A 130,856-nucleotide genomic window follows, 5' to 3' on the forward strand; every position below is an offset into this window, starting at 1 on the left:
CACAAAAATTGCTTAATAATAGTTGGGGGGGGGGACTCAATCCCTTATTTAGTTTTATTTGCGTCAAGTGGCTGTTATTTCCCTCATTTTTGTTGTTGCTCCTTCCTGTGTCAGCACCACTCTTTCACAAAAAGGCCTGCCTGCTGGACAGAAACATTTAGAAAGAGATGCTTTGTGGGGGTGCTCATCTTGTCACACTTTAACAAGAGCTGCCACGGTCATTTCACAAAGCCCTCCGTAGACACGCAGCAGCATGTTTAATGCTTAGACATATTGCTGGGGAGGAATTTGCCCATGGGGACAGCACACTGCTCTAATCTCTTTGCGGTCCACAGCAGGAACTTCAGATCTATAAATTGCTTGCTAAAAGCTGCTGCAATCAGATGCACAGCAAAAGCATTCATAAACACACACACACAGAGAGAGTGAATTGCATAGAGATGCTATCAGTCTTGTGTTAGGAATTAATCTTGGAGTATACATTTATTTTAATTTATGATAAATATTTGATTGTATATTTTTCCAGTGTGTGCTCCTATTATTATTATTATTATTATTATTATTATTCAATCAAATACCTTTATTGGCATCACAGTATAAAACATTTCAAGTAACTGGAATAATTAAAAAGACAAGGGTGAAGCTATCAAGGGTTACAAGGTCATGCTATGGTCATGTGCATTTGGATGTTCTGCTACCAGTGGCGTAGCGTGGGTTGTCAGCACCCGGGGCAAGGCAAGTAATTTGCGCCCCCTAACCCGTGGATTTGCGCCCCCTAACCCGTGGATTTGCGCCCCCTAACCCTAACCCCCAAATGTTGCACCCGGTGCGGCCGGCCCCCCCGGCACCCCCCACGCTACGCCACTGTCTGCTACGCCCTGTCTATTTCCCGAAAGGATAGTTCGTTGGGAACCCTTTCGGGTAAAATTGTGGCTAAAAAGGAAGCTACTAAAGCAGTAATATCTCTGTCCCGATCTGCCAGGAGAAACCTTATCTGGCTTCTCAGAGTTATGGGCCGGAGATCCAACATGTGATGGCCTGGGATTCGGACTTGGATGCTGAACCTGAGGGATCCCAGCCTGCACAGGATTCCCCGCCTCCAGAACCAGCTGAGCCGGGGCTGGGGCATGAGCCTGAAGGGTCCTCACCTGTGCTGGATCCTCAGGTGCAGGCACCAGCTGTATCTGCTCTGGCTCCTGAGGGATGGAGGGGGTGGAGGACCCATTGCCTGCAGGTGCCCCACTCTCAGCCCCATCAGGGGAAGCTGAGGTTGCCTCTGGGTCCGGTAACCCTCCAGCCTCTCCTGAGCTGCAGAGGCTCAGGTCAGAGAGGCGGAGGGAACTAAGTTCCTGCAGGAGGAGTGCTCGCCTCCAGGCCAGGAGAGGCGAGTCACTAGAGGATCAGGGCCGCCCTATGCCTCAGGGCAGATAAAAGCCGGCCAGCCCCAGTCCCAAGTTGCGGGAGCAACATTGTTGGTTGCTAGTTCCTGCCTGAACCCTGTCCTGCTTTTCTGCCTGAGCTCCTGACCTGCCCTGGCTCCCTACTCGCAAGCCTGTTCCTGACTTCACCCAACTCCCTGCCCTGCACCCTCGCCTCTCGGCTAACTTTGACTGTGAGAATCAGCAAGGCATCCTGACTGACCTCAAATCCCAATGCTCAGCAGGCAAACATCACATCATATACGTCTTTGTGTACAACCTATCTAGCCAATGTGCTGCATCTGTAGCTGGTTGAGGTTGATGGAAGTCGAAATCCAAAAACACCTGGAAGGAACCATGTTGGTTATCCCTCCTAGCAACACCCTGCAAAATTCCTCAGATAACTCTGTTTGCTGCTGTGGTCCATACTTCCTCATTTCCCCAGCAAAGTCACCTAGAGATCTGAAACCATCGTTCTTGTTTGGTTTTCCTTCCTTACCTCTAAGATGGGTTTTTCTGAGATCCTCCAGACCATCTCCCATCCCTGACCGAGGAAGATGGAACATCTTGAAAAAATATCATGAAAAAATATTGCTTGGTAGCCCCTCTATGTGGGCACCATTGCCTCATTTGTTTTAACATGCTCATTAAAGTTGCACCCACACATTCTACTTGCATCGAGGGATTTTTCTTTGCAGTATTGATTATGACTCATTTGTGCAAAGATGACAGCTCTGAATACAGCTTTCATGTACCCATGAAAGGCTCCTCATCGGGTGTGTGGGTGAGTATTTCATGTAAAGTTGTAATTTTTTAAGTGTGTGTTTTCACAGACTTTGTTATTAAGAGATTGAGGGCTTTGTTACAGTACAGCCGCTGATGTAGGCAGAGTCGGCAGGCTGATTCCTGTAGGATGCTATCAAGACAAAGGCAGTTGAGGGTAGTACCAGGCAGGCTTGGTGGTGCAGGATCCACAGGTCTTTGCCCCTGTGTAAGCAGGGGCGTAGCTATTCAAGGCTACAAACACATTGCTCCAAAAAATGAGAAGAGTAAGATGCAGCTTAGGATCAGATTTGCTTTTTCTGGTGAATGTCTGCAAATAACAATAGTTTAAATGGAAATGCAATGCAGCCTATGAAGGGGTGGCTGAACAAAATCTGGGACATTTCTCTTTCAGAATGTTGTCTGATCAAAATCAGCTGATAAGAGGAATTTCTTAAAAGTTTGATCCTATTTAGACTCCTTTTCGAATCTCCTTTTCCAAGTTATTTTGAACATCCTTTCCAATTCATTGTATATCATTTCCCAGTAAGCTTTAACCTTACTACAAGACCACCACGTACGATAAAAAGAACCTTCTTTCTCTTTATATTTCCAATACTTGTTAGATTTATACATTTTTGCCAGTTTACTCAGTATTAGATACTAACGATATATCATTTTCATATAATTTCCTCTTACACCATAAGGTAAAGGGACCACTGACCATTAGGTCCAGTCGTGGCCAACTCTGGACCACGCTCATCTCGCTTTATTGGCCGAGGGAGCTGGTGTACAGCTTCCGGGTCATGTGGCCAGCATGACTAAGCTGCTTCTGGCAAACCAGAGCAGTGCACGGAAACACCGTTTACCTTCCCACCGGAGTGGTACCTATTTATCTACTTGCACTTTGACGTGCTTTCGAACTGCTAAGTTGGCAGAAGCAGGGACCGAGCAATGGAAGCTCACCCCTTCGCGGGGATTCGAACCGCCGACCTTCTGATCGGCAAGTCCTAAACCATAACATGCTGTAAATTTTATATCCATATCCATTTATGGATATATCCCCAGGTATGGATATGGAATATGGAGATGGACCAGTGTTCTGACTCCATACAAGACAGCTTCCTCTGTTCCTATCAGCTGCTCTTGGTTTCTAAACAACAAACCCACCCCGTGGCTTCACAGTGGGAGACAGGAGCTCAGTTTTTTAAAGCTGCAGGCTACAACCAACATCTCATGCTGGAGAGAAAGGTTTACGCTCTCACCGGAGTTATTTGATCAATGTGATAACAAAACAGGAAGTGGTTGTAAATCGACCTCCCTGTGATCCTTGGGTGAAATTTAATAAATAATAATAATTGTATAGCTTGCCCAAAGGATTGAACAGTAACTCACAAGAAGGAGAAGGAGGAGAAGAGTTTGGATTTGATATCCTGCTTTATCACTACCCTAAAGGTAAAGGTAAAGGGACCCCTGACCATTAGGTCCAGTCGTGACCGACTCTGGGGTTGCAGCACTCATCTCACTTTATTGGCTGAGGGAGTCGGTGTGCAGCTTCTGGGTCATGTGGCCAGCATGACTAAGCAGCTTCTAGCGAACCAGAGCAGCACACGGAAACACCGTTTACCTTCCCGCAGCAGTGGTACCTATTTATCTACTTGTACTTTGATGTGCTTTTGAACTGCTAGGTTGGCAGGAGCAGGGATCAAGCAACGGGAGCTCACCCCGTCACGGTGATTCGAACCACCAACCTTCTGATCGGCAAGTCCTAGGCTCTGTGGTTTAACCCACAGCGCCACCCGCATCCCTTTTTTTATCACTACCCTAAGGAGTCTCAAAGCGGCTAACATTCCCCTTTCCATTCCTCCCCCACAACAAACACTCTGTGAGGTGAGTGAGGCTGAGAGACTTCAGAGAAGTGTGACTAGCCCAAGGTCACCCAGCAGCTGCATGTGGAGGAGCGGGGAATCGAACCCGGTTCACCAGATTGCGAGACTCTTAACCACTACACTACACTGGCTCATGCCAAGACCCAACATTAAGAATGGATTTTCATGTTACGGCAACAAAGGATTTCCCCAGAGTATTGCCACAATTAATATTCACTCTTCAGTGTAATGATATAGAATAGTGAATATGCTTTGGTCCTATGACACAAATGTTGGAAAGCTTTAGGCATGTATGTGATTAGCTGATTAGCTTCGACTCCTCCAAGCCAAGTTTGCTCAGTCAGCAACTGGCACAAATGATTAGCCACCGTGTTTCCGGATATGGGTTTATTTCCCCTAAGGCAGCCCTGAATGCATTCATATGATCAAACCTTACGACTGTAACATTAAAATTTGCTTTGTTAGCCTTTTATTTAACTTTTTCAGATTATACATGGTGGAGAAGGTATTTTTACATAATAAACGTTTCTGGCAAATGGCGAGATGTGAAGCATAGCTTATTCTTTTGACTCTCTACTCGTCTGATTTGCTCCACAGAGGCTGTGACATGGATTTATTTATTTGCTTCTTACTTTCTTCCTCAGGAAGTGTCAGTCCTAGACTTAGACATTATATGGGGAACATGCCACTGCTATTTCCCTCTCACACAGGGTTGGGTGGCATCTGTAGGGGAGAATTAGTGGGACAGGGTGTATAAACCTTCTTCTCGTTGTTTGACATTTCCTTTACATTGAAATGAAAGTGAGTTATGTAAATAAGGTAAAGGTAAAGGTACCCCTGCCCGTACGGGCCAGTCTTGCCAGACTCTAGGGTTGTGCGCCCATCTCACTCAAGAGGCCAGGGGCCAGCGCTGTCCAGAGACACTTCCGGGTCACGTGGCCAGCGTGACATCGCTGCTCTGGCGAGCCAGCGCAGCACACGGAAACGCCGTTTACCTTCCCGCTGGTAAGCGGTCCCTATTTATCTACTTGCACCCGGGGGTGCTTTCGAACTGCTAGGTTGGCAGGCGCTGGGACCGAACGACGGGAGCGCACCCCGCCGCAGGGATTCGAACCACCGACTTTTCGATCGGCAAGCCCTAGGCGCTGAGGCTTTTACCCACAGTGCCACCTGCGTTATGTAAATAGTTACTTAAATTGAGTGAGTTGCAAAACCTATGTTGAATAGCAGACAGTGAAATGAATAATATAGTACTTAGGGGAAACCAAACTGCAGCATAATGGAAGCAGAGCTGGTTGTGATGAATACAGGTCAGAACAGAAATCAGTGCTGCCTTACAGCCCTAGTTGTACGCTGCTGCCTCCTTCACCTGCATTCCCTATTATCTCAGCAAATGTTGTCTTAGGGCTACATTTGTCATGTTAACATCCAAGTACAGTGGTACCTCGGGTTACAGATGCTTCAGGTTACAGATGCTTCAGGTTACAGACACTTCAGGTTACGAACTCCGCTAACCCAGAAATAGTACCTTGGGTTAAGAACTTTGCTTCAGGATGAGAACAGAAATCGTGCTCCGGCGGCACGGCAGCATCGGGAGGCCCCATTAGCTAAAGTAGTACCTCAGGTTAAGAACAGTTTCAGGTTAAGAATGGACCTCCGGAACAAATTAAGTTCTTAATCCGAGGTACCACTGTAGTGGCCTCCTTCAGTGTCAGACTACAGTGGTATCTCGAGTTACAAATACCTCGGGTTACAAACACTTCGGGTTACAGACTCCTCTAACCCTTGGGTTAAGAACTTTACCTCAGGATGAGAACAGAAATCGCACAGTGGTGGCACAGTGACAGCAGGAGGCCCCATTAGCTAAAGTAGTACCTCAGGTTAAGAAGAGTTTCAGGTTAAGAACGGACCTTCGGAACACATTAAGTTCGTAACCAGAGGTATCACTGTACTTATCTGTCTCTGTCTGTCTATCTGTCTCTATCTATCACCTATCTATCTATCTTTCACAGTTCTACAGCAATAGCAATATTGTTGTTTATGGTCAGAGGCACCAATATCCACGCAACATTGGGCAGGGGCTTGTCGTGTGCACATGATGTCACATGTGCTTTTCCTTTCAGATGTGTGACGAAATCAAAAGTGATAAAAATAGGTTTGATGTTAGATTTGTGGTCCACCAGGTATAAGAAACCTTTCGCCCTCCACATGTTGCTGAACTACAGCTCCCATCATCCCTGGCCATTGCCCCTGTTTGCTGGGGTTGATGGGAGTTGTAGTACGGCAGCCCTTGAAGGGCCTAAGGTTTCCCACACCTGCTGAATGGAAATGTGTAAGCTGGTGTAAGGCTGATAGTAGAAGGAATAGTCTTTCTTACTAGCCGTGTCCACCCAGTATAAATATATGTTTTGAAATAATAATAATAGCCTTGGCAATTTTCTGCACAATCTCCTACTAAAAATTGCATTGAACAGGAGGTGCAATCCACATCCATCCCATGACATAATGTCACCTATTGTTCCTATTTAGTGCTCTGAGTCCTTAACTCCTTAAAGTACAGCATAATTTCCTGTAATTGTTCTGGGCCAAAGTCTTGCACTTTCATCCATTATCTTAGCTCTCCCTGCTTTGCTGCCTTTTAATTTATTTCTTGTGCTGTATTGCAAAAGTGGCCCATTCACCAAGACACCCGTTAGTTTCTTCAGCTAATTTTTGTTCCTTTTTTCAAGCCAGGAGTGGGGAACTTGTGGTTGTCCAGATGCAGACTTCTGTCAGGCCCAGTGAGCATGGTCAATGGTTGGGGATGATGTCTCCATTCATACTCCAGCCATATTTGGAGGGTCACAGTCTCCATTCATGCTTTAAGCAGAAGCCAAACTAGGCTACATCACCATCCTGCGAACTATCTACTTCACAGACCCATTTCGGCCCCACCCCATTTGGGAGACACTTTTTGTTGCTGTTGTTGGCGTATTAAATTTCGTTTGTTGGGACAGATCTGTAATTGCATAATTTCCATTCTCAATAAAGGAAGCATTTTTTAATAGGAAACACAAGAAGCTTACTACTGGAACAACGAGAGACAAATGGCTGGACACAACTAGATGGGACCTGCGAGACCCATGATCAAAATTTCCAAACAGGACTGGGTGATATATCAATAAATAATCCAAAACCACTTTGAAGTCCATATCGTGATATCGGTTTCGTAATTTTGGACCTGGAAATATATTGTGAGTCATGATATGTGTGCGTGCTATGCAAAAATCACAATGTGGGGGAAACCGTGAAGCCAGGCAATACCTCTACATAGCTCCACCCTTATTTCAGACATTGTGATCTATTGGTATATCATGATGTTTAGGTGGTGATATATTGCGATGCTGAAAACCAGATCTCACCCAGCCTTAGTTACAAATAGACCTGAAGTAGGTTAGGATTTTGTTTATTGGTGGCAGGGAGACTTAACCATTTTTCAGGTTTGAATCGCTCTCCTTACCCTCAAGTTGCTCTTTCTCCCTTGGAAGGAGATATACAGGTTGGTGTCATGTATGTTCAAGTATATGCAGCATAAAAAATTGCTACACACCACCCCAAGGGGTGCAAAATTCTCAGGGTTCCAGGTGCTTACCCAGGGTTCAGTTTCCTTGGAATGAGGGACAGTGGAGACACTGATTTCTTTATGATATATGGTTTATTTACACTTTTACGGCCCGAGTTTACAATAGAGGGGCTCACAGCATTAACACCCCAAGAGGGTCTTGCTTCTCCCATAACCACAGCCTTGGATTCCAGCAGAAATCAGGCATGGCCCTGTCTCACAGGCTTCAGCCTGCAACCTTGCTTCCAACTTCTAATTTATACACACCTCAGCTTTCAACGAGGGATGCAGGTGGCGCTGTGGGTTAAACCAAAGAGCCTAGGACTTGCTGATCAGAAGGTCGGTGGTTCGAATCCCCGCGATGGGGTGAGCTCCCGTTGCTCGGTCCCTGCTCCTGCCAACCTAGCAGTTCGAAAGCACGTCAAAGAGCAAGTAGATAAATAGGTGCCACTCCGACAGGAAGGTAAACAGCATTTCTGTGAGCTGCTCTGGTTCGCCAGAAGCAGCTTAGTCATGCTGGCCACATGACCTGGAAGCTGTACGCCGGCTCCCTCGGCCAGTAAAGCGAGATGAGTGCCGCAACCCCAGAGTCGGCCACGACTGGACCTAATGGTTAGGGTCCCTTTACCTTTACAGCTTTCAACTCTGGCCTTAGTCTTCTAACTACTAACAAGTTGAAGGAGGGGAGCCTGTCCATTTGTCGTCTGTCACAGAGCCACTTCCTTTCCTACCTTAATGGCCCATACTTAGAGGGGCATTACTTCACCAGAAAGCTAGCCTGGCTATTCCAGGGACTGAATCCATGGAATTAGAACCCAGGAATTAGAAAGGGGCTCAGGCATACAGCCCACCCCACCCCCAAACTCTTAACAGTATGCTTAAGTGCTTTCTTTCATTAAAACAGGTTTGCGTGTTCTTTGGCAAACTCACCGTGCGAAATCCTTGTTGCGATTAAACTCACCCACGAAAATAGCAGGCAAACAAACTTTGTGCTGGTCCTATTATGGCAGTCGTATGCTTCTGTTGCAACGAAGAGGAAATGTGCCTCAGTTGTTGATCAGTTGCACATGATAGCCAAAAGCGGTCCATGTTTATTCCAAGTGGATGCTTAATTTCCTTTCAAAGCCCTCTCTTCCACGGTTTGGGAAGTGGGAGAGCCCCGGGGTCATTGGACAAGAAGGATGAAACAATTGACTTGTTGCCATCGCTTCGGGGAAACTTGGAGACACAAACTATTCTGGGTCATTGCATAAGCAAGCAAGACTCTCTATTGGGGTAGCTAATGTGGTGGTCAGGGCCATAGGTAGGGGGCGGGCGCAAGTGGGGTTTTTTTTGGGGGGGCACAAAATCGGTTAAAAAATATGTCCATAAATATAAATGTTGATTGTTGCCTCATAAGAAGTGGTTTTTAATAGAGGGTGAATTGAAGGGGGGGGCGTTGGAGGAGAGGCAGAAAGAATAGCTAATTTGTCCATGGCTAGGGGGCGCAATCTGGACACTTCGACCAAGAGCGCAAGATCACCTAGCTACGGCTCTGGTGGTGTTCTCCAGATTGATTTTTTTTAAAAAAATGTCATAACATTTTTATTGTAACGAGAGATTAGTTTTCATTCACATTAACAGTCTGTAGGCTTTTGAAAGTGGTAACTGGCACATATGGGACCAGTATATATAAATAAATAAATAATAAATTATTATCATTATTATTTGTATGTAGGTTCTATTTTCTTTGGTTTTTGTCTTTTATTTTGGAAGTATCCATCCAGGTTTTTTTCCCTTTAATTTTTTTTGGGGCCCCCAAGAGAGTGGGGCCCTAAGCTATAGCTTGTTCAGCTTATACGTAAGTCCAGCACTGGGTATGGGTCACTTGCATTTGCAAGTTTCAGTTTTCTGTTTGCAGCCAGAGCAAATCCCAATATTAGCAGATGGGGGAGGAAGGCAAATATCCCAGTTGTTCCAATGCCAGAGAGGTGGGCGTTGAATCTGAAATGGCACTCCCAAAGGGTGCATGAAATATGGGCCAGTTAGAGGGAGGAATTGCTAACACACCTGATATGAATTCCCCATCTGTCTATGCAGTCCAGTTCAGTTTAAGCATTCTATTGAAAGAACAATCCCTTTTTCACTCCATACTCATTACCTTTGATGTCTCCGACATTTCTGGACATCTTTTATGCTGTGTGAGCATGACTGTACCTTTAAAACAGGCACCCCTTTTGTTGTTAAAAAAGAAAACTATTTGTCAGCTGTTTCCTAGCACACCTGACTGCCAGCTGCAGGTAACCACTAGCAAGAAACAGGAAGGATGGAGCGCAGTTGCTTCTTCCTCCTTGTCAGTCTCCTTGTCAAGATAAGGGTGTCTAGGATTCTGCAATTTATTTTTTCCGTGGGCAAAGGAGGCCTGAAATGAAAGCAGGCTTTTGGAATGCACAGCCTTAAACCACCAGCAGCTTGTGGCCTTATAAAGACGGCGATCTCGCTAACACCCTCTTAGTTATTTCTCTCTCGATAGCAATATTGGCTGTAAATCAAGTCTATACCAGGATTTGCAGCTTGCTCGCTGATACAATAAAGGGAGTGCAGTAAAAACAAAAGTGAATTTTCAAAATTAAATTTGCAGCCGTGCTTACATAACCTGGAAGCTGTGGGAATTACAGCCATTTATTTCATATTCTATATGTAGCTAATTAAAAACTCTTCCACACACACCCCTTCTTTTTTATTATATGCACCCCAAACCCAGTCATGCGAAAGGCTTCAGTCCTAAACCCACTTAGGTGGACGCAAATAAGCATCAAAGTTGGTTAGAACGTGGTGTTGATAACGCCAAGGTTGCAGGTTCGATCCCTGTATAGGACAGCTGCATATTCCTGCATTGGTTGGGCTAGATGATCCTCAGTGTTCCTTCTAACTCTACAATTCTATGATTTAAAACATGGATAGGCAACCTAAGGCCTGGTGGCCAGATGCGGCCCAATCGCCTTCTCAATCTGGCCTACGGACGGTCCAGGAACCAGCGTGTTTTTCCATGAGTAGAATGTGTGCTTTTATTTAAAATGCTTCTCTGGGTTATTTGTGGGGCATAAGAATTCGTTCATCCCCCCCAAAAAAAAAATATAGTCCCGTCCACCGTCCCTCAGGCCCACCACATGGTCTGAGGGATGGTGGACCAGCTCATGGTTTAAAAAGGTTGCTGACCCCTGATTTAAAATAAAAGTGTGTCAGGCTGCAATTCTGTACACACTTATCTGGGAGTAACTGAAATCCATACAACCTTCTTCTTCGATAATAATTTTTATTAGTTGTCAGTTACAACAATCCAATAAAAGCCTCATTATAGCAATGCCAAATTCTAATACAATTAATAATACCAATCCTTGAGATGCCAAATTATTTAATTTAGGTGGCGAGCTAGAATTGATGGTTTGATGATTTACTTTATTTCTGCATTCCAAAAGCTTATAAATTTCAATTACACTCCAGTCAAAATAACAATCCCCTATATTGCAACTGCAGTTTTAATGACTTCCATTCGTATTGACACATTAAATGATTTATACATCTACGGGTAAAGTATTCAAACTATATCCTTGTTCTTCTTGTGTGCGGCAATTATTCTGTCCATAATACACCTACTTCTGATGCACCTAGGATTGCATCTCTCAGTGAGAATATAGCATCCAAATCATAGACATGCTTACTCAAAACATGGAAGCAAAGATCTTGCTTTCAACAGAACTTTGTTTTATGGGCAGAACTGCACTCATTCTCAAAGTCAACTTTGCATAGTAATGGTTGGGAAGCATTTGCATGTAGGAAGCAGTGGGCAGAAGGGGATGTTTTAACTTCCTCCCTGCATGCTATTTTCCCTTCCATCTTCCACAAACTTTCCCCTGGCTACATTTCTTTGCTTGACCAGAAAATAAATGCTTGCATTTGCTGGTTGAAAAGGAAGAGTTACAGAAGAAAAGCAACTAATGCAAAAAATTACACTCTCTCACTTCCCTCCTACAAATTCAAGGGAAGCTCTGTGGAAGAGCGTCACCCTTGCATGCAGATGTTTCAAGGTCCATTCCCCAGCATCTCAAGGTAGGCTAGGAATGCCCCCCGTCTGAAACCGGAGAGACACAGCCAGCCAGTGTGGTGTTGTTCTTGTTTAGTTGTTTAGTTGTGTCCGACTCTTCGTGACCCCATGGACCAGAGCACGCCAGGCACTCCTGTCTTCCACTGCCTCCCACAGTTTGGTCAAACTCATGCTGGTAGCTTCGAGAACACTGTCCAACCATCTCGTCCTCTGTCGTGCCCTTCTCCTTGTGCCCTCCATCTTTCCCAACATCAGGGTCTTTTCCAGGGAGTCTTCTCTTCTCATGAGGTGGCCAAAGTATTGGAGCCTCAGCTTCAGGATCTGTCCTTCCAGTGAGCACTCAGGGCTGATTTCCTTCAGAATGGATTGGTTTGATCTTCTTGCAGTCTATGGGACTCTCAAGAGTCTCCTCCAGCACCATAATTCAAAAGCATCAATTCTTCGGCGATTAGCCTTCTTTATGGTCCAGCTCTCACTTCCATACATCACTACTGGGGAAACCATAGCTTTAACTATATGGACCTTTGTCAGCCCAAGAAAGTAAAATCTCTCACTGCCTCCATTTCTTCCCCTTCTATTTGCCAGGAGGTGATGGGACCAGCGGCCATGATCTTCGTTTTTTTGATGTTGAGCTTCAAACCATATTTTGCGCTCTCCTCTTTCACCCTCATTAAAAGGTAGTGTAGATAATATCAAAACTAGGTGGACCAATGGGCTAACTCAATATAAAGCAGCTTCCTAGCCCTCTCTACCTTGAGACAATTTGGTTGGCAATCCCATGATTTCTACCAAATGTCTTGTTCCACCAAAAGGAAGCATGTTGTTTGAGACATGGTCTTTAGCAACTCTCCATATCAGGCTACCAAACACGTTGTTCAGTTGCAAGCAATTGTGGTTTGATGCCCAAGTCTTTCCAAAGTATATGGCAACTTTTTGCATAAGGCTGAATGTAGTTGTTTCGTTCCATCTGACTTAACTGGAAATGTGTGTGTGTGTCATTATTACATAACTGTAAGGTTTGCTTGTCTTCCTCTTTCCTTCTCCCATTTTCCATTTGAACAATGTCTTAACAGATAACAAGGCAGAAGAAAGCCTAGGGCCTGTTATTTGTTTATTTATTTTAATAAAAATGTCCTTGACCGCACCTAGACAATGAAAGGCACTTTATAAATAAACCATCACTGAAGCACAGAGCATATATGTGATTACAAGATGATTTTCAGGTATTGAGAAAAATATTATTTAAAAATTTGTACATTCTTTCAATCAATCCAAAGGTGATTTTCATTTCAGATTGTACTCTTCTCGCTTGAATGTTTAAAACATTTAATAAACTTTAAAGCTGTATTTAAAGCTGGGCTGTGGGCACCTGAGGTCTGAGCATCACTGGTAAGCATTGCTTGGGGGAAAGAATATAGAAAGTTCACCCAGACACATTTTCAGGTAATAAGATTGCACTTCCAAGCGCCATAACCTTTTCAGACCAGACAGCATTGGTGTTTTGAAACTGCATTTCTATACAGTGATATATTATTTTAGGGGAGGGGCTACTACTGACTTGCGAATATTGCCGCAAGTTATCAAGTTACACCCTAGAAGGAACTTTGCCCCGTGTCAAAGCAGCTGCCGTATAAAATGTGTTTATCGCTTGTTGGCTGAAATGATTCACCGTGTTCTCAACCCAGTGTTCCTGTAAACGAAAGCAATGTATAGTTCAAGCTTTGGACTTGTTAGTTCCCTAAGCAGAAAGAGAGTTTGCAAAGGATGCAGGTTCTGCTATTTTGGAGCAGCTGTAAAAAACAAAAACAAAAAAACCCAAAAATATAGGAGTTCAATTAATCTGGCCTAGAAAAGTAATAGCTGATAGAGAGCCCTGCCTTGTCCCATTGGCTGTTGTCTGGGAGGCACTATTAAAGGGGGCATATAAGGAAGAGCTGTTTCCTATATATTTACTCTTGCTTTCTCTTCCATTTTTGCAGGGGCTGCCCTTCGCCTTTCTTAGCAGGAACATCAATGCGTTTGGTTGGTTGTTGTTGTTTTAAGTTAAGATTTTGTTATCTTGATTTTTTCTAAGTCATATGGGTGCATTTGAATTTTGCATTTGTGCATTATTCTGCAAGAATCACCTTGGGTGCCCTTTTTATTTATTTATTTTTGTCTGAAAGGCACAGATAAACAATAAGATAAATATATTCTAAATTCTAGAATATGTTATTTGTTTTGGAAATGGCTAATATATCGCCCTCTCATAAAATACCAAACTGGCCTGCAACAATATATTAAAAAAACCCAGTGCAAAACAATGATTAACATGACTGGCAACTCAATGACATTTCAAACTACTGCAAAGATCTGTGGGTATTTAAAAAAAAACTCTTCAAGATACACCTGAATGTCAAAAGTAAGATACGCCCATGCCGTGCACACATGTGAATCTGCCACTTCAGTCTCTGGTATGGCCACTGAATTTTCTGATACCATCTCCCTCTGAGCCTTCGCAGCAATGTAACACCCCTGCTGCTAAAAATAAGGAAAGGTGCTTCCCAAGACCACTACATGCCAACTGTTGAACATCCAGAATATATTGTTTCAACTGATAGCCAAAGCATTGTGGGTAGATATGCAATATGGCAGCCTGACGCGCCATTTGCCTTGGGTGACATTGATATTGCTCATATAGCACATCAATAGTTATTTTCCCATATATGCAGGGCCAGATTTAGGTTTGATGAGGCCCTAAGCTACTGAAGGTAATGGGGCCCTTTATATGTCCAGTTGTCCTTTGCCAACAACAAATTGACACTGTTTTTTGTGTCGAATATATGCTATATGGTAATTTATGGACCTAATAGATATCTAAAGCCATTTGCACATGCAGAATGTAGGCACCCTATATATAGAAATGAGCAAACCAGTGATATTTTAGGGAGCAGGCTAGCAGGCGGGGCCCATGACTTACATCATAGGAGCCTACACAACACAAAGCACTGTTGCTGTATGTGGGTTTTATTTTATTTGTTTTTTATCTTATATTTTGTAAATGTACTTCCATTTTTTTTCTTTAAAAAAATTTGGGGGCCTTCAAGGGAGTGGGGCCCTAAGCTATAGCTTGTTTAGCTTATACGTAAATCTGGCACTGCATATATGTCTCTGTCTCCTTTTTTAATTTTGTTTGTTCAGAAGGGAAACCATCACATTTGGTAACTGGGGGGAAAGTATCAAAATTAGCCAGAAAATTGGCTGCAAGTCAAAAATGTCAACAATGCCTGAGTCACCATAAATTGTCAACACAACTGGCAGTCCAATAATTAAGGAATGGGGTAACAGATTGCCTTCGCCAGGGCCAAAATATATTTCCCAGCCGGCTTGCAGTGCCACATATCCATTAGGTAAATTTAGTTTTGTTTGCAGGTCTATAAATTAAATATCTAGTTGAATCAGGTGGATAAAGTACAGCTCCAAGGGTGAACGGAAGAATGGAGAAAGCCAGTCCTGTGTAAGGGTTGGAGTGTAGGGCTGGACGGGGGCTCAAATTTTGCTGGCCTTAAAGCTCCCTGGGTGAACTTGGGCCAATCACTCCCCCATCTCCTTACCTGCTTACCCGGGAGTAAGCCCCACTGAAGACAATGGGATTTAGTTTTAAGTAGATGTGCTGCCAGATGCACTTTTTTTAGCATCCCCTGTGAAAACTATCCACGTATCAGAAAGTGCTGGTCTCTGGATCAAATAGGTTGTTAAGCTTACAGTGGTACCTTGGGTCTCAAACGTAATCCGTTCCGGAAGTCCGTTCCAAAACCAAAGCGTTCCAAAACCAAGGCACGCTTTCCCATAGAAAGTAATGCAAAATGGATGAATCCATTCCAGGCTTTAAAAACACACACCCTAAAACAACAATTTAACATGAATTTTACTATCTAACGAGACCATTGATCCATAAAATGAAAGCAATAATCAATGTTCTGCATTATAAAATAAATAAGACAGTATTGTAGAAGATTAAAATTAAAATTATTATTTCTTTCTTAACTGCACTGATGATGGTCATTGTTTGGATGTGGGGGCCTTTTATCCATTTCCACAGTCACACAATCAATCATAAAATGAAAAGCAAGCCACAGACACAAAAATGAAAAAGCCACAAAAATGCAAAAAATAGCAAAAACAAAAGCACCAAATATCACCTCAGAACACTGCAATCAGAAATGGAAGGTTTTAATTAGAATGGGGGGGGACTTTAATTTGCTGCTTAAGGGTAAAACAGGAGCAAATAAACCTTAATTACTATGCGGGGGACTCATATCTGCTGCACAACAGTAAAAACGGAAGCTCAGGAGCACTTTCTGCTTCCAGGGCAAAGTTCGAAAACCGGAACACTTACTTCCGGGTTTGCAGCGTTCGGGTTCCGAGTTGTTTGGGAACTAAGCTGCTCGAAAACTGAGGTACCACTGTACTAAGGCAAATTTATACAGATAGTAAAATCAGATGAAAGATTGGTTAAACATTTACCATGCTTTAATAAAGTGGATTGTCCATTTTGTTTGTATATAATGGGTGTTAACAGGCAATCCTCCCCAATTTCCCCAAAATATTAATCACTGTTGATTCTATACTATACTATACTATACTATACTATACTATACTATACTATACTATACTATACTGATTTTTTAAATATATTTGTCTGTTAGTAATAGTCAATGACACCTAACAGTAGACGCAAAGATCTTAGTTTATTCCCACCAGGGATTTGAGAATGTCTTGGGCTACAGAGGCTCAAAAGGTTGTGAAAATATACCCAGGAACATTGCATTATAAAACTAGGACTGGGTTTTCATTTGAGTAGATGCCGGAAGTATTATAAATACATTAAACATCAACCAACTTGATGGCTGTTTCTTATCTTCGAGGGTTAATTCTGCTTTGGAGGTCAAGAATATCAAACAATTATATATTTTTATATTAATTTACCCAGAATAAGAAGTAATATTTCTAGACCTTAGGAGGAAGGTTTGGGGAAGTTGCATAGGTAAAATACAGATTTCTGTGGAGTCACTAATTTGGCCCCAATTCAAAATAACTTACTGTGCTATACACTGCATGTCTCTTCAGAAGCAAGTCCCATTATGTTCAGTGAGGTTTACTCAGAGATAAATGTGGCAGTTCCATTGAACTTCAATAGTATGTACTTCTGAGAAGACATAGATAGAACTGCTTTATTATTTATAGTTTTTCTACCCACTTTAAACTACCATTTTCGCATTATTTATTTTATTCTAATAGTTTATGTTTGCAGCAGGGGGAGCAAAATGCATCAGTGATTGTTAGCACAGAGCTAGATGGTTCTGCTATATTATTCATTTTCTCACATTTATATCCCGCATTTTCCTTCTCCCATGAAATCCAGCAGGCATTCATGCAGTTCCCAAGAGGTCTCCTACCCAGTCACTTGCCAGATGCAAACTTGCTTTATTTCTGTAAGGTGGTGTGGTTTCATGTGCCTTTAAACCACAATTTGCTGTTTTGGGTGGTAGATGGGAATCCCATTCATAAACAACGAGTGCTTTTCTGTCTCTGGTGCCTGCTCACTGAAATTCTCTGAAACCACTCAAATGATTTGCAACACCAACGAAGCGTCGAGTTTAAAACCTGTGGCAATATTTATTCCGTTGAACTTAATGAAGGTTGCTGATGGAGATTAACTTTTCAAGGTCTCAAGTCCATCTCTCTACATGATTAGTAGCTTCCTAACTCTTACTTATAAGGGACGCGGGTGGTGCTGTGGGTTAAACCATAACCACAGCCTTGGATTCCAGCAGAAATCATGCATGGCCCTGTCTCACAGGCTTCAGCCTGCAACCTTGCTTCCAACTTCTAATTTATACACACCTCAGCTTTCAACAAGGGACACAGGTGGCGCTGTGGGTTAAACCACAGAGCCTAGGACTTGCCAATCAGAAGGTCAGCGGTTTGAATCCCCGCAACGGGGTGAGCTCCCGTTGCTCAGTCCCTGCTCCTGCCAACCTAGCAGTTCGAAAGCACGTCAAAGAGCAAGTAGATAAATAGGTACCACTCTGGCGGGAAGGTAAACGGCATTTCTGTGCGCTGCTTTGGTTCGCCAGAAGCAGCTTAGTCATGCTGGCCACATGACCCGGAAGCTGTACGCCGCTCCCTCGGCCAGTAAAGCGAGATGAGCGCCACAACCCCCGAGTCGGCCATGACTGGACCTAATGGTCAGGGGTCCCTTTACCTTTACCTTTACCTCTTACTTGCTCTACACCAGGGTAGGCAACCTAAGGTCCGGGGGCCAGATGCAGCCCAATCGCCTTCTCAATCTGACCCGCAGACAGTCCTGGAATCAGCGTTTTTTTACATGAGTAGAATGTGCCCTTTTATTTAAAATGCATCTCTGGGTTATTTGTGGGCCATAGGAATTAGTTCATCCCCCCCCCCAAAAAAATATAGTCCAGCCCCCCACATGGTCAGAGGGACAGTGGATTGGCCCACAGCTGGAAAAGGTTGCTGAGCCCTGCTCTACACCTCTGTGATGTTAGAGAACCTAAATCTCAACAGGCCAGGGCCAGCTCTGCCATTAGGCAGAGTGAGGAAATTATCCACCCATTCTTCCTGAGCTATTTCCTTGGGTTGGAGCACAGAGCTATGTGTGCTCCAGACCTCTCAGACACCTCCTAAAGCAGCCTGCTTCTTTCAGATGCACTTGATTGGATGTAATGTATTTTTATACTGCTTTCCATTCAAAAGGAAACCCAAAGCGGCTTACAATCAGAGGCGCTTAGTTGCGCCCAACATTGGGGGGGGGGCCTTGCATGTGTGTGACATCACAGGGGTGCCTGTTGCATCAGGAAGAGGCCAATACAGTGGTACCTCAGGATACAGACGCTTCAGCTTACAGACTCCACTAACCCAGAAATAGTACGTCGGCTTAAGAACTTTCCTTCGGGATGAAATCGCGCGGTGGAGGCATGGTGTCAGCAGGAAGCCCCACCAGTTTCAGGTTAAGAACAGACCTCCAGAACGAATTAAGTTCTTAACCCGAGGTACCACTGTAGTGGGAGGAGGCATACATTAAATCGTAATGACTGGGTCTGCACAACACAATCTTCTCCTTAATGTCATTATTTGTAGCGTAGGCTTTCAAGGGTTCAAAGGACCACCACTTTCCCGAGCATCTGCAAGCCGTTCTAAATATTGCTGAAATGACCCTTCCACAAAAAAACTCAAAAACACAATCAGGAAAATGAAACACAAGCCTTTTGTACTGCTAGACTGAGAGCCATAAACCTGGCCGGAAACAGCATGGAAGAGGCACGTCCCATCACCTCCCAATGCACTTGCGGAAGAACCCCAGGCTGCCAAGGTAACAGACTCCCTATGGGTCGGCTGACCGAAACACCTCTTCAGACCCCTTAGCGTGACGCCTATGCCCAGCTCTGTGCAAAAGAGAAAGTGCAGTTCCAACCATTTGAGAAAGAGCTGGAGAGAGGAGCGCCCACTCTGGGGAGTTTGCACTTCAATGTGCCACAGGGGGGCACTTGGAGGCAGTACCAGTGTCAGATTATTTTGTGCCATAGGCAAGACTAACTACTTGCACCCCACCCCAAATGGCTAACTTCAATTGTCCACACCTGTCCACACAACAACTGTCATTTCATTAAAAAAAAAATGAAATGCCCCAAACTTACACCTCTTGCTAGATTACAAACTTACAACTTGCTAGATTTATATTAAATTGCAAGAATAAGTAACACAAGAATCTTTTATTATCTTTGTCAAATACAAAAGAACATGTTTTCGCACACAAATCATTTCGGATAATATTGTGAATTGAGGTGTTGAAATTTAAGTCTCTTAAGTTTCAACTTCAGGCACATTAAAATCTCACGTTGCATGCCTTTTGCTTTGCAAATGTTGTCACCAACTCCCGCAGTTCAAGTGCTGATGCTTGGGGCATGTTCAGTTGATATATCTGCCAAGCAAACTGGTCTCTTCTGCAACATTGTTGAGCGTATGTAAGTTTTTATAAGTTTGAGCTTTGACAAACTGTGTTTGCCACTTGCCACTGAAACAGTCTCTTCTTCTGCAGACTTAGTAGTTCTTTCACTTTTCTTGACATCCATTTTTTTTCCTCTGTGTGTTTTCCAGAAATATTTCCAATTTGTGAAACTTCTGCCTAAGAGTTTATATCGTCTGTAGTAGGAGCACCACATTCAAAGCCAAGAGGTTAGATGAACAAAGGAAGTCCACCACAGAAGGTTCATCTAGGGACCTTCTCTGTGGTTCTATGCACAATGTCACCCGTTGCTGTGTTTTCAAAGTGGGCATGTGAATATTATAGTCAAATGCATTGATTGGCTTGATCTGCAGTCAATTTTCAGGCGCTTCTTCCTTTCTAGCCTTTGCTTTGCTCAATCCACCAACTCCCAGGAAAACTCTCCTTTGACATATTTCTATTTGACCTCCATGTAGCACCTATTTTAACTTACATGGATAGCTATATAGCATTAGTTACAGGTAGGTAGCCGTGTTGGTCTGCCATAGTCGAAACAAAACAAAACAAAACAAATAAATAAAATAAAATAAAATAATAAAATAAAATTCCTTCCAGTAGCACTTTAGAGACCAACTAAATTAGTTATTGGTATGAGCTTTTGTGTGCATGCACACTTCTTCAGATACCTTATAAATGTAGCACTGTATTTGTGGAAGTGAAGTCTCAAACACCTTCTTATTCTTATTCTTTAGTTATCACTTGTAGCCGAGTAAGATTGTCTTCTGTGAACACGGTCTTAACAGTGAATCTGTAAGTGACTGTGGAGGCCAATTCTGGATCCACACGTCCTTCCTGAGTGGGGACATAGGTTTCTGGGTGGGAGTTTTCATGGTCCTGCCCCCATTACCATTTGCCAATTTGCATGCAACTTTGGGGGGGGGGGGTTGGGTTTGGGATGGGTTTTTGGAAGACGCCTGTGTGTGAATTTGTTTTATGTGTGTAGATCAGTGCACGCTGACCAATAAGACACCAACTGTGTCTTCGCAATAAGACACCAACTGGCTGGTCTGTGTGGTGGGACAGAATGTTCATAGAATCATAGAATCTTAGAGCTGGAAGGGACCCCAAGGAGGATCATCTAGTCCAACCCCCTGCAATGCGGCAATCTCAGCTAAAGCATCCATAACAGATGGCCATCCAACCTCTTCTTAAAAACCTCCAAGGAAGGAGAATCTTTAAAATGTCTTCAGGACAAGTCTCCAGGACTTCAACTTCTGTGCGAAAAGGAAAAGCTGACTGGTTGGTATCCAAATCTCAAATGGGGGCAGGCAGAGAGAGGACTAGGGAGATATCCTAGTGTGGCTGAGTGGGGAGCCAGGTTTAAAAAAAAGAAATCTGAAGGAAGGGTAAGTTGCTTGAGGAAAAGGGCAGATGGGACAGGGATGTAAACAGAGAGATAATTGTGGGGTGGGATGCGAAGGGGAACTATTCTAGCTATCAAGGGCTGGCGTATGGTATGGAGTGTAGGGCTGGGCAATACAGTGGTACCTCGGGTTACAGAAGCTTCAGGTTACAGACTCCGCTAACCCAGAAATAGTACCTCGGGTTAAGAACTTTACCTTGGGATGAGAACAGAAATTGTGCGGCGGCAGCAGGAGGCCCCATTAGCTAAAGTGGTACGTCAGGTTAAGAACAGTTTCAGGTTAAAAACGGACCTCAGGTTAAAAACCTGACGTACCACTGTATATCAATACAGTGGACCCTCCGGATATGAACTTAATTCGTTCCAGAGGTCCGTCCGCAACCTGAAAAGTCCGTATTCAGAGGCGCCACAAGCACATGTGCGCAGCACAATAGAGCACTTCTGTGACGCACACGGCGCACAGAGCGCTTCTGCACATGCGCACAGGGTGAAACCCAGAAATATATACTTCCGGGTTTGTCACGTTTGCAACCCAAATCCGGAGGGATACATAAGTAGAAGTACAACTGTATATCATCCAGAACCACTTTGAAGTCCGTATTGTGATACCGATTTCATCGCTTTTGACCTGGCAATATATCATGCGTCACGATGTGCATGTGTGATGCAAAAAACAGAATGTGGGAAAAACCGTGAAGCCACTCAATGCCTCTGCGTAGCTCCATCCTTTTTTCCCCAGACATTGTGATATATTGGTATATTGAGATGTTGAGCTGGTGATATATCACAACGTCGAAACCTGATATCACCCAGCCCTAATGGAGGGTGGAGCTGAAAGACATGTCAGGGAGGCTGGTCAACAGTAGACCTGACGGCGGAAATGTTGCTGGTTGCGGCTTCTGCTATCACTGTGGCATCTTTACCTGACAACCCAGAAGGCACTAAGTAACGGGAGGACCAGGGCCATACTGGCTGAATTTCATCTATTGATTTAAAGTGATGCAGGTGGCGCTGTGGTCTAAACCACTGAGCCTCTTGGGCTTGCCAGTCAGAAGGTTGGCAGTTCAAATCCCCATGACGGGGTGAGTGCCCATTGCTGTGTCCCAGCTCCTGCCAACCTAGCGGTTTGAAAGCACACCAGCACAAGTAGATAAATAGGCACCACTGCGGCAGGAAGGTAAACAGTGTTTCCGTGCACTCTGGTTTCCGTCACAGTGTTCTGTTGCGCCAGAAGTAGTTTAGTTATGCTGGCCACACGACCCAGAAAAGGCAAGATGAGTGCCACAATCCCATAGTCGCCTTTGACTGGACCTAACCGTCCGGGGGTCCTTTACCTTCTTTTACCTTTACCTATTGATTTAAAAGGGGATGCAGGTGGGTTAAACCACAGAGCCTAGGACTTGCCGATCAGAAGGTTGGCAGTTTGAATCCCTGCGATGGGGTGAGCTCCCATTGCTTGGTCCCTGCTCCTGCCAACCTAGCAGTTCGAAAGCACGTCAAAGTGCAAGTAGATAAATAGGTACCGCTCCGGCAGGAAGGTAAACGGCGTTTCCGTGTGCTGCTCTGGTTAGCCAGAAGCAGCTTAGTCATGCCGGCCACAGGACCCAGAAGCTCCCTCGGCCACTAAAGTGAGATGAGCGCCGCAACCCCAGAGTCGGCCACGACTGGATCTAATGGTCAGGGGTCCCTTTACCTTTACCGAGGGTAGGTTGTGACTGGCACCACAAAAAACCGGTTTGGCCCTATCTGAAAGCGCACCCACCCACCCAAACCAGCTGCTACATTGCGTTTCCTGAGAGAACCCTTTCCCCCCAAACTACAATTCCCAGAGTCCTTTGGTGTACGTGTGTGTCTGTGTGTGAGGGGGAAAGGCGAGGTTACAACAAGCATAAAACCGTTTCAATTTGTGGTGCAGACGCCTCTTGCTGGTCGCTGGACAGCACCCCGCCTCCCCCCGTAGCCTGCCAGCCAGCCAGCCGGTCTTCCCCCGTCTTGCCCCTGCTTTGGCGCGCCTCCTCCCCGCCTCGGGTCCCCCCAGGCCGCTCATGCGCGGTTCTCCTCGCAGTCCGCCGAAGCGCCTTCGCAGCCCCTCCGAGGCGCGTCTCTCGACCGGCATTCGCTCCGTGTCAGCGGGCTGGGGAGAAGGAGGAGGAGGAAGAAGAGGAGGAGGTCCTACCCATCTACCCTCCCGCTTGCCGGGGCTGGGGGAGAGTGAGCAGGAGCCGCCGCCGCCGCCTCATCATCCCTCCGCCACCCGGGCTGCGCGGGCTTCTCCCCTCAAGGCAGACCGAGGCCGAGCCGAGGGCGCAAAGCGAAAGGAAGCGAGCGGGGACGGCGACGCCTCCTTCCCCCCCGGCCGCCTGCCTCTTCGCCCGCGTCGGCTTCAGCGCAGCTTCCTCTCCGCCATCCCCGGAGCTGCGGGGAGGGGAGCCGAGACCCAACGCGACAGGACGCCGGTGCAGAAAGGGAGCGAGACAAAGGAGGCTGCCGGAGAGGGAGAGGTGAGTGGCAGGCGGAGAGAGAGCGAGACGCCTGGTTAGGGACGCTTCCCCCCTTCCTCCCCCGCAAAGCCGGGCGTTCCATTGCTTAGGAGGGTGGTGTCGGAGAGACCAGGTAAGCCCCCCCCCCCGCCTTCCCCTCCCCTCCCCCGCAATCGCATCCCGCCTCTCAAGCCTGCAGCGGCGAGGAGGCACTGATGGAGCGGCGCGCTCGGGCTGCTGCGTAAAGGTGGCGGTGGCGCAGGGCAAGGATCGTGGCTGCAAGAATGCTCAGCCCTTGGCGATAGAAGGTGCTCTTCTTGGGAAGCTGGGAGAGGGACGGGAGTGGGTGGGGTTTTTTTCCCTTCCACCTTTGCATCTCCCCAGCGGTGTGGAGTCCGAGGCCTCCCCACACCCAGGCACTCTCGGCTGCAGCCCTATGATCCATACTGGGGGCTGGTGAAAGTCTGGGTGTTTTGTTTTTCCCCCTAATCCGTCTTCGGCTCCATGGCGCTGCCCTTTCCTTCCCAGGGAAAGGAGGGGTGCCGAATGGGAAATAACATGGCCATAAGGTGAAGTCTCAAATACCAAACACACGCACGCCCCGACAAGAATTCAGAGGCAATAGGGGGAAGCGTCAGGAAAAAAGGAAAGCGTTGGCTGATTTTTGTGTGCTTTCTGGGGATGGAGCTAGCCAGCCATGCTGCCAGGAGCTGGGTAGGTCTCGCAGTGCCACACCAGTCGGCACCTCTGCCATTTTCAGGAAATGATACCCTATCGAGTCTTCTTCGTATATGCAGAGGTTGGAAAGAAAATGAGGGTTTTCTGTTTTCTCTGAATTCTGCCATTGATTGGCTCAGTAAGTAAAGGGGCGAGAGTCTTCGCTCATTCCTCTCCCACTCAAATAGCAGAGAATATGGACAGAATTTATGTGTTGCGTTTTCCTTATGGGGTTAAAGCGATAGAAGGTGCACCCACCCTCCCATTTATTTACAATGTCTCAAGATGCCAGGTTCGTTCTTGCAATAATTGCTGCCTGGGAAATCGGGAGCGTGTGGTTTTTTAGTAGCCAGCGTGCACTTGACGGAAGTGGACAACATCAACAGTTGCAAATTTTTTAATTGCTGGTTCTGGGTAAAGGTAATAGTCACGAGGGAGAAGGTGGTGTGTACAGGTTGTTCAGTAGCATTATTTCCTGGACTCAAGGGCGAATGGAGGCTTCTTTACTTCTGTAGTTTGTTTGGTGTGTGTTTTTCCTTGGGAGAGAGGGTGTGGTGGCAGTGCCTCTGTAATGCAGCACTGCTAAGCATTGCGTGGAAGCAGGAGGCTGCTGCTTGTGCATGTGTAGTAGAAACAGATTTTGCAGGGCGGAGGAAAGAGATGTTACCTTAGGCTTAATTTCCGAAGCTCCCACTGTCAAAACCATATTCTAAGATAAATGCTTAGAAGAGAGGAAGCTAGCTAAACCTCCCCATAAAAAAGATTTTATTATATTATTATATATATAGTCCAGTGAATATATATTCAGTGATATTCATCTAAGTTTTACCCATTGAAATTATTTAAACTAAGAGCCATTTTCATTAATTTCTATGAGTATTTTTACCAGTTGGCTTAAAACTCTCGACATTCAGCAACAGCTCAGTCCCATTCATATTTACTCGGAAGATATCACTGTATGAGATTCATGAGGCTTCATTCCAGATAAGGCTGTAAGTCATATATCCATTTACCTGGAAGTAATCTCCACTAACTCACCAGGGCTTGCTTTTCAGTACACACAGAGGTCTCTTTAGGATTTTGGCCTGAATTTATTGAGACTCCTTTTGTGTGATGAGTTTCCCCATCCACAAATGATTTCTCCAAGCTGCTGCAAAATGCATGGATCCTGGCTCCAGAGTGGCCAATCTGATGTAAATTAAAGGGTGATGCATGCTTTGAAGTGAATGTGCTTTCAAATCAAATCCTGCCTTTTCTTAAAGAGATGCAGTTTAAATACAATGGCATAGGCATATCTACAGATAATTGAAATGTACCTGTTACTCTGAACTGAAACCTAGAAGTGGTAACTGTGATAATGCTAAGCTAGATATTTCTAAATGATGTGTTCATGTTTTAAGGATACTTTTTAAAAAATAATAATAATAATGAAGGAAACTGGAATATTTTGATTATACTCGTTTTCAAGATTCATTCCTAGATCACGTTTATATATGGATTCATATTGTTTATGATACAGGTGTATTTGGAATGAACATGACTGTACAAGTGTGTGTTCTTTCTCTCTTTGTTCACTGTACTCATTATTTATGATTTATTGTACTTAAGCCCCATTCTTCCTCTCCGCCAAGGAATTCAAGGCAACAGATATGGTTCTCTTCTGTCTCATTCAATCCCCAGGTGTAACAACCCTATTAGATTAGTTTGGATGAGCAGCAGTTAATGGCCCAAGTTTACCCAGTGAGCATCATGTCTGAGCGAGGATTTGAACCCACATCTCCTAGTCTGACATGCTAACCATTATACCACATTGGTTCCCATTGGGTAGACATTTCCAGCACTTGTATCGGGCAGAATGAAGGGAATACACTGGTGTGGCCATTCTCATGTTATAAATGCACATATTTGGCTTGGGCAAAAAGAAAACCTGGGAATCACTTCAGTTTGTGGTAACTCATTCGCTGGCAACAATGTTATGTTGGAGCTGTAACAGGGAGCTTTAAAGGTTCTTATAGCTACAATGTGATGGCTGTTAAAGTTTGCTCTTGCCTGTGGTGAGACATCCTTCGGGGGAGAGAAACCCTGTCTAATGTAATTTCTTTTTTAAAAAACTTGATTTTAACTATTATGTATTTGTTGTTGTTCTTATGCAAGTGACTCTGTCAGGTCTTCAGCTTGCCATTTTTGGTGAGTCATTTCCAGTTGTGTCCTCTTTTCACCTCTCTGGCCCCATGCTTTGTATAAAACTGCTACGCTGCATCTATTGCTGACATGGAAATATAAACCTGTGCTTTTTTCTGGTGGTGTTACATCCTGGTTTCTCTCGTGAAAGGGCAAATCTGGCCCCCACCCTAGCTATAATGCTGCATTGATTTAGGAGTCACGCCCCCATCCTAAATGTCTGTTTTGTCAACACACTCTCTTTCAGTAGCTCAGCTGATATAGCGTAGAATGTTAATCACTAACCATTGGTTCTGGTTTGATTTCAGCTCAGAAGATGAGATGTTTTATCCTCTTGTTTTCACACAGCCCTCTCACCTCTAGCCAGAGCTTTCTCAACAAAATAGAATCATAGAACTGGAGAGTTGGAAGGGACCCTGACAGTCATCTAGGCCATAGCTGTCAATGTTTCCCTTTTTAAAGGGAAATTCCCTTATTCCGAATAGGATTCCTCACAAGAAAAGGGAAAAGTTGACAGCTATGATCTAGGCCAAACCCCTGCAATGCAGGAAACTTTTTCCCAATGTGGGGTTCAAACCCACAATCCTGAGTTTAGGAGCACCGTACTCTACTGATTATGGGATGCGGGTGGCGCTGTGGGTTAAACCACAGAGCCTAGGACTTGCCGGTCAGAAGGTCGGCGGTTCGAATCCCCGCGATGGGGTGAGCTCCCATTGCTCGGTCCCTGCTCCTGCCAACCTAGTAGTTTGAAAGCACGTCAAAGTGCAAGTAGATAAATAGGTACCGCTCTGGCGGCAAGGTAAACTGCGTTTCCGTGTGCTGCTCTGGTTCGCCAGAAGCGGCTTAGTCATGCTGGCCACATGACCTGGAAGCTGTACGCCGGCGAGATGAGCACCACAACCCCAGAGTCGGCCACGACTGGACCTAATGGTCAGGGGTCCCTTTACCTTTTGCTCTACTGATTGAGCTATCCCACCTCCTAATAATTCACCTCTCTAGTCATTCAGGCCACATTAAAATCCCAGGCTATCCTCAAATCCCTACACTGGTTTGCTATCTATGGGCATCCATAGCCCCCCTGAATGAACCATAACCCCCAGATTGCCAGCTTTCACCTTCTAAAAAAAGAGTATGTTTTTAAGGATTTGCGGAATCTGTAGATTTGAAGAGCCTGAGATATGGGGCCAAATGTACAGGTACTGTTTTTCTCACTTTTGTGCGTGAGAAACTGCTTTGTAGAAAAATTCCTAGGAATGCCCTTGCTTCTATTTGTCCTGGACGCAGCATAAAGTTTATGCCAGAAACTCTTCCTCCTAGCCCTTAAACCCTTCTCTTGCCTTGTGCCTCGTAGGACTCTGCTCATATCCCAAAATATTCCTGCTCTGTGGCTTTCACTTTTCCAGATCCACCACCCTCGTCTGCCCAAATATCGCCAGCTCCCTTAAATATTTTTTGCCCTTTCCTCACCACTTCCCACTTAAATGTGGACCCCTCTTGCAGAGCACTTATGGTACCACCTCTCCTTAAAGCTACCTTTTCTGTGAAGCCTTTGGCACGACCTCTTAGTCATCCCCTAGTGAAAGTAAACATAAATACATGTACTAGAAATGGGGAAATGTGACAATTTCGTTTCTTGTTTCGTTTTTCCAATCTTAAATCAGTTCTCTACGTTTCTATATCTGTTTACAGTTATTTTTAAAAAAATCCTCGTAAATTTAAACCAGCATCTTACTGCGAATTTTTCCTAATACACATGTTTTTGTGTGCAGTTTCCCTAATGTGCATGTTTTTGCAAAGGCAGTGTCCCTTAGCACAATGCATTTTGTATATTGTTTTCACTCATATATTCCTTCTATGCCCACCTTGCCCTAATATATGCATTTATTTATTTTTGGACACATTCCATGGCTGGGGAACTACACTGCAAAATTGAAAGTGTGCGTTTCAATGAATGGTTGTGTTTTGGTTCATGTATTGCTTTGGAAAATGCACATTTTATGCTGTGAGCTGCCCTGAGATCTACAAATTAAACAAACAAATAAATTATTTGGTAGGTTCAAATTCTCCCCCCCCCCCCCGCCCCATTTCTACACATGTAACTAAAAATGCATTTTTCATTTCCATTCATTGCTTACTTTCCATTCCCTCCATTACTCACCTGTAGCAAATCTTAGATTGGAAGCTCCTTTCTTTTGGCTCTTGTTCTGCAAAGTGCCGTGCATATTGTTGGCATGGTATACTAATACTATTAACAGGATGAGGCCATAAAGTTTCTTCTTGGACAATTTTGCCCATTCAATTTCCATTCACTTAATGGAGTTATGTAGGCCGATCAATATTTGATACCTGCCCATATATCCATAATGTCTTGTTTAATTTTTTATTATGTAAACCCTTTTTGTTCGTTTGAGTCACCTTATTTTCAGCTGTTCTCTTCAGTGCAGTCCTAAAGTAAGCCTTCTCAAAAGTAAGCCTTACTGACTTTGTTAGAACTGACTCCAAAGTAAGTGGGTTTAGGATCGTGGCCTTAGCTATTATTGAAAGCCCCTCTCATACTGTATTTTCCCCATGTCTCAATTATTTTAGAGCCTTGCATTTTGCTGTGTGTCTTCTTGTATCTTGGGTTTACACTGACATTTCCTTCTTTGCCCATGCATGCTGCATTAGAGATAAGTATTGGGAGGGTGCTAAGGCCTTAAGTCATTAAATGCTTCCACAACTGAGGAGTCTTATCAATTTTCCTAGTCATTTAAGTCATTTTATGTGTTCCTTGGATGAAGAGTGGTATATAAATTTAATTAATTAATTAATTAATAATAATAACAGGGACACGGGTGGCGCTGTGGGTTAAACCACAGAGCCTAGGACTTGCCGATCAGAAGGTCGGCAGTTCGAATCCCTGCGACGGGGTGAGCTCCCGTTGCTCGGTCCCTGCTCCTACCAACCTAGTAGTTCAAAAGCACGTCAAAGTGCAAGTAGATAAATAGGTACCGCTCTGGCGGCAAGGTAAACGGCGTTTCCGTGCGCTGCTCTGGTTCGCCAGAAGTGGCTTAGTCATGCTGGCCACATGACCTGGAAGCTGTACGCCGGCGAGATGAGCACCACAACCCCAGAGTCGGCCACGACTGGACCTAATGGTCAGGGGTCCCTTTACCTTTACCTTAATAATAATAATAATAATATTTTTTCACTACAATTCAAAGTAGGTAAATAAATACTTTTGGGACTGGGTCCTTATATATATCAGTAGGTTGTCTCCTTGATTGACAAGCATTAGATTCTCTGCTGGCAGCAATTATCTGTGTTGACTTCACTGAGCGCCATGGATTCCCCACTCTTTCTTTGCCCTCATAAAACTTTCTTACAGCATAACCCTATTTTCTCAGGGGTGAGCCCCGTCGGGTTGAGTGAGGCTTACTTCCAAGTGGATATGCTTAGGATTCCAGCCTTTAAGCCCTTTTGCAGTTAAGACAACTCTGCCCGCTTCATAACTGGCTTGCAGCTTGAACTGCTACTAATTCTGGTTTCAGAAATTCCCAATAGCAGTTCCATGATGGTAATTTGCATTGCCTTTACATAATGGAGCAACTTCCATATTGTTGTTGAAAGGGAGTAGAGAACAGCCACTTCTTAGTGTAGAAAGAGAGAAATCGTAGTAAACAGATAATAATTTCATCTGGGAAAGTATAGAAAATACTAGTTACCTGTGGGGAGAGAATCTGTCTGCTCTCAAAACAATACTAAATGCGAATGTGCCTTCTGAAATCCTGGCCCGCTGCTAAGGAATAACTTTGTCATCTTCACAAGGTTTTTGTTGCAAACAGTGCTGGCAATCCCTTATGCCCAGTGCTTATTTTCTAAAAAAAATGTTTAGGAGTACTCTCATTTTGACTCAAGAAAACCACCATTTTATAGTTCAAATAGGGAAAAATAAATACAGTAAATGGACAAAAGTACAAAGATTCACAAAACGTTTAGGGCAGGCATAGGCAAACTTGGCCCTCCAGATGTTTTGGGACTACAACTCCCATGATCCCTAGCTAAAAGGACCAGTGGTCAGGGATGATGGGAATTGTAGTCCCAAAACATCTGGTGGGCCGAGTTTTGCCTTTAAAAACTTGGGTCAAACTTTTTTTTTGAGGCTTCTGTGGATTTTGTCTACATACCCTCAAACTTCTCTTCACAGCCAAGGTGGTCTAGAAACTTAGGGTATGGCAACAGTTGTCTATTTTGGTAGATTTAATAAGCTTGAGTAGCTGGGCACAGGATTTCTGCCTTTAAAAGGAGAACAAAGAGAACGGGGGTTCTTGGGTCACTGCACATCTGTATCAGATGTCCGAAATCCAGTGCAAGCAACTTTGCTCTGGTACAAAGACTTATAAGCAATTCCGTACCAAATCCCTGCAGCAAGATAAAGCAATCTGCCTAGTGGCCTTTCAGGAACGCTGACCCCCATATCACTCGCCAGAGCTCTCCTGCAGCCTGCTTCACTTGAACTGCCATTATATGAGCATAGGCTCCTCATGCCTTGTCACGACAGAAAGACAGCAGGAGTTTTTTCAGCATCTTGTCATGGTATTCCTTGCCTATGACAAGGGGGAGAAAATTTGACTGAATTCAGCAGAGAGGGAAGGGCAGTCTAAGTAACCAAAAGGCAAATGTAGCAACAGTGTTCAGACTCAGAGGCCTGCTCAGAGTAGCACTAATTCAGATTCATTCATTTCAGTGGGTCTGCTTTGAGTTGGGCATAGCCAAAAGCAACCCAGTGTTGCAATCAGAGTAGACCTATTAAAATCAGTGATGTCTAGTTCCCTGTTGTATCTCTCCAGGGTGGCATGCATTCTTTCTTACTGCACAATTTTTTTTAAAGAGAAATAAAAATAACATGTTGACATGGTACAAATCGGTATAATTAGCATTTTCATGAGTGAATGCCATATTGTCCCCTAGAAGCATGTAATGGAAAATGGATTGCGGACATAAAATCAATTAACCTCTGCCTTGTAAATAAACCACTAATTGTGACCGAGGCTACTGGTTGTCACTCTTGTTGATAGTGTTTGGCTTTATTTTTTAAAAATATATGATTTCCACCTGCTTCATCCTTCCCTTCCTTGGTTTGCTGTTGTTCGAATCCCAAATCAAGGATGACTTTATTTAATTGTTTGGAATCTGGATCAATAATGTGGCGTCTTTACTACTCTATTAAGCTTATTTGTATTAGAATTTTAAATGAGATTTGCATTGACATGTTAAGCGGTTATGGTCTCCTTTCTTCAGAGGTGATTAACATATCAGGGTTAGAAATGAAGTATGAGGTTGATGCATTACTGATACACCTTAAATAAAACGATCTCTTGGATGTTGGTGTGCCCTAGAATTAGTTTTGGTTGTTTAATGGTAGCTTACTACTTCAATTTGTGCCATATTTATTTTGGGATGGAATTGGGACCACCATGGTGGCTAATAATAATAATAAAATTATTTGCCACCCATCTGACTGTGTTGCCCCAGCCACTCAACCAAAGTGGCTTGCGATAGAGAGAACATATACAAATTGAATATTGGCTGTTTGCCCGATATAAAAGCTTATAATGTCTGGACCACTTCTGAAGTTGGCTCCCAGTTTCATGCTGAATCTTTGTATCAGTAGGAAAACTTTCCTTACAGGGCTCGTTCAGGGCTTTGAATAAGTGGCCACATCCCCAAATCTGATTTCTTTCCGCAGGGCCTGTAAGACAGAGTTGTTCCGCCTGGCCTTTGGCTTGGAGCCAATTTGATTCCCTCCCTCTCTTTCTTTTTTCTTTTTCCTTTCTCCTCCTGTGATGAGGCTGCATTTTAATATTTTTATGTTTCAATATTTTAATGTTGTATTTTAATCTTGTGTTTAAGTTGTATTCATTCAACTTGTTTTTATTATTGCTTGTTAGCCACCCTGAGCCCGGCCTTGGCTGGGGAGGGCGGGGTATTAATAATAATAATAATAATAATAAGTTACTGCTTCTGCTGTTCACTGGAAAATGTTCTGCCTGCCACCAAGTAATTGTGACTGTGCTAGGGACAGTCTGTGTTTCTTCCATTCAGCTGTATCCTCAGGCCGCTCCATGCTTTTTAATGTGTGTCATGCTAGTTAAATGTGTGTCATGCTAGTTAAATGAAAACTTAGAAGGGTAGTTGATGATATAGGGGGGATTTAGAATCTGAATTAATTCATTAATTGCATCATGCTGGTCAGCTTTACAGTGTGTGTACGTAGCTATTGCATCCATGTGACAGTCTGTGCTCTGGCAAGTGGGTTATAGTGGTTAAGAGTGATAGACTCGTAATCTGGGGAACTGGGTTCGCTTCCCCGCTCCTCCACATGCAGCTGCTGGGTGACCTTGGGCTAGTCACACTTCTTTGAAGTCTCTCAGCCCCACTCACCTCACAGAGTGTTTGTTGTGGGGGAGGAAGGGAAAAGAGAATGTTAGCCGCTTTGAGACTCCTTTGGGTAGTGATAAAGCGGGATATCAAATCCAAACTCTTCTTAAACTTCCACTTTTAAAACTTGATTTGTCAAAAGCTGTCCAGGTTGACATGGGTGGCGCTGTGGTCTAAACCTCTGAGCCTCTTGTGCAGAGGTCAGCAAACTTTTCCAGCAGGGGGCCGGTCCACTGTCCCTCAGACCTTGTGGGGGGCCCGACTATATTTTTTTTTTGGGGGGGGGGGATGAATGAATTCCTATGCCCCACAAATAACCCAGAGATGCATTTTAAATAAAAGGACACATTCTACTCATGTAAAAACACACTGATTCCCAGACCGTCTGCGGGCCGGCTTTAGAAGCCGATTGGGTCAGATCAGGCCCCCGGGCCTTAGTTTGCCTACCCATGCTCTTGGGCTTGCCAATCAGAAGTTCGGCGGTTTGAATCCCTGCGACGGAGTGAGCTCCCGTTGCTCTGTCCCAGCGCCTGCCAACCTAGCAGTTCAAAAGCACACCAGTGCAAGTAGATAAATAGGTACCACTGTAGTGGGAAGGTAAACAGCATTTCCATGCGCTCTGGTTTCCATCACGGTGTCCCGTTGCGCCAGAAGTGGTTTAGTCCTGCTGCCCACATGGTCTGTCGGTGGACAAAGCTGTCTGTGGACAAACGCTGGCTCCCTCGACCTGAAAGAAGGATGAGTGCCACAACCCTGTGGTCATCTTTGACTTAACCATCCAGGGATCCTTTACCTTTTACCTTTATGCCTATGATCTTGTCTGTCTGCTTAATGCATCTGATGAAGTAAGCTATTGACCAGCAAAAACTCAGCCCGCATATAAACCAGTTAGCCTCAAAGGTGCCACAACATTTTAATTATATATTTGTCATCTTGGTGCTACAGACTTAATGTGGCTCTTTTTCTTGAACATTTAGCTTAAGTGGTTCCTTAGACGTCAAGATGATTGATTTTTGCTTGCTCCAAATCTTATCTAATGTATCTTCACAGTAGAGTACTTGTACAATAGTAGTACTTTATGACACAAGTAGGGATAAAATATTTAATTCTCTGCAACTATTTTCGGGCAGAACAATGAGCCATTTGTTCTCTCTCTGTATAAAACAGGATCCAGAGACAGCAAGCCATTTGTTTGCGGAATAACTAGAGGTCACACGTGGCTTCTAAACATACTAATGTATTATAAGGTTATAATTAATTGTGTAATTCTTGCTTGCAGATGAATTTCTCTCTTCCACTCTTCCTCTCAGGTTCAGTTTTCATAGCAACCCAAATCTGTGAAGTACACAATTCTTCAGATAGGGAAATTGTGGTGCTAGGCAGGTAGTATTTCATATTCTTCTGCATCCTTTTTAATATAGGTATATGCCATGGCATATGTATATATTGAATGAAATAAGAAAATATTTAGCAAAACCCTTCCACCGATGTTTAGAAAACTGTTGTATAAAACAAACTATTGCGTGTGTGTTTTGGTTTTTTTCTTTCTTTCTTTCAATCGAGCACAGTAATCTTTTGTACTTGTTTAGACAGCTTTGAAAACTAGCTTGTTCATAAGAATGTTGATGTTGTCGATCTTCATTAGTTGTAGAACATTTTACTTTTTGTTTTACGGAAGGGGAGACATTATCTGACCCATAAGCCTTTGTCTCCTGTATTACCCAGCACCTTACAAAGTCATGATTGATTGCTTTATACATAGCCTTTACATTAGTGACAACCAGGAATGGTCAGGTAGATTGAGATCTGTTGCTAGATCTCTGGGCGAGTTGCAATAGATCTGCAAAGGCTTCTGTCCTCCGATACTTAACCAGTGCTAAGTGAACTTTAAAAGAAAATAAACCTCTGGGTAGACTTGCCTTCTGCTAATCAATTCTGTCAGCTTTCACATTCGTCACCTAAAATAGTATTAGTCTGATGCCTTTTACTTAGATAAGGAAAACTGTTGACTAAATAAACACTTTGCTACTTTCCCTCCAAAATATATTTACAGTACTGTAGACTTGAAGCTAAAATGACCAAATCTTAAGAGTGCTTTATTCTGTCTCATTTTTAAAAGTTTATTCCATCACTGAATTCGGATTCCCAGAAGTTAGAATGCAGTTACTAACTCTCTGAAAGGAACTTGATATTAAGTGGTTTACAAGGTACGTTCGTGAGAATTGTGTAGTTCACATTCCCCTTTTTGTGTCGAAGGAGATTTCATGATCCCTGATGCCAGAAAGAATTTTGGTACAACAGTGGCAATTTGTCTAACCACTGTGATTGTAGATGCTTATGCAAAACACAGTGGCCAGAGACTTTCATTTGCTTCCATGCCTTATGCTTGGTAATTAAGTACTGTGCATTAATCATATCAAGTGATGATTTCTCCCTAATTCCTTTGCAATCTTTTGTGTGCCCCTCTTCATCCTCATGCAATTGCATGAAGCCACTGTGGTTCAAATGATGATTCTTTGCTTTTACAAATTGTTTGCAGAACCAGTTTACCATGTGGCCATTCAAAAATACAGTAAGGCAACTTTGTAAAGATACAACTAACCTTCAAAAACCACCTGCAGATTTCTTTTTCTCTGGTGAATAAGAGATTTGTCCCAGTAGGGTGCATACTCAGGTGTTACGCTTAGTAGATCCTGTGGGAATGTTCAAGGGCAGAACAGTAGAGACATTGACATTTAAGACTAGAATGGAAAGTTTAAACGTAATTATTTGTTTAGGTTGCCTAATGTAAGTTATGTAATTGCATGTAGGTATAATGTTTGGAAAACTACTAGTTGCGTTACTCAAAGCATTCATTATTCTCTCTGCCCAGTACAGTACTTTGAAATTAAAGATCTCTATAGAGAAGACATTAAGTCTCCTACACCCAAAATATAATGTTGCTGGCAAAGGACCTTTTTAACCGCATGTACTGGAATGTTGTAACTTCTAGGGAAACATCTCCATTAGTATCAAAAATAATTATGTGTTAGTGCAAAAGTTCAGGGGATGCACACCTGATCTGACTTTGTGTCTGGTCTAGAATACTTTGTTGTGTCTGTCGTATATTCTTTTAACAAGCTGTGGGTTTTTAAAATAAAAAATATGCCTCTTGTCCTGTTTGAAATAACGGACCTTTTCCCAACCCCCTTGTATGCTTTTTCCTTACCATAATTCAAGGTAAGGGTGGTATTGTGGGCAGTGCCTTCTGGGGAAGGGAGCTACAACTTATTTTTTTAGCATTTCCTCCCCTTTGCTCCTGCTCTCAAGTTAGGGAGTGTGTGCTAGGGAGGAGTGGTCCATTGGAAAAGAGAGTTTTTAGAAGGACTGGATTCAAGTTCCACTTGCGTTATTAATTCACTGTGTGGGCAAGTTGCTCTCTCTGAGTTTCAGTTCCCCACAAACAAAATCATGTCCTCATTGTGATGTTGCGAGGGCTAAGTACAATAAAGGCTGTGAGGTTCTTTGCAAAAATAAAAGTTCCATGTATATGTTAAAAAAGAAAGGAAGAAGGTAAAGGACCCCGGATGGTTAAGTTATTAAAAAGCAATGCCCTAGCTCATTACTTTCTACAGTACTTACACCGACAGCGACATAACAATGTCTTCAGAGAAGGCCTTTCTCAGCTCGCCTCCTTCAGATTATTTGAGCCAGGGATGCCACAAATAGACATTATTGCTAAGCTTCTCCTGCTTCTCCTCCTCTTTGTGCTTTGGTAAAAGGTAAAGGTAAAGGACCCCTGGACAGTTAAGTGCAGTTGAAATCAACTGTGGGCTGTGGCACTCATCTCTGCTTTCAGGCCGAGAAAGCTGGTGTTTCCAGGTCACGTGGCCAGCAGGACTAAACTGCTTCTGGCACAACGGGACACCGTGACGGAAATCAGAGCGCACAGAAATGCCGTTTACCTTCCTGCCGCAGCAGTACCTATTTATCTACAGTGGTACCTCAGGTTAAGTACTTAATTCGTTCTGGAGGTCCGTTCTTAACCTGAAACTGTTCTTAACCTGAAGCACCACTTTAGCTAAAGGGGCCTCCTGCTGCTGCCGTGCCACCGGAGCACGATTTCTGTTCTCATCCTGAAGCAAAGTTCTTAACCTGAAGCACTATTTCTGGGTTAGTGGAGTCTGTAACCTGAAGCGTATGTAACCCAGGGTACCACTATACTTGCATTGGCGTGCTTTCAAACTGCTAGGTTGGGAGGAGCTGGGACAGAGCAATGGGAGCTCACCTTCTCATGGAGATTCAAACTGCTGACCTTCTGAATGGCAAGCCCAAGAGGCTCAGTGCTTTAGACCACAGCACCACCCATGTCCCAAATAAACAAGCACACAATCACTGATAGGTCCACCCGCCATTGTGAGGCTCAAAGCAATGAAGATGATGCCTCCCCAGCTCTTGCCATTGGCTGTGAGTTTCTTGTGATGTCACAAAAGCACTTGGCAACTGAGTGGATATACAGGCAGGCCAAGGGGAAAGCCCTCTTCTGTTTCCAGCAGGACACACCTGGCAATGGATGTGACCTTCAGCACTGCCCAGGTTTCTTCCACTTGGAGGAGGCAAAGTGGTGAATGGAAGGAGGCAATCCTCTGGCAGTGGGATGCTAGGGAGCGATAATAAGGCAAGTTTGCTTGCTTGAAGGCTGCTGGTATCTCTGATTAGAAGCTGGCAGACATCTCATGATGCAGCTAACAGTAGCTTCTGGCGCAATGGGACACCATGATGGAAACCAGAGCACATGGAAACACCGTTTCCCTTTCCGTTGCAGAGGTATCTATTTATCTACTTGCACTGATGTGCTTTCGAACTGTCGGGTTGGCAGGAACTGGGGCAGAGCGACGGGAGCTCACCCCATCGTGCGGATTTGAACCGCCAACCTTCCAATTGGCAAGCCCAAGAGGCTCAGTGGTTTTGACCACAGCACCATCTGTGTCCCTTTACCTTTGCCATGTATAAGATAAATTCCACAGAGGTGATGGCAATAAGTAGCTTGTAACTTGCTAGACCCATTGCTCAGGTTCTATGGCTCCCAGCAAGTCCATGTAGGTACGTTGGAGAGGGTGTTTTTTTGGGTTTGTTTGTTTTTTGGAACATTACTAGCTTATTTTTCAAATTACAATTTTTCATTTATTGTGCCCATGGGTCTAGAGCAGGGGTGGCTAACTTTTTTGGGGGGGCCCAGCCACATTGAGTGTTGGTCAGCCCACTGAGGACTGCATGCCATCACTTGTGCCTGCATGTCATACATGTGCAAACTGACACATCATGTGCACACAGTGGAGGGAACAGAAAGACTCGGTAGCATGCATAAATACTCACTCTCAGCAAGCACGCTATCTCGCCCTACCCCAACAGTGCCATGCAGAGGAAAAGCACAGCAGATTTGCTCTCTAGGGTACTGCTGTGACCATTATCATCATTATTAATTGAATTTATTTACTGCCCTATACCTGCAGGTCTCAGGGTGGTTTACAGAATAAAATCAAAATATAAAACCACAAAATAATAATAATAATAATAATAATAATAATAATAATAATAATAATAATAATAATTTATTTATACCCCGCCCATCTGGTTGGGCTTCCCCAGCCACTCTCAGTGGCTTCCATAAAAACATTAAAATACTGTAATACATCAAACATTTAAAGCTTCCCTAAAGAGGGCTGCCTTCAGATATCTTCTAAAAGTCTGGTAGTTGTTGTTCTCTTTGACTTCTGGTGGGAGGGTGTTCAACAGGGAGGGCGCCACTACCGAGAAGGCCCTCTGCCTGGTTCCCTGCAACGTAGCTTCTCGCAGTGAGGGAACCGCCAGAAGGCCCTCAGTGCTGGACCTCAGTGTCTGAGTAGAACGATAGGGGTGGAGATGCTCCTTTAGATATATTGGACCAAGGCTGTAATCCAAATAATAACAAAATCCATAATCAAAATAATAACAACAACCCAATAACCCACTCTCCCCAAAACCCCACATTTTAAAAGGGCATAGGATGTCAATCAGATCAGCCAAAGACCTGGTTAAAAAGGAACATTTTTGCTTGGTGCCTAAAGGTGTATAATGAAGGTGCCAGGTGAACCTTCCAGGGGATAGAATTCCACAGACAGGGAGCCACTGCAGAGAAGGCCCTGTTCTCATGTTGCCACCCTCTGGACCTCTCGAGGAGGAGGCACATGAAGAAGGGCCTCAGAAGATGATCTCAGCTGCCGTGTGGAGGAAAAAAACAGCTCCAGTTGGCAGTCATTGATAGCTGCCAAAAGGATAGGGTGGCTTGCAATTGTCTTTGAGAGCAGGTGCTTTGACTGCTCTCAGTAATAATTGTGACTCTCTTTAGAAGTCAACCACAGAAATTCACGTGGAAGCAAATACACAGTTTTCTTGTGAACATGGGTCACAAGAAGCAGTTTGGGGGTGCAGTTTGGACAGTAAAATATCAAAAGACCAGAGCAGACACAGCAGACAGCTCTGAAACTACCGTATTTTTCGCTCTATAAGACGCACCAGACCATAAGGCGCACATAGTTTTTGGAGGAGGAAAACAAGGAAAAAAATATTCTGAATCTCAGAAGCCAGAACAACAAGAGGGATAGCTGCGCAGCGAAAGCAGCGATCCCTCTTGTTGTTCTGGCTTCTGGGGTAGTTGCGCAGCCTGCATTCGCTCCATAAAACGCACAAACTTTTCCCCTTACTTTTTAGGAGGGAAAAAGTGAGTCTTATAGAGCAAAAAATACGGTATATGGTCAGTGCTAAAATGAATCAAGTCTCTCTAGCAGGAAGCTCCAAGCATTTAAACCTGTTGCTCAAGATTTGGAGCATGGCCTATCTCATAATAGCCAAAATTGCAGTGCTCAGCAAGCATGCGGTCATTTCTATTCCTGAACCAGCTTCTGGGGAGAAGCAGTGAGACCTACAGTGACAGTCGCAAAGTTATCTATGCATTAAAAATGCAGCTGTGTTTACAACTGTCTGATTACCTAGGTAGAGGGCTAAATTGCAAGCCAATTACAATAATAAATGCAAAGTGTTATAAATTGCATTTGGATAGCATAGCTCTTCAGTGTCTCAGATATGGACTAGGTTTGTGGGTGTGTTTTAAAAATCTCATTTTATACAATAAGGCACTTAATTGTGTGATTGCAAAGCAGCTGCAGCTTTTCTCATCAATAAGAAAAGTGTTCGTTTGTGAATGCCATTTCATATTTACTTCAGCAATGTATCTGATACCGGATGTATCTGAATTTTGTGTGTACGTGTGAAACTTAAACATAGCATCTGGAAGATATTTGTTGTACTCTTTTAGTTGCAATGTGAATTAACTGAGTTTCATTCATGCCATGGGGAGAGGCATAACTTTTAAGGGACTTCTATAATTCTCACTCCTGCCTGTTTTCATAATGCTCATAGCTTATAGTCATAGTTATCTCAGCCCATGGAATTTGTGGAAGTCACTTTCATTTAGATAATGTGCTGTTCGGTTTTTTATTTAATTTGGCACTTCTTGTCAAAGCACTTCTGAGCCTGAGTCCATGTGGGACACTCAAGTTTAACAGCACTTCTCATAATAGAGGTTCTGGCAAAGTTTCGTTTAAAACCTGCAATTCATCACTTGCAAATTATGCTTACACTGACTTTGGAAAGCAAAGGTCAGCTTCGTGAATTTTTGTACCCACAAGCACAGTTCTGCATTATGAGGACTCCTTGGGGGACGTCACTGTGTTTGTCTTTAGGTGCCACAGGCCTTGCGTACGCTCACCTCAATTGACCTCTCATCTATTCTCCCTACTCCAAAAATAAAAATAAAAATTTAACAACGTGACAGATTAGATATGCCTAGCCAGTACTGGTGTATGGCAAGGAATGTAAGTTTTATCGAGGCTTCTCTTTGAGATTGGAAAGTGTCTTCGAGAAAAAACAAGCATCTTTCCCTATGAGGCAGTGCTTTCCAATCTTGGGTCTCCAGCTGCTTTTGGACTACAATTCCCATCAATCCTAGCCACTGGTCTTGCTAGCTAGGAATGATGGGAGTCGTAGTCCAAAAACAACTGGAGACCCAAGTTTGGGAAACACTGTTTCTGAGGCAATCCACAGGGTGAATTGGGGGAGCCAGCTGTGGAGATAGCTACTGCTTGTGTGGGCTGTGCTGAAATTGTTGACATCTCTTGGTAGTGGTGGCGCTGTGGTCTAAACCACTGAGCCTATTGGGCTTGCCGATCAGAAGGTCGGCAGTTTGAATCCCCATGACGGAGTGAGCTCCTGTTGCTCTGTCCCAGCTCCTGCCAACCTAGCAGTTCGAAAGCACACCACTGCATGTAGATAAATAGATACCACTGTAGCGGGAAGTTAAACAGTGTTTCTATGTGCTCTGGTTTCTGTCACGGTGTCCCATTGTGCCAGAAGTGGTTCAGTCATGCTGGCCACATAACCCGGAAAGCTGTCTGTGGACAAATGCTGGCTCCCTCAGCGTGAAAGCAAGATGAGCGTTGCAACCCCATAGTCACCTTTGACTGGACTTAACTGTCCAGGGGTCCTTTACATTTTTACCAGTGTTGAAGGAAGAGTTGTCTTAGTAATAGCTATATAGTGGCTTGAAAAATACATATTATGCTGTTTGGAAGTATGTGTCATTGCTGTTGAACAGTTCTGTTTGCAAAACAGGTTCTGTTTACCTTCCTTAAGCCCTCCAGATGACTTAGCCTACAACTCCCATCAGCTTCAGCTAGCATGGCCAATGGCCAAAGATGATGAGAGTTATAGTCCAACAGTGACTGGTGGGTACTATGCCTAATAAAAGTAAAGGGACCCCAGACCATTAGGTCCAGTCGTGGCCGACTCTGGGGTTGCGGCACTCATCTCGCTTTATTGGCCGAGAGAGCTGGCGTACAGCTTCCGGGTCATGTGGCCAGCATGACTAAGCCACTTCTGGTGAACCAGAGCAGCACATGGAAATGCCGTTTACCTTCCCGCCAAAGTGGTACCTATTTATCTACTTGCATTTTGACATGCTTTCGAACTGCTATGTTGGCAGGAGCAGGGACCGAGCAATGGGAGCTCACCCCATCGCGGGGATTCGAACCGCCGACCTTCTGATCGGCAAGCCCTAGGCTCTGTGGTTTAACCCACAGCGCCACCCGTGTCCCACTATGCCTAATACTCCTGCTTTATTTGTGAGTAGGTGAATCTGCAAAGAATTGCAGTTCTTTCTTTCTTTCTTTCTTTCATTCATTTCAAGGAGAGGAAAATATGAAGAGAATCACTCATTCAGTCTAACCAAACATACGGATGCCTTTATCAATGTGGAGTTCTTGGAAGGAGTAAGTGATAAAGTATAAAGTATAAATGCAGTTTAAACACTTCAAACAGTGAAATAAAAGTCGGCTGAAGTGCAGAGATTGCCTGAGAATTGCTATTAAAAATTTGTATACCTTCAGTCAGAAACCGGTTAACTGGAGTGTTAATAAAAGAGATGAGCTAAATCACTCATTACAGATGAAGCAGAGTTCGTGGATTACAGCAAATGTAGGTTAGGTAAGTGTTTAGTTTAATTAGAGAAAAAATGTTTTAAGGCAGAGAAATCAGAAGTTAATGGGGGGGGGGGAGTCCTAGGTATTGCAAGGTATGAGGCAGTCCTCCCTAGGAATGTTTTGGGGGTTGTTAGAGTATGTGTGAGATAACAAAATCTTGACATAGTGTGAATGATAAAAACAAATGGCTGTAAATGAGAGTGGTGGATTTACCAAGGATCACTTATCTCTCTTGATAATTAACTGCCATGTTTGGAAACAAAACAAAAAATCACCTCCCTCCCCTTCACAACATTTACACACCATTTGACTATAATAAAGCGCCAAAGCAGTTCACCAAAAGAGCAAAACAATCAAATTATTGGTAAAGAACAATTGAAACAACTATTATGAAACATTAAATGATAATACAATTATTTATAATTGAAGAATTACCATACATCATCGGAGAAGACTTGCTCCTGTGTCTGAAATAAAGCTTCATTTTTGCAGAACCACAAGCCTTATTCTACCATTGTTAGTATCCATCCAAGTTCGCCTTTAATTCTGACATTTTCAGAATTACTCATACCACTGCTTGAAAAACTTCCTTAATCACACATACTTGGATGAAAACACCCATTTGTCCTTGCATACAGTTCATCTCCTTTAACAAATAGACCCCTTTGTTAAAAGATACAGCCCATTTATCTAAGCTGTAGCTGAGCTAATATAGCTGTTATTTCTTGCCGGAGAATAAATTTGATAGGAAACAGCTATGGGTGGGCTTATCTCATGCAACCAGGTTGTTGTCCCTAGAAAGGTGGCGACAGTGGGAACCTTTTTAAGGTCCTGATTCATTAAACACTCTGCAGTCGACTTGTTGAGGTATGAGACTGCTTTGCTAACTTTTGAAATGTTTGCCAAGACATGTAAAATTTCAAAGCTTTTGTGGTGTCAGCTTTGAATAATAGGCCACTCTGCTAAGTCAAGGCTCTCACTTGCCCCAAATATGTGGGGAATGCTTGCCCCAACTACGCCACTCCAGTTTGAACATGTACAGAATCTGTGATAGGAATTGAGCAGAGAGCCTTGTTTTGAGAAGAAGTGCTCAGTTTTTCAGAGAAGAAGAAGAAGAAGAGTTTGGATTTGATATCCCACTTTATCACTACCCGAAGGAGTCTCAAAGCGGCTAACATTCTCCTTTCCCTTCCTTCCCCACAACAAACACTCTTTGAGGTGAGTGAGGCTGAGAGACTTCAGAGAAGTGTGACTAGCCCAAGGTCACCCAGCAGCTGCATGTGGAGGAGCGGAGACGCGAACCCGGTTCCCCAGATTACAAGACTACCGCTCTTAACCACTACACCACACTCCTACTCATGAATGATAGGATATGGCAGCACCTAACACTAAAGCTTTTCCCCACAAGCCTTGATAAACTGTCTTTTATGAATTGCTGCATGTGGGCAGGATCAGGCCGAGAGTATCTACCAGCTGTGAGTTGCTGCACTGCAAAAAACAAGGGGGGTCACTCAGGATTTCTTTTAGTGTTGTAGGGGATGCTGAGATGAAAATCTCTCATCATGCACACTTACCCACAATGCATCATTTCTGACTCAGCATCCTTTGTGACATTAAACAGGACCTGTAGGTGGACCTCTCCGACTGCGCACTCCTTCCCTCATGTCCTAAAAGTTGCTGTCTTAAAGCACCTAGGTTCCATGCACAGTTGGGCCAGCACTGGATAAGGAAGAAGGATCCACTTTGTCTATGTACAGTGGTGCTGGGTTGGGTCCTGGCTAAGTTAGTTGTGCTTAGTGCCTATCAAAATCACCAGGCCGTAAATTAAGCCTGTTGAAGAAAAGCGATAAATTGGTTAATTCTCCATGAGTCAGCAGAGACGACTCATTCCCCACAAGGCAGCTGCAGACGTCTTGTAACTGCCTTATCGGTATTGCTGGGGAGAATTGGCGCATGAGGCTAGGTAGATAAGGCGCCCAGGCTACAGCATTTATTGTGGTAGGACATTGGGAGAATCTGTGTGAGACTGTGTGGAACAGAAAAAGGAAGAGGAAGAATTGGGATTCTGGACAAGACTGAAGAGTTGCAGGACTTTGAAAGCAAGGACTTGGCAGCAAGGACTTTGAAGCAAGGAACCCTCTCTGGGCTCAGAGAGAGAAGACTACTTGTAGCATCTGTAAATAGTGTGTGTATTCATAGTGGTGTTTGTTGGTGTCGGCCTAGTAGAGACAACTCTGTTAATGGCTGTTTTATGCAGTGAGCTTGACTGAACTCTCATGGTAAAGGTAAAGGTAAAGGGACCCCTGACCATTAGGTCCAGTCGTGGCCGACTCTGGGGTTGCGGCGCTCATCTTGCTTTATTGGCTGAGGGAGCTGGCGTACAGTTTCCAGGTCATGTGGCCAGCATGACTAAGCTGCTTCTGGCGAAACCAGAGCAGTGCACGGAAATGCTGTTTACCTTCCTGCCGGAATGGTACCTATTTATCTACTTGCACTTTGACATGCTTTCGAACTGCTAGGTGGGCAGGAGCAGGGACCGAGCAACGGGAGCTCACCCCCTCACGGGGATTCGAACCGCTGACCTTCTGATCAGCAAGTCCTAAGCTCTGTGGTTTAACCCACAGTGCCACCCGTGTCCCCAACTCCTATGGTACATACACCCAAATCCAAACTCTCTGCTATCTAGATTATTTTGGCAAAATATTTCGTAAGTCACAACCTGCTTCTTTTCAGTCTCATCAGATGCACAAGATGTGTATGATGACAGGGAAGGTATCTTCTGATTGTGTACATACACACTATAGCATTTGTTGTCGAGCGGTGGGTCAAGACCCACTTGGTCACAGCCTAATCCAGGCTTCCTCAAACTCGGCCCTCCAGATGTTTTGAGACTACAGTTCTCATCATCCTTGACCACTGGTCCTGTTCGCTAGGGATCATGGGAGTTGTAGGCCAAAAACATCTGGAGGGCCAAGTTTGAGAAAGCCTGGCCTAATCCAAGGTGGGTCACAACAGGAGCACTAAAAGGTAAAGGTAAAGGGACCCCTGACCATTAAGTCCAGTCGTGACCGACTCTGGGGTTGCGGCGCTCATCTCACTTTATTGGCTGAGGGAGCTGGCATACAACTTCCGGGTCATGTGGCCAGTATGACTAAGCCACTTCTGACGAATCAGAGCAGCACACAGAAACACCGTTTACCTTCCCACCGGAATGGTACCTATTTATCTACTTGCACTTTGACATGCTTTGGAACTGCTAGGTTGGCAGGAGCAGGGACCGAGCAACGGGAGCTCACCCTGTTGTGGGGATTCGAACCGCTGATCTTCTGATCAGCAAGTCCTAGGCTCTGTGGTTTAACCCACAGTGCCAACCGCGTCCAACAGGAGCGCTACTTTGATACAAATGATTTAGGTAAAAAGGGAAGCCTGCTTAGAACTTGTCAGCCTGTCTTTTAGGATGTTCTCTTCAAGTAGCAAACTGTGTTTCCTGAACTTAAATACTGAAATCACTGACAGAGCTGCTCATATGGGTAGTTTTGCAGAGATTACAGTGTGTCAGTGCAAAGTTCCTATTTCCAGTTCTCTAAATCACTTTCTGCTGCTGCAGCATATCACAAACTGGCAAATTGTTGCAACCCTAAGGGAATCTGTGACTTCCCACATAGTTTGTACCACCTCTGGAGCATAACACCCTTGCTGGCATATTAAATGGTGCATTTATTGCATATTTATAAAGTAGTGTTTATTTTACGTGTTTATAATCTGGATCTTAGTGTTTATCCTCCATTATACACACCAACATTTTTTGAGGTGGGGCTTAGGGGTGACTTGAGTGAAATGTTGTAAACAGTTGTCATTGCCAATACAGATGTAACTCCACTGAGTTTAGGAACTATGTTGCTTCTGGAAGCTTAAGCTGCTTTCACTTTTGAAGGAACAAGGAAATACTGCAGTTAGGAAGATAAGGAGGGGCCATTACCCAAAGAGTCCTTTTTGTGGCAAGGGCACAAGAGCTGGGGGTTCAAGAGTAAGCACAGGATTAAGCAGGTTGTTTAACTGCAGAAAGAACAAAGCTCAAGCTACATGCCATTTTTAATGTGTTGTGCATTTGCACGTGTGTGTTTGAAAAGCATCACAGGGGACTCCTGGAGTCGCTCGGTGGTAGAGCATATGTTTTGTATGCAAAAATAAAAATGCCTGGTTCAATCTCTAGCATCTTCAAGTAGGTCTGGTAAAAGATTCCTGCCTGAAACCCTGGAGAGCTGATGCCTGTCCGTGTAAACAGTAATGAGCTAGATCAGGGGTCAGCAAACTTTTTCATCAGGGGGCCAGTCCACTGTCCCTCAGACCTGGGGGGGGGGGGGCTATATTTTGGGAAAAACCAAAAGAACAAATTCCTATGCCCCACAAATAACCCAGAGATGCATTTTAAATAAAAGCACACATTCTACTCATGTGAAAGCATGCTGATTCCCGGACCATCCGCGTGAGGGATTTAGAAGGCAATTGGGCTGGATCTGGCCCCCAGGCCTTAGTTTGCCTACCCATGAGCTAGATGCTAAAGGTAATGGACCCCTGGGTGGTAAAGTCCAGCTAAAGGTGACTGTGGGGTTGCAGTGCTCATCTTGCTTTCAGGCTGAGGGAGCTGGCGTTTGTCCGCAGACAGGTTTCCCGGTCATGTGGCCAGCATGACTAAACCGCTTCTGGCGCAACAGAACACCGTGATGGAAATCAGAGCGCACGGAAATGCCGTTTACCTTCCCGCCGCAGCGGTATCTATTTATCTACTTGCACTGGTGTGCTTTTGAACTGCTAGGTTGGCAGGAGCTGGGAGAGAGCAACGGGAGCTCACCCCGTCACGGGGATTTGAACTGCTGACCTTCTGATTGGCAAGCCCAAGAGGCTCAGTGGTGTAGTCCACAGTGCCACCCGCCTCCCATGTCCTAGACTATGGTATGACTATGGTTGGACTAGATGACCCTCTGGGTCACTTCCAACTCTACAATTCTATGACTTAGGCAAGAGTAGGCCACTTTCCTATATATTCCTGTGATTGGGAGTGCTATGATTGGTGGAGAAGGCATCCTGAACTCCTCCCCTCCTACACTGTGGTCCTGATCAGTATTCCCATTTCCTGAAACCACTGTTTGTGCTCAGAAGAAAGCTGCCAGCAGTTCAAGGTTCCCCCCTCCCCCTCCCCAGCTTTAATCCTCACATTCCTGTGCGGCAAATTAGATTGAAAGTTACCCACAGAGTTTTGTAGCCAAGTGGGGTTTCTCCTTGGTCTCTTAAGACCATTCACAATCCACTATGTCATGCTGGCTCCAAGACTGAGCTAGACAGCTGACTTGAGTATATTTTGCTGATATGTCAGATATAAGTACTTGGACTTGTTGTAAAGCAACATAGAGGAACTTTACTTCCAAGTAATGCTGTTTCAGTGAAGATGGCAACAATTCCTTCCCGTTTTTGGTATCATTTTTATTTCGTTTTTCTGTTTTACCTTGTAGAATATTAATTTAAACAACCTTAAAATATCAGTGACTTCCCTTCTTCTCTTTCCATGGTTCATTTTGTATAACATAAATCCCTGCATATTTTACATAAACTAAACCATTCAGTATTCCATTACTATATCCATCAAAACTTATTTACACTGTTGAATTTATCTTAGTGCTGCCAACGTTTCCAAGTGTACACAATTCCCCCCCCCAATATTTTCAATAAACATTTTCCAGTCTTCTTTAAACCTACGTTCTTCTTGTTCTCTTATTCTATATGTTAAGTCTGCAAGCTGCACATATTCCATCAGTAGAAATTGCCATTCTTCTTTAGTATAACAATTCCTAGGTCTCCTACTTATTTTCTCTCACGGAGAGTCACTTTTGTCAATAATAGACAATGTGAAAACCCATCTCTTTACCACTCCTTTAAAGAACTGTGATTGGATTAAAAGAAGGTAGTTAAATTAATCTAGACTGAGAAAAGCTTAGCCACTTTATCTTAATCTCTTTCAGGGTGGTTAGAGTGACAAAGGGGTAGACTGAGAACTGCAGCCAGGGGCGTTAAAGGAGAATATTATGAAAATGGTATACAGATGGTACATTACACCCGTAAAGTTAGCAAAAATGTATAAAACATGTAATAAGTGTTGGAAATGTAAAGAAAAAGAAGGTTCATTTTTTCATATGTGGTGGGAATGTAAGGAGGTAAAGGGTTTCTGGGAAATGGTATATAATGAATTGAAAAAGATGTTTAAATACACGTTTGTTAAAAAACCAGAAGCCTTTTTGTTAGGAATAACAGGAAGCGAGATAAAAAGAAGCGATTATAAACTTTTTCAGTACGCAGTAACAGCGGCAAGAACATTGATGGCCCAAAAGTGGAAACAAGAGGAATTACCGACCTTGAATGAGTGGAGAATGAAACTTATGGACTATGCAGAACTGGATAAAATGACTGGAAAAATCAGATACCAGAAAGATCACAAATTCATCGAGGACTGGGGAAAGTTTACGGATTATCTGAAAACTATATGTGATGAACAGACAACGCTAGTGGGTTTTAAGGAGGCTTTGTGATAATACAAGGTATATTGTAAAAAAGAAACAGAGATGGAAGGTTAACATTAAATCGGCAATATTATATAGAAAATGCGTGAAGATAAGAAAAATGGATGATTGAGGGAGGTGCCGGTGGAAGTTCAAAAAACAGCAAATTTGTAATTGTGGTTGTATGAATTATTTGTAAAAGAAAAACTTAATAAAAATTTATATATATAAAAAAGAGAGAACTGCAGCCAGGGGATGAGAGGCAGAAAGGTATCTACTCCTGTGACCTTCAGTTTATCATGCAAAATGTGAGTGGAATCTGGGTCTCTGTGTGCACAAGGTGCAGATACCAGTATTTTCACTACTGTGAGTACCAAAGCTTTCTGGAATGGAATGGTCGGAATGAAACTGAAACAGGGCTGTCAGGAAAGTAGGCATCTGATTAACATAATCCACTTTGAGTGGTCTCAAATATGCACTCCAAGGGTGCTGCCAAATGGCTCCTTCCTGCTGCGATGGAGGGATGTTTGCTACCATCCAGCCTCAGGCTTCCCGGAAGACCCTTTATGTTTTATGTTGCTAAGTACTGTGCTACATCTGCAACAGGCAGGAATCTCTTCCCCAAATGGGATGGAATATAAGGCCTTCTACATGGGCTCATAGGGATGCGGGTGTCGCTGTGGGTTAAACAGATCATAAGGCCGGCGGTTCGAATCCCCGTGACGGGGTGAGCTCCCATTGCTCGGTCCCTGCTCCTGCCAACCTAGCAGTTCGAAAGGACGAAGTGCAAGTAGATAAATAGGTACCGCTCCAGCGAGAAGGTAAACGGCGTTTCTGTGCGCTGCTCTGGTGCGCCAGAAGCGGCTTAGTCATGCTGGCCACATGACCCGGAAGCTGTACGCCGGCTCCCCGGCCAATAAAGCGAGATGAGCGCCGCAACCCCAGAGTAGGCCACTACTGGACCTAATGGTCAGGGGTCCCTTTACATTTACCTTTTACATGGGCTCATAGGGACACGGGTGGCGCTGTGGGTTAAACCACAGAGCCTAGGGCTTGCCAATCAGAAGGTCAGTAGTTCGAATCCCCACTATGGGGTGAGCTCCCGTTGCTCCATTCCAGCTCCTGCCAACCTAGCAGTTCGAAAGCACACCAGTGCAAGTAGATAAATAGGTACCGCTCTGGCGGGAAGGTAAACGGCGTTTCCGTGCGCTGCTCTAGTTCGCCAGAAGCGGCTTAGTCATGCTGGCCGCATGACCCGGAAGCTGTTCACCAGTAAAGCGAGATGAGCGCTGCAACCCCAGAGTCATCTGCGACTGGACCTAATGGTCAGGGGTCCCTTTACCTTTACATGGGCTCATGCAGACCTGGCAATGGGAAAGAGCAGTCTGTGCTGCTTATTTTGGTTATTGTTTTTAATTTCCATTTGCAAGAGGGTTTTTTTCTCCTTCAAATTACACACCCACCCACACAAATAAGTGACAGGTGTCATTTGCGGATATTGTTGTGTATTCAGTAGCTTTGACTTTATTTGTTAGGTCATATCCTTCACCAGAGGATCCCAAAGTGGGTTATGCAATAGTAAAACAAGGCCATGCATAAAGTCAAAATGGCTATAAAATTGCCATTTGTCACAAGCAATGTGAAATCCCTAACATGCAGGGTGAACAACTAATCAAACATTGTCTGTGATTTGCGTAAGAAGGTACTCAAGGTGCCAATCCGTTAGCCACTGACAGATGATAACCACCTCTGCTCAGAAATTGCTCATATTGCACTAAATCGTTAGCAATAACATAGTGTTCTTCGTCTCTGGGTGTTCTACAAACAGTGTTTTCATGAATAGACACAAAGAGGGTGCTCCACAAGAGGTTTATGCAAGATTCTGTGGCCTGGTTACTCTGATGCTGGACACATCCTAGAATATCTTCAGCCTGTGAGTAAAAGATTCCCTCCCCCTCTTCTTTTTACCTTTCTCCTCCTGAGATGGAACTCCTATTTGGGGACTTCCCTGGCTTTTTCCTGTCCCATGTAGGACCAGTCTGGAAAGTTAGCCTTGGTGAAGACTTGACGCTTTCATCCCCCCAAAAAGTTTTTGATTTGAGTTTCCATTGAAATGAGGCTGTATTTTAATATTTTAATGTTGTATTTCAATCAATTTGTTTTTATATCGGGTGTTAGCCACCCTGAGCCCTGTCTTGGCTGGGGAGGGCGGGGTATAAATAGAAATATTATTATTATTATTATTATTATTATTATTATTATTAGCTGTAGGCAAGGTCTGTTCTTCACCATGAGTCCCAGTTTAGCCAAACCTTTGCTTAGCTCAGGGTAGAAACAAAAAGGACTGGGGAGGGTCAAAGTGCACCTCTCCAGCAACCCACATGTACATGTGACCCCCCCTTAAGCCATAGTTTCTATTGTTTGTGTGATTCCAGGAAGCCACAAAACCAAGCCATTTGTGTTTCATGCATGTTGTATCAGAACTGGCTAAGGATCCGTGTTTCAAACACTTTCAGACTAAACTGCTTGGCACAGGGTTTTTTCCTCCTTTTGAATATTTCTGGTTGTAATGGCCAAACAACTGCAAGAACCAAATAACCAAAGACTGTGTTTTTAACAATGTGCTGCTTAATAATTGTGTGTGTGTGTGTGTTGATTTTCTTAGGCCTGTTGAGTAACTGCTCTCTTTGAACAACTGTAGAGTGATTCTAATTAGGAATGAAAACTAGATGTTCATATGCATCTGTGTAGTCTGTTTTGATTTCCCCCTTGTATGTGCTCACAAAGAGTCAAAGCAGCTATGAATACATTACGTCTCCTTATTTCTGCATGCTACAGATGTCAACCTAAAGGGCAATGTTTCTGAAATGAGCACATTTTCTCCTGCGCCAGCTGTAGCCTTGGAGACTCTGGACAACCTTTATTTGCCATCAAGCTCAGTAATGCACTGCTATTTTTATTTTTTAAAAAATATTTTCAAATGATTGTGCATGTTACATATATGCACGGTTGTCTTTTCCGTGTAACTGGTGCAAATTCTGCCTTCCATTTCAGATTCAGAAGGTTTGTATGCATGCAATTTCTCTTTCCGAATTTGCTTTTTGCCTGAGATCTTACCCCTTCAGGGGTTTACCAGTACTATGCTATACAGCTGGCTCGGATTCAGTTTACAGCACTGTAATCCAACTGTGAGGCTAGCAATGCATGCACAATTCCAGCTGTTAAGCTATCCAATGCAGGAATGGCCCATAGTCTTACCAACTGAAAATGGTAAAAGGCATGCCTAGCGACTGAGGGGTTCACAAATTAAGAGAGGCAGGTAGCCTTGGAGGTGTTTGCTGACGTTGACAATTTGCCAGAATTATGTTTAAACACTTAACTCATATCTATTTCTTGTTTTGATACTGCATGATCTTGCTGACCCCCATCCTGCTGATATAGAAAGGTAAAATAAAGCCATACTGACAGTCCATAATTTAACTGTGTGTACAACACAGCATGATTAAAAATAAAAAAATACTGTACTTGTTTTGCAGTGAATGTAGTTGTGAGCTACCAGAATTCAGCCTTCATTTTTATTTACAGCATCTCATTTGCATGCCCCTCCCCCTTTTCCTTTCTGCTGTCCCTGCCATTAAAGACCTTGAGGCATATCTCCATAAATCAATTTAGTGCTGAGACGATTTAGTGCTGAGACAAACATGCATTAGAGTTGGAAAGGATCTAGCAGTGTGCAATTTAGCCCAACCCTCTGCATGGAAGATGATACGTTCTGTACCTAAAGGCACTCTCAGCAAATGCCAGTTCAGCCATGAAAACTTCTGTGGCAGAAACAGAGAGCACCGTAATGTGAAAATTAGGATTTAAGTTTTCACTTTTAGTATTTTGCCCACCAGAAAAAGCTCTGTATAAAAAGCAATCTACGTATATGTCATCTGAGCTGGTGACTTCATGTCTAAAAAACTTAAGATTTGCTCACATTTTCTCTTGTCTGTACAATTGATAGCTATCGTCACTTGAATATTATGCTTTTTCTTTCTTTTTTATATTTTTTATTGGTTTTACATAATTTTTTACACAATAACTGTAACCATTCCAAAACATAAAAATTAAAAAGGTTCTTTCAAATCTACAGACCTCCTCCCCTCTCTCCATGGGTTCCAAAGATTTTTTCTTTTTTTCTGCATCTTTTACCGTTATCCATCTGTTACATAATCATAGTAACCAAAATTCATTTCTCATTACAAGTGTCATTGTCTCCCCGCCAATGATTTTAACTGTCTACGGTGGCCTTTTAAGTACTGTATGTTAAAAAATTATTCCAATATTTTAGGAATACGATCTTCCTGGTTTCTGATCTTTCCCATCAGCCTCACCATCTTAATAATAATAATAATAATAATAATAATAATAATAATAATAATAATAATAATAATTTATTATTTGTACCCCGCCCATCTGGCTGGGTTTCCCCAGCCACTCTGAGCGGCTTCCAACAAAGATGAAAGATACACTAAAATGTCACATATTAAAAACTTCCCTGAACAGGGCTGGCTTCAGATGTCTTCTGAATGTCAGGTAGATGTTTATCGCTTTGACATCTGATGGGAGGGCGTTCCACAGGGCAGGTGCCACTACCGAGAAGGCCCTCTGCCTGGTTCCCTGTAACTTGGCCTCTCGCAGTGAGGGAACCGCCAGAAGGCCCTCGGCGCTGGACCTCAGTGTCCGGGCAGAACGATGGGGGAGGAGACGCTCCTTCAGATATACTGGACCGAGGCCGTTTAGGGCTTTCAAGGTCAGCACCAACACTTTGAATTGTGCTCGGAAACGTACTGGGAGCCAATGTAGGTCTTTCAAGACCAGTGTTATATGGTCTCGGCGGCCGCTCCCAGTCACCAGTTTAGCTGCCGCATTCTGGATTAGTTGCAGTTTCCGGGTCACCTTCAAAGGTAGCCCCACGTAGAGCGCATTGCAGTAGTCCAAGCGGGAGATAACCAGAGCATAATCTTCCATCAGCTTGGTCTGCCATTCCTCTCTGGTCCTCACTTCTCCTTCCTTCCATCTCTGGGCTAGAAGCATTCTCGTTGCCGTCGTTGCATACATAGTCAGTATTTATTTTCTATTTATTTCCTCAGAATGTTATGTTTTTTCAAACCTAGCCCTGGTGTTTGTTGATTTTGTCCAATTGTCTGTGGATATAGGAGTATAGGCAGCCAATATCCTTGCTTCTATTACCCTTTTTAAGTATTTGAAAAAAATTGGAAATACATATAGTTAATGAGTGTGAACTGGGAGCCATATGGTTTGAGGCTGGAACTTAACCTAGTGAACTTCTTGGCTTTGAGCATGCTCAGGATTTGGTGTCCTCTTAGGGACAGGTCAGAACAGAGATGTGAAAGAATAGCACCTTTTGTTTGGCACGGGTGGTGCTGTGGTCTAAACCACCGAGCCTCTGGGGCTCCCTTATCGCTCCCTAGCATCCCACTGCCAGAGAATGTCCTCCTTCCATTCACCACTTTGCCTCCTCCACGTGGAAGAAACCTGGGCAGTGCTGAATGTCACATCCACTGCCAGGTGTGTCCTGCTGGAAATAGAAAAGGGCTTTCCCCTTGGCCTGCCTTTATATCCACTCAGTTGCCAAGTGCTTTTGTGACATCACAAGAAACCCACAGCCAATGGCAACAGCTGAGGAGGCATCATCTTCACTGCTTTGAGCCTCACAATGGCGGGTGGACCTATCAGTGATTGTGTGCTTGTTTATTCAGGACATGGGTGGAGCTGTGGTCTAAAGCACTGAGCCTCTTGGGCTTGCCGATCAGAAGGTCAGTGGTTCAAATCCCTGCAACGGGGTGAGCTCATGTTGCTCTGTCCCAGCTCCTGCCAACCTGGCACTTCAAAAGCACGCTAGTGCAAGTAGATAAATAGATACCACTACAGTGGGAAGGTAAATGGTGTTTCCGTGGGCTCTGGCACTCCTCGAGGTCCTCCGTGCGCCAGTAGTGGTTTAGTCATGCTGGTCACATGACCCGGAAAACTGTCTGTGGACAAATGCTGGCTCCCTAGCCTGAAAGCGAGATGAGCGCTGCAACCCCATAGTCGCCTTTGACTGGACTTAACCGTCCAGGGATCCTTTACCTTTACCTTTTACCTTATGTTTGGCAGACCTGTTATGAACAGGAATGCCCTCCTAATCTTGCCTGGTCAACGAAGTAGTGATTTCTGTATGCCATTCTGCATCTCTTTAACTTCAGCAACTGAGCATGACACAAGCTCAGCCCTGTATTTGGGTAAAGCCATTGGGACTTCAATCCTGTGCTGAAGTTTCCAACCACACTTCCCACCATCTTTCTCCTCTTGTAACTCTACAGCTGTGGTCTCGCAAGTGCTGATTCATTCTGCTAGCTTCTTGTTTTTTCTGCAGCACTTCTTCAGAGTAGCCTTTCCATTCACTAAACATTGCTGCCTGTACTGGGTATTCTGAGGTGCAAGGGAGCCTGATTATGAAACCGGGCAATCAGAAATCTATCTGTTTGCTTTTAACCCTCCAAATGGTTAGGCTAAATAGCAAGAACAGATGGGGAAGCAAATTCATCATGGTACTGTGCTCAGCAAAGCATGACAGGGCATTTAACCTCAAATAGATTTGATCTGGTTTCATGGCGTTCTTTCATGAATTTCTAATCAGCATTTGAAGTACCTCTCTGGTAATGAGCCTCTGAAGAGCAGTACGTTGGAATTATGATATGCAAATATCTTTTGTTTCCACAATAGAAACAGACTTATTAATATTCATATATAATACAAACTAACTTTGACAAAAGGTGCCGGTGCTTTATGACCCTCAGTTAATTGAGTGAATTAGTTTTGACAGTAATTATTTCTCCTGTTACCCCTGCTGGAATTAGTAGTGTTTATGGCATCCAGTCTACCTTTAATTTAGAAGTAGACTAATTTTCTGCTTCTTGCTTTTCTGGCATGGGAGAAACAATTCACTAGTCAATATGAGGATGAAGGCCATTGTTCTCATCAAAATTTAAAGGGGAATTGTTCCATTGGAAAAATACTTATATGTTGAAACAAGTTAGATGTTTGCAATGGACAAAATGTCTAGGTTATTCTAGATTAGAACTTTTATTGTATCATAGAACATGATCTTCCTTCTAGAATATTTTTTATTCCTGCAATATGCTACATTTCTGTCATTTCTGAGTACCATCTTGGGGGCGGGGACTGCAACCCTTTATGTAAGCTTCTTTTTAACAACAGGCACCTGTGATTGGCAATTATGTTTGAGTCTTTTTTATGAATACTGTTTGAGCATTTGTTTCCCCTAGCTTTTAATGTGGGACACTAAGATTAAATTGAATGTGTATAGTTTGCTTGAACTTCAAGGAGGTGGTGGCTGAGGAATTAAGCCCATGTTTTAAATTCAATTAAGACAACTAAGAGTACTATTTTCAATCAATCCAGAATCCCCCCACCCCTGAAACATGACTTCATATATAAGGCTATAGATTTTGGTTAGATTTTCCCTACAGCCCAAATAGCCAGAGGTGCTGCCATTCACCCACTGAATTTCTTAGCTTTTCCTTTCTTAAAGTCTCTAGCCCTCATTGTTAGGCAATATGAGAGGAAATGCGGGTGGTGCTGTGGGTTAAACCACAGAGCCTAGGGCTTGCCGATCAGAAGGTTTGTGGTTCGAATCCCCGCGACGGGGTGAGCTCCCATTGCTCGGTCCCTGCTCCTGCCAACCTAGCAGTTCGAAAGCACACCAGTGCAAGTAGATAAATAGGTACCGCTCCAGCAGGAAGGTAAATGGCGTTTCTGTGCGCTGCTCTGGTTCACCAGAAGCGGCTTAGTCATGCTGGCCACATGACCCAGAAGCTGTATGCCGGCTCACTTGGCCAATAAAGTGAGATGAGCGCCACAACCCCAGAGTCGGCCACGACTGGGCCTAATGGTCAGGGGTCCCTTTACCTTTACCTTTATGTGAGCACATTTCCTAGTACAGTGGTACCTCAGGTTAAGTACTTAATTCGTTCCGGAGGTCTATACTTAACCTGAAACTGTTCTTAACCTGAAGCACCACTTTAGCTAATGGGGTCTCCTGCTGCTGCAGCGCCGCCAGAACACAATTTCTGTTCTCATCCTGAACCAAAGTTCTTAACCTGAAGCACTATTTCTGGGTTAGCGGAGTCTGTAACCTGAAGCGTATGTAACCTGAGGTACCACTGTATGAATGTATGAAGTAGACCCTAATTCCACCTAAGGGTTGAAATAAAATTTGCATGTAACTTCATCTTTCATTATCTGTGTTCATGTGTCGAAGTCCAAGATGCAAATACAATAGTGTTTACAAACATTGGGTTTTAGCTGCATACTTTTATACGCTGGTGTAATGCTGGAATATACAGCACTTCCCTAAGGCTTTGTACTTTGCCACATAGTTTGACACACAGTGGGACTTAACTTTCACGTAAATTAGTTCAGTGTAAGGACACACAGTTGTCCAAGGGGCCAGGAAAAATAAGTAACACTATTAAGGGGTAAGGTTTAAAGCAAAAAAATTAAGTTTTCAGAGAGTTTCAGAGATGTGCATGCAATTAGATTTGTTAATGTAGAAAGTCCATTTATTTCAACTCTGTTTAATGATAGTCGTTTGGTCAGCTAATTGATTAGATTGCTAATAATTTGCAACATCTGTAACACAATCCACAGGGATGTTTATTTACAGCCATCTTTGCACAGGACTGTTGCACCTACTAATCAATCATTCATTCATTATTTATAGGGTTCAATATTTTACCTTTCGTGCCAAAAGAAAGCGATAGAATAAATTGCCTGCACAGTTACCTACATTTAGTACCCTATGCATATATAACAAGGTGGCTTTTATTTTTAAACTGTAATTCTGTTAAAACATATTGTAGCACATTCTTTTTATAATTATTGGAAGCATGTCAAACTTTGCTGTTAGGTTTCTTCCTACTCTTCCTGCAAGTAGGTAGAAGAACTTTGTCATAGTACAGTATCTTGATTCCCTTGGGTATGTCGTAAATGGTGCTCGTAATGAAACAGAAATTTCTCAGAGGTTTTCTGGTTTTGGTGTGCTGCTAAATAATCATTGGTCATTCAGGCACATCTCTGTGTCACTCTTCTTCCAACCAAAGCTTGTTTTTGTTATTGACAGAGCCAAATATTAAATATGTATGGTAGAAGCACAGATCTTTATGCAGATAGCTGTTCTGAAAACCAGTAATGATATAATAATAATAATAATAATAATAATAATAATAATAATAATAATTATTATTATTATTATTATTTATACCCTGCCCATCTGGCAGGGCTTCCCCAGCCACTCTGGGCAGCTTTCAACAAAATATTAAAATACAATAATCCATAAAACATTAAAAGCTTCCCTAAACAGGGCTGCCTTCAGATGTCTTCCAAAAGTCTGGTAGTTGTTGTTCTCTTTGACATCTGGTGGGATTGCTGCTACAGGTCACCTTTGAAAGAAGGCACTGTGGACTGTGGCCTGTCATTTGTTGCTGCAGCATTTAAGTTCATCTTGTTAGTGCTTCTACCAAATCGCAACATGCCAAATCGCAACATATTTAAAAACTAGTAGCCTGGATCGAACACAATTGTTTAAGTGAGCTGAATTTTAACGGTAGACGTGGTCTTCTTGAACTTTGCCAAAAATGCTCAACAACTTTGGTTTCTGGACTTTCACTTTTTGAAATATGGCAACCCTATTCTTGAAGAAGTTCTTTGTTGAAATTCTCACTTTATCCTGGTTTAAAATGACAGAGAAACTTCCATCATCGGTGTTTTTCTCTAATTATGAGGTGAGAAAATTGTCTTCTAATCTTCTAAGGGTCATTTCCTTAGTTTCAGTTAGCTTTTATAATGACACTTCAGATAATAATATTTGAAAGGTTTAGAAGTTGTCACACCTAACTGGATACTTGCTTTGAACCAACTATAGCCAAAGGTGACCCTCTTATTGTCTGTAACAGTTCTGGGTTAATACAGCTGCAAGATGCAGTCATTTGTTCCAGTAAAAAAATATAGTCCCGTCAAGCATTTAAGATTATATCAGCACGACAATGAACCATTGTTACATGGTACTAAATGAATTAATATGAGATCTATGTTTTCACAGTTGAGTATTCTACCAATCTATGCTGCTTTGCCATCACCCTGTTTTTCCTACTCTTCTTCTGTCTGCTTTCTCAAAATTTGCACCATCCAGTTGCCTCTGATACTTATTGTTACTACATTTGAAAGTTTGCTGGCGCTACTGTAGACTAGTTCAAATGTTCAGTTCCTGGTAGAAAACATGATTCTGCTTCCTTTTGATTGTGTTTTGACACAAGGCAAAAATTTGCAGGGAATTCAATTAAACCAACCAGTACTCTTGTGAAAGTCCGTGATTTTGTTATCCAGGACTGAATTCCCAGATTATTCCATTTCATTGTCTCCTGTTACATTCCACGAATGACTTTTTCTGACGCAGTGTTTTCACACGTATACCATTTTGCCAACTATTTTGCCTTGTTGGGTGAAGAACACTGCAGTCTTCAGGCCTCTAAATCCCAAGATGTGGCTTGAAAAGTTAGTGTGTGTGTGTTTTTAAAATAAAAATAATAATCATTTGCCTAATTTGATTATTTAGAGTAAAGCCATTTTAAAAAAGTTACTGGATTCCAAATAAATGGTCTTGAAGAGCGTTTTGCTTTCTTGGAACAACTTCTGGCAGACACATGTGACTTGTGAAACTTGGGCCGTATTCCCTGCATGACTCTTCATATGTAAATAGTCATGATTGAGTGGCTGGGATTGTTCAAGTGGGAGGGGACAGCAAGGGCTCTATTCTCTCTGTGTTTGTGCACTGAAAAAAAGATAATGAAGGCCTTTGTACCCCCTCCAAAGACCTGCATTTCAGCAGGAATTGGCTGTGCAGCTGCAACCCTGGCAACAAGACCTGGCAGAAAAGAATTAGGGCAGTCTTCCAAAATGCAAGGCAGAGACAGAGGAGAGATTTGGAGATGCATGAAATGCCAAGCTTTTGCGATAAGCAAGAGAAGCACCTTCCTGAGGCAAAAGGGTAGATTTTTGTTTTCTTTGTTTGTTCTGAAACAGCTAAATAGCAGCTTCCAGACTGCTGCTGTTAGGTGTGTAATCTACTTATTATATATGGGGAGCTGGAGCCTCAGAACCTGTATGACTGCATGAAGAGGATTTGCATGCATGCGAAAGTTTTAAAAACCTAAGCCAGTTTCAGACCCCCCCTTTCTTACCCTCCATTTCACTAGGTAGCCTAAAACATCCATGTAGAGTGTGTGTGTGTGTGTCAGGGCTGGATTTAGGTTTGATGAGGCCCTAAAATACTGAAGGTAATGGGGCCCTTTATATGTCCAGCTGTCTTTTGTCAACAGCGCTGCTGTTTTTGTGTGTTGAATATATGCTATGTGGACCTAATAGGTATCTAAAGCCATTTGCGCATGCAGAATGTAGGCACCCTATATATAGAAATGAGCAAACTACTGATACTTTAGGGACGAGGCTAGCAGGCAGAGCCCATTACTTACATCTTAAAGGTAAAGGGACCCCTGACCATTAGGTCCAGTTGTGGCTGACTCTGGGGTTGCAGTGCTCATCTCGCTTTATTGGCCAAGGGAGCCGGTGTACAGCTTCCGGGAGTCTGTGGCCAGCATGACTAAGTCGCTTCTGGCGAATCAGAGCAGCGCACGGAAACGCCGTTTACCTTCCCGCCGGAGCGGTACCTATTTATCTACTTGCACTTTGACATGTTTTCGAACTGCTAGGTTGGCAGGAGCAGGGACCGAGCAACGGGAGCTCACCCCGTCAGGGGGATTCGAACCGCCAACCTTCTGATCAGCAAGTCCTAGGCTCTGTGGTTTAACCCACAGTGCCACCCGTGTCCCTTACATCATAGGAGCTTACAAAACACGGTTGCTGTATGTAGGTTTTATTTCATTTGTTTTTTATATTTTGGAAGTGTACATCTAGGTTCTTTTTTTTAATTTTTTGGGGGGCCCAAAGCTATAGCTTGTTCAGCTTATACGTAAATCCAGTACCTATTGTAGCATAATCCTTTGACGGCATTAACTCAGAATCTTTCATTGGGAATAAGATATGTGTGTCTTCAGCCGTGTGATTTGCTGTTTGCGTAAGCACGGGTTTAATAAGGATAACAGTGCTGATGTGAATACAATAGGCTTCATTAATTACCCAGCTGTTTAATGTGATTCCATGAGCAGAGTTGCACTACTGGCTTGGCAGGAGATGGGAGTGCGACTTCCCTCCAAAAGCAAGTCAAGTAGTGATACTTTGTGCCAATGATCTGAGTCTGAGCAGAACACAAATAAGAGTTTTGGTGAACTAGCCCCTGATTGTTCATGAAAGGGTAGAATGAATCCCTAGAGCACAAGAAAATGACATTACCCATCCTAGTGACAAACAGGGAGTTATGAATCTGGCTATGCATTGCAAAGCAATGTTGAAAGCATACTTCACCTCTGTATATTAAACTGTGAAGAACTTTCAGAAATTTGGGTTAATGCAAATTACCTTTTTGGTTTCTCTTGTCGTTGTTCCTGGCAAAACCAATAGTAAACATCAGTGGAGGTCTGTCTTTTTCTGAATAGTAAAAATAAAATAAAAATCCAGTGCAAAGTAGGTTAAGTGCTGGGGGTTTTGTCTGTTGGCCGTAATAAGTTGGTGGCAATGATAAATACTGTCAGTCCTCTTTACAGATAGGTAGCCGTGTTGGTCTGCCGTAGTTAAAATAAAATAAAATAAAATCCTTCCAGTAGCACCTTAGAGACCAACTAAGTTAGTTATTGGTATGAGCTTTCATGTGCATGAAGAAGTGTGCATGCACACGAAAGCTCATACCAATAACTAACTTAGTTGGTCTCTAAGGTGCTACTGGAAGGAATTTTTATTATTATTATTTATTTTGTTTAGCTTTGTCAGTCCTCTTGTTCTTCTCCATACTTTTAATAGGAATGCTTTCATGCACATCCACACAAAAAGCAGCAAGGCTGTGGGGAAGGGACAGAGGGCCTGGCTTAGAGGCAGAGCACACGCTGCAAAGGTCCAAAACTCAATTCATGGCATCTGTAGGTAGGACTGGGAAGACAGGCCCCTGCCCGAAAGCTTGTAGGGCTGCTGCCAGTCTGGGTCAACAGTACTAGGGTGGATGGACCAATGATCAGACTCAGTGCAAGGTATCTATCTTCCTGTGTACTGTGCAATCAGAGCATTTTTGCAAGACCTCGTGGAACTCATAGGATTGGGGCAGGTTTCCTCTGTTCAGGTCTAGAAATGGATTTTAATGCAAAACTAGGGAGTGCAAAAGCAATTTAATGCTCCAAGATGCAACTGCCAGGCTTAAATGATCATCATGATACTGTCTAGAGCTGTCGTTCCCAACATGGGGCACACAGGGGGGCAATTTGAGAATGAGTTATAAACAGTGAATGGCCTTTTAGGCCTCCTCCATGTGAATGGGAGTTCACTTTTTGAATAATAAGAATTATATGCCAAGAATTGATGCTTTTGAATTATGGTGCTGGAGGAGACTCTTGAGAGTCCAATGGACTGCAAGAAGATCAAACCTATCCATTCTGAAGGAAATCAGCCCTGAGTGCTCACTGGAAGGACAGATCCTGAAGCTGAGGCTCCAATACTTTGGCTACCTCATGAGAAGAGAAGACTCCCTGGAAAAGACGCTGATGTTGGGAAAGATGGAGGGCACAAGAAGAAGGGCACGACAGAGGACGAGATGGTTGGACAGTGTTCTCGAAGCTACCAGCATGAGTTTGACCAAGCTGCGGGAGGCAGTGGAAGACAGAAGTGCCTGACGTGCTCTGGTCCATGGGGTCACGAAGAGTCGGATACGACTAAACAACTCAACAACAACAACAACAAGGTGGGGCATGGCCAAAAAATGGTTGGGAACCACTGAGCTAGATGGTTATTATATAAGGCCATGATCCACAGGGCGTCCACGAGAAGCAAAAATGCCACTCATGCAGATATAAACATAGCCTTGTGCAACCTATGTGTACGATTGACTGAGGCTTCGGTCAGCAAAGGAGCTTGTCAAGATGCAGCTTAATTTTCCCCCTGCAAGCGACTGAGTTTGGAACCTGCTTTTGCATATAGAAAGACTCCTGCCTAAAACCTTGTTCAGTTATTGTCGGTCAGTTTCAACAGCCCTGTGCTTGATGGACCGTTGATCTGATCTTGTACAGTGGTACCTCCGGTTAAGTTCTCAATTCATTCCGGAGGTCCGTACTTAACCTGAAACTGTTCTTAAGCACCACTTTAGCTAATGGGGCCTCCCGCTGCTGCCGTGCCGCCAGAGCACAATTTAGTCGGCCAATTGGTGTCAAAGAAGGATAGAACTTTCTTTATGTACGCCACAACAGCAGCAAGAATACTCATCGCGAAGTATTGGAAGACACAAGATCTACCCACCTTGGAAGAATGGCAGATGAAGATGATTGACTATATGGGACTGGCAGAGATGACTGGCAGAATCCGAGACCAGGGGAAAGAGACAGCGGAGGAAGATTGGAAGAAATATAAGGACTATCTTAAGAAACATTGTAAAATTATTGAATGTTAGTATGACGCTGGTTTAGTACGTATGTGGTTTTCAGCTGTAACGGATAAGTTAAAAGAAACGAAAGTTAAAAAATTAATTGAAACTTGGGGAAAGGATTTGCTGAATTAACAAATTGGAAATTGGAATACAGAAAGGGGAGGCATGAGGAAGTCGGGGAAGTAAGTTTTAGGAAAATAAGGGATAGAAAGTATACTTGTTTTACTTTTGTGTTTTTTGATCTTAGTTTGGTATGTTTGTATTTTTGTATTTTTGTATTTCTTGTTTTGTTATGTTTTTTATACAATTTGTGAAATTTGAATAAAATTCTCACAATTTCTGTTCTCATACTGAAGCAAAGTGCTTAACCTGAAGCACTATTTCTGGGTTAGCAGAGTCTGTAACCTGAAGCGTATGTAACCCGAGGTACCACTGTATAAGACAGCATTTCTCTTTCCTTTAGCTTAGTGTACCTGTGTGCAGTGCTGATAAATAGCAGCCCATGTCCTTTACACGTCAGTTGCAGATGTACTAAGTCTGATTCTTGGAGTTTTTGACGGGGGCCCTTCAGCCAATGTCTGCCTACAGCGTCATCCTGTTTCCCTTTTATCTCTTGTCAACCCACACCAGGCCGGGGCTCTTGCAGAAGCCCAATTGAACTGTACAGTCTGCAAAAGGGAATGTGTGCTTTGAGTCCACGATAAGAGACCTGCCTTTGAATGGCATCTATTCAGCTTCCTTTATAGATCTCTTTATCTTAAAGAAGCTGTTATCTGAACACCCTCCTGCAGTCTTCCATATGCATAGCATTCTAACTAGTACAACTCCACTTTCAGCAGCTGTAATGTGAATTCACATGTAACGGAGGCAAGGCAAGACACAGCCTTCCCACAAGGGTATAGTTGTGCTACTCTTGCTGTTCACACTATGTAAAACCTGATTAAAATGTGTGCTTTCATGCAGATTGGACAGAGCTACTATAAGTGAGCCAACAGTAGTAGTAGTTATTTATTGAATTTATATACCACCCTATATGGGACGCAGGTGGCGCTGTGGTCTAAACCACTGAACCTAGGGCTTGCCGATTGGAAGGTCGGTGGTTCGAATCCCCGCGACGGGGCTCCATTGCTTGGTCCCAGCTCCTGCCAACCTAGCAGTTCAAAAGCACGTCAAAGTGCAAGTAGATAAATAGGTACCGCTCTGGCAGGAAGGTAAATGGTGTTTCCGTGCACTGCTCTGGTTTCGCCAGAAGCGGCTTAGTCATGCTGGCCACATGACCCGGAAAAACCTCTCTTCGGACAAACGCCGGCTCCCTCGGCCGGTAAAGTGAGATGAGCGCCGCAACCCCAGAGTCAGGGGTCCTTTACCTTTTTTACTGCCCTATACCCTGAGGTCTCAGGGCAGTTCACAGAATAAAATCAAGACATAAAACCAAAAAATACATAATAAAAATAAATCCGACAACCCAATAACTCCCTGCCACAACCCCCCCCCCACATTTTAAAAGGGCATAGAATGTCAATCAAATCAACCTGGTTGATTTCGCCTGCTTAAAAAGGAATGTTTTTGCCTGGCGGCTAAAGGTGTATCATGAAGGTGCCAGGCGAACTTCTCTGGGGAGAGTATTCCACAGATGGGGAGCCACTGCAGAGAAGGCCCTTTTTTGTGTTGTCACCCTCCTGACCTCTCAAGGAGGGGGCACATGAAGAAGGGCCTCAGAAGATGATCTCAGGGACTGGGTAGGTTCATATGGTATTGCGGTCCTGAGAACAGTTCTCCCTAGAAAAAGTGTAATGCCATAGAATCATAGAATTGTACAGTTGGAAGGGACACTAAGGGTCCAACCCTCTGCAATAGGAAGAATATGCAGCTGTCCTATACAGGGATCGAACCTGCAAACTTGGCACTATCATCACCATCCTCTAACCAACTGAGCTATCCAGATACATATTTAAAAGTTGCATGCAGTGTCATTGAGTCAAATACTTATCTGTGGTTTGACGCTTTAGCCTTGAAATCATATACATTTAACACCCCGTTATTATGGATCTCGTTTAGCTGCTGTTGTTTGCTTTGCTATAGCAGCAAATCCCTGAACAGTTCTGCTATGGTAACTCTGAAACCATATATAGGTGAGAGCAGGGATTTTCCCCCAGCTGGAATTCACTGGAACTCTGTTTCGGCACCTCTCAGGTGCCATTATAAGAGAACACAGGAGGCGTTCATGGTGAGTTCTGGCACTTCTTTTTCTATTAAAAAAAGCACTGGGTTGAGAGCAGATTGAGCTGGGGAGTGTGTCGTGGGCTTTTATTTGATCCTAGCAAGCTTTTAGCCACTGGGATTCCACACTGTAGACACCCACTGTCCTTTGTTTTCTTTATGACCTGGAATAATAATAATAATAATAATAATAATAATAATAATAATAATAATTTATTTAGACCCCCCCCCCTCCCCGGGCAGGGCTGGGCTCAGGGCAGCTAACACCAAATATAAATTACAATAAAACATAATAGGGAACCCCCCCCAAAAAACACAACAGTTAATTAAAATGCAGCTTAAAATACAGCTTAAAATATAGCCTCATTTTAGTAGTAGCCCATAGATCAAGACCATAAAGGGAAGAAACATCAGATATTCACCTGGGCCAGCAAAAAAAGTCAAGGGAAAATTTATATACCAAATCTCATATAAGAGGTCAGAGTGATTCTAAGCCAAAGACCAGGCAGAACAGCTCCATCTTGCAGGCCCTGTGGAAAGATGTCAAATTCCGCAGGGCCCTGGTCTCTTGTGACAGAGCATTCCACCAAATCGGGGCCAGTGCTGAAAACGCCCTGGCCCTAGTTGAGACCAATCTAACCTCCTCGAGGTTCGGGACCTCCAAAGTGTTGTTATTTATGGACCTTAAGGTCCATAAATGGACCTCTTCAGAGTGATGCTGCCCATATATCTGAATACATATTATGGACAGCTCAAACTGAAAAGCTTAAGCTTCAGCTGACCAATCTTGTTGAAGGTTGTCTGAGTGCCTGGCTAAGAGGATTTCTCTCTCTCCTTTTATTTATAAAATTGTTGACATCATCGTAGCATTTTACTAAAACACCTGCGTGCTGCTGCTGCTGCTTCATGTAGGCCAGGAATAATTTTGCCGGAAGCCATGCTAACAGGTGCTGATCTCACTGAGATCAGATTACTTTATATCTGTTCAGCTATAATCAGGGGCATTATAGCCCTAATGGATGTATTGAGTGATTGGTACCCAGATATATATATATGCTGACTAAGCACCAGGACCTATACTTGGAATGTTATATTTAATATATTAGCTCAACTTGAGGCACAGGATGAAAGTTATAATACGAGCTGCTTGGTTAGCAAGCAAATTGTTGAGTTACAGTAGAGGCAATAAAAATGTCACGTTTAAATCTTCTTTACTGCCCTCATACATGCACACACAGCGGATTTACAATCGTACTGTGCCCTTCCCCACCGGAGAATGGCTTGTGGTGTATGGTGCTGAATTCTTATATGTAATGTCAGCCAATTCTCAAAGCAATACTTATCTCATGTCCTCCAGAACTGGGAAACAGTAGGAACATTGTTGGGTCTGCTATCCAGGTCCACAGCATGGTGAGATACTACCTTTGTTTTCAACATGAGGTAAGCGAATGAAGTGTTATTTTCCTCAGATGTAGATCTAGTTGTAAACACGCCCCCCCATTAGACAAGAATCAAAAGCTTAAGCGTGCCAGTTATGGTTTGTTTTGAAGTGTATTGCAGCCTGGATTTAGTTGTGCTATTGTCCAGCTTTGATATGCATTCTGAACTTCCTGTGCTATTTCTGCAGTTTACTAAGACTGTTCTTTTGCTTACAAATAACACGCAAGCCTTAAAAACAAATTTGCAGATGACATGAAGCTTGGAGGGATAGCTAACACTATGGAAGACTCAAGATTCAATTGATCTAGGCCAGGGTTTCCCAAACTTGAGTCTCCAGCTGTTTTTGGACTACAACTTCCATCATCTCTAGCTGGCAGGAGCAGTGGTCAGGGATGATGGGAATTGTAGTCCAAAAACAGCTGGAGACCCAAGTTTGGGAAACCCTGATCTAGACAGATTTGGAACACTGGGCCAAAACCAATAGGATGATATTCAAGAGAGATAAATGATAAAACCCTGCATAGGTGCAAAAAAAAAAAAAAAAGCAAACACACGTACAGAATGAGGATTATCCGCAGGGCCGTCTTACCCATAGGCACTAGGGTGTGGGGCACCCGGGCGCTGGGCTCTCAGGGGCACCAGGCCAAGAGTCCGGGGCCTGAGATTTGAGTCCGGGGAAGAGTCCACCCATCAGTCGGAGCATGGCAGCGGGCTCTTCTGCCGTGGGCGGCTCTGCGCCGCGGGTTCGGGGGCGACCGAGCCAGTGAGACGCTGAGGTGGCCGGCTGGCTCCACCCTCCTGCACGCCTGGGACTGGGCAACCGGGGGGGGGGGGCTGGGTGGATCTTTGTACCCCAGCGCCACATATGCTTAAGACAGCCCTGGTTATCTGGTTTGGTAGCAGCACATGTGAAAATTGAGACTTTTTGAAACTTTACTTGTGCAAGCTAGGCGGTGTGCATTTAAAAGATAAATATTTCATTATGATACTTGGTGCCTGTCATCGCTGGATAAATACTTTACAATAGATGGAAATGTGGCTTGATTGTATTACTCATAGGCAAACCAGCGCTCAGTTTAGGTCTACCACTCTCAGCTGCTGAAAATCTTTCTTGTTTTGTAAATCAGATTATGTTTCTTGGGAACTGAATTTTTGTGTGCATGATAAGGTCAAATGACTGAGTTTTGTCAACAGTGCTGTGCTTGAAAATGGGAGTTGTGCATGCACTTCTTTGCTAGATTTCAGCAATTTTGTATGTTAGAATTTTGCCTATTGTTCCCTTAGCAGACTGTCTGTTGTGTTAAGAGAAGTGGAGCAAAAATCTTTGCAAAATGGGGGGAGCCAGACATATTGCTGGTGTGTTCTGCTCTCTTTCTCTCAGCTTTTCTTTGGAGCAGTGCTTAACTGAGAGGGGCTGGGTTTCATCCCTACCTGGAATTCATGCTGACTGACTTGGATGCCCTTCATCTGATGAGATTAGAGACCATGAGAATAAGTAAATAAAGGAGGAGGCCAAGTCCTGCACATTTTATTTATGGTGATCAGAGCATATGGGGAGGAACATAAAATTGGCTTTCCTGGTCTCTTAAATGCTTTTCCTACTCCTCAAACAATACAAATTTGATCATATAGTTGACTTATTGCCTCTCACCTAAGTGTTAACCTCATTTTAAAATGAATATTGTGGTTATTATTTGGCAAGCCAGGTGTAGGTGTGTCATGTGTTGGACTGCTTGGGTAAACAAAGTTCAGGAGGTGGCACTGACGTGTATTATCTTTAATCCAAGTAAGCTATGCATAATAACCAGTGAGGGGAACTTATTTTTAGAAAATTATAGGGTAGAGATGAAAAATTCAGAGTTATAAATTCAGCTCAGAGGCTGCATTAACGAATGTCTGTTTCCAAAGCATTCACATTTTCTTTAATTACTTCACTGATGGTATCTGTTGTGTTGAGACATAAATGATTTGTATCATTTTAAAGCTGGGCAAAGGCCTGGAGGATAGAGAAGACTTAAAATCTTTTTCAGGTTCTGCAGATCCAGCAAAAACCTCCTTCTAGTCAAGCTTTGTCTAGTACTGTAACGCTCACAAAGCAGCGAAAATCCAAAAATAACCACATTACTTACAAGACCTTAAATAGTCATAGGCCCCGTTAGCTGCAAGAGGAAGTGGTGTGGGAGTAACTGCAACATGATGTACTGTGTGAAAGAGAATGGTAATGCGTAACTTTAAAATACACAAACTTTTAGATTATGATTAATGTGGGGAAGACATGCATTCATTTTGCTTTCGAGTGCAGGGGCCAATCTAATTCAGGCATTAGTTTTAATATCTAATTCAGTGCAATATAGTTTTAATAACTGACTGTGCACAGAACTATTTATAACCTGTTTTATACTAAAGAATGGTGTGGGTGGAGAGACCTGTCAGGAGTAAGCATGGACCAATGGTACCAAATAGTATGGGAAACAGCCCTACTAGAAAAAATAACCAATAAACTGAAACTGAATGGGGACAAATAGAATACCACAGAATAGAAGATACCACAGAGCCTAGGACTTGCTGATCAGAAGGTTGGCGGTTCGAATCCCCGTGACAGGGTGAGCTCCCGTTGCTCGGTCCCTGCTCCTGCCAACCTACCAGTTCGAAAGCACGTCAAAGTGCAAGTAGATAAATAGGTACCACTCCAGCAGGAAGGTAAACGGCGTTTCCATGTGCTGCTCTGATTCGCTAGAAGTGGCTTAGTCATGCTGGCCACATGACCTGGAAGCTGGACGCCGGCTCCCTCGGCCAGTAAAGCGAGATGAGCACTGCAACCCCAGAGTCGTCCACGACCAGACCTAATGGTCAGGGGTCCCTTTACCTTTACCTTCACCCCGGTATGGCTCCCCTTTATCACATACACAGCCCAAGAAGACAACGACAAGAATCTGCCAACAGCATACGAATCAATATGGCTAACCTGATTCAAAAACACACACACACCCCACTCACACACGAAAACAAAGTTCACCACAGCCAATCACAAACAAGCAACTGCACCCTAGGCCAACCCCAATTTCTCTCACCGCCAAAGGAACACAAGCAAATAGCAAAAAGAACCCGCACAAATGACGCTGACACAAAACCCCACATATACATTTAGCAAATTAGAAACATCGCCTCCCGACCCTACCCCCACTCGCCTTTCCCCCCTCCACCTCTCCCCCCCCCCATTTTCTAACCCTAATGTCTCAACAGATGAAACTGACTTATGGAAAATGTAACTTGTAAAAAGAGACATTGTGCATACCTTTGTAAACCAATAAAACTTTAATAAAAATAAATTAAATAAACAAACAAACAAACAAACTGAAAAAAGAAGAATGGTGGAGGGGGGGGGGAGAAATGTAGGAGAGTTTCTATTCTACCCACATCCGTAACCAGCAAGGATAGGATAATTCTTCACAGCTCTTTGGCACTTCGTGTACTGCAGTAGTTTTGAAGCAGGCCTGCTCAGCTTATGAATGTGATGGATGGAGGGGCAAATGTAGTCTACAAAGCCACATAGCATAGTTTGCCCAGGTACTTGACAAACCTCCTGTTTTTTCCACACTGTGCAACCTAATTGGGGGGTGGGGAATGATCCAGGGAAGGCCCAGGCTAAATATAAGAACATCACATATATTATGGACTTCTGCGGTATCTTCTCAACGTTGCTGTGATGACATTTAGAAATGGCTGAAGTGAATTACATAACTCCCACAGCAAAGGACCCATGGGTGGTTAAGTCCAGTCAAAGGCAACTATGCGGTTGTGGCACTCATCTCGCTTTCAGGCTGAGGGAACCGGCGTCTGTCCACAGTGGCCAGCAGGACTAAACTGCTTCTGGCACAATGGGACACCGTGATGGAAACCAGAGCAAACTGAAACAACGTTTACGTTCCCGCCGCAGCGGTACCTATTTATCTACTTGCAGTGGTGTGTTTTCGAACTGCTAGGTTGGCAGGAGCTGGGACAGAGCAACAGGAGCTCACCCCGTCGCGGGGATTCAAACCACCGACCTTCCGATCAGCAAGCCCAAGAGGCTCAGTGGTTTAGACCACAGTGCCACCCATGTCCCGAATAAACAAGCACAAAAACACTGATAGGTCTACCCGCCATTGTGAGGCTCAAAGCAATGAAGATGATGCCTCCCCAGCTGTTGCCATTGGCTGTGGGTTTCTTGTGATGTCACAAAAGCACTTGGCAACTGAGTGGATATAAAGACAGGCCAAGGGGAAAGCCCCTTTTAATTTCCAACAGGACACACCTGGCAGTGGATGTGACATTCAGCTTCTGGCACAACGGGACACCGTGATGGAAACCAGAGCAAATGGAAACACCGTTTACCTTCCCGCCGCAGCGGTAGCTATTTATCTACTTTCACTGGCGTGCTTTCGAACTGCTAGGTTGGCAGGAGCTGGGACAGAGCAATGGGAGCTCACCTCATTGCAGGGATTCGAACCGCCGACCACCTGATCAGCAAGCCCAAGAGGCTCAGTGAAGCATCACCTGCTTTATTTCAGCTGGAAATGGCTGGAGTGAATTACATGACTCCCACACTAGCATCTTTTGCCCCCTTGGGAAAATAATACTGTTGTAGAAGAGATTTTTTGATGTTAGAGTTTTCTGATGGAGCTGTCAGGCCTCATGAGGTCCAAAAGCAAGGGTCCAGTACAAAAGCTATATCCATCCATTCTTACTATTCCTGCACAACTGTGTGATGTCTGTACGTGATCTTGGAACTCAGTCTAGGCTACAACTGTGCCATGGTCAGAAAGCAAAACAAAAACAAAAAAACCAACTTCCTTGCAAAGCAGGTAGCTAAAGGAAGTCCACCGAGTTGCAGACCTCCCATTAAGGGGGCACCCATGCCCCATATGATCAGAAGAGCTAAGCACGTAGTAAACATTTGAAGTCCCATTTCCCTGTTTTTGACATCAGACACATAATGCTCATACACCCGTCCATTCAAATACAAGAAGTAGAAATAGTCATGCATTCACTGGCAGACAAGAAAGAAAAATAGTCCATTGTACGCACAACTCAAGACAATGGTGGCCCTGGACTATGACTTGTTATTTCCATTACTACCAGAGCATGGCATCAAGGCAGGCACAGGGTTTCTCTAGCTAACAGACCCTGAACTACTAAATGTGCCCCAGCAGCTCTGCCTCCACCCTAGTGGGGTAGGAAAGCTGAAAAAGAATCGGATCTGGCAACCAATGCACCCCTTGGGTTACAGATACTAGATGTGTAGACGAGTCTAAGAAGCCAGGGACACAAATTTTCAAGGCTCTCTAATGGCTATGGTGGCCCATTTGCTGGAAGTAACATATTTAGCGTAACTCTGGGAGTGTATACTTGATGTTGACCAAAGGAAGCCTCTTAGAGCAAAGGCCTAGGAAGAACTCAGTACAGTGGTATTTCAGGTTAAGAACTTAATTCGTTCTGGAGGTCCGTTCTTAACCTGAAGTACCACTTTAGCTAATGGGGCCTCCTGTCGCTGCCGCAGTGTGATTTCTGTTCTCATCCTGAAGCAAAGTTCTTAACCTGAGGTACTATTTCTGGGTTAGCGGAGTCTGTAACCTGAAGCGTCTGTAACCCGAGGTACCACTGTATAAAGGTAAAGGTACCCCTGCCCGTACAGGCCAGTCATGTCCGACTCTAGGGTTGCGTGCTCATCTCGCTCTAGAGGCCGTGAGCCGGCGCCGTCCGAAGACACTTCCGGGTCACGTGGCCAGCATGACGAAGCTGCAGCTGGCGAGCCAGCACCAGCACAGCACACGGAATGCCGTTTACCTTGCTGCTATAAAGCAATACGGGCAGGAGCTGGGACCGGAGCTCACCCCGCCGCAGGGATTTGAACCGCCGACCATACGATCAGCAAGTCCTAGGCACTGAGGTTTTACCCACAGCGCCACCCGCGTCCCTATACCACTGTATACACTTATATAAACTAAGCCTAGGAGTCTTAGTTTGGTCAGAATCGACCATAACCCAGTTGGCAGTGTTGCACATACTGCCACCCCCCCTCTCTCTCTCTCACACACACACACACATACACACACACACACACAGAGTGTGTATTTGAAGCCCAGACAAGCGATACTCAGTAGACAAAACCCTCATGATGTGTTAACACCTGCAGTCGTCCTCCTTCCTCTGGTTTTCTGTACCCTTTATCTCTTCCTCCCAATACTGAAGCAGCTGCATTACCACATTTCCTGTCTGAAGTTGCAGCAAAGAAGCAAGGCAGCCAGAAAGCAAGAAAAAAAGGGTTGATCCTTAAAAGTGAGCCTCTTAAATATTTAAAAATTGTGCGAGGGGGTTTCTGCTCTTGAATAACTTAGCAATTTCATTTGGATGTTGCCTTTATATTCAGATAGAGGGAGAGGGGTCTGCAGCCTGACAAAAGCTATATTTTTTCTTACGCCGCGTTGTGAGAGTTTATTAACATTAAACTTCTGCTGCCGCTCTGAAATCATCCTGGTTCCAGTCTGTTCGCTCTGAGCAACGCTTTTACTTTTCCCTGCTTCAGAGTTACAACTATGTAACCTCCCCGCTCTCAGTTAGTAACTTCATGTTCTCCGTTGTTACTCATTAAGAGGTTTGATTAAGGACTGAAAAAATGCTGCTTTGAGAGAGACAAGAACCCTCTCGTTCATTAGAACGATGAGGGTACATGCAGCTTGAAAGTGTTTTTGGAATTATTAGGCATATTTTGCTGCCAGCTCCTTGGCAGGCTTTGAGATGCAGCCAAGTAGGGACTGTATAGAGATGCTGTTAGTCTTTGGGGCCGTATATACAGTGCCGGATTTACGTATAAGCTAAACAAGCTATAGCTTAGGGCCCCACTATCTTGCCCCACCCAAAAGAAAAAAACTGGATGTACATTTCCAAAATATAAGATAAAAACAAATAAAATAAAACCTACATACAGCAACAGTGCTTTGTGTTGTGTATGGACCTATTAGGTCTATAAATTACCATATAGCATATATTCAACACAAAAAACAGTGACAATTTGTTGTTGACAAAGGACAGCTGGACATATAAAGGGACCCATTACCTTCAGTAGCTTAGGGCAGGCACCCCCAAACTCAGCCGTCTAGGTCCCTAGCTAACAGGACCCTCCACTGGTCCTGTTAGCTAGGGATGATGGGAGTTGTAGTCCCAAAACATCTGGAGGGCAGAGTTTGGGGGTTCCTGGCTTAGGGCCTCATCAAACCTAAATCCGGCCCTGCATATATGCAGCGAGTGGGATTTGCATGCTCATGGCAGCGCTTTGCAAAGCCATCACGACTGCAGAAATTGCAATGGCCACGAAGGTAGCCACCATAAGGAAGCACCATTTCAAAGAAACAAGGGCGTGTCGCAAATTGGACAGCAACCCTTTGTGCCCTGATGCGCTCCCCTATGGACTGAATTGGCACTTTTATACATTATAGTCCCCAGCTAATACCATAACCCTGCCCATGAATTGAAAGGGGCTGGAGAGGCATCTAAGCTCAATTAGTTGATATGTATCTCCTCCTTCATATGTGTCCATTGCCTTTATTTTGTTGAGAATTTGCCCTGCTGAGTTGTGCGTGGCACATGCTTCCTATCATTTCTGACGGAGGTCTTTATTTGCTGCCCTGGTGGCATTGTTGGTTTAAGGTTGTTTGGTTTCTTTTTCATTTCTATAAGGTTGCCTTGGATTGATTGATTGATTGATTTATACATACATACATACATACATACATACCCTGCCCATCTAGCTGGGTTTGCCCAGCCACACTGGGCAGTGCCCAACAGAATATTAAAAACATGATAAAACATCAAACATCAAAAACTTCCCTAAACAGGGCTCGCCTTCAGATGTCTTCTAAAAGTCAGATAGTTACTTATCTCCTTGACATCTGATGGGAGGGCGTTCCACAGGGCAGTCGCCACCACCGAGAAGGCCCTCTGCCTGGTTCCCTGTAACCTCACTTCTCACCATGAGGGAATCACCAGAAGGCCCTCAGAACTGGACCTCGGTGTCCAGGCTGAACAATGGGGGTGGAGACACTACTTCAGTTATACTGGGCCGAGGCCATTTAGGGCTTGAAAGGTTGGCGCCTACACTTTGAATTGTGCTTGGAAAAGTTAGTTGTGCTTATTTTCATTGAAATAAATGAGAAGTAAGTCAATAACTTGATGGGATCTAAGTGCAGCTAGCATACCTGTTACTTTGGTTGTAATTTCATTATGTGTACTAGTAATATTATTAGTTTCCTTAATGTAAGAACTTTTGCCTGCAATTCCATGCCTTGTTTCCCACACTCAACAACTAGATTCCTTTGGGAAGCCTACAAACATGAGGGCAATGGCCCTACCCTACTGTTGTTCCTCAGCAAGTTGTATTCAGAGACGTGCTACCTGTGATCCTGAAGCTAGAATACAACCATAATGACTAGTAGCCATTCTTAGCCCTTGATAGCCTTATCCTCCAACAATTTGTCAAAATCACTTTCAATTGGTGGCCATCAATAGGGCTGGGCGATATCTGGTTTTCAACATCACAATATATCACCAGCTAAACATCACAATATATTGCTATATCACAATGTCTGAAATAAGGTTGGAACTATGTAGAGGCAAATAGGAGGGCTGGGTGATACCTGGTTTTCAACATCATGATGTATCACCAGCTCAACATCACAATATACAGTGGTACCTTGGTTTAAGAACAGCCCTGTTTGGTTTACAAACTCCACAAAACCGGAAGTAGTGTCCCGGTTTATAAACTTTACCTCGGTCTACGAACAGAAACCGAACTGTGGAAGGGCACCTGCGGTGGGAGGCCTCATTAGGGAAAGTGTGCCTCGGTTTACGCACGGTTTCAGTTTAAGAACAGACTTCCGGAACGGATTAAGTTCGTAAACCGAGATACCACTGTATTGATATATCATGATGTCTGAAATATGGATGGAGCTATGTAGAGACATTGGATGGCCTCACGTTTTCCCCCACATTGTGATTTTTGCATACACACACACACACACACACAATTTGCGATATACTGCCAGGTTAAAATTTATGAAACTGATATCACAATGTGGACTTCAAACCGGTTTTGGACAATATATTGCCCAGCTCTAACAAATTTCATGATTCGCTATATACTTCCAGGTCAAAAATTATGAAACCGATAGCACCAATTTTGGACAATATATTGATATATAGCCCAGCCCTAGCTGTCACTACATCTTGTGGTAGTGAATTCTGGAGGGTTGTGTGAAGAAATATGCAAGTAATGGGTGTCGAAAGCCTCAGTCTGAAAGCATAGGCATATTTGGCTTAGGTACCCATGTAAAGTTAATAAACCTGGGATTAGGTCCTTACATATTGCCTCACAGAGGAAAAGGTTTTGGAAGTTCCCCTCTGAAAACCTCTCTCCTCTTTCACCTGTAAGTTTACAGGAACCAGGTGATGTTGTTAAAGGAAGGCAATAGCACAGTTTCAGTGGGGAAAACAGCAAGCTCTTCAGCCTTGGTCATCTATGAAATGAGAATAATGGTCCTGTTTCTCACACCAAATACAGTTGTGGGTGAAGAAGCCTCTCCAATTCTGAGCTTTAGTGCTACCTGTAAATCTAAGTTCTTAATAAATTCATCACTCTAGCTAATAAGATTAGGGATATAAAGTGATTAGGAGTGCATTGCAGGAGTCTCCTTTACCTAGAATGCCGTTGCTGAATTATGCAACGCTACAATTTTAGCCAATTAAAAATATTGGTTGTCTGCAACTATACTTCAATCTTGTTTAAGGGGATAATCTCATGGGCCTTCATTAATCTGAGAAACCTAGACAGGCAAGAACGGTACTACATGTAATAATTTGGTTTGTCTCTCAGAGTGCAGCATTTAGGTCCCGAACTTTCCTCACATTACGCTGCGTTTCCCAAAGATCAGTATTAATAAAAAATATATATTTAGAATGCTTGGCATCTTATTATACTTATGCACAGATAAATGTATTTTTAAAATGTCATATAATCCCCTTGGGGTAGCCACATGTCCTGTTTTACAGAGGGCAGTCCTCTGTTTGAAGGGCTTTCTGGTCCAAGTGTTGTTTAAAGATAATGAACATCAGGAAGAAGGGAGAGCAGCAGGCCCCTTGAAGTAATATTTATTTATTTATTTATTTATTTATTTATTTAATTTATATACAGTGGTACCTTGTTTTGAGTCCGGGATCCGTTCCGGAGCCCCAGACACTTGATGAAAAGGGTGCTCGACAAAGCACCGCTGTGCATGTGCGAAGCGCGATTTAGCTTTTTTGCGCCTGCGCGAGCGGCAAAGCCAGAAGTAACCCATTCCGGGTTTGCCAGAGATGTCTGCCAAAATGGATGCTGTACAGGGCAGACTTAAACGGAGGTATGACTGTACCACTCTTTATCAGAAGATCCCAGGGCAGAGTACAACATTTCAGAACATCAATGCTAAAAATGAAATAAAAACTTAATAAAAAACATACTGACAGACAGCCTAATAATAAAATAGTCATCATAATAACAGTCCTTTCCCCCACACTTTCCCAGGCCATAGGTTATTTAATAGCCATTGGCCTGGGTAAAGAGGAATGTTTTTGCCTAGTGACTAAAGACATGTAGTGATGGCGCCAGGCAAGCCTCTCTGGGGAAAGAATTCCACAATCGGGGAGCATTATTATCAATTTACAGTGAGGTAGAAGGTTCACGGGCTATGAAGGACTTGTTCACAATTTTTTTGACAGCTGCATGCATTATTATAGCCAGGAAGTGGAAGGGGCAAGCAGAATATAAAATGGAAGAATGGTATAAAGAGGTGTGGGATATAGTTATTAATGATAAATTAACATGTGCCATTAAGGTAAGATGGGGAATATGCAGGAGAAATGATTTTGTGGACATATGGAAGGTGTTTGTAGAATTTGTACTGTTGAAACGGAAAGGGGTCAAACCATCACAAGAGGCATTGAAATTTTGGGAGGTTGGATAGTTACAGTGGAATGGTCTCTGTGATGGGGTGCACATTTTTTATTCTTATTTATTTATGGTTATTACTTTGTCAAAATATAATAAAAAATTAAAAGGAGAGAGAGAAAAGAAAAATAGAAAGGCTGCGAATTCGATTCAGCTCTGGTACTCCAAATAAATTATTGTGCTCAATGTTAAAAAATAAAATAATTGGGGAGCCACTACAGAAAAGGCCCGTTCTCTTGATCCTCATAAACAGTTAGCACCTGGATAATACACAAGCACACTGTCTTCCCCACTATGTTTTTGAGCAATGCAAAGTTTGTCCCGAATGTTTGATCCCCTTCTTCCTCAAACCCATCAAGAGTGTAGCCACCATCACTTCACTTGCTCAGAACCAGAATGTTTCAAACTACTTTTTCTCCCCACGAACAGCTTAATAACTCCATTTCCGAAAAACAATAAAGATTAATTTTTACCTAGAGGAACTAGTTGTACTGTCGCAAAATTCCTTGCTTAAAAATCCAGTAATAATTATACGCCCGACTTAGCTTAATTATACTTCATGTAATAAACCTGTGCTTTCATGGCAGTATTTATACAGGAAGTTCTAGGAATTAATTGGACTGCCTGATCTGCAGGTGTTGGAACCGGCAGATGGAAACACACATTTAGAGATAGATTTTCCATCTCTCGCATGAGTCGTCGAAAGCTTTGATCCATTCACCAGAAGCAACATGCAATCTGGGCCAAGAAGGAAAAGTAGCAGTTGTGTGCGTTGGCCCTCAGCCTACCAAACTGTGACTGGCTCAGGCTTTCTCTATAGCATCCGGTGTCAACAGACTGGGCCTGGTTCTTGCAGTCATGGAGGAAAGAAAGAAGCACAGTCTTTTCTTAAAAAGGTAAAGGACCCCTGACAGTTAAGTCCAGTCACGAATGACTCTGGGGTTGTGGCGCTCATCTCGCTTTACTGGCCGAGAGAGCCAACGTTTGTCCGCAGACAGTTTTTCTGGGCCATGTGGCCAGCATGACTAAGTGTGCTGGTCCCGAGGGTTAACCATGCGGCGAGGTCCAAGTCCAGTCTGAGGCTGAGGGTGCTGTATGGAGGCTGTCCATCAAAGCTGAAGCTGGGTCCAAGGCAGGGAGTCGGGTGAGGTCAGGGACTCTGGCTGAAGAGCAGGACAGGGTGCAGGCAGAAAGAGGCTACCAACAATGTTGCTCCCACAACCTGGGACTGGGGCTGGCTGGCATTTATCTGACCCGAGGCATAGGGCGGCCCCGGTCCACAGGTGACTCGCCTCTCCTGGCCTGGAGGCGAGCACTCCTCCTGCGGGAACTTAGTTCCCTCCGCCTCTCTGCCCTGAGCCTCTGCAGCTCAGGAGAGGCTGGAGGATTACCGGACCCAGAGGCAACCTCGGCTTCCCCTGACGGGGCTGAGAGTGGAGCACCTGCAGGCAAGGGGTCCTCCATCACCTCAGGGGCCAGAGCAGACTCAGCTGGTGCCTGCACCTGAGGATCCAGCACAGATGAGGACCCTTCAGGCTCATGTCTCAGCCCCGGCTCAGCTGGTTCTGGAGGCGGGGAATCCTGTGCAGGCTGGGATCCCTCAGGTTCAGCCTCCGAGTCCGAATCCCAGGCCATCACACTAAGCCAGCATGACTAAACTAGAGCAGCGCATGGAAACGCCCCTTACCTTCCCGCCAGAGCGGTACCTATTTATCTCTTGCACTGTGTACTTTCGAACTGCTAGGTTGGCAGGAGCTGGGACTGAGCAATGGGAGCTCACCCCGTTGTAGGGATTCGAAACACCAACCTTTCGATCGGCAAGCCCAAGCGGCACAGTGGTTTAACCACAAATTGCCCCCTGCCTTCAGAAATGCTTGTCCCTTAAACTATGGAAGGTAACACTACTACTCCTGCTGCAGGTCACTGACACCCCATTTGACCAAAAGATCCTCTGCGGTCACTGTCAATCTCATGCCTTCAGAAAAAGAATCAATGTGAAAAGAACCAGCTAGATCCAAAATCTCAGTTGAGATCGCATTCTAGATCTAGATCAAAATCCAGATCCAGGTCATGGACTAGTTCTGAGTTCAGTGGTCACCAACAACGTACCTTGTTTTTTTAGGCATGTATCATCCAGTCACACAGTTGAGTTATTATGTTGCAACATTGCTTAACATAACTTCTGTCTGTTATCCTGTCAGCAGACAATTAATACTATTAAAACACAATCTTCTACAAAAGAGTCCACTTTGTTAAATGTCATGGGCAGCTACTGACGTCCTTGTGGTGTTTCTTTGTATATATTTTTGTAAAAGACTTTCATTTTTATGCTTCAAATATCAATGGTACATTGATTATGACAGTAGTTTACAGCAGGGGTCAGCAAAGTTTTTCACAGGGGGCTGGTCCACTCTCCCTCAGGCCTTGTGGGGGGCCGGACTATATTTTGAAAAAAAAAATTGAACGAATTCCTATGCCCCACAAATAACCCAGATATGCATTTTAAATAAAAGCACACATTCTACTCATGTAAAAACATGCTGATTCCCGGACCGTCTGCGGGCTGGATTTAGAAGGCGATTGGGCCGGATCCAGCCCCCAGGCCTTAGTTTGCCTACCCATGGTTTACAGCTTGTCCTAATGTACTCGCCCACAAGAGAGATTACACTTGTCCTTACTTTAAACACCAGAATTCAAGAGGAGCTCCCCCACCCCAACAAAATGATGTTTATCCTAATTTCTAATAGGAGCCTTGCAATACTATTTAGATGCTTAGGGGGTGGGGAGAGAGGTTTTGGAAGTGGGGCGGGGGGGAGATACTTTTTTCATTCTTTCCCACCACCCTGAAACTTTCCACCACTGTGCTATATACAGTGGTACCTCTGGTTACGTACTTAATTCGTTCTGGAGGTCCGTTCTTAACCTGAAACTGTTCTTAACCTGAAGCACCACTTTAGCTAATGGGGCCTCCCGCTGCTGCTGCACCACTGGAGCACGATTTCTGTTCTCATCCTGAAGCAAAGTTCTTAACCTGAGGTACTGTTTCTGGGTTAGCGGAGTCTGTAACCTGAAGCGTATGTAACCCGAGGTACCACTGTAATGCTAATGGACTAATAGCCACAAAATTTCATAGCTCAGCTGTTCTCAGCAGGTGCTGGAAGGCAAGGAACATAGGTCTTGATCAGGCTATCCCCGCCCCCCCCCGTTTCTTTCATTTTTAATTTGCAAAGTAATATACTTCTGCATACCTGGGGAGCTCACTTTGTATGCAGAATGGGTTATCTCTGCTTTTTTATGGCCCATTTCGTTCCAAACTGATAAGTATAGGACCACCCAAAATCAGCATTAAGAGGAAGCACGCGATTATATGAATTTCACAATGGCTCACAATGGTGCCTTTGGCGTTCTCTGTCTTCTGCGTAATATATTTTGACCTTGATTTACAAGGCAAGGCTGGGAAAAGAGGTAATATGCCAAATGACCAAAGTAATGCTTCATTGCCCTTTCAAAGTGTAACAGCTATATAGTTTCAGGTTAGAGATTAACTAGCCCTTCAATTTCACAAAAGAATGGGTGGAATTTTGTGCGTCTCAGTTTTTCCGCTCCAGGAGCTTAAAACCTTTTAAGGTAACAGCTCATACTTCAAATATTATTTTCCGTTTTGAAAAACACTATTACTTGAAGCAGCAGGATAGCAGTAGTAAATTATGCCCGTCTGGCAGCATGCGGACACCAACCAGGTTGTTGAAACACACTTAAACAAGGCTGGGTTATTTAATGAGCTTGCGGTATGAACAAACAGTGGTGGTGTGGAGGGGGCACTCTGTCAGTACCTTAATTGTGTTAAGAAAACAGGAATATTTTTAAAGCTGGAGGAGGACTTCATTGCCCTTGTCACATTGCAATACAATGTAGAAAGTGTTCATATAGACTATTTGTGTGGGTTTGGTGGGGATACTATTAAGCCCTTAATACTCCTGGGAGAGGAAGAAAGGTAATATAGTGTCTGTGCTCTGATTCTCTGTATTTTGAGATTTATTTTCTACTGCGTAAAAATGGATTGTTTTTTATATTGAATGATGTCTGGTGCATAATGTTGTAGAACCTAGAATGTTCTCGAACCTAGTAGGTTCTAAGTGCCGAGCAACAGATTTTAAACCAGTTGCTTTAGAAACCACGTAACAAGCACTGTGAATTTTATTTTTACTTTTTCTTTTCCCAGGTTAATAATTGGAAGCTGGAGTAGAACATCTATTTCTGTAATGCCGGGCCCGATATCTTGAGAGGGAAGAAAAAGAGAAAGCAGCTACTCTGGTGCCCACGCAAACTGCAGGGGAAAGTTTAAAAGACGGATTTTATTTACCCTCTGTGGGACCTGTGCACATTGACTAAGTACTAAGAGGAGATACTATCTCACAGATTTGGAGCTTTATCTCTCGCTCCTATCCTCTGTATTTGCACTTTGAACTGGTAGCAAAAATGAGCGAGTTCTGGTTGTGTTTCAACTGCTGTATTGCAGAACAGCCTCAGCCCGTAAGTATGAATTTTGCTTTGCTTTCCATTGTTCGGTAATGTTGGTTCCATTCACTTTTTCTTGTGCATTTTCATACGTGGGCAATCGGGATGTCTCTGCTGCATTGTAGAAGCAGTCAAACTTGCTGGCTTTTGTCCAATATAGTGTTGACAATGGCTATTCCTAAGTTCCATTAGCGCTGTGGAACAAGTCATTTTTGATGCATCTGGTTGGACTCAAATCAGCAGGGCCGTCTTACCCATAGGTGCTAGGGCTCTCAGGGGTGCCAGGCCGAGAGTCCGGGGCCCGAGAGTTGAGTCCGGGGAAGAGCCCGCCCATCGGTCGGAGCGCCATGGTGGGCTCTTCTGCGGGTGGATCTGAGCCACGAGTTCGGGGGTGACCGAACCAGCGAGACACTGAGGCGGCTGGCTGGCTCCGCCCTCCTGTGTGCCTGGGGGGGGGACGACGCCAGGAGAATCTTTGCACCCTGGCACCGTATACAGTGGTACCTTGGGTTACATACACTTCAGGTTACATACGCTTCAGGTTACAGACTCTGCTAACCCAGAAATAGTGCTTCAGGTTAAGAACTTTGCTTCAGGATGAGAAGAGAAATCATGCTTCAGCAGAGCGGCAGCAGCAGGAGGCCCCATTAGCTAAAGTGATGCTTCAGGTTAAGAACAGTTTCAGGTTAAGTACAGACCTCTGGAATGAATTAAGTACTTAACCCGAGGTACCACTGTATTCTTAAGACAGCCCTGCAAATCAGTCCTCTGATGTGACAAGTGACAAACTTACAGCAGCCGCACCTCTTTCCATTCATACTGTAGTTCTGATTTGAAAATATTGTTTAGTGCATGTAGATAGAAACACACACACACACACCCATATATAATCTGAATGTTATATATAAACGAGTACCCTTCAACTTTGCCTATTTTCCTTTTATGCCTCCTAGATGCTGGCTTGTAATAATTTGTACCTAAGAAAAGGAGTACATATTACAAATATGCCTCTCAGGCAAAGGCATGTTTCATCTCTTGCTCTAATGCCAGATATGAAGTTCTAAATACTATTATATTACATATACCAGATTTGTGTAGTGCATATTGTGCTATTAAACTAATCCATATCAAGCTTGACAGTGGCTGTATACTCATCTGACATAGCAACGGGGGCGGGGGGGGGGAGAGAGAAACATGCAGGCTTACATATCTCAATGCCAGACAGAGGTGGTTGCTATGTGGTTCACAAACTAAATGTTATTTCTAATATTTATACTTTGCTCTTTAAAAGACACACAGAGTTCCCTTGGAAGAAAGTTAAAATACATGGGCTGTGTGCAACTAAGTTGTTATGTAGACAGAACAACTTCTGTGAGCACAGTGGAATATCTTTTCATCCTGTGGGCCCCCAAATCTACTTTCCCCCCAACCCTTTGCAACAGATTGGGGGACAGCAGTTCTGTTGTGCATGGGGAATTTGTTCTGCTTGCACAGTGATTTAGTTGAATTACAACCCCATGACAATCAGGCAATAAAATAATAATAAACATGAATGAAAAATGCAGCAAAGAACACTTATCAGCAAGGAGCAGAGTTAAAATCAACTGATTTAAAAGGTGTGGTAGAAATGGAAAGTTTTTTTTAAAAAATAAAAAATAAAACAATCAGTGCTTTTTTCTGGGGGCACGCAGGGGTACGCATACCCCTAAACATTTTGTGAATCTTTGTACTTTTGTCCATTTACTGTATTTATTTTTCCCAATTTGAACTATAAAATGGTGAATTTCTTGACTCAAAATGAGAGGGCGTTCCACAGGGCGGGCACCACCACCAAAAAGGCCCTCTGCCTGGTTCCCTGTAACCTTCCTTCTTGCAGGGAGGGAACCGCCAGAAGACCCTCGGCGCTGGATCTCAGTGGCTGGGCTGAACGATGGGGGTGGAGACGCTCCTTCAGGAAACTTAGGTGTGTGGGTACTATGCCTTGGATGAAAACATACAGAAGGCAAAATAGGGACTGTAAAGTACTTGAAATCATAATGTGAATGGTTACATTCAGACACTATCTAGACAGATTTCCGTTTTTTTGAAAATTTCAAACCTTTGCAAAAACAGAAACCTCAGCTGCACTGCTGCTGTGACTGTCAAAGAATGCAACTTTGAAGATCCTGACAAAGGAATATTCTGAAAAATGATGCTAATATTTGACTGTGAGCAAGTTACTCCTCCACAGTTCACACTATAAAAATGACCAAATGCCAGCTTTAATGAACAGAATTTTGGGAGGACTTCATGCCTTAGATGCCAGAATGGGGAGTTACTAGATCTTTAAAAGTAAAGTGACAATTTTGAACTCTTCAGGCTGATTTAAATGTGTTGTCCTTCTTGAGCTGTATTACTTGATAATGCTATTGGACAGCCACATAACTGAACACAAACAGATCCCCAACATAAAATCTTCTATTGAGTTCTGGAGGTGTTACGTTCCAGAAGAGCTGTGCAAACTACTTATTTCCTTGCTTGTTTCAGGAAAGTGCAGATTAACTCTTAGGCACATTGTCTTCTATTAACATCTAAAGTTTCGAAACAGAGTGCTTGAATATGAGTAGATGTGCATATGTAATTTATGAAAGCTTTCTGAGAAAAAAATCCAAAATCATTTCCACATTTTTTAATTGTGGGAGCTACAAAAACATTGAAAGTCATTTTCCTTCTTTTTTTTAAAAAAAAATTAAATTAATTTTCAATAACAATAATCCAATATATGCCTCATTGTATCAATACCAAATTATAATATCAATTCCAATATCAATCAAATACCCAATTACATAATTTAAGTGCCCCCCTGCATGCTAGAATCGAAGATTTGATAATTTACTTTAATTCTGCTTCCAAACTCTTATTTAAACCAATTACATTCCAATCATAATAATAATCCCTTATACAACAGCTGCAATATTTTAAACTTCTATTCGTGTTAACACATTTAAAAATTTATAAGTCTGCCAGTGAAGATCAGTATTCTTATTTTCCTGTGTGTGCTGTTTATTCTGTCCATATTTTCTTTTTTGTCCTTGACGGATTTTATGTCTATTTTTTGTTGTTGCTGCTGTCCGCCATGGAAAATTATTTTCTTTCTTGGGCTACGTATAACTTAATGAGACAAAGGTCTTGGTTGGCAACGCAAGACATAATTGTTGTAAAAGTGATATTACACAGAATGGCAGCTTTTTTCCCAGGCGATCATGCAAAAGAGAGAATCTTCATGTGGACAGTAAGAAAGTATTAGAACTCAAGCATCTTCACCTGTTCACCCCCCATCTTCTAGGAAGAAATATACAGCAGGCTAGGATTTGGGTGCCCCAGATAATGGGGCAGGGTGGTAGGATCCTGCTCTCCTGTTCTGCGCTTGCATCTCCCTCTCCTAATTTAATGACTCAGGGCAGTGAGCATTATTCAGCTATCTTGTTGGCAGAGGCAGATTTAGGGCAATGCAAACAGTGCACTGGATGATCAGCTGAGGAGGGCGTCTTCCAAAGCCCTGTAGGTCATGGGTAGGCAAACTAAGGCCCGGGGGCTGGATCTGGCCCAATTGCCTTCTAAATCTGGCCCGCAGATGGTCCGGGAATCAGTGTGTTTTTACGTGAGTAGAATGTGTGCTTTTATTTAAAATGCATCTCTGGGTTATTTGTGGAGCATAGGAATTTGTTCAATTCCCCCCCCCCCAAAATATAGTCTGGCCCCCCCACAAGGTCTGAGGGAGAGTGAACCGGCCCCCTGCTGAAAAAGTTTGCTGATCCCTGCTGTAGATGCTTGGCCAGCTTTGGCAAGGAGGTATGAGGACTTTGACCTCCTTTCCAGAGTCAGGCAACTACTTTTAGGAAGGAGATAGGATGGCCAGTGGTGTAGCAAGCTGCTCTGGTGCCCGTGGCGTCACACACGTTGGCTGGGGCTCCACTTTGTTCTGGGGCGATGCCGGGAGCTCCGAAACTTTGCGGCCCCTCCCACGTGGCCACGCCCCCTGCGGCGGCTGCTCTCGCTGCTGCTGTTGAGGTTGCAGGGAGCCCAGGACGAGGAGGTGGCAGGAGGCTGAAGGGGGAGAGTCGCACGCAGTCCTTACTGCAATTGACTGGACGGGGCGGGGCTCAGATTTTTGCCATTTTGTCACCTCCCTCATTGATGACACCCAGGGCAGACCGCACCCCCCACCCCTTCCTACACCCCTGAGGATGGCTCTAGGACCCTGCTGAAGCCTTGCACCTTCTTCCCAAAACCCGGCTTAAGCAGCCTTAGGGGAGGGCATCAAATGGCCTTGCACAGGGTGGTATATTACCATGGTATGCCCCTGTTGTTAGATGGCCGGAGGAATGGAAAGGGACAGCTGGACTGAATCTGATCGTTATTTTTTTGTCTTTTCCCTGCCAAGTGCCAGGCACTGTCAAAGCTGACAGCATTAGCAATGTCTTGGCAATCCACGTGCCCATACAGGATGTACCCATTTTCATGAGAGATCAGCAAAGATCTTGCTTGAACTGAACATACATTTTGTGTTCGCCTTTGTGTGTGTTTACAGCTTAGCATTTCTAGAACTCTGTAGAGTGTTCAAAGCACACAGGCTAAGGATCATTTTGTTAAATCTAACTTTCAGTCACTGCAATACACCCCATGCCTATTCTGGTTTCACCTTCCCAGTGAAATATGTGTCATGTATCTTTTTACAGTCATACCTTGGTTCCCGAACGCCTTGGTACTCATACATTTTGGCTCCTGAATGTTGCAAACCCAGAAGTGAGTGTTCCGGTTTGCAAACGTTTTTTGGAAGCCAAACGTCCAACATGGCTTCCACGGCTTCTGATTTAGTGCAGGAAGCTCCTGCAGCCAATTGGAAGTTGCGCCTTGGTTTGCAAAGATTTTTGGAAGTCGAACGAACTTCCAGAATGGATTACAGGTATGACTGTACCTATGGAACAGGCTTCCTCAACCTCGGCCCTCCAGATGTTTTTGGCCTACAACTCCCATGATCCCTAGCTAGCAGGACCAGTCCTCAGGGATGATGGGAATTGTAGTCTCAAAACATCTGGAGGGCCGAGGTTGAGGAAGCCTGCTTTAGAATACTTGACACTATCCAGTAAAATAATTCAGTTTAAGCGGCTTAGACACACTAAAGTTAAAATGCCCCACATTTATTTTAGAAACATCTAGTGGGTGTGTGGGTGTTTGTATGTATGCATACACAGAGGGACACATACATATTCTCAGTCTTTTTACTTAAAATTGCATTGGCAGTTAATGAAATGACATAAAGATCATATATCGACCGCTGGGTGTTTGTGATAAATGGAAACTTTGGGGAAGAGGATTGGGCTGCTACTTAGGCAAAAAAACATTCATGGAATATTTTAATGTATGCAATACATCTGTAGCACAATTGGCCATTGTTCCGTTTTGGATACACTTCCAGAGCTTGAGATTTCTATAGCAATTAAACTCTCTCTCAAGAAGTGGGCTACTGTGATTTATTTCTAAGTGATTTGCTTGGACTTAGGATATACTTTATGCACTTGTAAAATCAATACTGCAGAATGTTATCTGTTGTTGGTACCATGCTTCAATTCTAAGAATTTTTGTGGAAAATAATGTGAAGCGGCTGCTGCCTCTGAAAACAAGTCAATTCCACCAGCAATGAAGAATAACCAATTTGATTGGTAGCTATATCTTGCACAGTGGTCAGATGTAGCATAAAACTCTGAATTTGTCAGTACTATATTTTGGAATTTTTTACTTGTAGAAAAATTCTGTGTCATCTGCAAACACATACTTTAATTGAAATGTGAGGTATATAAAAATATTTGCAAATAATATTAAATAGCTCTCTCAGCCAGACATCTTTCTCAGGCGGCTTGTAGAACTTTTTCCTGTCTAAAGTTAGCAGTATTTCAGTTTAGCTAACGATTTATTTTGTTTCTAACTTTTAAACCATTTGAAAGCATGTATTCTGTGAGCATGTGTGGGCACTGGAATTTAGTATACACAGAGCTCAGATGGAAGTGGCTCCCTATTCAAATGAATAGGACAAAACTATTCCTGCAGCATTCTCTCCCTGGTACTTATTTACAAGTTTGGAAGTATTCTCCATAATTCAGAAAACTATAATGTCAGTACAGGTGTACCTTGGCTCCTGAATGCATTGGGAGTTGAACGTTCTGGCTCCCGAACAATCGAAAACAGGAAGTGGCTGTTCCAGTTTCTGAACATTCTTTTGGAAGCCGAATGGCTTCCGCGGCTTCTGGTTGGCTGCAGGAGCTTCCTGCATTCAATCGGAAGCTGTGCTTTGAAAGTCAAATGTTTTGGAAGTCGAACGGACTTCCGGAACAGATTCTGTTCGACTTCCGAGGTACAACTGTACTGCAGTCCAGCATTTAGGACCAAACTGGATATGATGTTAACTGTATGCTCATTATTAATGAGTTTGTCTATTTATTTTTAAATGGGAATAGTAGCTGCAGGTAGGACATTGGGATTGGGAATATGGCTTAATCTCCGCAACCATAGTCCCATTGAAAATCAGGCCTGTCCCAAAACTGATATTCACCTAGGGACAGAAATTTGCAGTGTGGATCCTGGTTTGCCCCCACCTCTCCTGCAGTTCTAATTAGAATTTAAAACTGGATGTGTCAATTACAGTTAAGGGCATTGACTGTTAATTTATTTCAAAACTCAGATGTGGTTTATTAGGCTAATGGTCTCCTTGCTAATCTCCCCACATGAATTCTGCTGTATTATCTCTCTTTAAAGCAGTGTTTCCTAAGCTTGGGTTTCTAACAGTTTTTGGACTACAATTCCCATTATCCCTAGCTAGCAGAACCAGTGGTCAGGGATGATGGGAACTGTAGTCCAAAAATAAGCTAGAGACCCAAGTTTGGGAAACACTCATTTAAAGGCCTCATACTTTTTTTTTTTAAATGATCTGAGATTACTTCAGCCAGTAAAAGCTCCACTTCCAGTGATTCAAACTTGGCTGTTTAGCGAGATCACCAAAAGGGCATGTTTGTGCATGCAGCGTCACTCCTTTTGAACTGCGATCTTATTCAGCTTGGTATTGGTATAAACACAGCCGGCATTAGATGCCATTGGTGGGGCTGCCAACTGATTAAAGGTGTTTGATTGCTCAAATATCTTACATTCTAGCAAATTATTAATGGATGAATGCTGACCAGCATGTAAATACAGATGGAATCTGTGGGTTCCCTCCACACACCCCCACTGTTGAAACAAAGCAAGTTTGTCTTGGTTTTAATTTAACTATTAAAATGTTGTGCGTATAAAATTATCTTTAAATGCATGGTCTAAATAAATATTTCAGTACACTGTTTTTGCAGTCTTCAAAATCTCCACAATTCAGGGTTGCTGGCTTCTTAAAATAAGTAATAATAGTAATAGTAATAATAATAATAATAATAATAATAATAATAATAATAATAATAATAATAATAATAATATCTTTATTGTCATTGCCCCCTCTCAGGGACAACGAAATTACTTGACTGCTCCATAAAAACACTAATTAAAACAATACAGTATAGTACAGCAAGGAAGATTAGATGACTTTCAAAGTCCAGGCTTCCCATTCAGGGCCGAGATCGCTCTGGAGAAGAAGCTGTTCTTAAGACGGCTCGTTCTTGTCTTCATCGTCCTGTATCTCCGTCCCGACGGAAGGAGCTCGAAGAGACAGTGACCAGGATGCGATGGATCTTTTACTATGTCCAGTGCCTTCCTGTGGCACCTTGTAGCATAAGTCTGCTCTAAGGTGGAGAGTGGGCAGCCAACAATGCTCTCTGCTGCCTTAACAACTCTGCACAACCCCATCCTGTCCTGGGTAGTACAGCTTCCGTACCACACACATAAGCCATAAGTAAGCACGCTCTCAATGGCACAGTGATAGAAGGCAAGCAGCAGTTTCTGCGGAAGATGGTTTTTCCTTAGAATTCTCAAAAAGTACAGTCTCTGCTGCGCCTTCTTCACAAGCCCCCTTGTGTTGACACTCCAGGACAGATCCTCTTGTAATTCAATGCCCAAAAATCTGAACGTTGTTACCCTCTCCACACAGACCCCATCAATCAAAAGTGGCTGGATATTGCTCTTCTGTCTCCTGAAGTCCACCACAAGCTCCTTTGTCTTCCTTGTATTTATGAGCAAGTTGTTAGCTCTGCACCACTCTGTCAGCCGCTCCACCTCATCTCTATAGTCCGTTTCACCCTCCCTTTCAGGGATGAGCCCAATCACGGTTGTGTCATCTGCAAATTTGACAACCCTATTACTAGGGTGAGCAGCGACACAATCGTACGTGTAGAGAATATAAAGTGCTTGCAAAGCAAGGGGGACTTGCTATTTTTTTAAAAAAACCTCCACTTAACCAGTCTCTAATTACCCAAAGTATTTCTAGGTGCCATACCAATAGGATGTCCCCAAAGGCTACATGGTACATCCCACCCAGAGCCGTCTTTCCCATAGGGCTTAGTGGTGCGTTGCGCCAGGGCGCCAGCCTCTCAGGAGCACCCCAGCAAGTGGGGGAGCTGCGCGGCTTTGCCAGTGGCCTCCCCTTTTCCTGGATGCCTGCCAGCCGCGCCCCGCCAACCATAAGGCTGGCGGGCGTGCAACTTCACTCCCAAGCCTCTGCAGGCATCGCTCTCCCGCAGTGGCATGGGGGAGAGTTGTGCCCCCCCAATGGCTGGCAGTGCGCAGCTATGGCCACCCCAACACTAACCGTGGTAATTTGGGGGCGCTGGGCGGATATTTTCACCCCGGTGCCGCATCTGCTAAAGACCTGGTCCCACCCATCCCAGAGTAAAAAATGCCATGGCATAGTGATTTGGTGCCACTGATGCCAACTTAAGAACATCTTGATACACATCCTCTGAGACTGCAAAGGCTGCCCAGGGAGAGAACCTGTGCTCACTTTGGTAGTGCCAGTGCAACCCCAACCACTTGCTAGCAGGATATCCAGTTTCCATAGGAGCAGCTGAGAATGGGGAAAGCCCCAAATTCTGTTATTATGACAGCCGGGGTGTGAGAGACTCTTTCCACTTTCTCCACATGGCCCTTTATACATTTCCATCATGCACTTCCAGCCTCTGATCATCTTGGCTGTATTTTCTGCTTATCCTAAGATAAGAGCACTTCATTTTCTGATAAATTTTAACAAATAGGGGGAACTATTCACAAAAATAATGGAGTAATATGAGGATTTTAATTGGACTCTGATTACACTGGAGATAAGCAGTATATTATAGTATGATAATTATAGATAGCATCTTTGCAGTCTCTGTTGTCAGCGGTAATTAGGATGGTAAGGGATGAAACAGGATTACCATGCTGAATTCCTTGCTTGGCCAAAAATATTTCACTTGAGAGCAAAACAAGAGAACTGATAGAAGGCCACGTATTCTGAATTCAGCATGCTCTATTTGAAGTGTTGCTTCTGCAGAAATGACCATCGGGAAAAGCCTGTGGTTGCTTAAAAACACCAGTTGCTTAAAAGGGTGAGGACCATTTTCAGGGTGTGTCTACTTGGGTAGTACAAAATGTTGTGAGGGGCATCAATTAGAATTTGTCTGCATATCAGCAGTATGGAATGGCAATCTCTTGCCCTGTACAAGTTTCCAGTTGCAACTAGAATTGCTGTTTTGTATACACCTTGCTGTGGTTGGGAAAAGCAACAGAACTTCCCTGCCTTAGACTCAGATGCTACACTTCAGATTTCTTGGTGTTCTTTAGGCAGTAATATGTACCAGGAATGGCACTAGCACTTTAAGACCTCTAGATAGGTTCTTCAAGGACTGCAGATGTTTGAAAGCTTGAGAGCAACATGTAGGTCAAAGACTCTCTTGGCTCTCATTGTATCTGCACACTTTGCTGTTTAGAGTCTGTTCCCCACAATGTTTAAAAGACAAACTCACAACAGACTCAATTGCTGCAGAGATCAATGTGACTTTGTGCAAGGAAAACCACTGCACAGATGTGCTTGTGGCTGCACCACGTCTTACAAAGCTGTTCTTTCTGACTCGCAGCCTTCCCCTGGGACCGGTGGGGGGAGATATTTCTGCAAAGTGAACAATGTTTTCATAGCCCTTCTGTAAAATTGAAATGGACAAGTAGATGTCATCTGGCTAGTCGCTCTGAACAAATCTTGTTCTGAACGTGTTGCGCCCCTTCGTAGTGAATTAAAGCAATTCAATTCCTTGTCTGCTAAAATGAAACGAGTGATCAACCAGTTCTAAAGTAGGGCATTAAATTCCCTTTAGGCACACACAGCAAAACAAATCTGTAAGAGTGCTCTAGATATGCTACACTTTCTGAGTCTTACTGAGCTGCTGACACCAGTATATGGGCATTTTCCTGGCATTGAATAAATATATGTTTATCTACTGTATATCTTTTTCATATATTCATCTAGTTGCATGCCCACAGGAGATGTTCATCTAAAATGAGTCATGTTCCTGTCAGTGTTAGAATGCATTTGTGCTGGAACACCTCAATGTTTGAACTGGACATCCACAGCTTGAATCAGATTTTACATGGTGCCTTTCGCTCCAAAGAACCATGAGCAGAATTTAAAAGATCTGTTTGAGCTATTCCACAAACTCATGGGCAAGCTAGTGCAACACTTATTGCCATGCAATGTCACTATGTATTACAGTATGAGAAACCTGGTGAATAAGTAAGATGCAAGCTTTATAATACAAGGTGTGACTGGAAAGTTTGATGAAATCAAACAGAAATCGGATAGCGAGAAATAGTCATACAATCGGCATTGGAAACCCACAAAATGCTCACAATTGTGTATGGAGATGAAGCTGTAACTTGAAAGACAGTGTATGAGTGGTTGAAGCGTTTCCATGAAGGATGGCAAACCATCAAAGATGACCCTTGGTCTGGACGATCATTGACGAGCAGAACGGCAGCAAATGTCGTCAGAGTTCATGAATTATTGATGTGGAATCGGCATTTGTCTGTCCAAAGGATAGCGGAAGAATTGCACATTCTGTGTGAAATCATTACTGAGTTGTCCCACCTTCCATATTCTCCCAATCTGGCTCCACCAGATTTCTTTCTTTTTCCAAAACTGAAATCTGCATTGAAAGGCCACAGATTTACCAACATTTCACATGTCCAAGCTGCTGTGATGAGGGAACTGAAAGCAGTACGAAAAGAGGACTTATCCGGAAGTTTCCAACAGTTCTATGAACATTGGTGCATTGTATCAGAGGTGGCCTACTTTGAAAGCCTGTAAGGTATGTATGGTCAAATATTTCTCGCTGTCCGATTTCTGTGACCATTCACCGAACATTCCAGTCACACCTTCTAGAAGCTCTAGTAGACTGTGAAAAGAGTCTTTAAAGAAAGACAATGTGCAGAAATTGACAGATTTCCCTGGATTTGGGACCACTTTTATTACTTTTCTGCTAGGCTGGGTTTAGACTTTCCATGAGTGAAAGAGGCTCTCCAGTACTGGAATGACGCTATTGGGTCGAGGTGTTAGTCTTTCAAAGTGATAGCTATTAAGATTTCAGAGTCACGTTAAAACATACAAAATGTCTCTGCTTGGCCTGAATTACAGCACAATCCAAATCACTGATATTCTGTGCTGGGCAGGGTAGATGAGGCAGAGGCCTCCCTGCACCCAGCCTAGAACAGATCCAACAGCCTCTGCTAGCATCATCCTACTGGTGAGCCCTGCCTGCTCAGCAAAAGGGCAGGCAGGTGGAAGTACCCTGGGCAGGCTTTCCAACAGCCACCGCTGCCTGCAAAAAAGCTTAAATGAGGTATTGCAGGGGGAGAGTAGTGTGGTTTGTGTGTACATCCTGACATCCTTCCTCTAAGAGCATGCTGCATTTTTTAAAATTATTTTGCTGATTTTGAAATGGGATAGATGCTTAAAGTGGTGTGCTCCACATACGCATCTGAATTTCATAACCTGCCTACAGCTGCTGAATAATCACAAGATTGCAAAATGGCTGCCTCCTCCAGATGAAAACTGAATCCAAGACGAAAAGTGAACAACAATATCTGAATAAGTTATTTTGCCTTCGTTGGACAGATGTTTGAAGCTTTGTGCATGCATGGGTATTGCGGGGAAAACAAAATGAGTGGTAGAAATAGTGGGCTGGACAGAGGGGAAAGGTATTCCTGGGCAATTTCCAGTCCACTTGTATGCCTTCACCTGCAGACCAATTTCAGGATTATCAGAGATTGGATACGAGTCCATTTCTTCAAGCCAGCATGAACTGAGGAGCTATGCACAGTTGCTGAGGAGCAAGACTAGCCTGACTGATGGGCAGAGTGAGTTGTCTAGCTAAGGCAGTAGGTGCCATGGAGTAGGAAATGTTGGCAAGGAGTTGAAGGACAGAGCTGTGGGTACCACCTGGCTTGCCCTGTGCCTCCAAAGCTTGCTGCCCTCAAGTGTGGTGGAACTATGGAATATGTTGTCCTGTCACCAGCATTGAAATAAGGTTCAGCTGCCAGCCCTGTGGACTATTGCGCCTGGCAGTAAATTCCCTTGAGCTGACCCTGCTGAGGAGAAAGAGATGTGTCTCTTACTGCAACGGAGTGTTAAGGCCTGAGAGAGAACACTCTCCGGGGAACTGTTACATAAGGAAAAACTGACAGATAAACTGAAAGGAGCCCAGGACAGAGAAAGCCACCCAGAAGGAAACTGTCAAATGGATCAACAATGGTTCAGATCTGATTCACCTTTATTCAGTCTGCAACTTGGCAGAAGTTCAACAGCTGTAGTTCAAGTGACTGAAACCAAGAGGCCTGCAATTTAGGAGGTCATGTATTGAGCTTTCAGAGAGAAGCGTTTAAGAGTTTAAAAAGAAATCTGAAATCATGTTAAACCAAAAAAAAACCTCCCCAAGCTGTGTATGCACATAGAGATATAAACACAGCTAAAATCCGCAAACCAATTAGAAAACAAATATACATAAAACTATCCCCATAAAATATAAAAACCTTATAAAACAGATATAGGAAACTAAATTATATGTCCAGGTACATATGTGTGTGTAACTCATTACATAGTAAATTTCCAGCCAATTAACCTATTACTGTTGGGAGCTCCCATCATTTTATGAGATCATCACAGTCATGAACCCTTAACTTTTCTTGGTTTGCTTTATTGCTGGATACAAGACTGAATACAGCTTACAAACAGCTGCTTCCACTTCACTTATCTTGGGTCATAAGTGGCTCAAATAGTGTAAATATATATATATAGCTTGCCTGTTTAACATTGTGTTCTGGACAACAGAGCCATGTAAAAATTAGTAGCTTCAAACACAGTGAGGTTGTTTCCCTCCGCTCCCCTTTCAATTCACTATCTTACATTGCTGTCCACCGGGCCTCTTGGGCTTGCTGATCGGAAGGTCAGCGGTTCGAATCTGCATGGCGGGGTGAGCTCCCACTGCTTTGTCCCAGCTCCTGCCAACCTAGCAGTTCAAAAGCATGCCAGTGCAAGTAGATAAATAGGTACCGCTCCGCCGGGAAGGTAAACGGCGTTTCCGTGCGCTCTGGTTTCCATCACGGTGTCCCGTTATGCCAGAAGCTACTGCTAGGTCCATCATGAGACGTCCGTCAGCTTCCAACCACAGATACCAGCAGCCTTCAAGCAAGCAAACTTGCCTTATTATCGCTCCCTAGCATCACATTGCCAGAGGATTGCCTCCTTCCATTCACCAGTTTGCCTCCTCCAAGTGGAAGAAACCTGGGCAGAGCTGAATGTCACATCCATTGCCAGGTGTGTCCTGTTGGAAATAAAAAAAGGGCTTTCCACATGGCCTGCCTGTATATCCACTCAGTTGCCAAGTGCTTTTGTGACATCACAAGAAACCCACAGCCAATGGCAACAGCTGGGGAGGCATCATCTTCATTGCTTTGAGCCTCACAATGGCTGGTGGACCTATCAGTGATTGTGTGCTTGTTTATTCAGGACACGGGTGGTGCTGTGGTTTAAACCACTGAGCCTCTTGGGCTTGCCAGTCAGAAGGTCAATGGTTCAAATCCCTGTGACGGGGTGAGCTCATGTTGCTCTGTCCCAGCTCCTGCCAACCTAGTACTTCGAAAGCACGCCAGTGCAAGTAGATAAATAGGTACTGCTGCAGTGGGAAGGTAAACGGCATTTCCGTGCGCTCTGGTTTCTGTCATGGTGTTTCGTTGTGCCAGAAGTGGTTTAGTCATGCTGGCTACATGACCCAGAAAGCTGTCTGTGAACAAACGCCAGCTCCCTAGGCCTGAAAGCGAGATGAGCGCCACAACCCCATAGTCGCCTTTGACTGGACTTAACCTTCCAGGGGTCCTTTACTCCAGAGAGAGGAAGGGGTGTGTCTTCACCCAGTGCCCAACACCTGATTTGTTTCCTCATGCTGAACTCCAATTTGCCGATAATGACATCTGCACATGCGCATAGGCAATGGTTGCCTGAAGTTTACAGACCTATATTCTTCTAATTGGATATAAGCTGGTTTGAGGGGAAAGCTCAGCAAACAGGAATATTTCTCGAAAAGCTGCTGATTGCAGATATCAGTAACTTACCATATCTTATGCACTTTTTCTTCTTCTGTGACACTTAAAGTCACATATATTTTTCCAGGGAATTTTGAGGATTCTAGTGCGCCTCAAATCTGGGGGTGGGTGGGCAGGGAAGGACGGGGAAAACCTGTCTGCCCCTTGTAGAAGCTTTGTTGTGGTCCAGGAAAAGCAGCTCTTTCTAAAAAACTGTTTTCCACTTCTAAGTACTATAACTTGTTTCTTTTTTCCCAGTGCTTCAATCAGATGAAACAGCCACAATAACTTGTGAAGTCTCAGATCACAGTAAAGAATGACTGTGGTTGTCTGTCTGAAAAAACAATTTATTTTGATTGTTTGAAGGAGAAACACATCTGTGTTTCATAGCTATTACGTGAGGCTATTAGGGAACCATCCGTTTTCCCTAGTAAATCTGTTGCCTAGTATCTTCCTGTGAAATATGACCGCTGTTTTGTTGTTTAGAATACGCATAAACGTATTACTGTTCTGTCTGGTGAGAAGATTAAACAAGCACCGTTCTTAAGATAAGGGCTTAAAGTACGAGCCGGCAAGTTCACGAGGAGAAAAGCGAAGTCTCGACAGAGATAGTCAGGTTGGTGCCTTTGAGATATTTTGGACAACTCCCATCAGCTCAACCAACATAGGCAATACAGTCGTACCTTGGTTGTCGAACGCCTTGGTACTCATACGTTTCGGCTCCCAAATGATTGAAACCCGGAACTGAGTGTTCCGGTTTTTGAACGTTTTTTTTGGAAGCCGAATGTCCAATGCAGCTTCCAAAGCTTCCGATTGGCTGCAGGAGTTTCCTGCAGCCAATCAGAAGCCGCACTTTGGTTTCCGAACATTTTGGAAGTCAAACAGACTTCTGGAATGGATTCTGTTTGACTTCCAAGGTACGACTGTAATGTCATTTGCAGTATCTGGAGAGCACCCCATTGGCTACCCCTGCATGTGTCTAACAGCCTAGGCGTTCAATGTAAGTACCGATTCTGGTTACAACCCACCTCCCCATTTGGAGGGCTCTGGGAAAGCAGGTTTCTCCCAGTTACATTGCCATGCTAATTTCACTTCCCAAGGATTCACTTCATGTAAAAAGAGACCTTCCACCCCAACTGTATTATATATAAATAGGACACATGCATGAATAAAATCCATTGGGCCTGAGCACCACATCTAGTGTGTCCCTAAAATGTCTGTTTTCTTTTTTAAGAAGTACAATACAAAATATATTTGATTACATTTTGAGTATTTGCCTGCTAAAGGGTACGTCCCCATATTCTGCACATCTGCATTTGATGTCTGAATTATTCTTACGTTAAGGAGCACCTGAGTTGTCTATAAATCAACTGAACTACAAAATGACATGAAAACTAGAAGTTTATTCTCTTTAGTAGGCTGTGGGTTCCTGCAGAGATACTTGTTCTCTATAATGTTGTTTTTTCTGAACGCCAACTCTCTGCTTTTTTCCTTCTCAATTGGAAGTGACATTTATTTGGTTGAATAGGAAGGGTTTTCATGTTGTAACTACTGGCACACATCCTGTCGTGGAGCTATAGCGTTTCATCATGTCGGTTGACCTCTCTCTAAATGTTTCCTGTGCAAGTTTCAAGAGCTCAGCAAGTGAAAATTAAACTCCCCCCTCCCTTGTTACTACCCTTCGTTTATAAGCAGCTATCACTTTAATAACTGCCAGTTTACTCTTTACGTATTATATTTAATTTTCAGATTTCTTTTTTAAAAGTAGATGTTAGGAATGTTCTTTTAGACACAGTGACTTCTGCCCTTGTTCATTTATTACTTGGCTCCTGAGAACCTACTTGGGTTGAGGGCAGACCTAAGGCTTTTTCCGCCAAGTTCTTGCAAGATCCGACATTCAAATAAACACAGGATCTTGAAATTCAGCTGTTAGATCCTTCTTTACAGATTCAGAAGAATCTTTATTTGCATCAGCCACGAGCCATAGCAGTAAAATAAAATAAAATGTACTGAAGATAGAGGTAAAGCAGCAATAGAAAATACATTTTGGGGGTTTACATCAATAATCAAATAATAGATTCTAATTACCCCTGCTAAAAACCTTGCAGTTTTTGCTGTCACCTGATCATCCTGATCTGCTAAAAAAAGGACACAGTAGCAGTGGTTGAGCCACCCGTCATGGACAATAGTAGATGGGTAAAAACCTCACTCCTCAAATCTTTATAAAGAGTGCAAGCCAGAAGAACATGAGCCACTGACTCCATACTGCCATCTCAACATGGACATAACCGTTTTTCCAGCGGAATTTTTTGAAATCGACCCTCAAGTACAGCCAAAGGCAGTATATTCTATTCTGTGACAGTGAGAGCGCGTCTGTATTTTGGAATTGTTAAGTTTTGCAGATAGAGTCATACCTTGGTTTTCAAACGCCTTGGGAGTCAAACGTTTTGGCTCCTGAACGATCAAAAACTGAAGTAATGGTTCCAGTTTTCAAACGTTCTTTCGAACCTGAATGTCCGATGTGACTTCGGCAGCTTTTGATTGGCTGCAGGAGCTTCCAGCAGCCAATTGGAAGCTGTGCCTTGGTTCCTGAACATTTTAGAAGTCGAATGGACTTCCAGAACAGATTCCGTTCGACTTCCAAAGTACCACTGTAGATCCTTCCTTTAGTGATGGAAGGGAGGAGTGGCCTGGGCCCGGTAACAACTGAAGGGACCCTCATTCAATTAAGTCAGTTCTGCATTATCATATTACATGTATTTTTATCCCAGGAAAACGCTATAGAAAAACTATGCCATGTGCTAAGAGAAGTTTTAAAAATAAATAAACAAATAAAGCCAGCCTTCAGAGAACAGCTTCCATTTTTGCCATGATAAATTGCGAGGGAGCCAAAAGTATTCATAAAGATTTGCATACCCTCCCCACTGGAAACAGTTTCCAGGTTATGGTCTAGTACAAGGGTCAGCAAACATTTTCAGCAGGGGGCTGGTCCACTGTTCCTCAGACCTTGTGGGGGGGGACTATATTTTTGGGGGGAGAAATGAACAAATTCCTATGCCCCACAAATAACCCAGAGATGCCTTTTAAATAAAAGGACATATTCTACTCATGTAAAAATATGCTGATTCCCGGACCATCCGCGGGCTGGATTTAGAAGGTGATTGGGCCGGATCTGGCCCCCGGGCCTTAGTTTGCCTACCCATGGTCTAGTTAGTAGGACAATCAGTTTGGAAGGAAATCTGCAACACAAATATCATTGAGCCCTTTTAATTCCTTCTTCAGCTGGCCAGTGTTTTCAGTATGGCCACCATTTAGCGCTAGTCTGAAAGGCAGCTTTCCCTTCAAAGCCAGACACAGTGGCGTAGCGTGGGGGTGCAGGGTGGGGCCGGCCGCACCGGGCGCAACATCTGGGGGTTAGGGTTAGGGGGCGCAAATCCACGGGTTAGGGGGCGCAAATCCATGGGTTAGGGGGCGCAAATCCACGGGTTAGGGGGCGCAAATCTATGGGTTAGGGGGCGCAAATTACTTGCCTTGCCCCGGGTGCTGACAACCCACGCTACGCCCCTGGCCAGACACTTTGTATGTGTAGTGGAACTGCAGCCTTAAAAGCTTTATGATGGTTGCTTTCAGAAATAAAAATAGGTGCCTCGACTGAACTCTGTGTTACTGTGTTCATAAACCAAAATTAGTTTGACGTAGTTTACTTATATTTATGATTTAAAGATTAAACAATTGCCCATAGATTCAGGTTTTTACAAATTACATAGATTATTGCACGTACAGTTGACCTTGGGCAAAGAGATCTTTAAAAAATCATCTGCTTCCCCATTTTATAAGAAATCAATTCAACATTAAGTGTAGAAAATACACAGGAACGCCTTTTCCGATGGGCAATTGCTGCATACAGAAGCTAAGTTTTCTGCAAATTACAGCTAGTTACAGAAAGGTTAAAACTCCATTCTCAGGACTACTTAGGTCCTGATGAAAAACTGGGTTTCAGTATTGACACCCCCTCCCCAAAAAAGAGCAGACAACATTGCATGCCACACATTTAATGTAATGTATACTTAGGCCCTTAGAACTGCAGAAAACCATTAGTTGTTTTTTTAAATGGAACTGAGTTATTAACAGTAACTTTTTGTTGCATGAGGATCTGATAAATTGAAGTTCTAGTTTGTCTTCCTGTTGCAAAGGACTTTTATCAATGTTTATTTTATCAGAAGTAAAAGACTTGTATTAAAGGACATTATTTACCAAAGATACTTAATGGAGCTTGAGCAGAGCTTTAGAATGACAGATGAATTCTTTCCCCCTGCCATCCAGTCTAAACATGCTTCTTGAAAGAACTATTATTTTTCAGGAATCATCTGACAAATGTTTCTGTTTGTTTAAGAAGCATGCCCCAAAATTGCTAGTTTATCATATGATGACTAAGACCACCACAACATAATGGCATAGTGGGTGAACAGTTTAGAGGCTGCATTCTTCACTTTAAAAGATTGCTAAGGTGACGGTGTGCTGAGCCAGCTAAAAAGAAAAGGAACTTTGTGATTCAGCAGAGCAACATCAGTGTGTGAGGTCTTTGCTTTCAAAGTATGATGATTAGTTTTGTACAAAATCAGGATCTGTTTAAAGAATGACAACAAAATCCCCAACAAAAACCCAGACATCTGGCTGTAAAAGACTAGACTGCAGATTGACAATATTTGGAACAAGAGAAGTACAACAGATTTCCCCCTCACCTTTAGACTAGTGGGTCAGTGACATGTTTGATCTTTGATGCTTAAAAATATAATGCTAGTAATAAAAACGATACTCCCCAAAACCTCACTTCCCTTTCTATGTGCCTTTTGAACTGTGCTGGACCTTCTGCGTTCATTGTCATATTACTCAGGTTCCTCTGTTGCTAACTTCTCTTCCTTTTTTTCTTCCATTTTCTTTCGACTACGGGCTGCTTCTTGGTTTTTCTGCCTCTTTTATAAGTGGGTTGGGCATAGAGATGGGCTATGGGTTAGTTTTGTAATTTTTTTGTAACCTGTTTTTCAACAAAGTGATTTTCTTTATCCCTGCCCAAAGTTTTCCTGACATAACTAAACTTTCTCCCACCCACTGCCTGTGTGGGTGAAATTATATATAGGATGACAAATTTAAACTGAAGTGTGAAATCAACGTAGCTGCCATCTTACCTGGGAGTGATCCCCACTGAATTGAACAGAACTTACATGCTTAGGTTTAAAGACATACATGGCTTTGTGGTGGGTCCTTACTTAGTCAAAAAAGGTAAAGGACCCCTGGACGGTTAAGTCCAGTCAAAGGTCACTATGGGGTTGCAGCTCTCATCTTGCTTTCAGACTGAGGGAGCCAGTGTTTTATCGCAGACAGCTTTCTGGGTCATGTGGCCAGCAGGACTAAACCGCTTCTGGCGCAACAGAACACCGTGATGGAAATCAGAGTGCACGGAAACACCGTTTACAATTTAAGAGGGACACAGGTGGCGGTGTGGTCTAAACCACTGAGCCTCTTGGGCTTGCCGATGAGAAGGTCGGCGGTTTGAATCCCTATGACGGAGTGCGCTCCCGTTCCCTGTCTTAGCTCCTGCCAAGCTAGCAGTTTGGAAGCATGCCAGTGGATTTGAGGCCTACATTTGGCAAAAGATTCCTGCATTGTAAAGGGTTGCGCTAGATGACCCTCATGGTCCTTCCCAAACTCTATTCCCTGATTCTCTGATTCCATGAACCCAATATCCCCACTCCCATGGGTTCCATCTATTCATGAATATCTACCTTTCACACATCACATTCATGCACATGGAAACACCATTCTGCCTCAATCACATTTGAAACCTCCCATGTACTCACACAAACTTATACCAGCTGACATCCAAAAAGATGACATACATTCACGTTCGTGCCTGGGCTTCAATCCACAAAGATCCACTGGCTTCTGTTGACTGTCTTCCAAAGGTGAACTTCTATTAGCCAACATCCACAAACATCAGTCTGCTTTAGCCTTGTAGCATCCACCAACTTCCGAATCCAAAAGCCACTGGCTTCCATCCACCAACATCTGCCAGCTTCTCTAAGTCCATCATGAGACTTCCACCAGCTTCCAACCATGAATACCAGCAGCCTTCAAGCAAGCAAACTTGCCTTATTATCGCTCCCTAGCATCCCACTGCCAGAGGATTGCCTCCTTCCATTCACCACTTTGCCTCCTCCAAGTGGAAGAAACCTGGGCAGTGCTGAATGTCACATCCATCGCCAGGTGTGTCCTGCTGGAAACAAAAAATGGCTTTCCCCTTGGCCTGCCTTTATATCCACTCAGTTGCCAAGTGCTTTTGTGACATCACAAGAAACCCACAGCCAATGGCAACAGCTGGGGAGGCATCATCTTCATTGCTTTGAGCCTCACAATGGCAGGTGGACCTAGCAGTGATTGTGTGCTTGTTTATTCGGGACGCGGGTGGCGCTGTGGTCTAAGCACTGAGCTTCTAGGGCTTGCTGATCAGAAGGTCAACAATTTGAATCCCTGTGATGGGGTGAGCTCCCGTTGCTCTGTCCCAGCTCCTGCTAACATAGCACTTTGAAATGGATACCGCTGTGGTGGGAAGGCAAACAGCCCTTTCCATGTGCTCTGGTTTCTGTCATGGTGTTCCATTGCACCAGAAGTGGATTAGTCATGTTGGCCACATGACCCAGAAAGCTGTCTGTGGACAAACGCTGGCTCCCTTGGCCTGAAAACAAGATGAGCCCCGCAAAGCCATAGTCTCCTTTGACTGGACTTAACCATCCAGGGGTCCTTTACCTTTACCTTTTACTTAGTCACTTCATTGACTTTGTCTGAAGGATTTGCAAGGCTCTTCATTGCAAAAGACTTCTCCTCTGTAAATTCATTAACTTAGAAATGGAACATGCAGGGAATGTAATAGATTTCTAAATATCTGTTGATGGCTGAGATACGCACATCTTTTGTGTGCTGTGTAAAGTATATCTTCGAGTCAGTGGACATGAAAATGAACTGCGATCAACTTCAGTGGACCATCAAAGTGACAGTGAATATTGAAACAGAAGGTGACATAGTTTATGCATCCCACTCCTATTCGCGTCTGATTATTATGGCTTTCTCCAAAGAATCCTGAAACATGGTTTGGTGATCTCAGTTAGATATCCTAACTCTCCAACCTACATCTCCCAGGGTTCCCCATGGAAGCAGGAATGGCTATTAGTTTGTCTGTAGCATGTTGTTGTTGTTGTTTAGTCGTTTAGTCGTGTCGCCCCCTTCTCCTTGTGCCCTCCATCTTTCCCAGCATCAGTGTCTTCTCCAGGGAGTCTTCTCTTCTCATGAGGTGGCCAAAGTACTGGAGCCTCAGCTTCACGATCTGTCCTTCCAGTGAGCACTCAGAGCTGATTTCCTTCAGAATGGATGCGTTTGATCTTCTTGCAGTCCATGGGACTCTCAAGAGTCTTCTCCAGCACCATAATTCAAAAGCATCAATTCTTCGGCTATCAGCCTTCTTTATGGTCCAGCTCTCACTTCCATACATCACTACTGGGAAAACCATGGCTTTAACTATACGGACCTTTGTTGTCAAGGTGATGTCTCTACTTCTCAAGATGCTATCTAGGCCTGTCATTGCCCTTCTCCCAATAAGCAGGCGTCTTTTAATTTCGTGGCTGCTGTCACCATCTGCAGTGATCATGGAGCCCAAGAAAGTAAAATCTCTCACTGCCTCCATTTCTTCCCCTTCTATTTGCCAGGAGGTGATGGGACCAGTGGCCATGATCTTCATTTTTTTGATGTTGAGCTTCAGACCATATTTTGCGCTCTCCTCTTTCACCCTCATTAAAAGGTTCTTTAATTCCTCCTCACTTTCTGCCATCAAGGTTGTGTCATCTGCATATCTATGTCTGTAGCATAAAATGCTCTAAGCATGGTATAGAAAGGACGAGTGCAGTGCATGTGTTCTCTGCAGAAGTTATTTTCCACCTGAATACCTCTGCTTAATGTGCTTCACCTAGTGGGTCATTGGCATCAGTTTTCTAGGTAGCAATTACACTGTTGATGCTCCTGCACTTTATCCTTTGGCAGGAGATAAGGGAGGTAAACTAGAAATGTAATAAGAAGAGTTGTCTGCTGAAAGACACAGAAATAACTGAGAAATAGAAAAAGGGTTGATGAAAATGAGCGAGGCAAGTAAAAGCATGAAGAAAAGTTCATGCTGAGGTTATACAGAAGATTTGATACTGTTAATTAGATAAATAATCCAGCCGCCCATCATAATCCTTTGAAAGTTAGATGCATCTAATTGAACCATGTCTGTATTTGCAGCAGTTAGCAATTAAAATGCTGAAAACAAACTTTCGAATCCTTCATGACTCTTTTCCCCATTGGATGTTTGGAAGAAAGGGTGGGGTGAGATAGATATAGCTTTGACAGGACAGTGTTTACCTGGCTCAAGCGATGGACTGTAGAACATATTTTATTTTTCGTCAAAGCTGCAAATTGGCAAGTACATGGCTTAGTGGGGTTTCCCTGCAAACTTTCCCAGACTGACTTAATCCAGGTATTTGAAATGTTAAAATCTATAAAGGGGTTAGGCAGGTAAGTAGGTAAGTAATTACATTAAGAGCTGCATCTCACATATTGAATTCCCAACACAGGTATTGCTTGTGGGTAGAAAATGTGAGGCTGTACATGTATTGCCCTTGTAACTTCCCACAGAGGAAAATGGTCTTGTTTTAAGTGACGCTGAAAGAAAGGGAAAGAGTGGGAGTGAAAAGGATACAGAAGCACATTTGATATATATATGTATATATACAGAGAGCGAGAGAGAGAGAGATACTAGATCCTATGCATATTCTAGCAGTGCTCTGTGGGGGTGTGACGTTTGTGTTTAGCAGCGTTAAAACGGAACAACTTCAACTAGTGCCTCGGTTGCCATAGTAACTGGGGCCTGTATTTTCAAAGGTTCACCCCATGTATGGGTAGAGAAATTGTAAAAAAAGAGAAGCGATGACTTGCAATATGGCATGACTCCATGTTTTGAAAAGAAATTTCACTGGGGAGACATCTCACCTCCCACCCTCAATTTTGATCCCAAACAAGTGTCTGAATTAACAGTTTTTGCACGGGATCATGCAGGTTGGGGTTACACAGCATGGCCAGTTGCCCCCCCAAAAGAGGACATGAATCACACACATACATAAAAGGGAATCAAAGAGAACACCAATTTGTTTTTGCAAGTGGGAGTAGCTATAAACCACAGGATCATGTAGAGGTAATAACAGGAATAGGTTCTCACATTAAGCCTACTAGGTTCTGTAGCATCTAGACTCAGAACCTGGTTGAAGGCCATAGCTCAGTGGCCCAGGTTGAGCCCTTGATGTCTTCAGGTAGAGCTGGAAAAGACTGCTGCTGAAACCCTAAAGAACCACTGCCAGTCAGTGTACAATACTGAACTAGATGATCTAACTTGATATAAGCAGCTTCCTGTTTTCATAATATAGCCAATAAGGGGGGGGGGACAGGTTATGAAACCCTTATTTCCAAGATGATTGTTGGCAGTGGAATGCCCAGGGGATTCTTCTTCTTCGTTGGCGATAACTCTTAGCCGAGTAAGATTGTCTTCCATGAACACAATCTTAACAGTGAGTCCGTAAGTGACTGTGGAGGCCAATTCTGGATCCACACGTCCTTCTACAATGGGGACATAGGTTTCCAGGCGGGAGTTGATCATGGTGAGGGTTTGCCAAACATGCCTTCCTCTTAGCACATTTCTCATCCTTAGTTTGAGCGTCTTCAAAGCCCATGACACCTTTGGTTAAGGCTGTTCTTCAACTGGAGCACTCGCAGGCCAGTGCTTCCCAGTTGTCTGTGTGTATACTACATTTTTAAAGATTTGCCTTAAGAGAGTCTTTAAACCTCTTTTGTTGACCTCCAGCTTTCCATTTTTAAGTTTTGAATAGAGTTGTTGCTTTGGAAAATGATAATCAGGCATCTGAACAACATGACCAGTCCAACAAAGTTGATGTTGAAGAATCATTGCTTTGACACTGGCGATCTCTGCTTCTTCAGTGTCTATGGCACAGACCAAACTTCAATTCAGAGAACTGCCTGCTTTTGTGATCTCAGTGTTCATTTGAATCTTAGCCAAAACCACACAAAAACCTGTGAATGATAGATCCGTGTAGATGCTTAAATGCCTTTAGTGGTGAGAAACATATGCATCTTCGTTAACAATCCTACTGTCAGGCTGTTTAGGGGAAGTCTCTTCAGTCTGACTCATCAGTGCAGACTGAGGGCAGATGGGAGAGGGGGTTATAAGTGACTGTGAAGGGCAATTCTGGATCCACACATCCTTCCATGGTGACCCAGGGGATTATGACTGTCCTATCTAGAGCATAGGGACACGGGTGGTGCTGTGGGTTAAACCACATAACCTAGGGCTTGCCTATCAGGTCGGCTGTTCAAATCCCCGCAACGGGGTGAGCACCCGTTGCTCGGTCCCTGCTCCTGCCAACCTAGCAGTTCGAAAGCACATCAAGTGTAAGTAGATTAATAGGCACTGCTCTGGTGGCAAGGTAAATGGCATTTCCATGCGCTGCTGTGGTTCGCCAGAAGTGGCTTAGTCATGCTCCCTCGGCCAATAAAGCGAGATGAGCGCCGCAACCCCAGAGTCATCCACGACTGGACCTAATGGTCAGGGGTCCCTTTACCTTTACCTGTATCTAGAGAATAAGTATACATGCTACGCTAGCAAGATAATTGTGTTTGTGAAATTCGCCCCCATGAGAGAGTGATGGCCACCAGTCAGTCACAGGTGAGCAGAGTGTTCTTGGGCTTCCTGTTCTGCTTCTGGGCTTCCTGTGGGCATCTGGTTTGTCAGTGTGGCAACAGGATGCTGGACTAATTGGGCTTTGGCCTAATTCAGGAGGGCCCTTTGGTTATCTGAGCCTCTTGCGCTTGCCAATCAGAAGGTCAGCAGTTCGAATTCCCACGATGGGGTGAGCTCCTGTTGTTTGATCCCAGCTCCCACCCACGTAGCAGTTTGAAATTACATCAAGTGTGAGTAGATAGGTACCGCTCCAGCGGGAAGGTAAACGGTGTTTCCGTGCACTGCTCTGGTTCACCAGAAGTGGCTTAGTCATGCTGGCCGCATGACCCGGAAGCTGTCTACGGACAAACGCCAGTTCCCTTGGCCTGTAAAGCGAGATGAGCACTGCAACCCCAGAGTCGTCCGCGACTGGACCTAATGGTCAGGGGGTACCTTTACCTTTTCACTTTAGGCTGATTTTCCTCTGGGTCAGCAAGGGGAAATGTCTGGAAGACACCTCTAGCTGTGTGCTAGAAGTACCGTATTTTTTGCTCTATAAGACACACTTTTTCCCTCCTAAAAAGTAAGGGGAAATGTGTGTGTGTGTTATGGAGCAAATGCAAGCTGCGCAGCTATCCCTGAAGCTAGGAGAGCGATAGGGATTGGTACGCAGTGCTCCCTCTTGCTCACCTGGCTTCAGGATAGCCGCCCGAAGCCTCCTGAGCGCAACGGGAGCGCTCCCGCTGTGCTCCGGAGGCTTTGCGTTGCTTTCGCTGAAGCCAGGAGAGCAAGAGGGATTGATCCCTCTTGCTCTCCTGGCTTCGCTTCGCTGGAGAGCCGCTGCACAGCTTTCCCTCTCTGAGTAGTGCCCCTTCAGCGAAGCGGCAAGCGGAACAGAGCCCCTTCCATTTCTCCTGACGCTTCGCTGAAGGAGCGCTGTGCAGAGAGGGAGAGCTGCGAAGCGTCCCTTCAGCGAAGTGGGAGGAGAAACAGAGCCCCTTCCGTTTCTCCTCCCGCTTTGCTGGAGAGGTGCTGAGCAGAGAGGGAGAGAGCATTTTTTTTCTTGTTCTCCTCCTCTAGAACTAGGTGCGTCTTATAGAGCGAAAAATATGGTACTCTCTTGACATTAGAGCTGGGCAATATATGGTCTTCAGCATTGTGATATATCACCAGCTAAACATGGTGATATACTGATATATCGCAATATCTGAATTAAGGATGGAGCTATGTAGAGACATTGGCTGGCTTCATGGTTTTTCCCGTGTTGCAATTTTTGCACACACACACAAAATAGTGATTCACAATATATTGCCAGGTCAAAATTATGAAACTGATATCACGACAGGGGCTTGAAAACGGTTTCGGACTGTATATTGATATATCACCCAACCCTACTTGGCATTAGCTTCAATAGTGTAATATTGTGTGGATTGTTATGTTTTGAGCCACTCTCCTTTGTCCTCTCCCATTTGATAGGTTTCTCGATAACATTCTCTTGAAGTGGCTAAAATGGAGAATAGGATGGGGGTGTAATCTTAAGCCCCCAAAAAAGTAAATTCCATTGACATTGATGGGGTCTGCGTACAAGTACATGTGTTTAGGATTATAGGGCCAGCAGTTTTGTTTTTGTTTTGTAGATGTGGCATGTTTTGAGATGCTTAACATTCATGTCAAGGAGTCCAGAAATCCTGGTGTGTTAGTTATCCGGAATAAGTGGGGGGCCTGGGAGAAGGGCATGCGTATTGTGGGCTCGAGTTCATTCCAAACATATTTTGCTTTTATGGGCTATGGCCCATGATGTATTCTCAGCTGTGGCTTTGATTTGCAGTGACTCAACTGGGGCAGTGTTTGGACAGCAAAAAAATCCTGCTGATGAGACGTGTAAACTCCCACCCAGAGCTCTAGGTGGTCTTGCCATCTCATCACATACCAAGAGTAGGAGGATACTGACCCCTTTAAATATGTGATGGAGAGCAGGTTTATAGGGCCAGCAGTGAAGGGCTCAAGAAAACTCTCCAGGGCAATTGCATAATGTTAAATTTTTTTGGCTCTTAAAAAAAGAAATACATGCCTAGAATTACCTATTTGATTCTGCTTCATGGATAGATATGAGAATATTTTGTATTAGATGTTGGAATGAAGATTACTAAACCGAGATTTCAATTCCATCTTGCTAAACAGATTTCAAAGCAAAAACAAAACTTAGAGGGCAAATCCAGTGTTAAGTTGTTAGAAAACAACTTAATTCTGTGCTGACACTATAGGGTGACCTCACCACACAGCATAAGAATGCCGCATTTGCTTGATATTAGGAATAACATGATATTTGGCTCCATCTTAGAAAAAATGGAAGTCACGGGAGATTAAAGTTTAATACACTATGCTTTCTCAAAGAGAGCAAGCTGTTCAAATAGGTGTGTTAAGTAGTAATTAAACAAAGAAATTAGCTGTGATCCTTTAGTTAAAAACATGATGATGATGTACCAGTATTCCTCTTACCTTGATAAAAGTGCCATGGGTGCAAACATAAAATGACTACCAATGGCAGCAACCCCCCTCCCACAAAAAAACCCCCTACTCCATACCAGTGAGTGCAATCACAAAAAGTCCTAGTAAATATCTAGTTCAGACAAGGAATTATCATGTACAGTGGTGCCTCGCAAGACGAAATTAATTCATTCTGCGAGTTTTTTCATCTTGCGAAATTTTCGTCTTGCGAAGCACAGAACTGCACCTCTTCAAGCAATGCGCCCTGGGTATTAATGGTTTTAAGAAAAAGGAAACAAATTTGCAAGACGTTTTCGTCTTGCGAAGCAAGCCCATAGGGAAATTCGTCTTGCGAAGCAACTCTAAAAACGAAAAACTCTTTCATCTTGCGAGTTTTTCGTCTTACGAGGCATTCGTCTTGCGAGGTACCACTGTATCAAGTGAAAGCAAATTAAACACATTCATACATACAACAGATTTTCCCCCAGGCTGATGCTGGTGATGCTGGTGATGATGATGATTTATTTGTACCCCACCCATCTGACTGGGTTGTCCCAGCCACTCTGGGTGGCTTCCAACATACATAAAAACATAATAAAACATTAAATCTTAAAAAGCATAAGATTCCTGTTTTTCTTTTAAAACTCTCCTCTATGCTCAACAGTTGAGGACCTCTTTTCATCGGCCCTTTAGCAAGTTACAGACTTGTATAGAATATGTATGGAAGGAGAAAGGAAAGGAGTCAGGCACAAGAGGAACATTTGATCTAGATTATAAACAGAGTACCAGAGGGACGTGGGTGGCGCTGTGAGGTTAAACCACTGAGCCTCTTGGTCTTGCCAGTCAGAAGGTTGGCAGTTCGAATCCCCACAACGGGGTGAGCTCCCGTTATTCGGTCCCTGCTCCTGCCAACCTAGCAGTTTGAAAGCACATCAAAGGGCAAGTAGATAAATACGGTAGGTACCGCTCCGGCGGGAAGGTAAACGTCATTTCCGTGCGCTGCCCTGGTTCACCAGAAGCGGCTTAGTCATGCTGGCCACATGACCTGGAAGCTGTACGCCGGTTCCCTCGGCCAGTAAAGTGAGATGAGCGCCGCAACCCCCGAGTAGGCCACAACTGGACCTAATGGTCAGGGGTCCCTTTACCTTTATAAACAGAGTTAGAATTGACTCCTCCTTGATATACCTTTGCTGACTCCTGTCTTGCACACGCATCTTATACTTGCACTTATAAACAATTACAAAGAAATTAAGTTATGAAATATGGACCACGGAGAAGTCATCTACCCAAATGTGATACAAAGAATGGAGAGTGCCTCATCTCTGGAAAAGTATATGAATTGACCTAGATGGCTTATAGAGGCAATGTGAGCCGTTTAAAAACACACCATGGATTGTGCTTTCAAGCAAGAAGATGAGTTCTGAACTAAAATGCATTAAACTCTTTGCAAGCAGTTAAAAGCAGTGCTTTTTTCTGGAGGGATGGGTACGCATATCCCTAAACATTTTGTGAATCTTTGTACTTTTGTCCATTTACTGTATTTATTTTCCCCGATTTGAACTTTAAAATGGTGGTTTTCTTGAGTCAAAAGAAGAGTACCCCTAAACATTCTTTTTAGAAGGGAAAAAAGCACTGGTTAAAAGTAAATTTCCAGTTGCATTTATTATTTGGCTCATACTTCATATTTAAACCTTATTTGCCTTTGAATGAAACTGGTGTCTTTTTCTCCCCTTTCAGAAAAGACGGCGGCGAATCGATCGGAGTATGATTGGTGAGCCAACAAACTTTGTTCACACAGCTCATGTAGGTTCAGGAGATCTCTTTAGTGGAATGAATTCGGTAAGTTTTTGCCAGGAATCCTGCAACATTTTTATTTTATTTTTCCAGCTTTTTTCTTTTCTTTATATTTTATACATTTATTCACATTTTATACATTTTTTTGACAAAGTAATAACCATAAATAAATAAAGAAGAAAAATGTGCACCCCACCACCGAGACCATTCCATGGTAACTATCCAACCTCCCAAAATTTCAACACCTTGCGATGGTTTGACCCCTTTCCCTTTTAAAAGTACAAATTCTACAAACACCCTCCATATCTCCTCAAAATAATTTCTCCCACATATTCCCTGTCTTGCCTTAGAATCATAGAATCATAGAATCATAGAGTTGGAAGAGACCACAAGGGCCATCGAGTCCAACCCCCTGCCAAGCAGGAAACACCATCAGAGCACTCCTGACATATGGTTGTCAAGCCTCTGCTTAAAGACCTCCAAAGAAGGAGACTCCACCACACTCCTTGGCAGCAAATTCCACTGTCAAACAGCTCTTACTGTCAGGAAGTTCTTCCTAATGTTTAGGTGGAATCTTCTTTCCTGCAGTTTGGATCCATTGCTCCGTGTCCGCTTCTCTGGAGCAGCAGAAAACAACCTTTCTCCCTCCTCTATGTGACATCCTTTTATATATTTGAACATGGCTATCATATCACCCCTTAACCTCCTTTTCTCCAGGCTAAACATGCCCAGCTCCCTTAGCCGTTCCTCATAAGGCATCATTTCCAGGCCTTTGACCATTTTGGTTGCCCTCCTCTGGACACGTTCCAGTTTGTCAGTGTCCTTCTTGAACTGTGGCGCCCAGAACTGGACACAGTACTCCAGGTGAGGTCTGACCAGAGCAGAATACAGTGGCACTATTACTTCCCTTGATCTAGATGCTATACTCCTATTGATGCAGCCCAGAATTGCATTGGCTTTTTTAGCTGTCGCGTCACACTGTTGGCTCATGTCAAGTTTGTGGTCAACCAAGACTCCTAGATCCTTTTCACATGTACTGCTCTCAAGCCAGGTGTCACCCATCTTGTATTTAATGGCACATGTTAATTTATCATTAATAGCTATATCCCACACCTCTTTATACCATTCTTCCATTTTATATTCCGCTTGGCCCTTCCACTTCCTAGCTATAATAATGTGTGCAGCTGTCAATAAATTTGTGAGTAAGTCCTTCATAGCCTGTGAACCTTGCACCCCATCCCTGCAGCATTTTAGACTGTATCCTTGAATATGTGTATATATCCTAAAACATTAAACAATTTAGATTTGTAGTCCACCCTACACTAAAGATTAGAGATGTGACGTAAAATATTGCTTCAGTTTTTTTTACAAGATGACACAGATGCTCAATTATTTATATTTTAATGCCAAAAATAGGTTGGATGCCTTTTGGCCACGCCATTTTGCAGCTCTTACGAGGCAGTATATATTCAGGAGGGCAGGAGGGAATGCATCAGTACTGGGAAAAGAAGTAGAAAGGAAAACTCAAAGGTGCAAAGGAATTGGTTAACTTATTCAAGCATCAACATTTCTAATTAGTTAAAGAAGTCTTCTTCACGGGCAGCTAGAAAACAAATACAGTGGTACCTCAGTTTTCGAATGTAATCCATTCCGGAAGACCATTCAACTTCTGAAACATTCGAAAACTGAAGCATTTATTTCTGGGTGCATTTACTTATAGAAAACTCAATATGGAAGCCACGTGGCACGTTCGACTTCCAAAAAGCATTTGAAAACCAAAGCAGTTACTTCCGGGTTTTCGGCGTTTGAAAACCGAAACGTTCAACTTCTGAGACGTTCGAAAACCGAGGTACCAAACTATATATTTACAGTGTAATCGTGTTTGTTTTCAAGTAAGTGCATATATAGGACTGTAGCCTTGGTGTATCCTATTAAGAAAATTATGGCTTCATTTATACCTTTAACACACCAGCATATCAAATATAAGAGTATTGTAGCTGATTCACTCAAATGAATAATATCAGAAAGCCTGTAACATGGACAACCTAAATGGTATATTATAGATTGTTTCAAAGTAAGGGGGGTAAACAGTGTTAGAAGCGTAGTATTACTTCGCTTTTCAGAACATTTGTAGTGTTGTCTAGTAAACAGAAAAAGTTGTACTTTTTCCCCAAGAAGATGTCAGTCTGTAATAAAAATTGCATGTTAGAACACAGACAGCTTCAGCTTCCTTCTTGCAACCCAAAATGTTCTTTCCTATATCCCTTTTATTGTACAAGAAACTCTTGTTATCATTTTTTTAATAGGCTCAAATCTGCTATGTAAAAATGTATGCTAACTAGTTTCTTCAAAGGAAAGACTGAAACTGTTTCTCGAAAGGCCAAAATGTGTGTTTGCCTGCAGCTAGCTATCTAACCATACAAGAAATAAACCTAGGAACTGCTAACGAAGGAAAATAACGCACACCACTGATAAAATTAACAAACCAGCTGTTCTAGAATTCTTTGATTGGCATGACCTTTGAAATATCCTGGAGAAAACTTGGATAGCCCTAGGTAGAAATCCCTAAAGTCACACATTCCTATGTTAGCATAGTTCACTAGAAGCAAGAATCAAAAGAACTCACATCTTCACTGAAGAGGGCCAGAGATGGTGTTTGCAAACCTAGAATTGAGATGAATAATTGAGGTTTAGGCTGCATATATTGGAGAGCAGGTTTGGCTGTTAACTTGCTGCACAAGCACAGAGGGAACAAACTCCCGGTGTTTTTTGTTCCGCCAGCACAGCACTATATTTAAAATGCATTAAAGGTGTTTACAAGGTTGGAGAAATCCCTGTCCATTCCTTATATGGATTTGGAGTTTCTGTGAAGGCATGGGGAATGAGCTGCATTGAAGTTACAGATCCAGATGCTTTTAAATCCGTGCTCTCTTTATCATCTCTTCATTTCATGCTGCTTGGGGATCTGAGCTCCCAGAATACATATTTCAATTTTAAAAATTGCAAAAATAAAGAGAATTTTTAATTTCACCTTACAAAAAAGGGGCATACTAATATCTGATTTTACATTCTTGAATTTTAAAAATAAATTATGCATGTACAATATTATTATTGTAGCAAAGTGACTTCATGTTTTGCATATTTATTGCACACATAACTTTTTTTTCCAATTTTCCCAAATAGGTTTGTTCTCCCTAAAGTCTGTTTTGATTCATGGCTTACAAATCACAGTAATAAATGCCATTTTCTTATATTTTTATGGATAAGCGTTTCAAAACATTTTTGTCTCTGTCTATTTCATCCTAGAAGAATTTATTTCATCTAACAGAATTGATATGTTAACATTCCGCTTAAATAAATCTCCTATTAAGAGAGTAAGAGATGAATCAGTTGGAAGAAAACATGGATCTCTTTTGCATAGCTATGTAGACATCTATTTTTAAGACATCTGTTGCAATGCATACATCCTGTGCAAGAAATTTTGCACTCTTATATGATATACACAATTCTATTTGTCTCTCCAAAAAAGAATAACATTTTCTGTTTCTAAGCCGTTTTTATAACTCAAGATCACACATGTATATCAGCTGCAACATCAAACGATGTACAAAACGCTAATCCCATGCTGCAGCTACGAGGGACCAAAAGTCCCTTCGTATGTTACTCCCACAAAGTGGTGATCATGTGATCACACAGCTCCCCCTGGCCCTGATGTCCAGGCATTAGGCATGAGAACCCCTGTGACGGGGTGAGCTCCCGTCGCTCTGTCCCAGCTCCTGCCAACCTAGCATTTCGAAAGCATGCCAGTGCAAGTAGTAAAACAGGTACCACTGCGGCGGGAAGATAAATGGTGTTTCCATGCGCTCTGGTTTCCATCACAGTGTCCCGTTGCCCCAGAAGCAGTTTAGTCCTGCTGGTCACTTGACCCGGAAAACTGTCTGTTGACAAACACTGGCTCCCTCAGCCTGAAAGTGAGACGAGCTCTGCAACCCCATTGTCACCTTTGACTGGACTTGACCGTCCAGGGATCCTTTAGGGACAGCATTGGTTTAGTAAAGAGATGTTATTCTCCTTATGGAAACTAAACAACTAGGAAAAGTGCTATCCATGTCAAATGTGTTCAAATGCCAGTAAACCTACCGTCTAGGAATGAACTTGTACTAAATCGGGTCCTCCTTTAAAGAGGGCACATATTGCGATGAGACCTGGACAACTGACACCCTGTGTTGTGGGTGGGTACATTTGGTTAGCCACAACACCCGATTGGTAGGTCCCTCGAAGCTGGGTACAATCTGGGCAATGGGATGCAGTCCAAATGGTTCGAGGGACCTATTTATGCCCATGCACGTGACCCAGAGCTTCCTCTTTCGGCGCGTGCATTCGGAACACCCGCCCACCTCTCCCTACTTTTAGGGTTTGTTGCGCTTGACCTTGCTATGCCGTTGTATGTCGTCTGTCGTTGGGACAGGGGCACGGCAGGAATTTTCCCCAGTTGGCTGATTGGCTGTTGCCATTTGGGTTTCGCCTGCCACGTAACAAATCGTCACAACTTGTAAAGTCGCAGATAGGCTCTGGTTCAGGTGATAGGGATGGGGGAACACTCTCGCCATCCCTATGTGAAGGGTATTCCATTAAAGGAATCCAGGGACTCTGTGGTTTGGTCAACCCCTGAGAGGGGGTTGTGCCCATGCCTGAGTCCAGGGGGACATTTGGGTGGCATAGTTAGCCCATTCCCGGCTTTCCGCTTGTCCAGGTGTTCACCCTTGGCTGACCTATGCTGGTGCCCTAGGTCAGCACTACCTGCATGGCAGGGAGCTAGTCGAAGCAGAGCCTATGCAACCAGTCACTTTCTGTAATCAATAAAGTTGTGGCCTAAATTCTGACAAAAACCAAAACCAAAATTTGAGTCAAGTGTGAATTTATTTTAGGGGGGAGGTTTCTGGGTCTGAACTTGAGAGTGCACCAGTTCGTGGCTGATCGTACCCCTTTCTTTCCTACCCTTTTCCTGTATGTCTAGGTGAGTTCAATTCAGAACCAAATGCAGTCCAAAGGAGGCTATGGAGGAGGAATGTCTGCAAATGTTCAAATGCAGCTTGTAGATACAAAGGCGGGATAACCGTGGGACATACTTTGAGTGAGTATTACAGAATTTGCAAGCGCTGTTGCCGACTTTTCTCCGCTAGTAACAGAAAAGAAGCTGCTGTGCTCCTTTTAAACGATTCTCTGTAAATAGCTTGTTCGTTATATTTGCCGCTAGCCCAGGAGCTGGATGCAAGAAATATGTGCATGCAAATATGCGTTAGGTATTATGCAATGAGCGATAAGATCAAGTACTTCCAGTGCCAATTATAAGAAAGAGATTTTGTTCGACTGATTTCGCACACTCGTCCGTCAGGAATTAGCTTTAGGCCTTTGGCGCTCATCTTTGTGGGAAATGTTGGCCCCTGAAGTTCTCAGTGGTACCAAAATGAGAACAGTTAAATTGCAGAGAAGGGGGAACATCACAGTTAAAGCATGAGTGCATAAATAGAGCATGCAAGCATTTTTTTATTTCTGGTAGCAGTAGGTGGTTTCATCAAACAATCTCTTAGGTTCCTTAGTTCCCGGCTCCCACACATGGCTTACTGCTGCTAGAGGTTAGGAAACACACATTGTAATGATGTCTCGACGTGAGATGAAATTTGTGCTATGTGTCACAGTTTGAGAGAACACAGCCTATGGCTGCCATGTTCAGTAGTAGCTGCTTGCAATCTACATTTCTTTCTTATCCTACTTTTTATTCATTCTTTTATTTCTATTTTATACATTTATTTACATTTTATACACTCTTTTTTTAACAAAGTAATAATAATAAATAAATAAGAATAAAAATGTGCACCCCACCACCGAGACCATTCCATCGTAACTATCCAACCTCCTAAAATTTCAGCACCTCTTGTGATTGTTTGACCCCTTTCCGTTTTAACAGTACAAATTCTACAAACGATATCTCCTCAAAATCATTTCCCCTGCATATTCCTCATCTTACCTTAATGGCACATGCTAATTTAGCATTAATAGCTATATCCCACATCTCTTTATACCATTCTTCCATTTTATATTCTGCTTCCCCCTTCCACTTCTTGGCTATCATCATTTGTGCGGCTGTCAATAAATTTGTGAGCAAGTCCTTCATAGCCTGCGAACCTTCCATCCCATCATAGATTGATAATAATGCTGCTTCTGGACCTTTGGTCAGCTTTAACCCAGTGATTTCTGTTATCTCCTTAATTTTTTTTATATATTTACACCCCCATCACATGTGAACATAATTCCACAAGCTACATTTCTGCCCTCATTCTGAGAATGTCTTGTTTGTCTTCTTACTCATTCATTGCTCTGTTTTTTTTCCACAGATCCTTGTGAATATCTGTACCTTCTTTCCTGTGTTCCTCTATGCCTTGGTGACTGCTTCCTGTGCTCATGAGAGAAGTTGATGGTTCATCACCCACCCCTTGTGATTACGCCGTTGAAACATTCCTTTTCTGCTGTGAGGGTGACATTTATCAGACTGGTCTTGTCATGCTTTTCAAGTGGCAAGCTTACATCTCACTGCTACCAAAACATCTGTGGACATGTATTGGTTGGTTGAGTTGTTCTTTGGGGGACATTTTTAGTCTATTCTCAGCATTTTAAAACAACATTTTTAAGTGATCTAAACATGTAGTTTGGTGTTGGGTTGACCTCTTTATTTTTACTCCCTCTGCAAGGCCTCGTTTACGGCATTCTCATCGGTTGTTGTTTTTTTTTTAATCCTTATTTCCTTTTCTGTGATTAGAAGCAAGCAAGTTCCTATTAATATGTTGAACCTGTCATTGTTAATATAATTTTATTATTTTTTAGGGAAAAGGTCTGGGACCTGCAAGCACAATGATCATTTCACACAGTCAGAAATCGGCAGAGTATATGAGCGCATGCTTTGTGAATTTGCTTGGTATGGTGGCCTGTTGGGTGCCAAAAACATTTTTTTTTAATGCTTGTTCTTGCAGATGGATGATATTATTGCTGATTTAAAAGTTTTGCAATGGCACCAGATCATGCTAATCTCTCTGGGGGAAAAGGTCTTGTATCTTTTAGCTGCTTTGGAAATACATCGTCTTAGGTTTTGATCCAGCTGATCTTGAAATAATAAAGAGAGCTTGCGTTCATAAGGCATTTTGTTGTAAATGTTCAGTATATTTATTTGAAAGAGCTGACCTCAAGATTGTAACCCGGTGTAGTAACGTACATACTAAATGTTGTGGTTGCGCTTTTGTCTGGTTAAAGAGGCATTGTTATGTTGGCTGCTTTTTTCTTTTCTCTCTCCCCCCCACATTTTTTTTAAAAAAAGCTTAATTTTAGGCCATTCCGGCATTGCCAGTAGCAGCATGTTGAACTGCCTGCAATATTATAGCTGGAATTTAGTTGACCTCTCTAAGTAGTTGGCAGTTTCTGCTTACTAAATATTTAGGGGCCATGTAAGTTGCTGAAAGCAACATAGTAACCTGGCAGAAACTGGTGCCAGCGAAAACAACATACAGGGTGGCTTTTTGCTATATTGGTCAAGAAGCCTTTTGCTCAGGTTCCAAAGCATGTTCCTCTTTCACAAAGTGTGAAAATTGTGTTTTTTAATATTGCACTGTTGAAATATTTCTGTAAGTGGTCCTCTTTTCTTTTCTTTTTTCTTTTCTTTTCTTTTTTCATCTTCCCTACCCTCATGCCCCCTTGGTCATAAGAAGCTGAAGTCAGTTGATTAAACACTAGCAAAATATTTTTTTAAAACCACATTTAGAATGCTCCTCATACATTTTTAACATCTTAACTGGCAAGTGGCATTACTGAGCCTAATTGGAAAAGTTCTTGAAAGTGACAAGCACAGATAGACACAACGCAAAAGAGAGAGAGAGCAAGAAAAGAGAATTTGCGGCATAAAATCCATTCATTTCCACATGGTTCATGCAGAAACGTCATAAAACTAGCATTGCTTTGTAGTTAATGCCGAAATATTTCTCTCTGCTCCCGCTGATAATTTGTAATGGGAAGACACTAGAATGAAAGGTAATCAAAAAACAGTTTTTTAAAAAAAATTCCTGGTACTACTGAAAGTATTAATATTTTTCAAAAGCTAATAAAACAACATCAATTGGATAATGATCCAAGACCACTGTTGAAGGCCCAATCTACCAAGGAAGTCATATGTCTAAACATCTCTGAAATGAGTAGAAGCAGTGGCTGGGCACATCTGTGCAAGATATTGCTCCACATTCATTTCAATGAGCTAAGTCCAGAAGATGTTCCTGTTGCATTGATCCCATAGACTTCTGAGGACAGCAAGGCTATAGGACCGTAATACGATTTTGTGGGGCAAAGATCCAATTTAGATGTCCCATCAAATCATCTTCACTGACTGGAAGTGCTGATTTATGAGGTTGCACCTCTCTGTGGCTGTTTGGGTCAAATAAATGGCAACTTAATGATAGTTATCTTAGTTCAATTGTGCACATTCTCAAAAATGCTCTTCAAAATATAGGATTACAGAATTATTTTCACTTTTCTCCTTGCTGACGGAAAATAAAATTTTTGGAGCATTTGTTTTGTCTGGGGGGAAAAGTAATAATCTTCAGCTCAGTCGCCAGAAAAGAGAGACATATTTTTATAACAAACATACTTTTTTTTGTACATTATGTTCATTCTTAAATAATGTAAGTTCAATGTTGTCTTGTAGATATTAAAAGGAGAATATTGACTTTTGATTCAATAAATGTTTTCTTTCAGCTGCTGGTTTACCTAATTCTTTATCATAACCACTACCTATTGGTTTGGAGGGATCAGAGCCTGCAGGCCTTCAAAACACAGTTTCACCTTTTCAGTTTTAGTGCTTTACTGGAAGGTAAAGGTGGGGACCATATGAAAGCAGCTTTGTAGATTCTCTTTTAGATCACTATTTAACAAAATATTGAAGCCTGGAGCATTGCTATGGAAGATTTCACCCACTTTTCTCAAATCAGATTCTGTAGAAATAATTATATATACACCCTGCCCATCTGGCTGGGTGTCTGGGCGGCTCGCAACAGAACACCAATAACAATAATAAAAAGGAGCAACATCAAACATTTAAAACTTCCCTAAACAGGGCTGCCTTCAGATGTCTTCTAAAAGTCAGATAGTTGCTTATTTCCTTGACATCTGATGGGAGGGCGTTCCACAGGGCAGGCGCCACCACCGAGAAGGCCCCACAGCAATGCATCATATTTGAGACTGCCTAGATCAATGACCAAGGAATTGCAACAGGTGGTTCACAAATAATCTTGTGGACGGATTATTAACTGCTACCCACCATGTTGATTCTGTTTCATGGGTATTGAAAGATAGCCATTGGCTTCCAGTTTGTATGTGGGTGCCATTCAAAGGGCTGATTTGGACTTATAACACCCTAATATCTCGAGAATTTAACATCACTACTTCAGATGTCTTCTAAAAGTCAGATAGTTGTTTATTTCCTTGATATCTGATGGGAGGGCATTCCACAGGGTGGGCACCACTACTGAGAAGGCCCTCTGCCTGGTTCCCTGTAACCTCACTTCTCGCAGTGAGGGAACCGCCAGAAGGCCCTCGGAGCTGGACCTCAGTGTCTGGGCTGAATGATGGGGGTGGAGAAGCTCCTTCAGGTCTACTGTGCCGAGGCCATTTAGGTCAGTATAGGGATGGGGAACCCACACCTAAAGGACAGCATGGAAGAATCATACACCAATGGGAGCGTGTGAGTAATTCCATATATTTATGTTAGTCTCTGAGTGTCATTGCTTATGTAGTCCAAATGGCTCCCTGCCTGCCCAAGAGTGAGGTATCTACAGGCTCTGGGGAGGGAAATATAAGGAGGGAAGGAGCCCCCCCAAAACAACCCAATGCAGACAGAGCATGCTCAGTGGCCATGGGATGTTGACTGAGTGTTGGGGGTGGAGGGATGGAAAACTGGGTGGTGCTTGCAGCTGCTGTTGAAGTTGTAAAGCAATGAACGGGGAGGAGCAATGGAGAACTTCTGAAACCACAATGGGATATTAGCTCCGCCCAAGGCATGATGGAGAACAGCAACGGCTGGGAAAAGATAGACGTAACATTTTGCAAGGACAGGAAGATACAACACGGACAGAATAATTGCCACACACAGGAGGAATATGAAAATAGTTTGAATGCTTCACCTATAGCCTTATAAATCATTTAATGTGTCAAGACGAATGGATGTCATCAATATTGCAGTTGTCGTATAAGGGATTGTTATTTTGACTGGAATGTAAATGAGATGAATAAGATTTTGCAATGCAGAAACAAAGTAAACCATCAAACCATCAATTCTAGCACACGGGAGGCCACCTAAATTATACAATTTGGCATCTGAATGATTGGGATGAGAAATTGTATTATAATTGGGCATTGTTATAATGAGGCTAGCATTGGATTACTGTAATTGAAAACTAATAAAAATTATTGTAAAATTTTAAAAAAGGAAAACTGGGTGAGGGGAGTAAGAATAGAATCCTCTCAAGGGCTGTCAGGTCAACCCAAGGGTTACCAATAAATTAGCATGGATTCAGAGAAATGAACTCCTGTTGGGAAGATGGGTGGGATATAAATCTAATAAATAATACATAAATCAAATTGGTCCTCAAAATGTTGCAGAAGATGCTGATTAATGATGGGCACAACCCCCCCCCCTTTGATTCAATATGGGCTGCATCTTCCTTGGCTTTTCCCAATAATTCTTCAAAGCTTGGGGACACCAACCCCAGGAGAACTTCTCCATCACAAGCAACCTCCTTACCAGTATCCCTCCTTTTAACGCTTAACTCATTATTTATATGGTCTTTAATATTTCTCTCTTCTATTTGATATGTCTCAGCTAAGCAGCTAGAATAAATAAAAAGTTTTAAAATAAACCAAAAAAAGAACCAAAACACAAGTAGTTTTTAAATTAATACTTAATTTGGAATACTTGTTGATAATTCCATGTCAGGATCTTGTTGATATATTTAACTCTGCGTAAAACATATTGTTGGCCTAGTTGCGTGTGAAGACCCTCAAAACCACCCCCAAATGAAGACACAATAGACACAGATTTTAGTTTAAGGTTTTGGGCATTAAATTTTGGGCACAACTTTATTGATTGCAGCATGTGAGTGGTTGCTTAGGCATTGGTTCCAGACTACCTGAACCTGCACGGTGGCAGGAACAGGACTGACACTGGGCACCACCATATGTCAGTAAGGGAAAGTATCCTGGGGGAGCGAGAACTCCTTCCATCTCACAGCTCACCCAAGATGCTCCCAGGGGCTCTGGCGTGGCCCTAGCCCCTGGACAGGGTTCGGACAAAAGCAAGGCAAGCCCCTAGATTCCTTTAACGGAATTCCCTAACAGCAGCAGTGGAGGGGCAGGCACAGCAAACCACGTCCCCTCCTCAAAACATTGAACCAAATGCCTAACTGCCAACCTTACAAAGTTGTGACGATTTGCTACACGGTAGGCAAAAACCAAGTGGCAGCAGCCAATCAGCCAAATGGCAAAATTCCTACCAGGCCCCTGCTCCAAAATAGAGACCCCTAGACAGGCATTGTTGTTGTTTAGTCATTTAGTCGTGTCCGACTCTTCGTGACCCCATGGACCAGAGCACGCCAGGCACTCCTGTCTTCCACTGCCTCCCGCAGTTTGGTCAAACTCATGCTGGTAGCTTCGAGAACACTGTAAAACTATCTTGTCCTCTGTCGTCCCCTTCTCCTTGTGCCCTCCATCTTTCCCAACATCAGGGTCTTTTCCAGGGTGTCTTCTCTTCTCATGAGGTGGCCAAAGTATTGGAGCCTCAGCTTCAGGATCTGTCCTTCCAGTGAGCACTCAGGGCTGATTTCCTTCAGAATGGATAGGTTTGATCTTCTTGCAGTCCATGGGACTCTTAAGAGTCTCCTCCAGCACCATAATTCAAAAGCATCAATTCTTCGGCAATCAGCCTTCAAGGCCGTAAGAACAACCCTAAATACAGGGAGAGGAGGGCGGGTGATCCGCTGCATGTCATAAGAAAGTGAAACTCTCCAACGACGTGCAGCAGCTTAAGTAGCCCCTCAGCAGCCAATAGCCAACAGAGGGGCAACCAATGAGGTATTGTGGCCATCCAAATGGTCCCGCCTCACAACAGGGAGGCAGTTTCTTGTGATCTCACTGCAACATGTGCCCTCCATGATGGAGGACCTGACTTATGTAATGGAATGTGTAATTCATCTCTATCTCTGTAAGCTTCTTGGCATTTTTTCCCTCTCCCCCTTTCCTCCCATTTTTTTGTTTGTTTGAAAAGTCTCCTGACTTAACCTGACAGTTTCACTCTCTTGTCTCACCATCTGCTGACATTCAAACATTTGTCTTCTATTGTACTTTGCACAAGTGTCAAACTTGGGAGGTGAGCATTCCTAATTCAAACAAGAATGTGCTCCAAGAACTTAAACTTGTTAAACATTAACAGCCAAGTTGTGAAACTTGCTCTGCTGGAAAAACAAAAGCTCAGTTTACAGATAGTATTTAATTCTGAGTAGGCCTGCTAAAATGTATAAGATTGAATTGGATACGTGCTGGAGCTGCAATGAGGTTGAGGGAAGGTTCTTTCATACGTGGTGGACCTGTAAAAGGGTAAAAGAGAATTGGGAAATAATTCATAATGAATTGAAAAAAGTGTTTAAAAGCACTTCCCCCCAAAAAAAACCAGAGTCCTTTTTGCTGGGGATAATTCAGATTGAAATTCCCAGGTGTCAAAAAAGGTTATTTATGTATGCCACTACCAAGGCCTGTGTTTTGTTAGCCCCAAAATGGAAAACTAGTGAGATCCCAACCAAAGAAGAATGACAACTTAAACCGATGGAATATGCGCAGCTTGCAGGCTTAGCATATAGAATAAGAGAACAAGAAGAAATATGTTTAAAGGAGATTAGAAAATATTTATTGAATATATGGGGGGAAATTGTGTAATCTTGAAAACGTTGGCAGCATTAAGATAAATTCAACAGTATAAGTAAGTTTTGATGGATATAATAATGGAATACAATGGTTTAGTTTATGTAAAATATGCAGGGATTTATGATATGCAAAATGAACCATGGAAGGAAAGAAAGGGAAGTCATTGATATTTTAAGGCTGTTTAAATGAATATTCTAAATTGTAAAACAGAATATATATATATATATATTCCCGAAAGCTCAGTTTTTGCTGCCATGCCATCACAAACCTACATACAAAATACTTATCAGTGGATTGTGTTCTTCCTTCCAAAAGTCTACGCAGGCACAAATCCAGTTTTCTGCAGTGCTGGACCTGGGAAACGAGAATTCAAATCCTCATTCAACCATAAAGCTCAATGGGTGGTCTTGCGCCAGCTCCTCCCTCTTTGCCTAACCTATCTCACAAGGTTGTTTTGAGGATAAAATGGGGAGGAGAACTCTGTATGCTATCTTGAGCTCCTTAGAAGAAAGATGGAATATAAATGCAAGGAATAAATAACATAAACCCATAGCCTGCTTTGCAACATTGTTGAGTCAGGTCAAAGTCTAGTTTGGAACAGCTGGGAGTGGTTTCTACACTGTCATTAAAAAGCAATGCCTTAGCTCAATACTCTCTACAGTACGTAGACTGATAGCGGCATCACAAAGGCAAAGGCCTTTCTCAGCTCACCTCCTTCAGATTATTTGAACCAGGGATGCCACAAATAGACATTCTTGCCAAGCTTCTTCTCCTTCTGCTCTTTGTGCTTTGGTAAAAGGTAGAAGACCCCTGGATGATTAAGTCCAGTCAAAATTGACTATGGGGTCTGGCATTTGTCTCTATTTCCAGGCTGAGGGAGCCGGCGTTTGTCCGCAGACAGCTTTCTGGGTCATGTGGCCAGCAGGACTAAACTGCTTCTGGAGCAACAGAACACCATGATGGAAACCAGAGCACACCGAAACACTGTTTACGTTCCCACCGCAGCAGTACCTCTTTATCTACTTGCACCAGCATGCTTTCGAATTGCTAGGTTGGCAGGAGCTGGGACAGAGCAATGGGAGCTCACCCTGTCACGGGGATTCAAACCACGACCTTCTGATCGGCAAGCCCAAGAGGCTCAGTGGTTTAGACCACAGTGCCACCCGTGTCCTGAATAAACAAGCACACAATCACTGATAGGTCCACCCGCCATTGTGAGGCTCAAAGCAATGAAGATGATGCCTCCCCAGCTGTTGCCATTGGCTGTGGGTTTCTTGTGATGTCACAAAAGCACTTGGCAGCTGAGTGGATATACAGGCAGGCCAAGGGGAAAGCTCTTTTCTTATTTCCAACAGGACACACCTGGCAATGGATGTGACATTCAGCACTGCCCAGGTTTCTTCCACTTGGAGGAGGCAAAGTGGTGAATGGAAGGAGGCAATCCTCTGGCAGTGGGATGCTAGAGAGTGATAGTAAGGCAAGTTTGCTTGCTTGAAGGCTGCGGGTATCTGTGACTGGAAGCTGGTGGACGTCTCATGATGGACCTAAGAGAAGCTGGCAGATGTTGGTGGATGGAAACCAGTGGCATTTGGTTTCAGAAGTCAGTGGAGGCTACAAGGCTAAAGCAGACTGATGTTTGTAGATGTCGGCGGATGGAAGTTCACCTTTGGAAGACAGTCAACAGAAGCCAGTGGATATTTGTGGATTGAAGCCAGGGCACAAACGTGAATGGATGTCATCTTTTTAGATGTCAGCTGGTATATGTTTGCGTGAATACATTGGAGGTTTCAAATGTGGTTGAGGCAGAATGGTGTTTGCGTGTGCACAAATGTGATGTGTGAAAGGTAGATATTCATGAATAGATGGAACCCTGTGGAGGGGGGATATTGGTTTCATAGAATCAGAGAATCAGGGACTCGAGTTTGGGAGGCACCATGAGGGTCATCTAGCCCAGCCCCTTACAATGCAGGAATCTTTTGCCAAAAGTGGGGCTCAAACCCACTGGTGTGGTTCTGAACTGCTAGGTTGGCAGGGGCTGGGACAGAGCAACGGGAGCTCACCCTGTTGCGGGAATTCACGGGAATTCAAACTGCCGGCCTTCTGACTGGCAACCCCAAGAGGCTCAGTGGTTTAGATCACAGCACCACCTGCATCCCTGGAAATAAATAGCTAAAGGACCCCTGGATGGTAAATCCAGTCAAATGTGACTATGGGGTGTTGGACTCCACTTCGCTTTCAGGCCAAGGGAGCTGGCATTTTTCCACAGAGCGCTTTCCCAGTGGAAGAGATGAAATGAAAGCATAAACAAGAGTTCCCCCTTTAAACCTAAGTAAATAATGGCTTCTTATCACACCCACCCACCAATGGGAAGCGTGCTAATTTTACATGCAAATGGGTCTGCTTTTCATAGGAAGGGAACTTAAACATGATGGGAATGGGCATCGGCCTTTGTAGACAAACACGTTGCCCGTTTCTGACGCAGCATCTATTTCAGCCCAACATCGACTAAAGCGAAAAGGGAGATCTTTTTCGATAAGGGATAGCAATCAAGCACAGTAAGGAGAGATGGAGCGAGACAAGCAGGTGGTGGCAAAGCTTTTTGGGCCTCCAGGGAACCTGCAACTCTTGTTCGCAGCAGAGCAGGGCTTCAGTTCAATACTGAGAAGGCTGGTGTTTCGAGTCTGACAGTGGCTGACATGCCTGACAACCAATCAGATACACATCGCAAGACCTGAAGTTCATATCAGGCATTTGGGGATTTCTGCAAGAAAGAATAAGAAGAGCCCTAGCAGATCAGACAATCCTATGGGCAGCCACCAACTGGGATGGCTTCAAAAGAGGATTACAGGAATTCACGGAGGGCAAGGATATGAAGGAACAGCCATTCTCTGCCATAATACAGCAGTTCACACCAGTGCATGCCATCTCTGAAACTCCCAGGTTGAAAAGTGGCGTCATCACCTCATACAAATATAAATAATAAACAAGCTGTGATTCTCAGTACAGTGGCTTCAGGTTACATACGCTTCAGGTTACAGACTCCGCTAACCCAGAAATAGTGCTTCAGGTTAAGAACTTTGCTTCAGAATGAGAACAGAAATTGTGCTCTGGCGGCGTGGCGGTAGCAGGAGGCCCCATTAGCTAAAGTGGTGCTTCAGGTTAAGAACAGTTTCAGGTTAAGAACGGACCTCCAGAATGAATTAAGTACTTAACCCGAGGTACCACTGTATTTTAGTTGCTAGGGTAAAATTATCATGATGCATGACCATTATTTTTCTCTTGGCATTCACTGGCCAATTTTTTGTGTAACTTGCAGTTACTTGTGGATTTTTATTCTAAAGTAGCATGTTATGTTATTCTAATGATGCTACTCTTCCTTCTCAGCTGGAATTTAAAGCAAAACTTACAAAGGTGTATTGAGGAATAATTCTTGCCATATACTCCTGTCATCAACCATCAGCATGAAGCTTCTGTGCCATTCTTCTGCGAGGCTTCCATGTTCCGTCAAATCTAATAACGGAATGCTGTATAAACAAAAAGGATTTTGAATTCTAGTGTTGCTATTCCCTGGAGGAAGAACTGCCAGGAACTCCACCCACCCACTCCCCACGGATTATAAATGTTACGGCAAAACTGACCCCACACCAACTGGCTTATCGTCCTGAATTTATAGTGGACATTTGTACCAATGCATCATTAACAGTGCAGTCCTATATATGTAGCTGCAGAAGTAAATTCCATTGTGTTCAATGAGGTTTATTCCCAGGTAGGTGAATATAGGAGTTCAGCCTCCACATAAGAGAAGTTACTTTATATCTGATTTAAAACACACACACACACACACACACACACAGAGAGAGAGAGAGAGAGAGAGAGAGAGAGAGAGAGAGAGAGAGAGGTTGAGAAAGCTTCCAGGTTATATGAGCAATAATTACACCACATGGAATGATGTTCAGTAACCAGAAGTGATGAATGAAATCAATAAAGTTATTCTGTGTTGTCTAGCAATTGGAATGATCAATTGGAATGAAGAGTGCATGCATTAACATGAGCGGTGCCGGATACACGTATAAGCTAAACAAGCTATAGCTTAGGGCCCCACTCTCTTGGAGCCCCCCAAAAATTAAAGGGGGGGTGGGAGATAAAAAATAAATAAAATAAAACCTACAAACAGCAACAGTGTTTTGTGTTGTGTAGGCTCCTATGATGTAAGTAATGGGCCCCGCCTGCTAGCCTGCTCCCTAAAATATCACTGGTTAGATACCTATTAGGTCCATAAGTTACCATATAGCATATATTCAACACAAAAAACAGCGACAATTTGTTGTTGACAAAGGACAGCTGGACATATAAAGGGCTCATTACCTTCAGTAGCTTAGGGCTCATCAAACCTAAATCTGGCCCTGAACATGGGCATGCCGGTGGAGTGACAGCCATCTGTCTGTCTGTCCAGCTCATCATTCAAGTGCTCTGATAAAAGCCGTCCCATGAGAAGCTGAAAAATAGTTTTGTCACTTCCGCTGTAACGATTTGAGCATCGTCTGCCTGGCTGAGTTCACAGCGAGCGTCTGTGGTTCTTGCAAAATTCTGCCCTACTTTTCATGAATCTTGGCCTACTTCTGACAACCTCTATCAGGTATCACTGGAGAGAGAAAACCTAGTTTGTCTGGGCAGCCTGAAGGAGGTACTTTGAGTTGCTCTGCTGTGGTAGATTTAAAACTGCTGAGAAATCCAGGCGAAGCAATTGCCATTGAATAAATATATACACCAGTCTACACCCACACTTTGTTACAGAACTCCCCATCTCCCCATGTAATTTCAAACTATCCCATTTTCTCAATTTAGCTCAACCCAGGTGGTCTTTTTCCCCAAAAAATTATGCATAGCTGTGTGTCACAGTGTTTGAGCTGTAATATTAAGAAGGCTCATGTTTTTTTCAGTTACTTTTGCACAGTGCTTTTTTCTGGGGGACGCAGGGGTACGCATACCTCTAAACATTTTGTGAATCGTTTGTCCATTTACTGTATATCATTTCCCCGATTTGAACTATAAAATGGTGATTTTCTTTAGTCAAAATGAGAGTACCCCTAAACATTTTTAAAGAAACAAAAGCAGTGCTTTTGCATATATGGCCCAGGGGACCTAAAACTATAGAAACAATGGTTGTACAAACTGGGAGAGGTTCTTATGTTGGGGAAGTTTAGATTTGAAGAAGAAGAGTTTGGATTTGATATCCCGCTTTATCACTACCCGAAGGAGTCTCAAAGCGGC

At 43.4% G+C, this 130,856-nt stretch overlaps 1 protein-coding gene across 10 annotated transcripts; it reads left to right on the forward strand.

Moving 5' to 3' along the window:
- Nucleotides 1-23,059: 23,059 nt before the first annotated feature.
- Nucleotides 23,060-121,369, forward strand: CDC42SE2 (CDC42 small effector 2). Of its 10 annotated transcripts, none has more exons than XM_053407615.1 (6): nucleotides 23,157-23,686; nucleotides 50,917-51,021; nucleotides 82,632-82,942; nucleotides 112,521-112,622; nucleotides 117,595-117,711; nucleotides 118,973-121,369. In XM_053407615.1, exons 3-5 carry the CDS (start codon nucleotides 82,889-82,891, stop codon nucleotides 117,691-117,693), a joined length of 255 nt encoding a protein of 84 aa, XP_053263590.1. In that variant the 5' UTR covers nucleotides 23,157-23,686; nucleotides 50,917-51,021; nucleotides 82,632-82,888; the 3' UTR covers nucleotides 117,694-117,711; nucleotides 118,973-121,369. The 10 variants fall into 10 exon arrangements, 7 of the variants coding, with proteins under 7 accessions (XP_053263588.1, XP_053263589.1, XP_053263590.1 ...); XM_053407616.1 differs by lacking the exon at nucleotides 23,157-23,686 and adding an exon at nucleotides 23,864-23,973; XM_053407618.1 differs by lacking the exons at nucleotides 23,157-23,686; nucleotides 50,917-51,021 and adding an exon at nucleotides 23,705-23,798.
- Nucleotides 121,370-130,856: the final 9,487 nt, after the last annotated feature.

This window comes from Podarcis raffonei, chromosome 11 (assembly GCF_027172205.1).
Source record: "Podarcis raffonei isolate rPodRaf1 chromosome 11, rPodRaf1.pri, whole genome shotgun sequence".
NCBI classification, from domain to species: Eukaryota; Metazoa; Chordata; class Lepidosauria; order Squamata; family Lacertidae; genus Podarcis; species Podarcis raffonei.

Coding starts and splice junctions, on each gene's coding strand:
- CDC42SE2 (XM_053407613.1), top strand. CDS start 23,231: ATGCGCGGTTCTCCTCGCAGTCCGCCGAAGCGCCTTCGCAGCCCCTCC. Junction 23,687..67,309: donor AGGCTGCCGGAGAGGGAGAG/GTGAGTGGCAGG, acceptor CATGTCCTCCAG/AACTGGGAAACAGTAGGAAC.